General features: G+C 41.8%; 1 protein-coding gene across 3 annotated transcripts; it reads right to left on the bottom strand.

Annotated features, from left to right (window-relative positions):
- Positions 1–41,497: 41,497 nt before the first annotated feature.
- LOC148039893 (uvrB/uvrC motif-containing protein) lies at positions 41,498–134,951 on the bottom strand. Of its 3 annotated transcripts, XM_087695065.1 has the most exons (10): positions 134,840–134,951; positions 134,186–134,693; positions 133,680–133,739; positions 133,506–133,603; positions 124,983–125,061; positions 124,774–124,867; positions 91,657–91,757; positions 46,183–46,228; positions 41,882–41,922; positions 41,498–41,801 (listed from the first exon to the last, which is right to left on the bottom strand). In XM_087695065.1, the coding sequence occupies exons 2-10, from the start codon at positions 134,630–134,632 to the stop codon at positions 41,634–41,636; spliced, it is 1,134 nt and encodes a 377-aa protein (XP_087551191.1). In that variant the 5' UTR covers positions 134,633–134,693; positions 134,840–134,951; the 3' UTR covers positions 41,498–41,633. The 3 variants fall into 3 exon arrangements, with proteins under 3 accessions (XP_087551191.1, XP_087551190.1, XP_087551192.1); XM_087695064.1 differs by lacking the exon at positions 134,840–134,951 and having other exon boundaries at positions 134,186–134,830; XM_087695066.1 differs by lacking the exons at positions 41,882–41,922; positions 134,840–134,951 and having other exon boundaries at positions 41,498–41,849; positions 134,186–134,830.
- Positions 134,952–144,179: the final 9,228 nt, after the last annotated feature.

Genomic DNA, 144,179 nt, shown 5'->3' with positions numbered 1-144,179 from the left:
ATAAATCCCTCTAATAAGTCCATAAATCCCTCCAATACTAGGGATCATATCCAATGCCAGGGCCTTTCAGTTCCATATATTCCTCCAATACCAGGGCCCCTACCCACCTCAAGGGCCTTCCAGTTCCATAAATCCCTCCAATAAGTCCATAACATTAGGGCCAAAAATGTTTCAAAACGGCACTCGTAAGAAAATGATTAAGTTGCTAATTAGAAGAGGTTTAGAAGAGAAAAACCCTCCAAATTCGGCTGCCTGAACGTGATTAATGAGATAATGTATGACTCATTTAAGAGGTTGGGTATTAAATATCATCAATCTTTAATGGACGTTAAGTGTCACCTTTTCAATCTTATTCTCTTGGAAATTGCAAAATCTTGTATTTTTGAATTTTCACACCAAAAAACGTCGTTCGTTTATTCCTCAACATTCATTTTCAGCACTTCTCTTTCCTGTGGTTCTATTTTCTTCTCTATGATATTGTTGCCCTGTTTAAGGTTCCCTACCAAAATGTTTACTAGTACCTCTTCTAGCAATACAAGCGCAACCCCACCACGCAAGTATAAATTTACTATTCAATCAGATCTTGTCTATTCATCTTGGAGGAGTATACACCATCAAGCATTGTCGGACAAGGATCAAGCTAATAGGTTGCGATTACAAGGAAAGAAGCATGTAGACTTATGGATGGATGGAAATATTTATCTTCCAGAACCTTCTACAGGTAAACATCCTCCTTTTTACAATATTCACGACTTCATAAGGTATGTTGGAGATGGTTGTGATGAGATGCTTGGCTATTGCATGAGGTTACATTCTGCATCTTTTACATTTAGAGAACAAATGCATGAAATGAAGGAAGCTTTAACATTGGCACAAAAAACTATTTCTGAGCTAACAGACAAGGTTGATAATCTAGAAAACTCTAATCAGTCATTGCAAGAAAAATTATTGCGCTTGAAAGAAACTCCAATAGGATTTAGACAGAGAAAAAAACCACTTAAAAATATAATGGACTTGTGTAGTCGGGTGAAGAAAAGGGACTAAATCTTGAAAAGAGATGTGTCTCTAATATTTCAGGTATTAATATTCGAGAGAATGATGAGAGGATTAAGCTTATTAAAGAAACCATGACAAAGAGGGACATTATAAGGATTCTTAAATTACCTGAAAATGTAGACTTGAGAAGCCAAACTCTGAAAGAGTTAGGGAAAGATTTAAAAGGAGCAGTTAAACCAAATGAAATAGTGGAGACATGTGACAGTATGGGTATCAGTCGTAGAGGTTATCGTGCTCTCTCTAAATTGTGATTTACATATCTTAAATGTCAGAGAATAAGTGCATTTGGTTTGCCTCGGCCTCTTGCACTTTCAATTGCTAGAATAGCTATGAATCGTAGGATTCCAGATGTTTTTCGAGAGTATATCCATATAGAAGGATCTATGCCCTATGAAAAACATAAAACAAAGACCTTTTTTGAATACAACACATTTAATAATATTTGGATTGATCTTAAAAGTGTACAGATTTCAATGGTCCATATGTATAAATTTATTGTCCAAGAATGTGGTGGTATTTTGAGTTCGCACTAAAATTGGATGAAGCATGGCTTCAAAAGGGACAAAAGATAGAAAGAGTCAGCGTCTGTATCATGAACAGGGAATTGGATTACAGTACTGGTAGGGGGAAAGAACAACAGTTTAAGATACAATCTGAGATGGAGCTTTGGTGGATTGGTGTAGCCCAAGTACCAACTGAAAGTCATGAAAAAATGAAATGGTTATTCTCTCATACAGGTATTCCTGATATTATAAAGTCTCAAAGTGAAGGTGAAATGTTGATAGTCAATGGTGTTGGTACTTTTAATGTTAAATGGCATATGAGTGCTGACTTAAAAAGTATCAAATATCATCAGACATTTGAGTATCTAATTTGAGTAAGTCCTCCTTGGACTCATTTTCAACATCCACTGTGCCTCTTGCATCTACATATGCCTCTACAATAACTGCCAAGCAATAATCTTCTCTCAAATTGAAAAGAATTTGGAGATCAGATAATAATATATACTCCTTGTCTTTAATTGGGAAAGTAGGCAAAGATGGAACAATAAGGCTTGAAGGAGTGTCAAATGGCTCATCAACCTCTATAGTGGTCTCTTCAATTACTATCTTTGCTCTGAATTCAACAACATCTAGGTCCTTTGCAACTAATGCTTCCATTTGGGTGTCTAGTTGCTCCTCAACATCAACTTCATCTACAATCTCTTTAAGAATGCAACAGCTAGATAATTTTGAGGTTTCTTCATGCTTTTCATCAGATCTTAGAGGGTATTTCAGAAGGGAAAACACAATGAATGTAGTAGACTTAAGCATAAGCTTGCATTTTTTTGGGTGTAAACAACATAAGTCAGATGCATAAAATCTATCAAGAGAATGATAACCACATTTCTTGGTAAACAAGGACTTCTCAGTGCCTAACCTTCCAACTGGGGTGTGAACGTACTCCTTGGAATCCAACTGAACAACAGGATATGCCAACTCTTCATACTCTGCAAAATCTTCCTTTATAAACTCATTTGAGAAATTGAGAACTTGATCAAGGTCCCACCCTGGATTGAAAATCTCCCTAGTTGTTGGATAGAAACCAATGTCAATATTTTTTTCTATGAGAAAATCCAAAAGCTTCTCAGAGGCTGTGACATCTGTAATTTGAGACAGCCCTGGGATCCTCACAGGAGACTTTGATGACTTTTCCTTCTTTGGATCCTTGCTTGAACCTTCAGTTGTTATAGACATATGAGATGCTATTGAAACATCTGAGGCAATTGACTCCTTTATCATTGTGGGCTCAAGGACTCTTTTCCTCTTCATAGATGTGGAGGCAGACATGTGTGACATCTCTGTACCAGACATCTTCTTGAGATTCAATAGCTTAAGACTGCTTGCCTATAGAACACGAATATCAAGGTATAAGCCTTTTCAAGTGGTGCACTCGCTCTGTGTTGCAGGATCTAGGAATACGATGCGAATGAGAGCCTTTCAGAATCTCCAAACACCAATATGACGTCGTTTCCGCGAGAGTAGGAAAACGAGTGTTGGACGAGTCAACAATACGATGTGATAGGAAGAAAATCAAAATCTTTCTATTTATTCTCTCAAGCTGTGTTGGGCGATATAGGCATAGGAAGAGTTAGGAATACGACACGATATTATTGTGTCTATGGTGAGGACGATCTTGACGGAGGGGGTGATGAAGTATGGACGGAGGGGGTGACGAAGTATGGATGGAGGGGGGTGACGTGGAGATTGAAGATAGAGGAGGGGTGACGAAGTATGGACGGAGGAGGGTGATGGAGGGATGCGGGATTTGACGGAGGGGGTGATGCAAGAGGTGACAAAGGGGGTGACAGAGGAGGTGATGTAGGGGGTGATGGAGGGGGTCATTGATGAACAAGGAGATGGAGGGGGTGATGCAGGGGTTGATAGAGGGGGTGACGGAGGGGGTGATGCAGGGGTTGACAGAGGGGGTGACGGAGACGGTTCAACGAGCGAGGAAATGGAGAAGAAAAGTGGGCGAAAAAATTTAGTTTTCCTTAAATAGGCACGAGGGCGGGAACAATGAATATTCCAGAAACCCTAATCAAACGACCAATGAGAACATGACACGTGGAGATCTGCACCCATGAGTACATAAAAACTTCTCAATGTTCCACCTAGGAGAAAGCAGAAAGAGCCACCAATACCCAAGATTGAAGAGGTTACCCATTTGTATCCTACAAGGGTTGCAAGTGAGTAGGAGAGGTTGTCTTGGAGGAGAAAAGGAAAGAGGTAATAGAAAATGAGGATCTGATCTATCAGAGAAAGATTTTGTCTCTTGGCTAAGTGAACTACGAGAGGATAGGCAAAGTGTATGGCCAAATGGTCATGAATGTTTCTATTATTCTTGAGAAGAAAACTACCTCATCATTTCTCCAGAGGATAAGATCCTATTTGAGAAAAAGGATACTCAACTAATAGATTCAGTAGTTTATTGTTGTTTGAGGTAAGGTCTTTTGCTTCTCTTTATTTATAATGAATTTTTCCAAGGGTTCTTATATTGCAATCATTCTCTTATTCATTCTCTACTTTGTATACATGGCATATGTTGCTTCTCTTAGCATTGATATTGCTAAGGGTATATTTGTTATTGATCCACTTCTGTCTATGGATTTGTTTTTAAAATCTGATTCAAATATTGCAAGGCTTTTTAATGACTTCGATATTGTCACAAACCATCATATTTTTTTTCTATATATTGAAAGGTACTTTCTTCAACATTCTATCTCTTGATGATTTGTCTTTAAGGTTATTTCTCACTTGTGTTTTGGTTTGTAGAGGACATTGGAGCCTAATCTATATCGACATTCCTGCAAGAGAGGTCATTTTTATGAATTCTCTTTCAGGAATCCATGGCCAATCAAAGATGTATTGTCAATAAACACTCTTTATTTTATCTTTTATTGGATAAATTTTATAGTATTCGCTAATAAATTAATATGTGTAGTGCTGCTAGACTTGTTACTACTCACTTGGACACCAGCTTTCAAAGCATTGTTGATCCTTAGAGACCTTTCAAGTTTCTGCTTCAAGAGGTCCCATTGCAAAATGACGTACATAGTTTTGGCTGGAGAGTGGTTTCAAATGCTTCGAGGATAATAGACTCAAAGTTACTGAATGTAGAGGGGGTGAATGTAAGTTTCCTATGCTTTATCCTTTTTATAGTGAAAGTCTCTTGCTACTTCAAATAACTTGTGTGCTTTGTTACAGTGCAAAGACTACCCTGAGTCATACATGTGGTGGATACGGAGAGGTGTATTGAACTAGTTTTAGATAGGGCAATTACACCGGTGGACCCAAATTCCCCTCTCCCAGCTAAAAATTCCAAAGGACATGCAACAACGAAGGACAAAGGAAAGAAAATGGCAACCATCAAGAAAAAGAAGTCTCCAAGGTCCAAACAAAAGGGGCCCAAAATGAAGGGCATGCCTAAGCTTTCTCCATTGAAATTTAGCCCATCCCCTCTAAAGCCCAAGGAGAAAAGACAGCCTAAGGTAATTAAGTTCTTCGAGTGACCAAGGAAAACACCTACTAAGAGGAATGATGACGGATGAAAGTATGGAGGATGAAGCAAATTTTCCAAAGAAAGAGAGAAGTCTTAAGGATGAAGAAGCTAAAGAACAGCCCGAGGATGGAAAAGCCAAATATCAAAGAGAAGCTAAAGAATAGCCTTATAATTACAAGTTTGTCTATTTGTATTGAAGTAACATTCCCCTTGTGTATACATTTGTAGTGCAATATTCTAACCCAAAATGTAATTATATGTCATTTTGATCTTACCCATGAAATATGATTTTTTGTTCATACAATCATAGAGAATTATAAAGCTTGTACCAAGTCTTTCATATTAAATTGTACTGCAATTTTGTAACTCACGATATAATGAAATCATTTTGGTCCACAAATGACGATTTGTTATTCATAGAATCACTGCAAAGCTTATACTCTCAACACCCTCCGTGCTTCTAAATAAAGGCATGTCTATGTATTTAAATGAACTACATGCTCATGCATTCAATGTTGGATTGAAAAGACACACTAGAAAACATGACATGCAAAGTAATCACCCAATGTATACATGAGAATATATGAATGCATTGGAGGGTTGTGTCTATATATTGTGCTTTCACTACCTATTGCATTGTACTTAAAATTCCTTGATTAATTTTTGGGTCCTTTAGCACTCATAAACTCACCTCTCAACTGGTGATGGAACTCCTCTCAACCCCCCACACTCTCAAACTCTCACGATGTATATGGTAATTTGCATAAACCTTAGTTCAAGTTGTTGACCTTACATGGCCCTCTAGTCACCTATCCTCCTTTCCTTCTCATTCCAAGGGTATCTAACTTGTGGTAGATAACCCAAGGTGATGTGTGCAAAGGGGTGTGTGCTCATTGAAGATGTTCTCTCATATGCACATGCATTTATGGTTATTGAGTATAGCTTCAATGTGCCTCATGCCACATAGTGCATTGTAAAGATGCATATAAGTGTGTGAACCCAATGGCACAAAACTATATTAAGAAGTTGGGGTATAAGAAGCTACAATATAGTGCCCAAAAACAATGTGAAGTGTAGTGTTGTATCCCTCTATTACCATAATGTGCATGAGATTAAGATTGAGAAAGCATACCTCTCCCTCATATAGCCCTGGTTTTTAGCATCTAGCTCCTTTTTTCACTTGTATAAGAATGCAAAATTGATAAGAAATGTTACACAGACATGAGGATACTCAAAAGAAACTACATGTTTGAACTCCTAGGTAGTTATAAGTTCAAGTTTTATCGGCATCCAAGGCAAAAAATCAACAACCTTAATTGTATACAAGGTTTCAAAAACCTCACAATCCATTGCAAGTTAGGGGTCTCTAGGGTTTTCTAGAAAAATCATAGCATATTCAACCCAACCCCTAGCCTACAAACATTCATGTGCAGTATTTTATTTATACAATGAAGACTTGTGAATCATCAAATCCCTTTCTAGGTCCTTTGGTCTTCCCTTCATTTGTTCAAACATTTTGGGCCCAAATGACATGGGGTCCCTCTAGTGCACTAGTTTGTCTCATTCCTTACTTCCTCATACGGCTCTATTTCTCTCAAGATAATCATGTTTCTTAAGGAGAGAAAGAAAGGGCCAAGGCACACCCATCCCACCATCATACACTTTCATTTTTTGCATCCCCACTCGAAACTACTATGTATCCTCTTTAATTCCCCAGAATTTGGACCCTCTATCTAAAATCTAACCCCCTCCCCCAACTCATAATCCACCAAAGGACCCATCATTCAAAACTTCTGAAGCATAATAAGATTTTCCTATTTATCTTTATACCAAGATCACTCCATGGGAAATCTCACCTAACCTAGCCACACCTTACAAGAAGTTACCATGCCTTATCTTCATTCAATTGCTATCTCTCGGATTCAAGAACACTTCAAATTTACAAGAATAACAAAGACGTAAAGGAAAGCAAGATCAGTGACACATTAGAAAATTTTGTGAGCTCATGATGGCTCCAAAGTGAAGGAATGTTGGGGATGCACAAGAGGTGGTACGGGTAAGTGATGTGTCTATTGCACCAACTCAAGCCTACTTGCACTCCCCTATGTAATTTTTTAAAAAGAACTTTCGATACATAAATACTAGCTACACATGATTGCCATATCCTCAAGTAGTTCCCCATATCTTTTTTCTACATCCTCCAAAGGAACTTGATTTCATTCTTATTAACAGCCTCTAAAGCCAGCTCATCCATTTCTTCTTCTTTGACTTCCTCAAAAAATTTCTCATATTTTTATGTCTCTATGTTGCCTTGGCTTCTTTCACCCTATTTATATTATTTTTGGATTTCCCTTTTGTGCCTTTTGCAAGTTTTCCCTCAATTTTCATCTATTTCAAACTTGAGATCCTTCTCGGGGAAGTTACTATATTTATATCCTCTACATCACGTGTTCAAGGCCTATTTATAAATATCCTTATTTGTGAATTTTTGTTGATAAAAATATAATCTTTTTTGTTCAATCTATAAATAACCTCTTTATATTACACCCTTTTGTATGTAAAAATGTATTAAAAAATATGTTAAAAATGCTTTATTTTGAACCCACATGATGAACACATATATTTATGAGTAACTTACCTGAGAGATCCTTTGAGTTCTAATCTCTCCACTCAAAACATCATCTTTCAAAGAATTTCTCATATATAAGAGCTTCTAATGAGCTTTCAAAATCAATCAATGAGGTTTCTACACTCTTTGTATTGTCTAGACTTTTATCTAACTTAGCAACATAATCAATTAGATGTACTGAGCAATCCTGACTCATCTCAACATGAAAACCATAGTCAACCACAAATTGAGATTCTCTAGGACTCTCAACTCTATATAAACCAATCTTAGCATTAAACAGAGTCACTCAAAACTCAAACTACCTCCAAAATTGCTCATAACACTGAGGGGTCTTTCTTAGACTTTTCTTATCACTCAAACTAGTGTCTAGCAACTTGATCATCAACTAAAGAAGACTCAAATGAGTTGTCTCTACCATCAACCACATCCAAAGAGTGGGAAACACTTGTGTCAGCATCATCACATCATACTTTTAGATCTAGATTCTAATCCTCTAGCTTAGTTTCATTATACTCAAATTCACTAGACAACAATCTAGGGTTTCTAATCTCATGTTGAACTTCAGAAATTTTCAAAGTCCTTAGGATTTCATTGGGAATTTTTCCCATTTCTCTCTCACAATGCTTATATCTCTCACACAATTTTTCTTCTAAGGGTTTCAGCTTTAAGCCCTCCTGCTTATGCAATCTTTCAAACTCATCCCCAAAATAAATGTTATTGGTTTCAAATGCATTTTTAATGCCTATTTGACAAGCATGTAAGTCACAATAACTTCTCAATTCACGGAATTCAAAATCACATTCAATAAGCTCTTTCTCATTCTCAACTTCCCTCCTCCCTAGGGTTTACTCTTTTCCTCAAGAAAACCCATCCTCATCCTTTAAGGATTTTATCTCAAAGAGATATTAGTCAACAATCCACAAATTTACAACTCATTATCTCTAGTACTTGAATCACAAGAACATTCATAGAAGGCTCTTTAGCATTAGCAATATCAAATAGATTTTTTATACTCCCTTAGCTTCTTGCTTTTCTCCTACTCCTAATGCATGATAGGAGACATCTTAGCTAGAATCTAGCTTAATCTCAAACTCATCATATTCCTTCTCTTCTTTAGAACTTTCTGTGTCCTCTTAATTATTCTCATCCTCCTCACTTTCTTTAGTCTCAATCGGCTTCCAAGTCATCATATCAACGCTTAACCATAGTCTTCCTAGAAGTAGAGAAAATACCTCTACTCCATCTAGCATCACATGACAACTTATCTTTATAGGTACATCATATATGTTGACTTCATTGTCTTTATGACCCCTAGACACTTAATTTGAGCATGCTAGGCAACCTTAATCATAATCATGATCCTTCAATCATTTAGATGTCAAATTTCTAAATAGAGGCTTGTGTAATGACACACATTTATGCCCCTCCATCAATATAGGCTTCTCCTATATCCTCATCTTTGTATCAAACATTCACAATAGGACAAATATTGAGCAACTCCTCTACACTCAAGATCCTCATTGTCCCGCCTTGGTCATTCACAATAGCACAAATATTTAACGACTATCTACACTCAAGATCCTTACTATCCCTCTCTTTTTCATTTTATTTAGGGTTAACCAGCCTCTTTGACTCTCCCCTCATCTTAGGAAATAGCTCCATTAGATAAGTAAAGAAAATGTTGGCTTTCCTGCCCAACAAGTTCTTTTGTATCATAATCCTCCTTTCACTGGCCTTAAGGTAAGTCTATTGCATTGTAACATTTCCTAGGAGCTCTAGTCCTTGCCTCACCTTGCTTTCCAGCCTCTTTGGTCTTATCCTTTTGGTCCTCAATGTCATCATTTCCTTAACTCTCAATCCCTCACCAACCTTGCTAGTTATCCCTCTCTACAACTCTTCTTCTCTTGGTAGGACATGCTATATCAACCCTTTTGTTGGTAGCTAGAATGCAATTCAATACGATCTTCCCTTTCTCTTCTACTCTAGGATCCGTACATGTTAAAGGTTCATGAATTTCAATCCCAAAATCATTCTACCTATTAGGTAGATTCTTGGAAAGTGAATACATATCACCTCCTACCCTTCTAGCCTATGTACAGTTTGGACTTACATAACCTACCTTACTACAATTGAAACATGGTGGAAGCCATCTATAAAACCCTCTATCCTCCCCTCTATGAACTTCTCCTCACATTGGTAAACTAGTAGGTCCTACATCTCCTCTTTCCCATTGTTTATTCCTCAATGCTGCTAATCTCATATTTTACATTTTCCCAGCTATCTAATCTTCAATATTAGGAGTAGTTGATTTGCCTATCTAGTCAACATTTGGTACTTATGGCCACCATTATCTTCTAATGAAGGTTTGTGAGCATCCATCACATTTCCCAATAAATATATGAGTAAACTATTTAATTACTAGCCTATTTAGTTTTTCATTTCTATTGCATTTATGGTTTGTTGCTTGAAGAAAAGAAAACAAGAATCATAAGCTAATCAAATATACTAATATCTCTGTTTACCTTCATATTTTGTCTTATTTTTTATAAGCATTGTTTGCTATAACAATAGTTGAGTGGGTCAGAGTGAAAGTATCCAAGCTGTCGCTTGGCCTATATGTAGATATGGATCTATATGTATATATGTCTATATGTCTGTCTATATGTATATATTGTGGAGATAATTCATGTCTAAAGTCTAAAAACAAAGAGGTTCTTTAGTATTACATGATTTTAGTATGTGCCTATGGAATGAGTTATTCAATTATTTATGTGAGGTATCAAGAGTAAGTTAGTGAATAACACAATGTAAGTGACTAGCTCCTATGATGGATATGTAAGTGACAAAATTTAAATTATCAAAGACCATTACTAGTATGCCATGACTTATTTTGATTGAAACAAGCACTACAAGGGAATGGGCCGATAGGGATAGCCGATTCTGATGAAAAATATCAACATTGGTATTAGCATCACTAATAGTGATGGAAATAGTGACATCGGTCTAAGAAAAAAAGTGTTGAAAACTTGAGTGTGTCATTTCTTGAAACCATTTTTGCAAAAGATAATGAAAGGAGAGTGAGAGAGCTCAAAGCTTTGAAAGGGAGAGGAAGAGAAAGAGAGACAGTGAGGAAGGGAGGGAGGGAGAGGGAGAGCTCATCACCTCCTCCATCACCACTACTACGGTAGACAAAGAATAAGGAGAAGGGTTCAAATAAGAAGGGAGGGAAGCCGTAGAAGGGAGATGCAAAGGGTTTCATCTTTGAGCCTTTGAGCTAGGTACATTGCCTTTTCTTGATTTATTTTCTTCTTTTCTTTCTTTAGTTTTGTTTGTGGAGAGATACATTGAGAGAGAGGAAGAAAATGAGAGGAGAAGGGAGGGACAGTGAAGAAGAGAAAGAGAGAAAGAGAGAGAGAGGAGAAGGGAAACAAAGAGGGAGGGAAAGGAAGGGGAAGAGAGAAAGAGAGAGATGTTAGGAGGGAGAGAGGGGAGAGAGGGAGAAACAAAGAGAGAGGAAGGGAAGGAAACAAAGAAAGAAATAGAGAGAGAGAGAGAGAGATGGGTGGGAAGAGAAATAGAGAGGGGGAGAGAGAAATCAAGGGTGAGGTAAAGAGAGGAAGGAGAGTGAAAAGGAGAGAGAGGAAGGGAGAGACAAATAAAAACATAGAGAGAAAGAGAAAAAAAAGAGAGCGAGAGAAAGAGAGAGAAAAGGAGAGATGAGGGAAAGACAAACATAGAGAGCGAGAGAGAAATAGAGAAACAATGAGAGAATGAGAGAGAGGTGAAAGAGAGAAAAGTAGAGGGAAAGGGGGAGAAAGAGAGGAAGAGAGGAAGGGAGACATTGCTTCCCCTCTTTTTTTAAGTTTCTTATCTTTACTTTTGTTTGTAGAGTGATGCGTTGAGAGAGAGGAAGAGATAAAGAAGGAGAAAAAGAAAAAGGGGGAGAGAAGGGCTTCATGAAAAATAGAGAGATGGAGAGAGATAAAGAGAGGGATGGTAAGTGAGAAATAAAGAGTGGAAGGGAAGGAGAGACATGGAGGGTGAAGGTGAGAAACAATGAGGGAGAGAAATAAAGAGAGATGAAGGGAGAGAAATAAAGAGAGAGAGAGAGAGAGAAGGATGGGGAGAGAAATAGAGAGGGAGTAGATATAAAAATAAAGAGGGGGAGAGAAAAGGAAGGGAGAGAAATAGAGATATAGAGTGAGGGAGTGGAAAGGGAGAAGAGATAAAAATAGAGAGAGGGAGAGACAAGGATTGGAGAGAGAGAGAGAGAGAGAGAGAGAGAGAGAGAGAGAGAGAGAGAGAGAGAGAGAGAGAGAGAGAGAGAGAGAGAGAGAGAGAGAGAGAGGAGAATGAGGGAGAGAGAGGGAGGAGAGATCAACAAAGAGAAAGAAAGAGAGAAAGGAAGGAAGAGAAAGAGAAGAAAGGTGGAGAGAAAGAAAGGGAGAGGGAGAGAGAGACAAATAGAGAGATGGAGGGAAAGATAAAAATAGAGGGAGGGAGAGAGGCAGGGAGGGGGAGGGAGAGAGTTATAGAGAGATGGAAGGAGATGGAAAATAGAGATAGAGGGAAAAAGAAAAATAGAGAGAGAGAGAGAGAGAGAGAGAGAGAGAGAGAGAGAGAGATGGTGGGAAAGATTAAAATTGAGAGAGAAAGAGAAATAGGGAAACAAAAAGAGAATGGGAGAGAGGGGAGAAAGAGAGAGATAAAGAGAGGGATGGAGACCTTGCTTCCCATTTCTTTGTTCTTTAAGTTTCTAATTTTCTCTCTTTACTATTGTTTGTGGAGAGATGGATGGGAAAGAGATAGAGAGGGAGGGAGACACAAATAGAGAGATGGAGAGAAAGATAAGAATAGAGTGCGAGAGAGAGGGAGAGACAAAATAGAGAGAGATGTAAGAAGAGAAACAATGAAGAAAACAAAAGCATATTGTCTACCATAATATAGATGAAATGGACAATGATGATGGCCATGACATTCAATATTATGAGATGTATCTCAATCAGTGTATCCTATACCCTTGCACTCACAATGCAAGCTAGCAATTTGACGAAAGTTTTGCTTGTCTATAGAGCTTCAATGAGTTTCAATCAGAGATCATTGACCAAGAAATCTCAGACTTTGAGCTAATGGTAAGAAAAGTGTATACCAATCATGCTTTATATTCAAACTGTAATTGAATCATATATAATAATATTATATATGTCCTAGAAATGTCTACAGAGAGGTGCCATTCTATCCTAAGGAATGCACCTATTACGACCTGTAAGAAGAGTTCAAGGGCATGCAATGAATGGAGTACCTAGCTGATAAATCCATTGGAGGACGTGCTACTAACTATGCCCTTTTGATACTAGAAGAGATGGTGGGCCTTCCAGACCTTCCTCATAGTACCTGCAAAATCCAGTGTTAAAATTGAAGAGATCAATGTTATGTAGCCTGAGCATGTTGATGATGATGATTATATCCTAACAGCTTCTTCTAGTGCTTCGCAGATGACAAAGATACACTCTATGTATGCACACTGTTGGCTCTTGGACTCAGGTGCGTCCTTTCATGTGACACCTTGCCGAGAGTGATTTCATTCATACCATACTATTTTGGGTTTTGTGTGCTTGGATGATGACAGCTCTCTTGATATTGTGGGCATTGGTGATGTTAGGCTACAGTTTCCTTTTGGTAGCAGTTTTGTTATGCAGGATGTACATCATGTACCTACTTTGACACGCAGTCTCATGTTAGCTGGACAGCTTGATGATGTAGGATATCATGTATGTTTTGGAGACTCTGCATGGAAGATTACTCATGGCAGACTTGTGATTACGAGAGGTGCCAAGGCTGACAATCTCTACCCCTTGATTATATCAACTTCTTCCCTTGATCATGTTTTGTCTGTGGGTTCTATCCCACATGTATCTCTTTGGCATGCTCGTTTGGGCCATATGTCTTTGAAGGGAATGAAAATGCTTTCTAGTTTGCAGTACCCCTTGATTATGCATGTTTTGATTCATGTGAGCATTGTCTTTATGGTAGGCAGACTAGGTCTATGCATAAGAAGTCTGGTAGGCCACGCATGAGTGAGCCCTTGGAATTGGTACATTCGGATGTCTGTGGGCCCATGCCTTGTCAGTCTATGGGTGGTGCAAAGTATTTTGTTACGTTCATAGACGATTTTTCACGAAAAGTTTGGGCTTATCCCATTAAGCTGAAATCCGATGTCTTGGCTATGTTTCAGAGATGGCTTGCATTGGTTGAGAACTAGTCTAGGTATAGGCTAAAATGCCTAAGGATAGATAATGGGGGTGAGTATGTCTCACGTGCTTTTGAGCAGTTATGTGATGAGAGGGGTATTAAGCGTTAGTTGACCGCCCCCTACACCCCCCCAGAATGGTTTGGCTGAGCGGATGAATAGAACCATCCAGGAGCGCGTACGTAGTATGCTTAGCCATGTAGGCCTACCAGAGAGATTTTGGACTGAGGCAGTTAGTACAGCTGTGCATGTCATAAACATATCACCCTCTAGTGGTTTGGATTTCTAGGTTGCAGAGGAGGTATGGACTAGAAAACCTCCCTCTTATGCGCATCTCCGTGTCTTTGGATGTGAGGCATTTTGCCATGTGCCCAGGGACAAGAGAAGTAAGCTGGATCCCAAGAGTGTCAAAAGCATTTTCCTTGGTTATAGGGATACAAGCGAGATGGGTTACCATCTCTAGGATCTGCAGGCACGGAAAGTCATCCACAGTCATGATGTAGTCTTCCATGAAGACAAAATGCATAGGTAGACTGAGAGAGTTTTGAGATCCGCAAGGTCATATTTCAGGAGGAGCCGAGAGCTCCCGCACATCCAGTTGGAGAGCCTACAGCTGCAGCAGATACTCATGGTCAGGGTGTTGAACAGGTAGTTGGGCAGGCAGCAGAGCCTATCGTGAGACGGTCTACTAGAGACAAATGTCCACCTGATAGATTTCAGCCCTCGATGCATTATGTCTTGGTTACAGATGCAGGAGAGCCTTTTACCTATGATGAGGCTATGCGCAGGGGTGACAGTCACTCCTGGGAGAGGGCTATGCAGTCTGAGATAGACTCTCTGCATAAGAATGACACTTGGGATTTGGTTTCCTTGCCTATGGGCAAGAAGGCTTTGCCATGCAAGTGGGTATACAAGCTAAAAAGTACCCCTGGACACCCCAAGCCGGCATACAAGGCTAGATTGGTAGCAAAGGATTTTAAGCAGGAGCATGGTGTGGACTTTGACGAGGTCTTTTCTCCTGTGGTTAAGATGACCACCCTGCGCTTAGTCTTGGCTTTGGTTGCTCAGCTTGACTTGGATTTATACCAGATGGATGTCAAGACGGCTTTCTTACATGGAGACCTGCATGATGACATTTATATGGAGCAGCCTAAGGGCACTGCAGAACCTGGCAGGGAGCACCTAGTGTGAAAATTGAAGAAAAGTCTTTATGGCTTGAAGCAGGCACCTAGGGAGTGGTATCATAAGTTTGATGCCTTTATGCACTCATAGGGCTACAGCAGGAGTCCACTTCTGGCTATGTATTCACATATGCTGGAGGTGTTGTTTCTTGGATGTCTAGGGTGCAGAAATGCACGGCCCTTTCTACTACAGAGGCTGAGTATGTTGCAGCCACTGAGGCTTGCAAGGAGGCCATTTGGTTGGGTCGTTTGGTTGTTGACCTTGGTATTGATGCTATCCCTACACTGGATTCGGATTCTATGAGTGATATTCAGCTAGCCAAGAATCCGGTCTTCCATGCGAATACGAAACACATTGAGGTCAGGTATCACTTCATATGTGGGCTCATGAAAAGCCTCTCTACAGAGCGCTTTGTGTTCCTCAGGAGGTTGATAGGCGTGGGATGAGATGACATCTTTCCTCATCCCGTTGTACATGTGTACATGTTGTACTGTCTTTTTTTCTTTTTCTTTTCACTCCTCACTAGGACAGATTCGCCTTTAAGTGGGAGGTTGTTGGGGGTAAAGGCGCCTCCGCCTAGTCGCCCGTATATTACTACACTGATAGTCACCGCCACTGCACACTGCATGTGGCGGGTGCCCGTCACCGTCACTTTATTCTTTATTCTTTTAGTGACAGTTTGAATAAAGGAAGGCCCGGTCACGCATTGTGACTGTTGGAGTTCCCATTTCTAGTCTCTCCCTTTCTTGCTCTTGCTCTCTCGCCATAGCTCTCGAGTCAAACCTTTGATCCGTCACTCCCTTTCATCTTTTCCAAATTTTTGTATTTCTTGGCCTTTGTTCAATCTCTTGAACTATTGGAGCTGCTCAAATCCATGCATCTTGTAAATTCGATGGTCTCATTGATTCAAGACACGTATTCATGGGTGGATTTAGACCATTGCAAAATTTGGATACTTGCTGTTAAACATCCATTGTCGGTGCATATTTTAGAAGTGTTACAAATTTGGAGTAGTAGGCTTCTAGGATTAGGCTTAGCTGCTTTATATTGAAGAACTCATTCATCTTGTGGGCTTGATATGTGGGCGGAAGATATCTCCCACATACCGCACCCTTAATTCTATCCCAAGTGATAGCACCTTCGGGCGTTCTTTGGTCCTTGCACCATTATTTCCACCAAAGATGGACATATCCTATGAGTTTTAGTTTGGCAATCATGGCTTGATTGGACAGTGCTACATCTCCTCACATTGGTAAACTAGCAGGTCCTATATCTCCTCTTTCCCATTGTTTATCCCTCAAGGTTGCTAATCTCACATTTTGCATTTTCCCAACTATCTAATCTTCAATTTTAGGAGCAGTTGATTTGCCTATCTAGTCAACATTTGGTACTTATGGTGACCACCATTATCTTCTAATGAAAGTTTGTGAGCATCATATCCATCATTTCTGCCTCTAACTCTCATAGCATGAAACACACGAGAGGCATCCAAATTCTTACGGTTAACCTCTTCCTGCAGAAGAGCACTCTCAACATCAGATAGTTTCAAGGTAGCAGTAGAGGCACATAATGCAGTGTGAAATACATCCCATGACTCATTAAGAGTACCAAGCAAGAAAAGAGGAGTGACATCCTCTGCAAAAGTGATGTCCTACGAAGTCAAGTTCTTGAGTATAGCATGGAACTGGCTCAAGTGAGCAGACATAGTCACATTCTCCTTCATGTGCAGATCCATAAGCTGCTTCAGCCAATACATCTGACTCACTGGACTTTTCTTATCGTAGAGATTTTTTATCTTTTCCCACAACTGCCATGCACTCTGTTCTTCCTCAAAGACATTATAGTGAGCCTGTTCTGTGAGAGACAATACAATAGTGGACTTGCATAACTCATCAAGCTCAAGCCATTCCTCATCTGGAATAGTTGCAGGTGGATGCCCGCTTAACCTCAAAGGTTTGATCTGTGATTTTTGCACCAATATCTACCAAATCTGGCTCTTCCAATAAGAGTAATTCGTACATCAAGCTTAGTGATGTTGAAAATAGCATGATCAGTGGACAAACTCACCATAATGTAGGCTAGAAGACTATAGACAGTTCAAAACTGCTTGCTATTTACTACAGAAAACGACCAAAAAATCATCGAAATCGAGGAAAATGGTGAAGAAAGTGGAACCAAAGCTGCTGCCCACCAAGTACTAGTGAAATTATATCATTTCAAAGTGTTTCAGTATGAAAAATCCATGTCAGTCCATACATATATACTTGCTGTAATAAATTTCACATTTCAGTAAAAGAGAGCTAAAAGTGCCAAAATCGAATCCCAAGGCAATCAGATACTGTCAAGACCAAATCCGGCATCATACGGGCATAGCATAAGCATATGACAGTCGATAAGCATGAATCCAATACCCAAGTATGTCATACAAACATCTGCCAGTGAGTAGGCACACCCCCAGGCAACGAGGCAAAGTGTTCCTACCACTACCAAAACTTGACACAAGTAGATGTCAGTTCACAAAGATACGGATCCAAAACTGAGACTTAAGCATACAGTGAACCAAGAAATATGATGTATCATCCCAAAAGGTAAGAAGCCCCAAAGTCTCAAGTGTCTGAAACTGCTCAATAGCATGTAACTGCTCAATGCATAAAAGTATCACCTGCTCAATGTCTGATAAGCATTCAAGAATGCTTCCACTGGCAAAAAATCCATATGTACGAGCTCAAGAGCTCAAGCCAAGGCAAGACACAGTGCCAATGACATAAGTCCAAGACAATACATCAATAGTACATCCCGAACATGTAGGCAGTAAGACATCAAGTACATCCAAGACGGAGCATCCAAATGCTTTGCAAAGAAAGCTCAAGCTCAACCAATGATCCCGAATCAAAACCAAGCTCTATGTTGAGCCCCAAGTGTCAATACATCACCATATATGTCCAAAACATAGCCCGAAAAGCATAGGCATAAGTATACATGAGTAAAATGACTTCAGCCCAACTATGTACAGCAATGATTTATTGTTCAAAATTGAGAATTTCAGCACCAAAATCAGCTCCAAATGGTTGCCAAACAATAGGCATACATTCCCCTAACATGTGGGCATCAAACGGGACCAACCGGGCATCAAATGACAATGCCAAACAAGCTGTAGCATCAAATGTCAGTGTAACACTGTCATAAACTGCCTGTGGACTGTTATAACAATCCCAAAACAGTGTTAAATCTGTCCAAATGCTATGCCAACACATCAACCATCAAAACCAAGCATCAAAGCATGTTCATATGCCCGAAATGGAGCCTTTCCAAGTGCCAATGGAGGGGGAGAGCTGTTGTTGTGACTGTCAATGCTGAAGACACATATGGGAGGGCTGCGTGATTCAACCAACTCTAAATGCTGGTCCTAGGGCTGCAAAAAATGGTGGCCAAGCTTCGGAGGGGTCCACTTAAAGCCAAGGAAGGCCTCAAACAAGCTCCAGCAAGTCTTGTTCAACGGCAAGTAAGATATGAAGCAAGGGAGCTTCAATGGTGACTACCCCAATCTTGTTTATAGCATGTGAGACCTGAGAAATGAAGTAAACCCTGAAAAAAATGATCAAATACCTCTGATGTAATGCCCTGAAGGTGCCCAACAATGCTAGGAAGGTGCTCGGGAAGCTGGGGAGTGACGGGAGCTCGAAGGAGTCGAATATGGCTGCCGGGAAGGAGACCCAATGCAAGTAGGGAGTCGATGGGATGCTGAGAATACCACAAACCAAGCTCAAGAGTCGGAAAGCAAAGCTCTGATACCAGTTGAAAGGGAGCGACGGATCGAAGGTTGGACTCAAGAGCTATGGCAGGAGAGAAAGAGCAAGGAAGGGAGAGACTAGAAATGGGAACTCCAATAGTCACAATGTGTGACCGAGCCTTCCTTTATTCAAACTATCACTAAAAGAATAAAGAATAAAGTGACGGTGACGGGCTCCCGCCACCTGCGGTGTGCAGTGGCAGTGACTATCAGTGTAGTAATACACGAGCGGCTAGGCAGAGGCGCCTTTACCCCCAACAAAAGAAACAATGAAAATAAGGGGAATTACTTCCAAGGTTATGCAAAAAGATCCTAAGGACAGTATTAACCAAACAAGACAAAGAAGGCCAAATCGAATGCAGAGGGAAGCAAGGTAAACCCTTTCAAATTTTGATTGATTGTGGAAGTACCCACTCTTTCGTATCACTAAAATGTGCAAAAAGGCTAGGCATAAGCACTATTCTTGCAACTAGAATGCTTGTGGAATTAGCAAAAGGCAAAGAAGTTCTATCAACACAACAAACTAGCATGGTAGAATTTAGCTTGGGTGGCAATTCTTTCAAAATGAACTTCCAGCTCGAGGCTTATGAGTGTTTCCTCGGAATCGATTGGTTAATTCCAAATAATGCCCATATCCATTGCGAAAAGGGCCAAAATCACATTCTATAACTCAAAGGGAGAACAAGTAACCACTCAGGAAGAAGTAGGAAACCCTAAAGTTTAGTTGGCTAAAGCCTTTCAAATAGTAAAGGATTGAAGAAAGGATTATCCATCTATCTGATTAAACTCAACAAGGCTGAGCAAGATAGTGAAGCCAAGGATCAACCATTTTGGCTAAAATAATATGTGGATGTTTTTCCAAAAGACCTGATAGAGCTCCCACCATCAAGGGAAGTTGATCAAGAAATTCAACTCATTCTGCTACCCCCATCGCCAAACAACCTTACCAAATGTCAATTCCTAAAGCCATTGAGCTGAAAGAACTCAAGCAGCTATTAGACTAGAGATACATCCGGCCAAGTAATTCACCATGGGGAGCCCCGTTTTTATTTTAGAAAAATAAAGATAAAACACTCCGCCTTTGTATCGATTACCATGGATTAAACCAAGTGACTGTGAAAAAAAAATATCCTATTCCCAGGATAGATGAGTTGCTTGACCAACTCCAACGAGCAAAGGTTTTTTCAAAGATCGATCTCAAGTCAAGATATTATCAAATAAGAATTAGGGAGGAAGATATCCTTAAAACTGCTTTTAACAAAAGGTACGGTCATTATGAGTTTATTGTGATGTCATTTGGATTAATAAATGCTCCAGCCACCTTCAATAGGTTGATGCAAGACATATTCCGACCCTACCTTGATGACTTCATTCTCATTTTCTTTGATGATATCTTAACATATCAATGGATCCTGCCAAAGTCCAAGATGTACAAGACTAGCCACCGCCAACAATGATCAAGGAAGTGCAAAGCTTTCTAGGGCTAACAGGTTGGTATAGAGTCTTCATTAAAGACTATGCCTCCATCCCTACACCTCTCATCGGCCTTCTCAAGAAGAAGGTCTCCATTACATGGATGCCCGCCAAATAATCTAGCTTTGAGAAGCTTAATCATAAGTATTAACTTCCACTATCCTAAGGCTACCCAACCTCAGCAAAGAATTCAAAGTCATAATTGATGCAAGCTCTCTTTCTTTGGGCTATGTGCTTATGCGAGAAGGATATCCAGTAGCCTATGCTTCAAGAAAATTAAAGATCCACGAAAGAAACTATGCCACACATGATCTAGAATTACTTGATGTAATTCATGCCTTTAAACTATAGAGACATTACCCACTTGGTAGTAGGTTTTCTCTAGTCACTGATCATAAGAGCCTAAAGTGGATTTTTACTCAACCATATCTCAATATGAGACAACACCGATGGATTAAGACCTTGTAAGAATTTGACTTTAAAATCAAGTATAGACCAGGCAAGGAGAATGTGATTGCAGATGCCCTAAGCTGTAAATCATTCCTTGATGCTATAATCCTAGAAGAACCCTCTAGGGCTAAAACTCTTGCCACAATGATTTCAATGCCCAATAACCCTCTCCTAGAAATGACTAAAGAAGAGGCGACGAAGGATCCAAGCTATCAAGACTTGTTAAGAGAAATTTCCTTTCAAGGATTCAAATCCAAAACTCAATACCAAGTATCAAGATTTTTCCATAAACAAGGAGCTTGCCTATTAAAGGACAAGACTATGTATTCCTACAAGTCAAGAACTCAAAGGAAAATACTATGGGAAGCTCACAATTCCCCATTTCAAGTCATCCTGATTATGGTTAGACTCTTAATACAATCGGAAAAAGCTTCTACTGGAAAAAACTCAAGGGTGATGTACTCAAGTATGTCACCGAATGTCTAAGCTGCCAATGAATTAAGGTCAAGCACGTCAAGATGCTAGGAAAGCTCCAGCCACTTGACATCCCTTAAATGAAATGGGAGTATATCAGCATGGACTTCATAGTTGGATTGCCCCTGGTACAAGGAGGATATAACTCCAAAATGGTAGTCATTGATATACTGACAAAAGTTGCATACCTTATTCCTGTAAAAACCAATTACAAGGCTTCCGATATCGCTAGGCTTTTCATTAATGAAATTTTTAGGTTACATGGATTACCCCAAATAATCATCAGCAAAACTGCAATTCTTTCTTCACCTCAAACTTTTGGAAGAGTTTGTTTGAAGCTCTAGGAACCGAACTTTGCTTTAGTACTACTTACCATCCCCAAACCGATGGTCAAACAGAGCCGGTCAACCAAGTTATTGAGGACATACAGAGGACTCATTGTAATGGGGAACCCAAATGGTGGATCCAATATCTACCCTTAGTTGAATTTTCCTACATTGCACCATACCATCAAAGTATTCAAATGACTCATTTTCAAGCACTATATGGGCAAGATTTTCTTACCCCATTAAATTTTTCTGATCCTATCCTATGGGTAGAAGCATCTAGGAAAATGCTGGAAGAAATGGATTAGCAAAGTGAAAGCTATAAGGCAAGATATTCAAGCTACCAAGGATCAACATAAGGCATATGCCAATCAACGAAGGCAAGAACACATCTTCAAAGAAGGTGACATGGTTTTTCTACGAGTTCGCCCAAAGAAAAGTTCCTTATCTTTAGGGGAATTCAAGAAACTAATTCCCAGGTATTGTGGGCCATATAAGGTGCTAAAGTTTCCAAGGCCAAATGCCTACAAACTGCAACTCCCTAACAACTTGAAAGTGCATAATGTATTTCATGTCAGCCTATTAAAAGCATATGTCCCTAACCGAGACCATGTACTTAACAACCAACAAATTGAAATGCCAAGTCAGGGAGTCCTTGAACTTCAACCAAAAAAGATACTCAACATTCGGGAGAAGACTCTAAGAAGGAAAACCCTTAAAGAATATCTCGTCCAGTGGAAAGACTACCCTGAAGAGGATGCCAATTGAATTGATCATGAATCACTATGTAACCAATATCCCCCATTTCATTCGAGATGAGGACATCTCGATTCCCCTAAGGGGGAGAGGATGTGATATCCTAACATTAATTTAAAACCTTTTTTCTTACAAAATGGACTTCAAAAACTCTAAAAATCATTAAATAGAGAAGATCTCGAGCAAAAAGACCTGTGAATCATAACCCAACATTTTTTGGATTGACAAGGACTGTAGCCACTAGTCACGAAAGTTACCGCATGAATGAGAGTTATTAGTCATATTGGTCATTAATGGTCCAAAAATACCAGATTTTTAGACAAAACTACTAGATTTTTGGAAAAAACTAGCATATTTTTTATATTTTGGATATTATTTATTGTAAATATCCTAAAAAGCTATGGAAACTTCTAGAACAGGGTGTCATGTTTTTTTAAAAAAAACAGTGGCTTTTTCAGCCAGTTTTGGAGATTTAATGCAAAAAGAAGGATTGGCAAAATCGTGTGCATTGTGATCGCAATTTATAGGCAACAAACAGCACTTCGACAAGGGAGAAGGAGTGAATCTGGTAGAATTCTAGTCAAGTGTCCTAGGATTTTACCTCCCTTTCGAAGCCAACCAAACCATCAGATTTGTGGTCTGAGCATCAGATTGCTGATTTTGCCAAGATCCCCTCCATAAAGAACTCTTCTTCTTAACCACAACCCTTCCTCTTTAATTTAGCTATAAATAAGACTCATGGGAAGCCATTGAGATCAGCCCGAGCAAGAGGGGAGAGGCCCTTCTCAAGAGTATAGAACAAAAGGGAGTGAGGCAAGGGAAGTGCAAGCACGGGGACAAGGAGGATACTCCGCGAGCTCTCGAATTCAATTTCTCCATCCCTTCTATCATATTCCCCCCTGTGAAATCAAGACTCTTCTCGATTTCTCAAAATTCTTGGTGATCATTTTCTCCCTCCCCCTCCCCCCCATCAATCTAATCTCACCAAATTCCCATTTTTTGTGGTCTTGTGATTAAAGACCATGGCCCCGAAGAAAAAAGCTACGAAGGTCGCGGAGGCAAGAGGTGCCAATAATGCTGAAGACACAATTGCTACAAACAAAATGGCGAGTACGGGGATTACAAACGAAGCCGTGAATACCATCAATCAAGTACCTGTCATGAATTGGTAGTTCATAAGAGCCTAAGGAGTTTATGACCAGAGGCCCATAGTATCCTCACCTCCTCCTACCGACTAGAGTTCCCTATGACCAGACCTTTTGCGTTATGATTGGTCTAAACTCACTAACACGAAACAAAACAAGAAAAAACCCTTGGAGTAGGTTTTATTCACACTGGCCTTGGGGAGGTCTAGCGCCATCAAGAACACTACCTCTGTCGGTATTCTGTGTTCACCAGAATACTGCCTCAATCGGCGATTTGTACTTAGTCATCCATCTTTTAGCCTGATGATTTTAGGAAAGATCAGTACCTAGCTTACAATCACAAACATCTTATTTCAAATGCATTATACATAAAATTTTAACAAGTTTATTTCCAAGACAAATCTTTTCTTTCCAAAAATAATAACATTGAGGCAAATTAACATAAGTGGCAAAATAACTTGAGACAAATCAGCATAAGTGACAATACCTTTCAATAGTCTTCCTGGACTCCCTCTTCCTTGGGGATTAGTTCGAATTAAATTTAAGCCATAATTTCATATTTGACGATAACTCCCTTGGATTTTCGTGGGTCTTTGCCTGGAATAAAAGAAAATCTTGATTAGTTTAATTACAAAGAGTATCATTTGGCAATTGCATCTCAATGTCTCTTATATACTGAGGATTAGTGTTTATGATTTAGAGATTTCGTTTTATCAACACAAAATAAAAAATATTAAATCTTTTAGGGACACAATACCTACCTTGTACTTGCATAGGTTCATCTTGTATAGACCCAAGGTAACCCTTGGAATTCGCGGTTAAGAATTCATCAAAGAAATTATATGCATGAATCGAATAAAATCTTATTTTTTGCATGCAGCTTCTGTTGCCTATTCATGGGATAAAGGCCTACTAGCTGCTTTTATTTAAGAAAATAAAAGTCATTTTTTTGAAAGAAACTATTAAGAAGGATTTGTGTCGTAAATTAAAGGTATGTAACGAATTTGTATCAGGAGATAATTCAAGGAAGCTGATTTTATATGTTGAACCTAAAGTGGTAGGTAATTAAATAACTAAAACTACTCTCTCAAGCGAAGTGGGAGGATGGCGGATCTAGACCTATGGCTGGGTGGTCTTGGTAAGCTAAGAACTTTCTTAAGAAGGAATAAAAATTGCACTTGATGGACCATTAGAAACCAAAAAAACTAACTCACATCACTTTAGAATCCGCTAATATTAACTAGCCACTAGTAATAGATTTGACTAGAAAAACTCAGGTCGAGATCCTCATGGGAGCCTCTTGAACTTTCATTGTGAGGTAGACTCAAGCAAGCCTAGTTAGCAAACTCCAAGGGTTTTATCAAAATCCCGGACGGCACTTCCTAGGATATCTCTTGATGGGCTACTAAGAACCGCCAAGGAATAGCTTGGGCGGCACATTACATTGAGATACCGATCTTGAGAATGCTAGAAAAATTAAGTCTGTGAGGGGAAAAAGATAGTTGGAAGTAACTAGCTGCTAATATCACCTTAGAATCCGCTAATATTAACTAGCCACTAGTAATAGATTTAACTAGAAAAACTCAAGTTGATCCTCGTGGGAGCGGCCTAAACTTCCACTACGGGGTAGACTCAAGCGAGCCTAGTTAGCAAACTCCAAGGGTTTTATCAAAATCTTAGACGGTGCTTCCTAGGACATCTCTTGATGGGCTACTAAGAACATACCACCAAGGAATAGCTCAGGCAGCACGTTACATTGAGATACGGGTCTTGAGAATGCTAGAAAAATTAAGCCTGGGAGGGAAAAAAGATAGTTGGAAGGAACTATTGCTTAAATTGCAAGAAGCTGAATTGAATCAAGACAGAGCTTTCAACTTTTATGAAAGAACTCAATATTCAAAACTTAAATATAAATATCAATAGAGGGGACTTGGTCTTGAGATACAATAGCAAACTCGACAACACATTTGAAAAGAAGGTTCAAACCAAATGGAGGGAACCATTCAAGGTAAAAGAAACATTTCAAAGTGAAACTTATGTACTTGAAAATTTGAATGGCAAAGAACACAAACAAAGAGTCAATGGTTATCATCTTAAAAAATATGTGTCAAGATTAATGCCTCTTTCATTTAAAGAAGAGGAAGGAACTAATTGGATGCTGGACATCAATAAAGAAGAGTTGTTAACAAATGTAGCTTCATCATATGAAGGCCGCTACGCATAAATACTTGTGGACTAGGGGAATGGAAAATTATATCAGGCATCCACAACAAACAAGAAAGAGCCTTAACCAAGTCCAAAACAAGGTAAGTTTTTTTCCTTGATTGCATAGCTGGTAAGTTGTTTCAATTTTTGTAAAAGTCTAGTTTTGTTTTAAGAATTGAGGTACAAATGGTTTTTATCTTCCAAGACCCACTAAGTTATCATTGGTCGAGGACACCTTGGATTTTGCACGAAAATTAGAGATCCACTAATATAACAGAAATAGAGAACTATGTAAGTTTTCGATACTCTTAGCTCAAGCACACTCACCGGAAAAGGGTTCACATACACCCAACCCACTTTTTTGTTTCACTTCACTCTGGGCTCATCTCCCATTCTTCTTTCAAAAATTCCCATGCCAAGGGAAGGAAGCATACACATTTGCACCAATTTCGTATTGCTTGGATGAGGCCTATTACACAAATTAGATGCACAAATTAGATGCGCATGCACAAAAGGAGAGAGCACCTTCAATTGTGCATGCATATTTTTTGCACTCTCATTTCAAAAAAATATGCCATGATTTAGGAACCTCAAGGAGAGAGGAAGGAGGCAAGGCAAGCCTGAGGGTCATGGAGGACTCCACTTTCTATGAGAAGGTTGTTTTTCTTTGGACCCAATCAATTGGCCTATCTTCTATCTTTTTTCCAGTGAATGTGAAAGTGTTGGGCAGACTTAAAGGAGAACTTTCCATTTTCCATGAGAAATTGAGGGGGCATGCTAAGGACATCAATAATAAAATAAACTTGCATGTTGCATGATGCACGCACACATTTAGGCTAGGCAATCTTTTCCAATGCATACATGTCATTCATTCAAGTATCGATTGTTTGAAATCATCACATTACCTTCCATTTGCATAGATCAACAAGCATACCTGTTTAAGCATAATCATTTTTCTAACATTCTTTTATTTAGGAGCACTACATTATTCATAAAATAATCACAACAACAAAAAAATTGAAGACTCGTTTTTTCGTCACGATCAAGAATAAAGATCATGTGTGCCATACATTCACAAAACAAGGGCACAAGAATGCATGCAATGTAACAAAAAGGACTTGCCAAAAAATGTGCAAGCTCATGGGAACAAGTGTTACAAACCAAAGAAGATATGGAACATCATCCTTGTATTTTTTCTTGCTAAAGAACAATTTTCCTTGGTTTAAATTTAGAAAGAACACAAGATGTACATGAAAACATCTAGCAACTCTTAACCATTGAGGTATACACAAAATTCCTATGGTCTGATTTTTCTTTTGCCAAAAACAAAAAATAAAAGGAGTGACCATGAATGCATAAAGGAGTTCCGCTTTAACTCAAGAACTAGTTTCAAAGGTTTCAATTATGCTGAGAGCAATTGGGTGACAATTCCAAAGTATCTAGGATAAATAGTATAAAAAGGGAGGCCATGATTTGGTAAAGAGGAGTGTTTGAGAGCTTTTTTTTGGTCTCATGAAAGCTTTAAGAGAAGAGAATTTAAGGAATTTTTTTAATGCATGTGTGGGGGTAAGCAGTTGATTTGTATTGAGAGAGTAAAGGTTAATATTCAATGGAGAGAGAGAGAAAGAGAGAGAGAGAGAGAGAGAGAGAGAGAGAGAGAGAGAGAGAGAGAGAGAGAGAGAGAGAGAGAGAGAGAGAGAGAGAGAGAGAGAGAGAGAAGAGAACTTGGTTCATTATGCACTAAAAAGGTTACATGAGCACATTTTTTAGGGGTCTATAAGAAGAGAGAAGAAGGGCTAGCCCGTTATATCCTGTTATGAAGGTTTGACCTCCAAACAAGTCATCCAATGATTGAAGAAAGGAATGACTTAATAGTCAACATTAAGATCAAGGCATAAAGAATGGAGGAGTAAACATAAAATCCATGCCATCTAGTGCACAATTCGACATTATTTTCAAAGGTATCTATAATATGTATACTTTGTCTCTTCTTTTCTTTTCTTAGAAACTATTTCCTATTAAGCTTTATGAGTGTGCTTTTGTGCTCCTTTGTCATTCATTTTCCTAAGGTTAAGAGCGTCATTTTCATTCCAATTCAAACAAACTTTCCTTAGGTTTTTTGTATGGATTTTCCTAAAATTTGAGTGTAAAGAAGGAGATTTGCATTGAAAGCAATTTAGCTCCATTGAAAATACTACAACTTTGTTGTGTTACTCCTTTGCAACTAGTTGGTACTAACAATGACTTAAATTATTTTTTCATGCTATGTGCAATGCTTTGAAAGAGGTGTAATAAGTTATCTTTAGTAAGGGGATAATTTCCAAATTTACAATAATTGGGGATTTTTTTAAAGCTTGTCAATCTTGCAAATTAAGAGTACGCAAGTGTGAGTTGTGTTTTCTCCCTTCTCTTGGATTACCCTCTACTAATCTAAAGTTATTTTATGCTCAAGAATTCTTTTAAGATGAAGGCATTGAAAGAACTTTAAGTTATGCGATGTTTTCTGTGATGTGAAATTGAGCAATTGGGGAGTTTTTTTATTGATTGTTGCTTGTAAGAGGTTTCAAGCCTTCAAAAGAATTTTTATGGCTAACTATTTTGGAACTTTTGTTGTGACCCCTTGTGGAGTACGGTGTTCTTGAGGTAGTAGTATTGAAAACGACCCTATACCTCCTTTTTCTTGCAAGATTGAACATTCCCTAGATCCATTTCTTCAAGAATTTTGTTATTACATGATATTTTGGGTTTTGGTCAAAATATTGGATATAAGGACCATCTTGAAGTTGTGCTACTTGAGGAAGTAACATATTCTGTCAGTTTAAAGAGTATTTTAACTTTAATCATCAAAGTTTAGATTGTGGCTTGAAGATTAGTTTGATACATTTCTCTAAGATTACAAATAGGCACATCATTCTCTAAGAACATTGTGTTGACACCTTCTCGATTTCTTTGTGCTGGTTCAAGTGCATATTGTTTTTAAAAATTTCACATATGTTGACCCTTCTCGCTCTTTAGTGTTGGATTGTCATACGGTTTCCCCTTGCATATCTCACACCGAAGTTTGTCTTTTAAAAAATTCAAACATAAAAAATAGCATATCTTTGACTTTCATCAAGATAATATTTTGTTTTTCCTTTTATGTTTTATAAGGTGCTTAATCAAGATGCAAGAGTACATTCAATCATAGAATTATAATTGTCATGGATAGATGTAGATTCTTATGATAATAGGATACACAATAGTAATGGACTCCATGTAGATGTCAAACCATAGGACCTCATCATTAAGATCTTCTAAGTAAAGGAAAACTATAGCTTCTAGGAAAACATCACTAAAATCATATGCCATAAGTTGGTATGATTATACACAAATTTGAATTATCTTGGGCAACATAATGTGCAAGCATCATTGGCACTCTAACAATATGTTCAGATTATGGAGTAATCAGAGTGCATCATCAAACCATTGCCTCACAAATGAGTAATAGATATACATAACAAATGCAAGTTTTGACAGCTTTGTCAAGCACTGTCCTCATTCTTGCATGCCAACAACATAAAATTGACATCATAATAACAAAATGTGTGCCATGTCATGTAAACAAAGATTGAAACAAGCAAGCAGTTGCCCTCTTGCCAGACTACACAAAAAAGATTATCCATGGTGCTGAACCGTTATAACTAGAGCTTCTAAGCACCATTCAGGTGTCCATCTCGATCTCAAGAACAACAATAGTAATCACAAATAGAACATTGGATTAACGATTAATTCTTAACAATCATTTGGTCTCTTGGAATGATGCATCACTTGCTCATCGATCCACGAGACTTAACTTGATAATATCTACCATGTCTCATTTGTTCATATTTAACATGATGCATAATCTAACTATCAAAAATTACATCACAATAGTGGAACATCTACATCCAAAGATAGGTCTTTTGTCCTTAGCTATCAATCAAATAAAAAGATTATGGAGCTCCACCGTGAAAGGTCCTCGTTCAACCCATTATTACAAATAGAAAATGAAGTAGGTCATACTTTGCTCGACAACATATTCGAGCCTAGTCAACATGACATGCATTCGAAAGGACCAATCAACATGAGTTTAAAGAACAACAATCAACTTCTAGAAAGAAAAGTAACATTTAAAACAGGTGGCTTACCTGAACAGGCTCATCCTTCCCAGATATCACACTGGAGAATACATTATTCCTATTTCTCTTTCCACTTGGTCATGGTGCGTATGATGGTAACATATATCTCAATGAATACATCAAGATGCACACTTTGTCTATACCTTGCACATCTTGTATCCTAATATTATACCAACTAAAACAAGATGTGCTGACTCGCAAATAGCACGAGAATAGCTTGCTTATAGAGAGACATCAATAACTACAAGCAAGCAAATAAGAACATTTTCAATGAGGAAGTGGTCATATATATACTTTGCTATAGTATACATGCATTAACACCATGGTTCCCTTCTTGGCACTGACATAACTTGAAGGATCTTATCACAATGGTGAACGTGTGGGACATGCCCCCCTTTTTTTTTTACGTTCACTACAGATGAGGTGACAAGTATAAGGTGGGCTAAGATCAACACATTGAAAGACATTTCAAAGGAGTTCAATCTAGAATTCTCATAGAAAGATTACCCTATTGATTACACTATCTTCTTTCACACAAGGTTCCACCTATTTTTCAATGAGTATATCATTGGTAAAGTCGCTTGCATGGGATGCGTCCAGCATCATGTGATCGGGTACAAGATTCAACGTAGGGGCTCATTGCATGCATATGTCATCCTATCGTTGCATGAAATAGACATCGGCAATACAACAAATGAGATTTACATATAGGTTGCATCGAATGATTAGTAATGTAGCTTGACACATAAATTAAGAGCCCTCATGTTGGCAAAACAACTTTGTAAGTGTCATCGTGCTTCACGTATAATTGGTACTAGCAACCATGAAAAATGCAAGTATAAATTTTCTTTTTTTTCTACACAACAATCCAAAACCACTATAAAACCCAATGATACATCTACTGCTATCTCGGAGAGGAGCACCACAATGTTCTACCATGTCACCTAACATTACTAGTCTTGTGAGGAGCCCACATGAACATTTAACGAGTAACAAACTCATCCATCTCACTCTACCTACTCAAGTATGCAATGAAGGTCGAGCCAATGGGTAGATTAAACATTTGGATAGAAGATGCCAAGAGACTAGATCTGCAAGCCTTGGATTCGAAAAAGAAAAACTAATCTCCATCACAATACTTTCCAAGCCAATGTTTCCCACCAAAGCTGCCTTGAGTTGTATGCAAATTCCAATATTGACAAGCAGTGAGGTTGTAAAATATAGAGACACCTCCCCTACTAGCATACGACAAGAAAGCTCACAAGAACATGGAACACGATCATGCATCCCCTGGACCTATACTACAGTCGACCATCATGATTAGACAACCTAACATTCTACAAGTACCACAAAAACTACATCACTAGTAGTACATCTACATCTGATCTCGAAATCACTCTATGAAATGCTTATGAAAAAATCATCCAACATTACCAAAAACTAGTACATTTCACTAATTTTCATTCGAACCATCAAACTTAAGGTTTCTTCTTCAACACATTACTACAACTAATCATGTTTAGATCTGAGAACAAGCTAATAAGCAATGAAAACACAAGACAATCACTATGTAGAGTGCCTACTCTGTGAACTCATGAACAAGGAAGATCTCGAAATGTACATTGTCGAGTATACACAAAGATATTTACTCATATCGGACCCAATCCACTAACTAATGAATATAATCATCCAAAAAATCTCATTCATTAAAGACAACCCAACAATATTCACAGCATCTCCAACATCAACTGAGAATTGGAACAGGATTGCATCAATACGAACCAAGATGTTGAAGTTGACAAAAGAGTTCATAACAATATCTAGCACTACTTTAACAACAGAATAATAAACATTCTATAATCAACTCATCCACGTAATATCTTTGGCACACACATCTTCAATGGCATATAAAGCAATGGGAAAAGCTTGATTATACGCTATTATAATTACAATCTCATTGCCAAGAATAAAAGTGTTTTCTAACAACAAGTACAAGAACGGCCACATGTAGACTATAACCTCTCCACAATGATCCACTATCAATTTAAGATATTGGTTCATACACTACAATATCTAGTATCATTATTACAAGGGACGAATGAGTGATTCATTGCAATGAGAGAAGCAAACACAATCATCATTGACGAGATATCAATGTTGACATGACCAACATTTAACATAATTGTACACTAGATAGTCAGTGTCTACCAAGGCTCTCTATTCGATCCACTTAATGAAAAGCTCATGGCATTGTTTGGTGGCCTTGCACAATTGTTATCGATTTGTAAATATCAATCGAGTTTTCCCAACAATGTTTCATCATTTCATTAGTATGTTGGACATATAGACAACACCACAACCTCCACACCTTAGTGCAACATATTGCTGACCTACCATTCCTGCAAGTGATTACACACCAATATCCAACCAATGAAGAGATACAAGAATGCCTACATGAGTGCATCATTGATGAGAATGAAGGCCTAGATTTCATAAACTAGAGGGCAACAATCATATGCATACAAAATAAAGATGTCCAAAAGTACAAACAAACACAACCGAATAGCCAAATTTGCAAACTGGTTATAAGACAAATGACCATTTTGACATAATAAACAATGAAATGATCTCTAAAATCCAAGTCACAATTCAATCTACCAGCCAATAATCAACATTGTGACATAGCAAGAACCAATGCAAGGCACTAAATAGCAAGTAGTAACACATCGGCATTCTCACTAAGAATTATATACACAATCATTAGTCACAAATCACAAGCCAGAGTTGCCCAAAAAACACTTCTACACATAATGAGTGAATTCATGCCTAGACTACTCTACAAGATACTATCTCACGTAACTAAATGAAAAAACTTGCCTATAGTTAAACTTTCAAATCCATCTGCCTTTCCACATTACCATATACAATATTATGAGTCACACATACAAACAAGACATTTCACCGCAATTTAACATACACCTATGTATCATGTATTTCGAAAACACCACCTGGACTTCTTTCAGTAAGTAGGAGAAACAAGAATTCAATTGTTCCTTTTTCAAATATTATTACTTTAATAAAAATAATTTTGAATACAATAACACAATTACTTCTCGTTTTTACAATAAACACTTGTAAAGGCAAAGATGACTTCAAATGAGGTACACAACATAAATAGTACTACTTCGTATCTATACAAATCAAATAATGTAAATTCATATAACCACATCAAACCATACACGCTAATGTTCAAGCTATACATTCAAAACCACAAGATCACCCGACAATAAATCGAGCACCATCTTGTTGATGCACATCATAAGTACTTAATAACAAACTAATGAGAATGGCAACACCTCTAGGCAAAGACTGTCAACATATATCAACAACTTCACAAATTACAACCTCCAAATTTTGGTAGGCACATCCAAGCATATACTCAACAATAATTATCTTGGAGAACACAAAAGAATCACAAATGGTACAAACCTTGCCTATCACCTTCAATATTTTCTTTTCCTTAGAATCTAACCTCACTAAAACAAATGCATCTCATATGTAAGACTCATAAAACACATACTTGATAGATTCAAACTTCAATATGAAGATGCAAACTACAATCCTCTACAAACAGTTATTGCCCAAGTCTTATTAGACACAAAAACAAACATCTCTATATACACAATTAAGATCCTACACTAGGGATTCAATATCTCGCTTGAGGCCTTAACAGAAGTAATAAAAAGAAGTTTAACTATATACTAAAAACGTACATGAAAAAAAGCTATACTCATGGGGGTAAAAAGTATGTCGTGACCATCAAAAAGATCACGTACTTACTCAACAAAGAAGTCTACAATCTAATCCATGGTACCCAAAGCAATCCATTCAACACAATCATATACCTATCAGGAAACTACTAACTTATAGCTTCTTTTAAACTACAATACCTTTAACCCGAAACAAAAAACTCTCCAACAACGATAGCATTCCTTGTAGAAGAGCAAAGTCTAGCAAATCAACAAGAAATCAAACTTCTAATAGCACCAAAACACTAATCTCAACTAATGTGAATGCTACCACCAACTCAAATATAGCTACATCATCCAATACCAACTCCAAGCAATATCTACTTAACAACATAAAGAAATAAGACCGACCACTTCATCTACAACATTAAATGCAAGCAAAATGCAAAGATCTATATAGACCACATAATGAATATTGACAAAAAACTCCTGCAATACAAAATAAAACTTCTCAAAAAAATGAAAAAAGACATCCAACCATTTGAAAAAGAAAATTAAGGTCAACATTGAGGTGACAACCAATAGCATAGACAAAGCCACGAACTTCAAGCAAGTCATGATTGTGAAAAAAACATGCAACTACTACAAACTATAATAATCTATGCAGATACCTAGTGAGATGTAAAAAAACAATATTTGAATAGAAGAAACTTGATTTAGCATAATAATATATTATATATGATCTAACCCACACTTCTCGACACCGAATAAATAAGCACAATTCCTCCACTTTCTACATAATCCGTGCATTTCAAAAATTTTCATTTTGTTCCTTAAGCTCCCATCAAATATTCAAAACCTTCAATAGAATTGCTAGTTTTGTTGAGATATCGAGCTCCACTCGTGATACGCCAGGGTGACCGTTGTATATTTATGTCACCGACTTGTCAGTTGCAGACGCGGTTGGTACACCGCCCATGAATAATAGCTACATGATAGCTATCCTTATCTACTCTAGTTCGTGGCTCAGTTAGTATGCCACCTTAGTTAGTTGAGTTTGGTTTGAGACCCATATATAGGGTTCTTCTATTTCTTTGTACTTGAGTTCTTTTGGCTTACACAACTAAGAAGAGGAAAACTGTTTTCAGCCTCCACCCTTGTGTGTCTTCCCCCATTGTGCAAGCAAGAAAGCTTCAAGCGAGACTCCTTCCTTCTCTCCCACAATCTTGACATGGTATCAGAGCCTTGTTCGTGGTAAGGAGCTCAAGAAAGCAAGCCAAGCTCGCGGTGGTCTAGTAAGAGGAGCAGTGTTGCTTTCATTTCCTGTTTTGGGAGCAGATCTCTGCAGGTAGCACAGCCGGAAATTGCAGGAGTGCATTGTCTCAGGTTGAGACGCCCTTCGCGGTGAAGCAAGAGGACAGTATATGCTGCGGGAGAAGGGATTTAGCCCTCGGCGACCTTGTTTTTTTGATTTGAGGCCATTTCGGGGCCTGTTTTGCAGACGGAAGTTTTCTGCACGCACTCAAGAAAAGGCTCAGTTCTATGCTGTGCGACCACTGTTCTACAGGTCGGTGAAAAGTTACTGTAGAAATTGCATCGTATGCTTGTGCGCAGAGACATTGGGAGTTTCAGAATCATCCTTGGTTCCTGTTTATGCAAAATCGTCACTAGGAAGTGACTGTGTGGTCAAATACCACTTTCGCCAGTTTTGCAGATTTGCCCTTGTGAGGGTGAAGCTGTGTTTTTTGCAGTGACAGAATTTCTTGCAGTATTCTGTAATGGCGTCTGATTCTCTTTCACAGATTGTCACTGAAAAGCTTGACAAGAACAACTTCCAGGCATGGAAGTTTAGAATGACGAATTTCCTTATGGGAAAAGGATATTGGGAATTTGTTGCAGGAAATGAAGAAGAACCAGTTCTTCCTGATGTTCCCAATCAACAACAAATGCAGGCATTTAAAACATGGCATGAGAGAGCCAGGAAAGTTATGTATTGGCTGTCTATCAGTATTTCAGACTCTATGATTGTGCATATTCAGGATGCAAGTACGCCAAAGGAGGCATGGGATACTTTGTCAAAAATGTATAGCACAAATACGCAAGCCAGGAAAATGCAGCTCAAGCAAGAGTTGCATAATGTGCAAAGAGAAAGTATGAGCATCAACGACTACCACATGAAGGTGAAGAAGATTGCAGATGCACTTGCTTCCATTGGGTCGCCAGTGGAAGATGATGATTTAGTTTCCGTGACCTTGAATGGTCTAGGAAAGGATTATGCACAGTTTCGGACATCCATTTCAGTTCGTGAAAGATTTCCTGATTTTGAGGAGTTGATTGCTCTTCTAATTTCTGAGGAACAGAGAAATGGTGGTGCATCTTCTTCAGGAGGAACTTCAAAAGAAGCTGTCTTCTACTCAAATGCTGGAAGAGGTAGAGGCAGAGGTAGAGGAGGCCGATTTGGAGGCCGTGGCAGAAATCAGAATATGCAGCAAACTCAAGAAAACCAGTCCTATGGAGGAGGACGTGGTAACTCTAGAGGCAGGGGGAGCCAAAGAGGTCGTGGTGGATGGCAAAGAGGCCAAAATGCAAACAGTAATGTTGAATGCTACTACTGTGGTAAAATGGGTCATATGGCTAAAGACTGCTATAAAAAGCAGAATGACATCATGAATGGAAAACTGCAACAAGGGAATTATGCATCTTCTAGTAGACAGGGTGATGACAGAAATGAGCATTTGTTCATGGTGCAGCACATGAACAATTCTATGACAAGTGCAGAAGAAAGCAATGATGTATGGTATGTTGACTCAGGTGCATCAAACCACATGACAGGTCATGCAGAATGGATGGAGGATGCAAAGAAAATGGAAAAACCAGGATTTGTGGAGACTGGTGATGATACTGCACATCCTATTGTGCAGATTGGAAAAATTCCCTTGTCTATGCAGGGTGGGAAAAAGAAATACCTGTCCGATGTATTTCATGTCCCGAATATCACCAAGAATCTGGTTTCAGTTGGTCAAATGGTTGAACAGGGCTTGCAGGTCGGATTTAATCCTCATGGATGCTTTGTTGAGGATATGAAAAATAAAGGTCGCTTGATAGCAAAAGGAAAGAAGAAGGGCAGAATGTTTACATTGGATGCAGACATGTCTGAATTGAGTGCAGCAATGTTTGCACATGGGACCGGTGTAGTTGCAGATATTGATATCTGGCATAAACGCATTGGTCATGTTAATGTACAGCGACTTAAATCAATGCAGGCCCAAAATATTGTTGCAGGATTGCCCAAATTCAAGGTTGCAGAAATGCATAAGGTATGTGAAGCCTGTCAGTTTGGAAAACATGCAAGGAAACCATTTCCTAGACATGTTCAAGAGAGTGAGAAGCCATTGGAATTAATCCACTCTGATGTGTGGACTACTAAAGCTGCATCTCTTGGAGGCTGTCATTATTTTGTCACTTTTATTGATGACTATAGCAGAAAAGTTTGGGTGTATTTTATGAAAAAGAAAAGTAAAGTTTTTGGGCATTTCAAAACTCTTAAAGCTATGGTTGAAAAAGAAACAGGCTTGCAGATAAAATGCCTAAGGTCAGATGGAGGGGGAGAGTACCTCTCAAATGAGTTTGCAAAGTTCTTGCAGGAGCATGGCATAAAGCAGCAATATTCATGCAGTTATACCCCACAACAAAATGGAATTGCAGAAAGAAAAAACAGGCATATTGGAGAGGTATCTCGTGCCATGCTCAATGAAAAAGACTTGCCAGATTTTTATTGGGCTGAAGCAGTTGCTACAGCAGTCTACATAATGAACAGGACTCCCACTGCAGCAATACATGGAATGACTCCAGAGGAGAGGTATACTGGTAGGAAACCAGATATTTCTCATTTGAAAATTTTTTGTTGCATTGCCTATGTACATGTGCCAGATGAGCTGAGATCCAAGTTGGATCCAAAAGCTGAGAAGTGCATCTTTATTGGTTACTCTCTGCAGCAAAAAGGGTATAGATGCTATAACCCTTCTACTCGTAAGTTTACAGTGAGCAGAGATGTTGTTTTTGATGAGATGAGTAGCTGGTATAAACCAGTAAATGTGATTGATGATGAAGATGCACAAAATGGTAATGCTACACAGAATTCACAGCAGCAGTCACAAAATATTAGTGGACCTGGAGCGTCCTCTAGCAGTGGTTCACATTCTTCGCCATGGACAGGCAGATTGAGATCAGGAGATTCTTCTCGAAGCAATGCAGATAGTGGTATGCAGGTATCACGAAAAGGAAAAGAGAAGGTTGATCAGCCCATGTTTGATGTGAATGCAGGTCACTCTTATGTGGATGGTGAATCCAGTGGCTCAGAACAGAGCATTGATGATGAGTTGGGTATTCCTTCTATTGTTACACCTGGAGTAAGGAAGACCAGGGATGTTTTGAGAGCACCTGGGAGTGAACCTACTTTGCGCAGGTCTACAAGAGCTAGGTATCCTGTGGATAGGCTGAAATATGATGGATTTACAGCCATTCACTATGCATATATGGTCAAAGTGATACAGGAACCAGAACCCACATCTTTTGAGCAAGCCATGGGAAAAGAAAAATGGGAGAAAGCCATGGATGAAGAAATGGATGCCTTGGAAGCAAATGCTACATGGGAGTTAGTACCTTTGCCTAAAGGTAAGAATGCAATTGGCTGTAAGTGGGTTTATAAGGTGAAGCACAATGCTGATGGTTCTGTGAACAGATACAAGGCAAGATTAGTAGTCAAGGGGTATGCACAAACATATGGCATTGACTATGAAGAAACATTTAGTCCGGTTGCAAGGATGGCAACCGTAAGAGCAGTCATTGCTATGGCTGCATCAAAGGGATGGTCTTTACATCAGATGGATGTAAAGAATGCCTTCTTGCATGGTGATTTGCAAGAAGAGGTCTATATGGAGCAGCCACCAGGTTATGTGCATGCTCTTCATCCTGAGTTTGTTTGCAGGTTGAAGAAAGCCTTGTATGGCTTGAAGCAAGCACCTAGAGCATGGTCTGACAAGATAGGACAGTATCTTGTCACTATTGGCTTTCAGATTTCCAAGGCAGATTTCTCACTTTATGTGAGAAAAACAGAGAAAGGTATTATGCTGCTTGTCATTTATGTTGATGATTTGATTATGACAGGTGACAGTGATGAAGATATCCTTCATGTGAAAATGCTATTGAAGCAGAAGTTTGAGATGAAGGATTTGGGAGAGCTGCGTTATTTCTTGGGCATTGAGGTGATTAGATCACCAAGTGGGATACAGCTCTTGCAGAGGCAGTATGGATTGGACATGCTGTCCAAATATGGGATGACAGGCTGTAAGCCTATTTCAGTTCCTTTGGAGCAAAATGTGAAGCTGAGCACAGATGCAGGTGAGCTTCTAGAAGACCCTACTATGTATAGACGCATAGTAGGAAGTTTGATTTATATGACTATTACCAGGCCAGATTTGAGCTATGCTGTTGGATTGGTAAGTCAGTTTATGCAGGCTCCAAGGAAACCACATTTGGATGCGGCTAGACGCATACTTAGGTATGTGAAGTCCACATTGCAGTATGGACTATTTTATGAGACTGGGGTTCAGATACAGTTGCATGGATACACTGATGCTGATTGGGCTGGTAGTATTTCTGATAGACGATCTACCAGTGGATATGTATTCTCTTTTGGGAGTGCTGCAGTCACTTGGAGCAGCAAGAAACAGCCTACAGTTGCCTTGTCGAGCACAGAGGCTGAGTACAGGGGTGCAGCAATGGCTGCATGTGAGGTAGCTTGGTTGCATAAGCTACTTTATGATATGCATCAGTCTACAGATGGGCCAGTTGTCATTTATTGTGACAACATGAGTAGTATACACTTGGCAAATAACCCAGTCTATCATGCTAGAACAAAGCACATTGAGGTGCATTATCACTATGTGCGAGAGAGGGTTTTACTAGGTCTTATTGATCTAGTTTATGTCAGCACAGAGGATCAGGTAGCTGACATATTCACGAAGGCATTGGGCGCAGAGAAGCTGCGCAAGTTCAGAGACCTGCTTGGTGTGCAGGAATTGGGATTGAGCTCGAGGGGGAGTGTTGAGATATCGAGCTCCACTCGTGATACGCCAGGGTGACCGTTGTATATTTATGTCACCGACTTGTCAGTTGCAGACGCGGTTGGTACACCGCCCATGAATAATAGCTACATGATAGCTATCCTTATCTACTCTAGTTCGTGGCTCAGTTAGTATGCCACCTTAGTTAGTTGAGTTTGGTTTGAGACCCATATATAGGGTTCTTCTATTTCTTTGTACTTGAGTTCTTTTGGCTTACACAACTAAGAAGAGGAAAACTGTTTTCAGCCTCCACCCTTGTGTGTCTTCCCCCATTGTGCAAGCAAGAAAGCTTCAAGCGAGACTCCTTCCTTCTCTCCCACAATCTTGACAAGTTTTTCAATATCTATGAACGAAATTTCTTACCTTCAATTCATGTTAACTATTTTATAAAAGATTGGCAATCCCAAAACAAATGTTTTATATTCACTTTTAGCAACAAGTAAAGTGCCCTTTTTCAAACCATTCAAAGCCTACCATATTGTTGTACGTATCAACAACGCCCTTCTGCAATTGGTCATACCAATCCTAGCCTTATCAAACCCTTGTAACCATTTATACTTTTAACTTAACAGTACGCTCATCATAAATACACCTTGTGATTCTCTTTACTCTCCACACTTGGTTAAAAAACTTTGTGGAGTCTTTGTAAACTAAGCCTATCCTCAACAAAACCTTTGTTAAACCTCTAGTAGTTACCCACACATAAACAAGAACCTGTCACTTTTCTCAACACATGGTAACTCAATTTAATCTAACAATCAATTAGAGAGCTAGACTATGATCCACATCAAAAGATCAGCCTTGTGGCCCTCGGGTTACCGAGCTAGAGTCAAAACAAACTCACAATTCATTTTCCTTTTTTATCCACAGCATGGGTGCAACCAGTGACTTATAATATCAATTTTATAAGGTTATGTAATGCCCTTGAGATAAGAAGTTTGCTAACTATTTCTCTAGCTCAAGTGATTTACTAATAGTAGTTCCTTGCAAACCTACATGGCATTATCACCAACTCTACTACCTTCTAGACTCTAGTACAAAATCTACAATATCGAGTTACTTACAAACTTCACATTCCTTCAAGGGTACACAATTTGAGGTATATGGACCATGGTCCGGAAAAATTGGTTTAGTTAGGGGAAGAATACCTTACAATCAGAATCTACCCACATCAACGCTGAGCTCTATATTTTCAACGTTCCCACGCTCCATTCACTGGTTAGTTCACCACCAAAGTACACTATGAAATCCCTTGAATTAATTCTTCCATCCTAGGTATTATTCAACAAATCATATGGGGCATCTATCAAGGTCTGCACAAGCAAACGAATTGAGTCATGAGGAGCCAGCCACAAATTATATGGGGATCATCTCTCAAGATCTGCACAAGCAAACAAATTGAGTCATGAGGAGCCTGCGACAGTCATGTCGTTATTGCCGCTTGCATCGAATCATCAATACATCCCTAGACATACAGGAACATGTGTATCCTTGCTTACAATTCCACAACTAAAAGGCTTTTTGTTGATATATCATTGTTCGTAGAGACTCCATGAAATTCCACTTCTTACACTTGAAAACAATTAAATGTTGGGATTGCATAGCCTTGCCCAGCATGACTGGAGCCCATATCTATTTTGGTGCTTTGAAACCCACCAACACTCCAACTAGTAAATGTATTTGCACATATTTCACTAACTATGCTTGACTTTTGTTAGGACTTTACTCACATTAAAAGGTTCTTAATAATACAAAGCCCTACCATGCGTTCCAAAAATTGTTAACACATCTGTGATGCACAAAAATGTTCCCACAGCAAGGTAGCTTAAGGCTTCATTCCACTATTGCTTGAGTCATCATTTTCATCCTCTTCCCACGGCAATTCATGTCTTGGTTTACCATACTTGTCTCGTAGTTGCTTGATTGGGATATAGTCACCAGCAGAGTCCATTCCATAGAAGAGGAAGGCAACATAAGGATGCTCCAACCGATCCTACATTCGCCCAATTCATGCACATGTTTCTGAGTTCTACATCCTTTTCTGCATGATACAAAGATGAGAAGTATGCTTACCTTGTCAGATTCTTGAGGAACAGTTAGATTCTCTTCAGACACTGCAACACCATTCATTACAAGAGAAATGAGCACCAGAAGCCTTCTAATCTAAATAGCATTTCAACATTCTTATTTAATAGTAGATCCACACCACAAGCCTTCTAATCTAATCCTTATCATGCAAGTTTGAACTTCCAAATTGTAAGCCTCTTTTCTTTCTTTAGTTTAGTGCATCGTGTGACACTCTTCATAGACACCTTGTCAAATAAAATCTGGTTTCACAATCTTCCATGTGTAATGGATAATCTAGATAGCCATATGTATCACCTTTACCAAAATATCTTTCTCTTGTGCTATTCAATCTATTGGCACATTGGGATGCGTTAAGTTGCATTTTGTACTGGTCACAAGAAAAGCCTTGTTTTATTTGGAGAGGTTTTTAGGTTCTTATTTCAAGAAATGAAGCTTCTAATAAACTCATTTCAGTTTAAAAACTAAGGCAACTGAACTCAAAGGGAATAGAAAAGAAAATCTCATAGGTTGGCCACTCCCACAAAAGAGTCATGTACATTGGCATAATAAAGATGTAAAGTTGAAAGACTATATTGTCAAGACATTAACAGAGTGATTAGGATGGTCATTGTGAGATTGAACACAAAGAGGAGTTGGGTGAGCCCCATATAGCAACTAGCCACAAAGATAGCACTCTTATCAGACACACCTCTTGCACCTCTTTGAGGAAGGACTCATTACAGCAGGCCCATCATACATGGATAAACACCTCTCACATAGCCTTCGGTGCACCATTGGTCAGATTTGTATTTCATCACATCAGCTATAAACGGAGACAAAGTGATACAAAGGCATCATGCCAGAGGACCAGATCTCCAAGTTGGAGACAAGATGATATGAGGTTCTCATGCAAGATGATCAGATCTGCCAGTTAAGTGGAATAGAGGTAAGAGTTAGAGAAGCATCACATATGAGGTTTCACTGTCTACTATGAGATAAGAGGGAGATACCAATACCTGTTTAGAGAGGGTCTAGCAAGATTACACAGAGTCATGGAGTACAAGCATCAAAGGTGCCTAGGGTCATTCTTTCTCAAGCTCTGACAGCACAAGGAGACACTCTTAAGAGACAGACAAACAGATCCACCTAGATAGAGGGTGATAACCAAGGCTCCTCCCACACCAGTGTCCACCTCCCCAAAGCCAGGTAGTTCATCCTCGTAAGGGATCACCTTGGAGTAAGTCATGTCCCTCTCTGAAGTGAGACATTGGCAACAACCAGCCATCCTCACCACATCGACAAATACAAGCCATCATTGCTTGACAAGGACCAAGATACCTCAACCCCCTTATGCTAGAACAGCTGTAGTAGCATCATATGAGGGAGATCCCAATGCATAGAATTACAAACTTTCTACACATCAACCTGGAGCAACAAGACATCCTAATTTGTGTGGTTACTACATTCAATAGCAAAACCTACATTGCCAAGCTGTTAATGATTGGTCTTCTGGGAACAAAGCCTTACTGGACATGATACAAATGAGAACAAACTCCCTTGAGCCTCTCAACAATCAGTTTTGTCATGATTTTGTAAGCAACCGCATCAAGGTATTGGAACGCAGTTAGTAAGTGTAACAATTTTACAAGCAATCGGCATCAAGGTATCGGAACACAATTCACAAGTGTTTCACAAAACTGCTTTTAGGAATCAACTTAACCAATAGAGACAATAGTTGCATTCAGTTTCCAAAGGAGACGTTAGCTGCCTTGAATGCCAACCATGATGGATGATAAACAGCCAAGTGTCTTGCAAAGCATCCTTAAATGCTAGGTAAATTTCTATTGTAAGGCCATCCCATCCAAGAGAATTCCATTTCGACACACACATACACATATAGGTTCACAGACACACACATGCACATGCACAAACTTATTTTAAATTGTGTATTCTATTACTGAAAAAGTGGTAGAATACTCTGGGTGAGTGCAGCCTAAGAAAGTTCAAAAGCACACATGGAAAAGATCATATCTCATGAGATCTATCGAACTCTTTAGTGTACAAGGCTGTCAACAAGAGATTGGCACAAAGATCTTTTAAAGTAAGTATAGCCATCAGGAACACTAGACTCAAAGGTAGCTAGGTTGTGGAGTTTCCATATCCTCCAATCCAAAAGCACACCCAAGATACCCAATACACAGGATCTTCTTGAATTCCTTGCGTACTCCTGGAGATAATTTAATCAAATGTAAGAGGTTTACATCTGGTTTGACTTCGCAAAGAGAACTTGCTAAATCAAAATCATGATAGGTAGCCAACTCTCTCTTTTCTCGCCAGACCATTCTTTCTTTTGGTCTCGAGACCGGCTTTGGTGCTTCTTTTTTAGCTCTTGCCTTCTTTCTTGGCACTTCCTCATCCTTCTTAGGATCGAATTTTCTGTTAGGCCTTAAAGGTCCCCCTTCCACGCTAGGATTCAGGACTTGCGTCCCCTTATCCCCTTGCTTACGGTTTCCCTCGACCGGTTTTGCATTATCTCTATCAACCTCTTTAGCCTTTTGGCAAGTAGCATAAGGCAGTCTGACTGGGAAAGATCCAAAGAGCTAAACAAACTTGCTAAATCTAAAAGAGAGACTCTCTATCAAGCATGTGACCGATGGCATGTGGCTGGAGATGTTCTCTCTACGTACATTTTTGTGGAATCTCTGTTTTCAATATTGTCAATCCATGCTTGCATCAGATCCATGATTTGTCACAGAGGCACACCTATACACAGATAGATCCCCTCCATGCAACAACCTGTGCTCTCATAGTTCACTGCTCTGCCACGTGATGAACAGTCAATCACACTATCATTCCATCCAATCTCGTTACAACCCCCTGTCATCAAGTTTGTATGTCATCCACAAGTTTCCAAACAGGCGGGTACATCATTTCCTCTTCTTTTTTTTAATGTGTAACAGTTTTATTAGACACCATCACAGCACCCTACACAGGAAGAGCTTGAAATTCAGCAGTTCATCCCTGGGGTTTGAACCTGGCTTCTCAAGCAACCTTGCCTTCTCTATCCTCAACATCTCCTCCTCACTCTCGGTCACTTCTCTCTCTTCTTTTTACTAGGGTTTTCAACCTTAATCCCAGATTTTAAACAAAGCCTTAATTTTCCATTTTACAATCGCCTTTCTCTTCCCTTCCCTTTATATCCTTGACATCACTGATGGCCAATGTTGACATTCACATAGACAATTCTGGCTAACACAATGATTGATCACAAATGAATTTGATGAAAGATGTCAATATACCTCAGCAACAGGGTGATGCATGAAAAATGTGCTCATTACCTTGCCCAACGTTGCAAAGTGGACTCTGCAGACATTAAAGCACAATTTAAAGATGGATTCCACTTTGAGGACAGGGAAGTATGTGCTCATTCTTTATGATGGCTCAGTCATCCTAGACAATAACATCTTTGATGCATGTCTTGTCTGAATAATATTGCAGCACAGCAACTCCCTGAAAAGAGTTGACCTTTGTTATTTTCCTTTGACATGTAGCCCTTGGTCTCTGAAGTACCAGACGAAAAGGCAGTTGTCTGATTTTAGCCTCCTGTCATTATCATCATCATTGTGGCATACATATCATGTTATCAGATATTCTCACTGTTCTGCTGCCCCCTCTCTTCTCCTCATGCATATCACCTGTTGGGGTTATGTATTACCTGTTCGTCTCAGCCATATCATTCCCTGGTTCTGTTTTCCCTCCTCTTTGAGAGTGTGTGAGAGGGCTTCAGGTGTTCCAACAAAGTCGTACAGTCTTAGAATATTATCTGCATTACATATAGCAGTCTTGGAAAGGAAGATGTGTTCAATCTTTTCATGGTTCCCAATCTTTGTTACATACATTATTGACAGCATATGCAGTGGCATTCAGATTTCTGATTCTCATGGCCATGTAAGGGGTTCACCAATCTCTAACTCTACAAAAGCAAATGGGAAACCTTGTCACAAACTCTTGGATTGTGATGTATTATTCTCTTCTATCCATAAAGGGACAATTCAGCAGACAATACCCCTACTTGGATGAACATCATATTTCATTCTAGATGGCCTCATTGTGAATCGTGATTGTATAAACTCAGCAGAAGTTTGATTTACAGTGAACAAAACGTTTACTCCAAGTTTGCAAATGCAAATTTAAAAAGAAAGTAAACACATTACTTTTAGGAGAATTAAAAAATGCTTAATACCCTACTAAGTGAACATAAGCATTGACAAAATCTTCATTTACAGAAATCAACAAAAAATGCATACCATAAGTGACTAATAAGTCCGGGTCTGCCTTCATGTCTACTAAGACCTAGAAGAATCAAAATTTGGCAACCTATTAAACCTCTCTTTAAGACATAATAATCATCATAAATTGAATACTCATCCTTTCAATGGTGTAAAGAGATTTAAAATCACTTGCTTGTTTATCAAAGGCAAACAGCATATAATGATTACAGGCATGCACTGACAAACAAAGATCTTGTAAAAGCTATCAAGCCATGTCAATAATAGTTTGGTGATCACCAAGTGGCTGATTTATAATAATGAGAGACCTCAATGTAAGACTTGAACAATTTGTTGGGGCACAAATCATCCTACATGGAATTATTCAGCTGATCTCTCTCTCTCTCTCTCTCTATCTCTCTCTCTCTTTTTTTCTTTTTTTCTTTTTTTTCGTAAAAGGTAATTGTATTAATTACGAAAAAAATACAAGATTACTGGATTACAAGATACATGATGACACAAGGCCATCATGTGAAGAGGTTTTCTCTTTCTTTCTCTTTCTCTTTTTTCTGATTACAAGATACACGAGGGCCGTAGGCCAACGTGTGGGGAAGCCCCGTAGTAATGCACTGAAAAGGTTACACCAATCATGGCAACGACCCAGAGACAATTGCCATATGCCACGGATGCAAATCCTCCCGAGGGAGCAACTCGGAGTGTCGGATGAGATCTAGCTGCCAATGCAAGAGCCCTTTAAGCCTGGCAATATGTCGCGGTACATTCGAGGCCGAATCAAAGAGAAAAGCATTGCGCGTGGTCCAAATGTGCCAGCATCCCCAATATCTGAAAAAGTGAAATAAGATCTTCTCATGCAACTGTGGCGGTGCGGGATACTTCGGGCGCACAAAAACCCAGTCGAAAGGAGTTAGCGAGGACCCCACCACCGCGCGCCAAATGTGCGACAAGAGTGACCAGATATTCTTGGCGAGCGGGCAAGAGAGAAAACGATGTCGGGCTGATTCCGCCGGTGTGGTACAGAAGAAACAATTGCCATTCGAGATGCGACGCTTGGCAAGGGCCGAGGCCAGAGGAAGACCACCAATCATGACCCGCCAAAGAAAAACCTTGCATTTGAAAGGTGTCTTATTTAGCCAGCCCTCCATAAGCGTTTTCTGCCACCATGACAGCGATTTCCGCAATCCCCAAATAGTATTAGCTTTCTCTCCCAGCCATTGGTGATCTTGAACAAGAAGATGATACACCTGATTAGTAGAGGCCTTTTCCAGACTCAGGCGGCCTGCAAGGTCCCAGTCTTGCCAAGGGCGATCCACAGCCAAGGCAGGAAAGGGTTGCCTACCCTGAAGCTCCGACGAAAGCTGCTCCCATAAATCACGGTATCCACGCGGGATCTTGAAGAGTCGCCAAGCAGTCCGAAACGATACGAGGACATTGCGAGTGGCAAGGGTAGCATCCGCAACCGACGTCACACCTAAACGGGCCATGCGATTAAATCTTGGTCTGAGCTTATGTTTATCTTCCCATGAAAGGAGTCTCGATACTGCCAACAATTCCAGCTGAAAGGAGTTAGTCTGCAAGCGGTCCCCTACTGGGTGCCAACGGGCCTTTTGGAGCACCACTTTCCAAGAGCCGACCAAGTGCAGTAACAAAGAGGAAGAGGGACAGGAAACACGAGAGTCAGCATTAAGGACATGCCACCAGGAGGCCCGAAGCCGTGTGTTGCCATGGCGGAGCCCGCTGTCCTCAAGAAAATAACGGGCTATGATGGTCCATGGGTGATGATCCACACACATGGCACGGAAAAGGGACCAACGGAGAGCTAACATATGAGTGTGTGCATCCAAAATAGCTCCACCACCCATGCGCTTAGGGGTACATGCATGTGACCATGAAATCCACGAAATGCCGGCCTGCAGTGAATCCTTCTTCCACAGCATGAAACAGATGGGATGAGTGAGGGCCTTCAAAGTAGTAGGCGTCCATGGCAACAAAGGCAGGAAATACGTTAGCATTGGTAGCATGATTGTCTGGGCCACTTTGAGGCGGACATGGAATGGCCACGCTTGCGACTTCCAGTACATAAACTTCGCCGCCAGTTTTTGTGAAATCCACTCCAGCAGGTCTTTTGGCCGTATATCCACCCCCAATGGGTATCCAAGATGCCTGACAATGGAGCCACCGGAAACCACCTGGCCTTGCCAGCCTAGGGACTGTAAATCAGTCTCCGTACAACTGAGAATGGCTGACTTAAGGGCATCGATGCGAAGCCCAGAGGCCTGACCAAAGAGTGTCCAAACATCTAATGCCCTTCGAATGTTGTCCCTGTCCGCCTGCAAAATCATAAAGGTGTCATCAGCCAAAGATTGGCTAACGAAGTGTTGACCCAACGGAAGAGACAGCCCGGCCAGCTGAGCAGAGGCTGCCATGGAGGATAACATTGAAAGGACCGGGTGAGTCGCCAGGGCAAAGAAGAGAGGGCTCAAAGGACAACCCTGTCTGACCGAGCGTGCAAGGACAAATGGCTCTGTAACCCCACCATTAAGCATAACTCTGGAGGAAGCCTCAGCACTAATGGTGTAGATCAATCGGGACATTCGGGTACCAAAGCCCATAGCCGACATGAGGTCTGCAATGAAAGACCAGTCCACATAATCAAACGCCTTTTCCAAGTCCAATTGAATCAATACCACTTCCTGACCGGAGTGCCGCGCATAGTCAATAGCCATTTACACATTTAAGATATTATGCAGAATGTTGCGGCCCTTAATGAAACCATATTGGAGAGGATGCACAATAGCTGGAAGGTGCTTGTGAAGCTGATTCGCCAGCACTTTGGAGTAGATTTTATACATGGAGCCCATCAAAGAGATTGGTCTCTAGTGTTGCAACTTTGACGGCGAAGGGACCTTTGGAATTAGTTTGATAAGGCCTTCTTTCCATGAGGAGGGCATGACCCCCGTTTTCCACACCTGCTAAAACATGGCCACCAATGGCTTCACCAACTGCGTGGCCGAGGTCTGAAAGAATTCATTCGTGAGACCATCCCAGCCAAGACTTTTATCCTTCGGCAGGTGCAACAAGACGTCCATAACCTCTTCCTCGCAAATATCGGTCTCCAACGTGGCTTGCATATCAACTGGAACCTGCTGGCGGACCAGATGATAGAAGACCGAGCGGGCATGCGTAACCTGGCTAGAAGGCGAGGAAGAAGAACCAAGAAGTTCCATAAAATAGTTTCTGCACATAGTGACAATGGTCAGCGGATCCATGACCATGCGACCTTCCAAATCCTGGAGTCTGGTCATATTTTCGCGAGCCGGAGACGCATGCAAGGCGCGAAAGAACTTATGAGACTGGCAGGCGCTATCTTGCAATGTGTCCGTCAAGTTGTGCAGCTTGGCCTGTTGATAAGATTTCAACTGAAACACTTGAATAAGATGGGCCAACCGCCTCTCCAGAGACAGCAGAAAATCATCATCAGGGGAATCCAGAAGCAAGGAACGGACCAAAGCCAATAAGTCTTCTGCTGCATGTCGACGTCGGCGGCAAAGCGAGGCATGATGGATCCCATACTGGCGAGCAACCCGCTACACATTAGAGAGCAGCCGTGCAAATGAAGGCAAGCCCTCAGAGGCGAAGTCCAATAAGAACCTCTCAATCAGCTGCTGCATATAGCCCTGGAAAATTGAATGCTTCAAATAAGAGGAGTTGAAACGTAGAGGGAGCCTATCCAGCAATTGCACAAAAGGTGCAATAGAGTATGCCCGCATCTCAAGCTGGAGGGGGAAATGATCCGACAACGCATATTGCCGCAAAACCTTCATTTCCAGCATCTCGGGAAGAAAATCATCGCCCTGCATGATATACATTCTGACCAGTCGCGACCAGGTAGTTGCATATTGTGCGGAATGAAAAAAAACCCTGAAAAAGAAGAGTGAAGCCACGACCAAAGATCTTACTTGAGTACGTGCAAAGCAAAGGAACTCCACACCCGGCTTTCCGGCGTATCCATTACCGAATGCCCTGAAGTGGACTGAGAAGAGTCAACACACATATTGAAATCTCCCATCAAAAACCCCCTTCGGCCGAGTGACATGGAGCCCTGCAAAGTGGACCAAAGATCCCGTCGGGATGCGGGATCATTCGGAGCATAGAGGCCCAACAGCCATAAAATCTCTCCTTCAAATAAGACTTCGATCACCAAAAAGCGGCCCTACACATCATTTTTAACAAGGACAGGTTGATATTTCTCATGGACAATCATCAGCACGCCCGAATAGTGCGTAGCATGGGTCCCTGCATAAAACAGACGGAATCCATGACAATCCATCACTTTTCCTGCTTCACCGTGACTTTTGTGCTCAACTGCACACAATACATCCCACTAGTTCTCATGCAAGACGGTCCACATGGCATGTTGCTTATGGCGAGAGCAAATGCCTCGCACATTCCACGTGGCTATCTTCATGTATCCTCACAGAAGAAAGTCAGGAACGAGGCGCCTGCTGCCTCGATTTCACCTTTTCCGCGAGAGCATCCAGGACACCCTCATCCAGAAAATCAGCCAATACTGCAAAAGAATTCTGGCGACCTGCTTTGAAGGTAGAAGGGAAATCCACTGCCTTGGGAGAGGGGCGGGGATAACGCCGATCCCAAGGTGTAATAACATTTCCTTTGGCATCGAACGCCAGCTTGGCAGGTGGGCCTTTGGGGCCGTCGGTATATGCTCTCCTTGGAGACTGATTACGGGGGGCAGACGGGGCCGTAGGACGCGCAGCCTACTGTGAAGTGGCCATTTCTTTCCGGCGCGTATACGTGCGCACGGAATCCTGGGAAGCAGGAGGCCCAGGATCCGCCAGGCTTGCATCCAACTTTTTACCTTTTTTGGGACGTGCCTCAATCCAATCAGTGCGACGGGAATCCACACTCAGGACCTGTTGTTTGCCTTTATCCATGACATGAGGAGACTGAAGGGCTTCCTGGGGCGTGGCATCAAGCACCATGTTGTCCTTGGGCAGCACAACCTGCGCATCCTCCGAAGACGATTGCTTTTCAGGGCATTCGGCCATGAAATGCTCCAATTTACCACATGGAAAGCAGTGGCCCGCAAAGTTGCCCCATTTTAAGCGAAAATACAAAGGGTGCATGCCCAAACAATTGAGACGAAGCCACGCGGGCCTTTTCCTGGTCGTGTCCCATAGCATGCATAAACAGTTGCGGTTCATTGCCCTGAGGCTTGGGGGAACCAGCACTGTTCCCACAACTGCCATCGCATCCTTCAACATGGGCCAATAGACTGCCGGACAGTTTTCCACCTCCACCCACACCGGGCATTCGCGTTGAAGCAGACGCTGGAAGTCGGCCATGGGGCGCCATGGCACAACATGGACCAAGCGGCGATCAAAGAATAGCGGCAACTTGGACAGGAGCTCAGCGCGATGCGTTTCCGATTTCAGCAGGACCTCATAAAAGCCGCGAGGTCCAAGGAAGATCTCCTCAACAGACTCCCCTTGCAATAGATAGTGCAACCACTGGCGAATATGCGAAAGCACTGGGATCCTGCCAGTGAAGAAAAGTATAACTGCACGGTCATAGAACACCGAGAAGGATCGCAAGACTGATTTGGGGTCCACCGTGGCTTCCAGCACATCATCCGTTCCCGCAACAGAAAAAGATTCGGTATTATGCTGGACATAATCGCCGAGCAGAGTATTGGCGAAGTCCAGCAAATGCTCCCAGTCAATTTCCTGCGAATCCACAGGATTAGAGGCCACTTGCGCATAGGAGCGTTCCGAAAGACACATTGGCTCATCAGGCGTATGCTTGGAGAGTTTGCCGGCAGGCGGCAGTTCAGAACTCGGCGGCAACTCCTCCGTGCATGGCACCATATCTTCCGGCTCCTCTGCATCGGAATCAGGGCCAAGGGCTGCCACCATCTGGTCAAGAAAATCCAAATCCAGGCCAGCCATACTGCTGTCTTCACACGCGTCCTAGCAGAGGGCGAGCTAGGTTAGGTGAGGTCGATCCTGCGCAGGGACGGATTGCTGGTCCCCAGCTTCGCGCAGGATCCAGTCAAGCCTGCGCTGCCCTGGGAGAAGGGGCCAGGCGGCGCGCAGGGCAGGATGGCGAAGAAATCACAGGGCAGGGCGGCGCAGCACGCAGGCGGGTCAAAGACGAAAGGCGCGCAGGAGGGCGACGAAGGAGGCGCAGGGGGTAGCGACAGGCGAGAGGGCAGGGCGGCGCGCAGGGCGGCGCCAAGCCCGCAAGTCAAAGGGGCGGCGGCAGGAGGGCCAGACGGGCGCAAGAGGGCCAAACGGGCGCACGCAGGGCCAGACGGACGCAGGAGGACCAGACGGACTCGCAAGCGCAGGGCCAGACGGACTCGCAGGGCCCAGGAGGAAGCAGAGGGCGGAACGGGACAGGTCAGACGACCTTCTGCAAGTCGACGAAAACAGGCGGTGCCAGCACGATCGAGCTCCCCGCCATCGCGATCCTCTCTCTCTCTCTCTCTCTCTCTCTCTCTCTCTCTCTCTCTCTCTCTCTCTCTCTCTCTCTCTCTCTCTCTCTCTCTCTCTCTCTCTCTCTCTCTCTCTCTCTCTCTCTCTCTCTCTCTCTCTCTCTCTCTCTCTCTCTCTCTCTCTCTCTCTCTCTCTCTCTCTCTCTCTCTCTCTCTCTCTCTCTCTCTCTCTTTCGTAAAAGGTAATTGTATTAATTACGAAAAAAGTACAAGATTACTTGATTACAAGATACATGACGACAGTCTAAGCCATCATGTGAAGAGGTTCTAAGTACTACAAGTTACAACGTCATGGCAAAGATGCAGAGGAAATTGCCATATGCCAGGGACGTAAGTCCTCCCTCGAGAGCAAATCAGAATGCTGGAGAAGATCCAACTGCCAATACAAGAGGCCCTTAAGCCTCGCAATATGCCGCTGAACATTATAGACGGAGTCAAAAAGAAAAGCATTCCGAATGGTCCAGTTATGCCAACAGCCCCAATATCAAAGAAAGTGGTACATGAGCTTCATATGTGGCTGTGCAGGAGTGGGGTATTTGGGCTGGCCGAAAACCCAATCAAAGGGGCGCAGGGTGAAACCAACCACTCCATGCCAAACAGCCGACAAAAATAACTAGACTTTCTTTGCGATGGGGCAAGAAATAAATCGGTGACGGGCGGATTCCACAGCAGTGGTGCAAAAGAAACAGTTGCCATTGGAGATTCGTCGCTTGGAAAGAGCCGAAGCAAGCGGAAGACCACCAATCATCACTCTCCAAAGAAAGACTTTACATTTGAAGGGTGTCTTGTTCAACCAGCCCTCCATCACAGTTGCCCTCCACCATGACCGGGATTTACGTAATCCCCATAAAGCATTCGCTTTAGTAACTAGCCATTGATGATCTTTAATCAGAATATGATACACTTGGTTAGCAGAAGCTTTGCTTAAAGTCAGCCGGCCTTGTAGGTCCCAATCCTGCCAGGGATGATCCGAAGCAAGGGCAGGAAAGGGTTGTCGGCTCTGGAGCAGCTGCAAAAGCTGTTCCCATAAAGGCCTATATCCACGAGGGATCCTGAAAAGCCTCCTAGCTGTACGAAAAGATATAAGCACATTGCGACTGGCAAGGGTGGCATCCGCAACTGAAGACAAGCCCAAACGGGCCATCCGGTTGAATTGTGGTCTAAGCTCATGTTTACCTTTCCATGCAAGTAAACGCGAGACTGCCAGCAATTCCAATTGAAAAGAGTTAGTAGCTAAGCGATCCTCCGCTGGATGCCACTGAGCCTTCTGGAGGACCTGTTTCCAGGAACATACCAAATGAGTAAGCAGCGACGAAGAAGAACTGGAGAACCGCGAATCAGCATTAAGAACATGCCACCAAGAACTCCGGATTTGGGTATTGCCATGCAAAAGCCCATGGCCCTCAAGAAAATAACGGGCTATATGGACCCATGGATGATGATCCCAGCACATGGCGCGGAAAAGAGACCAACGGAGTGCCTGCATGTGAGTTTGGGCATCTAAAATAGCGCCGCCACCCATGCGTTTGGGGGTGCACGCATGCGACCAAGAGATCCAGGAAATACCTGCATGCAATGAGTCCTTCTTCCATAGCATGAAACGAATAGACTGAGTAAGAGCATTCAGAGTCGTAGTAGTCCAGGGCAACAATGGCAAGAAATATGTGAGCATTGGCAACATAATTGTCTGGGCTACTTTGAGGCGAACATGGAAGGGCCAGGCTTGAGATTTCCAATACGTAAACTTAGCCACCATTTTCTGAGAAATCCACTGCAGAAGCTGCTTTGGGGGAACATCAACACCCAAAGGGTACGCAAGGTGCCGAACAATGGAGCCACGAGGAACAACCAGACCCTGCCAGTCCAAGGACTGCAAATTCCGACTCCGTGCAGCTGAGAATGGCTGATTTGAGCGCATTGATACGAAGGCCGGACGCCTAACCAAAGAGGCCCCAAACATCCAATGCTCTTCGAAGGTTATCCTTGTCCGCACGTAAAATCATAAAAGTATCATCCGCCAGGGATTGGCTAATGAAGTGTTGTCCTGTAGGAAGCGACAGTCCGGCCAACTGAGAAGAGGCTGCCATATGAGATAACATCGAAAGAACTGGGTGTGTCGCAAGGGCAAAGAATAGAGGGCTCAAAGGGCACCCTTGTCTGACAGAGCGGGCAAGGACAAATGGCTCAGTAACACCTCCGTTCAGCATGACTCGCGAAGATGCTGCAGCGCTAATGGTGTATATCAGACAAGACATCCGAGGACCAAAACCCATAGCAGACATAAGTTCAGCAACGAAAGACCAGTCCAAATAGTCAAAAGCCTTTTCCAGGTCCAGTTGAATCAGTACTACCTCCTGATTAGAATGCCGTGCATAATCAATTGCCAGTTGAGCATTCAATACATTGTGCAGAATATTTCGGCCCTTAAGGAAACCATACTATAGAGGGTGCACAATGGCCGGGAGATGCTTATGAAGCCGATTCGCCATTACTTTGGAAAAGATTTTGTACATTCTCTCTCTCTCTCTCTCTCTCTCTCTCTCTCTCTCTCTCTCTCTCTCTCTCTGTGTCTGTGTGAAGAAGTTTGAGTTAATGTATGTATAGAAATATTTACATCAGGCCTTCTGCCCAACCAAGCACAATCATAGCCTTTCTGGAATACATCAGGCCTTCAGGCCAACCAGACAAAATGGCAATAGCTGTCACGAAGCCAAAAGGCTAACAAAAGAACATAATGCATGAGCAAAAACTCTCTAAAAAGCTATCAAACAACAAACCACAAGAGCAAAGGAAGGGGATCGTGAAGCTGGTACAACAGGGGTGGAGAATCAATGTCCATGCATGGAGCAACCACCTCTCCAAATAATGAGGCCAGCTGAAATCATAGAAGAAATCTATCATAATAGCAAGCCTCGCACTCGTCTCACATGGCCATGGATACTCGAGGCCGAATCAAATATAAAGGCATTTCTAGTCCACCAGATGTGCTTAAGAGCAGTCCATCGCATGAAGTGAAAGAGCCAAGGATGATGAGACTGCAGACTGGCCAAAGAAGGCATCTTGCCAAGGACCCAAAAATGCCCTGGGATTCTTTGACCTGTCAGCCAGGTCCCCACACTAGAAATGAAGTCCCAAACCTGTCTCGCAACCGGACAAGAAAATAAAAAATGAATCGGTTTCTCATCACAAGTAGTACAAAAGATGCATCTCCCCTAGGATATCTTTCAGGCCCGCACCACGTTGCCTATGGGGAGACCCCCAACGAGAAGCCTCCAAGGAAAAACTTGTCCTTGATAAGGAAGTTTTGACTTCCATAAGTGAAGCAGGCGATCCCCCCACTTAGCCGCACTATCATGCACTGACCAAACTTTATTAGCTTTTTCAATAATCTATCTCTTATCCTCCATTTTATGGTAAATTTGATATTATTTTTTTTGCAAATAAAGTGTGGCTAATTATATTACTTCAGAAAAACCTTGAATACAAAGAAGTGCTCCTCCTCAACAAACTAGCCGGAGCTGATACAGAGTCATGGAAATATCAAATATACAGGCCTCTCAGGGCGGTCTAGGGGGGATGGGGGCAAGAAGCCATGGAGGGGGGGTGTATCACCATTTAGGGCTGCTTGCTTGCATCACGAAAAACAAGTCCTTACAGCCCCAAGTGCGCATGAAGTGAAGACGGAGCTCCTAATGAGCTCGAGACTCGCCTTGCACCTGGTCCCATCGGCCGCGAAGGGAGTGGATGATGGAGGTCCAAAGCTCTGTCAAAGTCGCCTATATAGAAAGTCTCATCCTCCAAAAACCTCCCTGACACCGCGCCTTCAAATATGCCATCCAGTGAGACTCCCTACGATCTCGCACACCTCAGAGCGTTCTATTATGGGCTCCAGTACCTGGCGGATGGGTAGAGCCTCCAAGCTAGCTACTACGCACGACCCAGCCTCAATAAGAAAGATCGTGTCCTGCATCCTAGCCTCATACAGAAGGTGGCGACCTTGGCTAACTGCCTCCTAGCAGAAAGCTCCCCATGAGATACATCCAAGGCTGGGTGCTGTCCGGCGGAGGATGCGGCATGCTCCTCTCCACACTAGTTGCGCTGCCTCACACCACCAGAGGCAATGCTTTGGAGTTTCCAAAAGCTGCTGTGTGCAGCATTTACACACTCCATCCTTCTGCATCTGGGCTAACCAACTCCCTACCGCCAAGCCTCCATGTGCCACCAGCCATACGAAATATGATACCCTCCTTGGCCTCCAATTGTCCCATAGGCAGCACCAAAAAGTCCGTCGGAAAGCATCCGTGATGCTATGCTCCGCCCAGTACCTGCTACGCAATGACACCCAGTCCATGTCCTCTTGCATCAGCACGTGTCTGTCAATCCTGGCTGTGTACTCCAGGAACCTCGGTGGCTTATTGGCGACCACAGTGGCCAACCATAGCCACTCACTCTCCTGGATCCCACTCCAGCTCATCACGTGGACTGCCCTCCCAAATCCAAAGGCGCCACTCCCGGAGCTCCTCCCAAAAAACATAGGGGTCCACTCGCCATGTCTTCCCCTGAATGCCCACCACCCGAATCCTCCTCCACAAAAGGACAGTTATCCCCTCATCCTGCTGCCCTTTGTCAAGGGCCAGACGCCCCCCCTCCTGGATAGTGAAGAAAATCCCATGCGGGGTGCCGCCCGCTCTACTTACCACCTATAGGGGGATACCTGTCGGTGAAAACTTAGCGGCCCATACCTCCTTGAGGTCTATCGGCTCTCATACCGAGGGGCCAAGCCACTCCTGAGGTATTGCTACGTCGATCTCCCTTCTCCTCAACTCGACTCCTCTCTGGCAACCAGATGCCCGCTGCAACATCTCCTCATCCACCAACCTCTACACCTCCTGCCAAGTCCTGATGGTGCGAGCCACACCGGCCTCCCAACAACTAGCCCACTAGATGTGGGGGCGCTCGCCGATCTGTACCCCCTCCTTATCTCTGACCTGGGGGTTCTAGATCACCAACTGACAGTCTATCTCCTCTTGGCAACCTGGGGGGCTCTGAATTAGGGCTTTACGGAGGCCCTGCCACACACGAAGTAAGCTACATAGAAAGGGGGATCTAGGGGCGGGGTGATCTAGGCCAATGTGAAGATCCATCTCAAGAACGGTCTCTAATCCCCACCAAGCCTCAGTCTGCACTCCTAGAGACCCTCCTGCAATAGGACCTTCCAAGTTTGCCCTCCTAGTGTGAGACCGCGGACTACAAGCTTGCCCAAAAGGGCCATACTCCGATACTCTACGTCAATGATCCCAAGCCCTGCCTCTGACCAATACTGGATGATGGTCGCCCACGCCACCTTCGCCCGAGAGTCCTTGGAACCGTCCGACCCGAGGCCTAGAGGAAATTCCGCACTAGGGGGCGAAGCTGAGTAACATAGGACGAGGAGAAGCACCAACATAAGGCGATATACCAAGCCATCGCTAGGAGGACTTGGTTGACCACCAGGGCTTAGCCCGCTAGGGAGAGGCGAGCAATACTCCAATAGGTCAGCTTCCTCCGAATGGAGTAGAGGACTGGGAGAAACTGCTGGGCAGGGGTGATGTCGAGTCCCACTTGGAACCCTAGGTAGCCAACGGTCTGCCCTCTGCACATCCATCTAAATCCCAAGTGGACACCCCACTCTGTACTAGAGTCCGGGTCTGTAAGGAAACAAACCGACTTCCACCAGTTGATTTTTGCTCCTGCAGCAGTACAGAACACCTCGAGAGCTAGTCTCACTCTCTCCAGCATCAACTCATCGTCCTCTATGTAAAGTGTTTTATCATCTGCATACTCAGATTCTAACAGCTCCGTCTCCTCTCTCACTGGAAGTCGGAGGCCGCGTAACCCACTCACTCGTGATCTGAGGAAGTGAGACATCGCCTCTGCAAAGAGTAGGAATAGATACAAGGCGAGTGGGCAGCCTTGCCATACCAATCTCTCCAGCCGAAACTCCTCCCCTCTCCTTCTACCTATGAGAACCTACTAGTAGCCGATCTATAGAGTGCAAAGACCCCATAGATCCATGCTTGGGGGAAGCCCAAAAAGCCTGTCTATGTGTCATGAATGATGTCTAGGAGCACAGGCGAAGTCGCCTACCAATCATCTTTGCCAGTGCCTTATAGACAACTAGCAACAGGGTGATCGTCTCCACTGGGATAGCTCCAACCAGTCTCCCCCTTTGGGGAGGAGACTGATAAGACCTGCCAATAAAGTCCCTGGTATCCAACTTGAACTGAAAATCTCCTGGAAAGCTAGCAGTATGGGGTCCTTCACTATCTCCCAGAAGGTGGTGAAGAAGGCCTTAGAGAGGCCATCCTCTCTCGGGCATTTCTGCTCGTCCTGTGTATGGAAAGTCTCCTCTAATTCCTTCTCTGTGAAGGGGGCTAGGAGGGAGCGCCCCATCTCCTCTGAGACAAGGGATGGCGGGATGTGATCCCAGACTTGTTCTATGCAACGCTGTCCTCTGGCTTAGGCTGTCTCCTGCTGGAAAAGGCATCTGTAGTAGTCGGTGGCAACCTCCATCACCTCGTTTGGGCTAGAGTGAATCCTCCCATACTAGTCTCAAAGGCTGCATATCTACTCTCCTAAGGTGCGGGGCTGGTGTGCCTGAAAGAACTCCCTGCACATCGTATCCCCCTTCTGTGCCTAGAAGGCTGCTGAGGTGCGGAATGAGAACTCCAAGCGCCTGTCCTCTAGGCTGGCGATGGTTGCTCGTGTGCACACCTCCTGTGCATGGAGGATGGGATCCGCCGATGTCTCCTGTAATAATCTCTACATGGCTGCTAGGTCCTGCCAGAGTGCTCTCTCCTCCTGGCTTGTAGGGCTGCCTCCTAGCAGATACTGCTCAACTCGACTAGGACCTCTGCAACCTCCTCTGCGATCCGGTCCCTCCTACTCCACTCCCTAGTCCAAATTTGCTCAATCTGTCTCTTCACCTCCTCTCTCCTCTAGATCAAGTCTCGGATCCTACATGATCGTGTACCTAGGGAAGATGCTGGGGGACCAAGTGTCAGGAGGACCAGGCAGTGATCCGAACAGAGTGGTGCCAGCCAACTGCCCTATCTGGCCTCCGCAAGAGTATCCCCACTCTCCCACATAGAACCTCTCCAACCACTCCAGCAAGACTATGCCTAGCCACCTATATCCCCACGAGAAGTCCAATGGCCTTTCCCTCCTGTGGAAAGCTGGGTCTCTCCAAGCATCGCGAGCTCCTATTGCCAGTAGGAAGACCTCCCATGCCTCTTGCTCCTCCCCAGCCATGCGTAGTGGTTTCTGCCTCTACCCTACTGGTCCTCCAAGGCCTCCAGGTAGTTGAAATCTCCTCCAACAATCCAAGAGTCCACCTTTGGAAGTCCTGCTGCAATCTCCACCCAAAACCTACTGCGTGCCCTAACCTCAGTGGGGGCATAGACATTGAGGACTCCGAGGAAGGAGTCCCTAATATCCAACCTGACCCATAGAACCCTCCTTGTCACAATCGCCCCATGATCCCATACACAAGTGGTAAGGCTCAGGCCAATAGAGATGCATACACCTCTACTCCTGCCATGGGCACCGATGGCATACTCCCAATAGGGGTGTGACCTGCCTGGGAGAACCTTCCCTACCCGATGGGCATGGGCGGAGGTGAGCTTGTGCTCCTGTAGAAGTAGGATGTCTATCCATCCCGCAAGGGCCGGCTACAACTCCTGCCGAACAATCAACTTCTTGGAACCACGTGTCCCACTGTAGTGGAGACCATTCACATTCCTGGACGCAAGGTGTAAGCTCATGGGGAAACCTGTGGCTGACCGAACAGGAATCTGTTCGGTGTGGAAGCTACTGATGAGGAGGAAGAACTATGGGGCATGCAAGTACGCTTTGCTGCAGGCTTGGACGGTGAGCTCCAATTCCCCATGGTGGCCCTCGAGCAGACCATAGGGGTAATAGATGCTCCGGGTGATACTACCAATGCATCTATCAGCCATGCTAAGAGTCGTGACTCTATACATTGGTAGAAACAGGCTGCCTGTGCCAGGGGCCACTTGATCACATCCATCAGAGCTCTCCGCTGTGGTGGGGCTCGAAAGATAATGCTCAAGTGTGGGACCTCAGCACCAGCCCACCCGCCACTTGACTCTTCACCTCTTCCTCTATTTGTGTCGTCGTCCAATCCCCTGAGTGAGAGGACTGAAGGAAAATGGCGTAGTTTGGTCCATCCGGTGGTGCTAGTAGATGGACCTTGCCCCTCCTTGACTTACGAACCATGAAGATCCCCACCTCCAGAGGTAGTGGGAACTCTCCGCGCTCCGCAACTCTCAGGTAGGACCACACGCCACTGCGCAAGTACTCCTATGATAACAACTGCGCCTGTCTCGGGAAAGTGTGACGAGTGGGAGGGACAGATGAGTTGGTTCCTGTGTGGGGAGGGCAAGACTGTTGGTGCGAGGAGGATGTAGGTGTGTGTGGCTCATCACCTCCTGTGGGAGAAGGGGGGTGGGTCTGGGAGGATCACCTGTACCGAGCGCGGATTAGAGGGGGTGCTCGGCAAGGCAGGTGGTGTGGGGAAAGAAGATCCAAGGATGGTGGGGTGGTCAAAGGTACGTGGCAGGTGTTGGGGGGAGGAGGGGGGGTTGTGGGATCTCAGGTGAGGTAGTTTGTGGCGCGGGTGGTGGATGTGGACTGCGGTCCTACAGGGTGGGGCGGACCAAGGGGGGCTACGGAGTCCTTTGCCAGGGGGGCGTCGCTCGCCATCCTGCTCCCTACTGTCAAGGTTGTGTCTAAGGAGTTGGCTGTGGCCCCCCTGCCGTCTCCCTCTTTGTCGTCTCTGAATCCATATGAAGCCGTCGGCGTCCACCTGCAAGCCTGTCAGCGAAGCCGCCTTGGCTCTGAAACGCGTACAATCTGCTGTCTAATGCCCAAAGTTGTAACAGTGCAAGCATTGCCTTGGTTGCCCAATCACAATGACCTGCTGCCTAAAGGAGTGACTTCGTACCTCAATCTCCAGGAACTTTGGTATACTCTTTGTGTCTTTCACGACCACTCACACCTTTGGGACTCCTACAATTGTCACTACATCCACGAAGGAGATAGAAAGAACTATGCCGAAGAGCCGTCCAAAGTCCTCCACTAATTGGCGGTACTCTACCGCCAATCTAGGGAAAAGTAAGGTGAGTGGATGTCTAAGAAATCTGTTATGGAACGCAAATGTCTCCACTGTGAAGCCGATATACCATGGAACCATGTAAATGACCCCCTTCGTGGAGGCATAGGGAGAGCTCTTAACTAACGCATGAGCTACATCCGCAGAGGTGAGTCGAACCATGAGGATCCCTTGGCCCATGAGGACTGCCTCTGCAATCTGCGTTGTGCCAATGCGCAGCGTGGAGTGGAGCCAATCCCGTAGCTAGGCCCTCAATGGGGAGTGTCCAACGACCTGACCAAAGATCGTTGTTTCTTTCAACTCCAACTCTATGGCACGGATGGCTAAGAGTTGTTCCTCAGAGAGGATGATACACAAGGTGTTTGACTAGGGGGAACTCACAGAATGCACCGGCGTCTGACCAAAGGTTTCCATTGCGCGTCCCTGCTGAGAACCTACCTATCACGCTATTATGCTACCGTAAGGGGGGAGTTGCTATAGGGGGAGGGAGCAGCTAGAGGGGGGGGAGGGAGAGGGAAGTTGTTGTTTTCGAAACAGGTGGTGTGTCTGCCTTGCCGAGCCTTAAGGCAGAGAAAGCAGGGGCAATGCGCGGGACGTGGGGTTTGCGGGGGGAGGACAGGGGTGGATGGCAGAGTCTTGCTTGGTGGGGGCGACGGGCCATAGGCTGGGGGCACTGGCAATGGGCCACAGGCTGGGGCACAAGCGGGGGCGACATGGTAAATTTGATTAGCTGATTGCTTTAGAAGATCATGCAATCGCACAAAAGCCCAATCCAACCATGCCGACAAGGATAGAGGAGCATGCAAGGGAGAGTATCTTTGAAGGCGTAGCAATCATAGAATCTATAGTGACCCATGCAACGATCCCCCAAGCTTGACCACAAGTTGAGCCTCTGTCAATGACCCATGTAGTTGTCCCCCTATGTTGGGCCTCTGTCAATGACCCATGTAGCTGTCCCCCACAAGTTGGGCCTCTATCAATGATCCATGCAACTATCCCCCATGTAGCAATCATAGAATATTTAGTGCCATGAAACACCATCTTAAGGGCTCTTCTCCAGACCTCCTGAGTCCCTAAACAATCCCATAAGCAATGCCTTTGAGTCTTCTTATACTCCCCACATCTAGCACAAGGAATAGGTTCTCTACCATAGCCCAACTACTAAACTCTTGTATGCTAGTAACCAAAGAAAGAATGAAATCTTTCTTAGTCTAAAGCTATCCTCCAATCTCCTCCAAAAGTTTGCTAGAAAAGGCTATGATATACCTTGGATAGTCCAGTGCTCAACTACAACTGGCACCACTCTAGTCTTGCTCATTTCTATTCTTCTCCCCAACCTAGTGGTATAGCCAAAGAAGGGGACTCTAATATTCCCGCCATAACACTTCATATCAAGAAACAAATTCAAGCTTGAAATGTTTTAAAATTTACTCGTCGAGTTATCACATAAGTGACTGCACGTAATTTTTTTAATATCGAGTCTTACATTAAATCAATTCCACAATCCGACACGAGAAGACGCCTCAATGTTTCCAGCCAATAAGAAGCAAAGACGCCTCCATTTAATGCGTCAAAGATCGCATTGATTTCATAACCGCAAGACAAATCGCAAAAGCCTTAATCGGTACACAAAGAACGCGCAAGAACGAGCATGATATTGAGTAAGTTAAGTATCAAAGAGTATGACGTGACTTTATAAACTAAATAAGTCATGAGGTAACTTGGCCAAAAACCACCAGATGAAGTCGTTTTGAATTAAAAAAGAAATTTTTGAAAATATAAGCCAAAAATCATGACCTTTTTAACGCCTAGAAGGAGAGAAAGTATTCAAAAATCATCCCCATGCCACCATCCAACAAGTAGACAATCAAAATGCATTTTTAAACAAGGATTATATGCTTGTCATTAAGAAAATATCGTAATTATGGTTTATTTCGTGATATCTACTGTTATTTCATTAATAACACATGTGATCATAATAACAGAAAAAAGGTAGACGGTGTTAAGAAAGGAAATATTTTATAAATTTCTCTTGAAAGTAACTATCTCTATTTCATTTTCCTAATGATAAACAGACGCATATGAGTTTTATAATAATTTATAAAAAATCATTTAGATAATATCATGAAATAATCAATGCATTAAATCAATAGAAATTTGCATAAGAAAATATATACTAGATGCACATAAATTAGATGCGTTGAAATATAATTCGATGTATAAAAGATGAAAGAAAAATTACAGAAAATTGTTCTTTCTAGATAACGTTGAAGTTTGGCAAATGATTGAACATTGTCGATTAAACCATAGAAAATGAGTAGAATAAAATAAAAAATATTTTCTTGCTGAAAACTCACGCAATGTTAATATTAATGGTCATATTAGCCAGAGCATCAATATCATGAGTTGACCCATGTATGAATCAGTGAGTAAACCTAACCTAAAATATCGAGAATGTGGAAGCAAAAACAACTATGAAATACTCGATAACCTTAAAACTATCAATATCAAAAAAAAAAAAAAATCAGAAGTCTGTAGGACTTGTTCGACATTGAAAAGAATTTGTCAATATAAATTCTAAAGTCTAAACAAACTTAGAAAAGCATTTAAAATCCTGCTAAGTGCGGGTTAGGCAGGACAGCGCATGAATTACCAACTATAGGTATAAATGCCCATATTATCTTTTAGGGCGGAAATACCAAATTTTTCATAAGTATAAAATAGACCGCAGATTTACAAAATAACTTGCAAATCCCGAAAAAGAGTTACAAGTAGAAAGTGAAACCCTCAGAATAAGATGGGACCTTAAAAGAGAAACCCTAGATTTGGGTGAGGCTGCTTCCTATGCTAAAAATACTTGCTGTTGTTTCTTTTTTATTTGTGCATGCATTAATGGTTACACAGGAAAGATTGATTGTGTTTGCAGCAGTTAGATCTCATTGTAAATATATAATCAGGATAATAAGAGAAAAGATCGCGCTATGTCTTCCCCACGGCTAAACGCAGAACCCTGCTCCAAGGGGGATTGTTTTGTACTGCCGCGAGAAGCTTTGGACCAGCCCTAACGGCGAGAGGTCGCTCGGTGAGGAATCCGTTAGGCAGGAGAAGGTAGAAGTGCCAGGGGAGCTCTGGCCGTAAATCTCTTGATCACTCCTAGGAACTGCCTGACCCTCACGCTGTCAAAGAGTTTATTGTTCATAATATAAATCATGGGATTCTTATGAACACAGAAGAACTTCACTGGGAGTTATATGAGGAATTTGCATACAAAATTCAGACATTGTTATCCAATAACCAACTTAGTTACATAAGTTCTTTTGTATTTAGCATATAATTTTCAGTTATACCATGTATATTGATGAAAAATAAGTCTATGGGAACCTACAACTTGGTCAACTGGAAGTAATTGACAGTCTGCAGGATAAATCACATTGATTCAGGTGCAAAAATATGGTCAGAACTCAAGAAAAATGCCAAAAGTTGCCAAAAGGACCACTAAGTTCACAGGGGACCTAAAGTAATAGACTTAAGTGACCAGCAAGTGACCTGGGTAGGTCAAAAAGTGACCTGGGCTTGAGCAGGGAGCAGCCCGCATTTTTCGGCGCAAAATGCGAGCTGCACAATCTGAGCACAACTGGAGAAAGCTGAAGCTATGGTGCATGCTTTGGAGCATGCAAACTAAAGAACAGGCCCAGAAGCTGAAGATGTAAACACGGTGAGAGCTCCACTTCTCTGCCCATTTGGTCTGACAAAAATGCATGTTGAAACAGTCTATAAAAGGGGGGAAATCTGAGAGAAAAGTATTCAGCCTGCTCTTATACACGACTTCTCTCATTTTGTCTACCTCATTCTTGGTCCAATGAAGCCCGACTTGTACCCAAGTACTTGAGTGACTTTGGGGCAAGCAAAGGGTGAGTATTTTGAAGGTATATGGGCTGTTATGGGCTGAAATAACCAATCATAAACAGGGCAGCCCACTGTTATTGTCCATTTTTATGAGCAAACAAGAGATTTATGTGGTTGTAATGGAAGGAAATGATCTCTTTTCATCAGGACTTTGTTCATTAATGATTAGAGGAGCTTCTTCGTGAGTTCATGCACTCATTTTGAGCTTGATTATGGGCTGGAATTTTCTGTTTTAAAACAGGGCTAAAGCTAAAATTATGCTTCTTCAATTCATTTCATGTATCATTGGCCCAAATCTTGAATGTATTTGAGTCTATCAACATAATACTTGTTCCAAAGGGTTGAAATCCATCTATGTACTTGAAATAAAAGCCATTAGAACTTGCATTTGATATTCATAATTGAATTGAGAATCTGAAAATATCCTTTATGATATGATGTATGTATCCAGAGGCATTTGATGTAATCAAGATAGAGTTATTTCTTCCGTTCATGTATGCTAAATACATAGAGAAAAAGCTTGAATTCTTCTTCCGTACCTAAATCATTTCTAAATCCCGGATCTTATTAAACCCCAATCTATTTCCCCTTCCTGAACTTTGAATCCGAAACTCCTCTTCTGCACTAAAGCCCCGGTGGTAGACCTTCAGCCCTTAACACAACGACAACGCGAATCAGAATGGGATCAGGAGTCCCCAGTACTAGTGAAGGGACAGAAATCTTGGAGGGTTTGTTTTCTTCTGCACAGACAAAAGGGATTTTCCGGTGAACGAAGGTTTATCTTTTGCATAGGCAGAAGGGGAAAATCATTATAAATAACTTTGCGAAATAATAAATAAATATGTTTGCCAAAAGACTGTTTTTCTCTGTCTTTGTGTTGTGCCGTAAAATTACGCGAAGAAACCTGTGATAACAGATAAATTAACGAAGCTGCTTTGATATGTCATAACTTAATGTGATAGGTAATTGGAAAACTAAAGAAAACCATTTGTGAGAAGCGGGTGGGCGAGATGCCTGACGGATCTGTCCTACAGATGGGTGATCCCAACAAGCTGAAAGCTTGTCTTAAGAGATTGAACGAAACGTTAATTAGAAAAAATTAGGTAGAGCCGAGCATTGACTTACCTAGGGTCAGGTCTTAAAACCTTGATTAGTAATTATCTTAGGGGAAAGGTATAGTGGCTGTGCCACAACTCCATTAAGGTTCCTTGAATCCTAACCAATTGCTAGAAAAAAGCGTTGCACTCCATGAACCAAGGATAGCTACGATCACTCCAGTTGGACGAGAAGCCCTTGTGGAACACCTCCAATGGAGCGAGTTGATGCATCGAGACCTCAGTTGTCAAGTTAGGACCTCGAGCTTGCAAGTTGATCCTCGTGGGGACGGCCAGTACCTTCCGTAACGGGGTAGACTCTTGGAAACCTAGACGATAGACCCCATGCATTCTCGCGAGTGCCAAACGAAGCCGTCTAGGATAGTTTCCCAATGAACCAGTAAAACGTGCTACCAGGGAATTGTTAGATAGGCACATGACATGTGGTATTAGAGCATAATTGAAATTAAAAATATCTATGGTTTTTAAGACTAATTGTTCTAAGTAATAACCAGCCTGCTAATTGTTAAGGGATAAACTTTGGCAGAATAATGAAGCCTGGAACCAATTTCTTGTTTTTCGAGCAATTTACACATCTGCGCTGAACTCCACGGATGACGAGTGGAGAAGAGAAATGATGAGGATACTCGATCGTCTATACGATCCATCCCCTGTGAATCACGAAAGAATATGGTTCTGGGATGAGCGTTATTATTACATCGAGGCCGATCAATTCTTCAACATGCAGACTAATCTAAAACGCCTTGAATGGATGGAAATTTTCAAAGTAGTTGAGGCCTTTATCTTTTGTCTGTCCAAAAGGAATCCACTTATGATTACCAGTGGTCAGCAGATGCGTCTAGACCGTTATGTCTATGACAAGGTACTGAAGGTAATCCCAACCGACAGGATTATAATCCAAGGACGTTGCAAGTATCGAGATTACTATATCCATGGTTTTCCAAATATGCCATTTCCATAGTATAGGTGCATGGACATAGACAGCAATTGGCCTACTTTCTTCTACATGAATGTAACTGATATCCATCCCTGAAAAAGAAAGATATAATGATATCCTGTTTTGGAAACTGTACATAGCATCCAGACTATCCTATCGATGCTGATATATCTCTACTTGTCAACATATGCCATTTGTAAATATCCCTTACTTGTAAAAATCATAGCTTATGGCTACTGATAATAAAAGATAATAGCGGCTAGATTTTGTAAAAATATTATGCTCTTTGGCCCATCATTGTTTTACAAAACTAGTAAGATATGTTAATGTGAAAACGAAGCTGAAAAGTTTAAGCACTAAACTAATTCGTAAAACTTATGATAACCCAAGGTAATATAACTATCACTAGTCCAACTGAAATTCAAGAGAAGAAGTATCTCCTTAAGCAGGTTAAGCCACCGGAATTTAATAGCAAGGGCAAAGACGCTGAAGCCCAGATAGAGATTTGGATTGAGACCATGGAGACTACTTTACTGCCGCGGAAACTACCCCTGCTAATCAGGCTATGATCGCCAAGTTGAATTTGACCAATGAGGCACACCTCTTGGTGGAAACAGTGGTGTAAAGACCAAGGACTTGCTGAGAGAGCTATTACCTGGGAAAAGTTGAAAGAAGTTGTGCCTGGTCGATATTTGCCACCAGCTTATCACACACTAAAAATGAATGAGTTCTTTAACTTAAGACAACTGAAAATGAGCCCGGAGGCATATTACTCAAAGTTTATATCACTGCTTAAATATGCACTTTCCATGACTATTGCTCAACAGGTGTCTAAGTTTTGTCACAAATTGAATGCTCCTCTGAACACACACCTTAAATCTATGCGCCCAACTGATCTGCAAGATGCTTTGATTCGTGCAGCACCTCTTGTTCAAGAGATTCAGTCAAAGCCAAGAAATAATAGGCTCTGGAATCAAAACAAAGGGACTTCACGCGGCTATGTTACCCATTGAAGCCTTCGTAGCGGCCTCCTCCTGTATGCCCAATGTCTCCATCCATCTTCCATACAAGACTAGATCTGTTCTAGTACCAAGTCCTATCACACTGAGCCACAACTCTAATCCTTTGTCGAGAGCATTCGGTGAACTCTAGCTGATCCACATCCTCTCGTCTAAATTTGTCATCCATCTCTACTAAAAAAATAAGCACACTCTCTTTACTAGTGTCTACCACTGCAAGAAGGATCTCTCCTCTGGTAAAGAGCCCTATCCATGTCTGATCTGTCATTGTATCATTCCAATGGTCTCTAATCTCCATAGTAGTAGCTTCTTCCATGGCTCCTAACCTAGAAGAAGGACCCTGACAATAAGCTTTACCATCAGTCCTATACTCCGACTATCTAGGTCAATAACCCCCAAACCACTCTCAAATCTAGGCTAGATGATTACATCCCAAGCTACCTTAGCCCTCGCAAGACTACCATCTCCACTTGACCAAATGAAATTCCTGATGAGCAGCTTCACTTGGCCAATGCATGATCTCGAGAAGGCCAAACAAGAAGATATGTACCAGATGATGGCTAACAAAACCTAATTTGCAACTACCACCCTACCTACTAGTAGTGATAGTCTTGCTATGCTCCAATATAGTAGCTTTTGTCTTATGCTAAGTAATAAGGGTGCTAGTTGCTGCTATGAAGAAATACCAATGCCTACATGGCAGCCCAGGTATCTCTAGAAGTGCCATGGGGGGCCCAAGTAAAACTCTCATATGGTTTCCAGTCTATTTGTAGAGTATTACAAACCCAAAATCCATAGGATTTGTGCCAATTAATAAGAGCTCCTGAGGCTCTGCAAAAGACCTCCATTGCAGCTACAAAGGCCCTAAAATTCTCATCATCCCCATCCAAGTAAACAGATGTATCATCTACAAACTCTACATCCAATAACTCCTTAAATTCTAGAATGGGAAGTCCGATATCTGGAATACTTGTATTCCTATCACTCATGAAGGAATTCATAGCCTCTGCAACAAATTTAAAAAGGAGAGGTACAAGGTAGCATCCCTATCTCATTGACCTCTAAATATTGAATCTAGCACCTTTGGTTCCACCAATGAGGGCTTGGCTATAAGCTGATGAATATAGAGCTGATACCTCTGATCCCACTACTCTGGAAAACCCATTCTCAACATGGTGCCCTCCAAAAACTCCCAATCAACTCTATCATAGGCCTTCTCAAAATCCATAAGCTAAACAATGAGATTTTGTCCCCTAGATCGTGTAAGAGCTGTGGATTCCCAAAAGGTGAAAATATTGACAAGGATGTTGTGCTCCCAAACAAAACCAGTCTAAGTAGGGTGAATGAGGTTTGGCGTCAAGAGAGAGAGTTTAAAGCTGATCATTTTGGCTAGGATTTTATATGTTGTTCCAAGAAAAGTGATTGGTCTCCATTGGGTGATCACCCATCTGTCTCCGCTGCCCTTTCGAATGAGGTGAATCAATCCCTCTGACATGCTTTCTAGTATATCTCCTAATACCATGATCTCCTGAAATGTTGCTAAAAGTCATGTGTTGATCACATCCCAATAGCTTAGGAAGAAATCCCTCTCCAATCCATCATCCCCTAGGCACTTCCCTGATAGTAGTGCTGTGAATAAATGCTCTAAATGCAAAAGGCACAAAACCAATCATACGACAAAGTATAGACTGATAAACTCGGAACACAATTAGGGTTAGGGTTGGATAACTCAAAGACACTAAACACAATAATAATAAAGTGAATGAATAATGAATATACATTGCTCATGCAGCAAACACACTATGTAATGAATACTAAACCTCGAACTCTCCTATCTCTGGGATCAAGGCAAAGGTTATGGGTTGCAGAGTGTGTCCCACTTCGAACGAATCCCGAATCACAATAAAGGCAGCCTTCGTGTGTCGAACACCAACAAACACAACCAAGGCTGGATCTCATGCAAACAACAGTGCAGGAGAGAAAACGACTAAAAATGTAGGTATGTGAGGAGAGAGAAAATCTGAATAACAACCATTAGGTGAAAACACAGCACACAAAGGTGAGAGAATGTCAAGGCAACAGCCAGAAACTGAAAACACAGCACTCAAAGGAGAGAGAAGATCGCGGCAACAGTTCCAAGCTGATGGTGACAACACTAGATGCTAGCATTAGAAGAGGTACAACGCATTGATGAACAAGATTGGTGTGCCACTCCTGGAGAGCATAGCCACAGGGTCCTCTAAACAAGTGGATTGGAATGGGTTTGTCTTAAAAACCATCGAGACCTCGGCCGCCATCCTAGCCACAAGCATAGCACCAGCAAGAGGGGAGTCCCCAGCCTCAACGACTAGATTAGCATGAAAGAAGTCTGCTTCTAAGGCGTCCACAATCAGATTTGGTGGAGTCTTAATGGCCACCATCCAAGAGGCCATAAAGTCCTCCGCGAACGGGGTGTGGACAGCAGAGATATAGTTCCTGAAACTTTTAAAAACGAGATTAATAGAGAGTGGTGAGCTACATGCCTATTTATAGAAACTTTGGGACATCCAAATTAGGGTTTTGCATGTGGGACACAGTAACTCTCTAGTATTGTGTTTCTTTTTAAGATAAGAGGTTTTCTTCATTAATTAAGCGTGTTTTGGGGTTGTTAAAGTCACACTAATGCATTTTTAGCTCAACAAAATCTAACAAGGCCTCGACGATCTCCTCCCTTGAGAATGGGGCCATCAAATGTATCCTCATGCTCTCTGTGACCACTCTCTTGTTATTGTCCCACACAATCTCTGTATCCCTCTACAATCTTGGAGGCCTCATTGTCGTGCCCAACAAAGCACTGTAATAATCTATGGCCACCTAAACGACCTCCTATGGTCCTTGGGCAAAGGGATCCATCTGCTCTTCCAAGTTGCCTAACACCTTGTCTAGAGTGTTTAGGACCTATGGTGTGAAAGAATTCTTTGTTCACCCTATCATGTACTTGTGTCCAAAAAGAGACCCTTGCATGGTACTTATACTCTGATCTGGCCTCCTCCATAGCATCTGTTTCCGCTTTGGCTGCATACATCCTCTTTGCCACCCACCTATATCCTAGTTGTCTTTCCTCCTCCCTTTGAAGTGCAGACAATGAGGCTCCAGCAGCCCTCTCTTTCTCTAAGAGACTTTTCCTCTTGCTCCTAGCCTTCTCTTTAAGAAACGAGCTCACCTCCTGCAAACTCTCATCCAAATCCCTAGCTGCCCTGTCTCTACTGAAAATGACTTCACCCTCCAAATCCTAGTAAAATCCTCCCCCAATTCCTCGTCATAATACAAGTGTAGAGGAATTCTAATGTTGGTAACTGTTCCTGTGACTCCCTCCATAAGAACCAATTGTACGGGTGCATGATCTGATAAAGTGGTTCGTCGAACAATACCGACTAGTCCCCCCTTGTTACACACCCAATCATCTATATAAAATCTATCCAACCGGGACAAGATACTAGCACCACGTGTCCTATCTCTTCTAGAGAACTGCAAGGCCCCTGTAAATCTACCAAACTCTGCCATGAACCAAGGGTCCTATCCTTTGATATGGAAGATAAAGTCTTCCCAAGCTGCCTACTCTCCTCCTCTGATAGTGTCTATGCATTTTTCCTTTCTATCCTCCAAGGCTTTGATCATATTAAAATCCCTACCTACAATCCAGTGGTCAACATAAGGTAGAGATTGAGTAAGCGTAGTCCAAAAAAGTCCTCTCTCCATCTGGCTATTAGGGGCGTATAAGACCAGCAAGCCTATTAACACCTCTTTCACACTCATAGATATCCAAAGTGCTCTCCATGCTATAAGGATGCCCCAATCCTATACTACATGCAGCCAATGCTCACCAACGCAAAAGCCTACTCCTATCTGTATCACTGAGGCTCCTATAGCGAGTGCCCAATACGTGAAACTTCACCCAAGCAACAGCTTCCCACTACACTGGGAAATCCTCTCTTCCAAGTGGTGATGCTCCTACAACATAAGAATCTAACTAATCCTCTAACCAGTGCTCTATGGAGATCCTGTCTCACGAGGCTCCGTCCTTGGCAGAAAAGTCTTCCAGCAAAGCCTCGAATGTTCCACGAGAGGATCCTCATGGAGATCATCTCAATCTATCAGACTGGCGTGGCTCCACGGACCATGCTTGTCTCTTCTACCACCTAGTGTATACTCTGTCATGTCTCATCGCTGCAATTTCTACAATCTCGTGAAGAGATGGATGTTGTGCTAAGAATTGCTGTTAGCCACTTAAACAGCCCCAAAACATGCTTATTTTAGGCCTATTTTAGCCAAAACCCTAAAACAGGGAGCGGATCGAGAAAGCTAAGTGGGAGAGGATCTAGAACCCTAATTTTCTATAAATTGGCAGCCAGCCCTCCACTCTTCCCCCAATCTCGTTTTTGCAGGTTTCAGGTGTTATCAGCTTGCTGCCCACACCCCATTCGCAGAGGACATCTCAGCCCTTGTTGTCCATCACTATTCCCTACAGTCTGGTGCCTGTTTCCAGCCCTCCACACGCTAATTGCTGCTGTTTCTACCTAGCGACTGACCACTGATCATTTGCACCGCTGTCGTACAGCCTACCACGTTAGCAAACTGCTGCGTTTGCACGCCCCAGATGCCACCCTGACAGTTTTCTCTCACCTGCTGCCTGCGTTTTTAGTCTTTCTCTCTCCTGCAGGCTGTCCTGCCTACGTTTTAGTCTTTCTCTCACCTGTTGCCTGCGTTTTTAGTCTTTCTCTCTCCTGCAGGCTGTCCTGCCTGCGTTTTTAGTCTTTCTCTCACCTGCTGCCTGCGTTTTTAGTCTTCCTCTCTCCTCGTTGCTGTCTGCATCAGATCCAGCTTCTCACTACTGCGTTTGCTGGTGTTCGACATCCGGAGGCTGCCTTGCTGTGATTCGGGATCCGTTCGGAGTACGATAAACTCTCCAGCTCATTACCCCTACCCTAATCCTTGAGATACAGGAGTTCGAGGTACAGTATTCATTCACTGCATAGTGTGTTTACTGCATGAGCATCGTATTATTAGTAGTCATATCATTTCATTTATTCACTGTATTCATTGTCTCTGAGTTACCCTCACCCTAACTGTGTTCTTTTATGAGTCTGTGCTTTGTCGGTACGGTTTCTGTTTATGCTTCTGTGTTAGGGTATTTTCTTTACATGGTATTAGAGCCTGGTACTCTCTGAGAAACCTAGGCCTTTGGTCTGAGAGCTCTTCGCAAGAAGCAAGAACAACAGTAGGTTCAAATGACTTCAAACATAACAACACTGATTTTGTCTCCAGAACAACCTATGCCGAGAACCGAGCAAGAATGGACCGATCAGCTTGCTCCACAAAGTTCCAACATGGTGGAAGACACATCTGAGTACATGGAAGAAAAGATAGGCAAGCTGACCTCTGAAGAATATAAACTGATCATAGCCTATCGACGAAAGAAGATTGAGGAGCTTGACCAAAGGATTGCCCTTCAAGAAAAGCTTTTGAATGAAGATATACATGATTTTCACTCTTCAGATGTTGCGCGTAAGTCTGATGATGTTGCAGGGCCGTCGAGACCTCCATCAGGGATGCGCCCCCCTCTTGGAGAGCATGATCCAGAGTATTTTCCATTTTTTCAGACTCTTTCATCCTCTCTGGTGCAATGTACTTTTGATTCATCTTTTGTGCCTTCTTCTTTTACCTCTTCTGTTTTGCAATATACTGATAGAGATCATGTGGAAGAAAGAGTCTAGTCTGTTGACTATAGAAAAGGTCCTCTTAGAGGACCAATTCTTGTATGTTAACACACGTCGTGGGGATTATAAGAAAAAGCCAGGTAACTTTTCTTCTGTCCTTCTTTTCCGTCTACTTCACATAATCAGAATGAATTTTGTGTTCCTTTCACTTCATTACATTGTGCATCATCATCTTCACAGTTTCATTTTCAGTCTTTAAATGATAAAAATGAACAAAAAGAATCTGCACCTCATACACCTCACTTTCAAAACCCACCCATCCCACCACATTCTTCCGCTGTTCACCACTTCCATTTACACCATTTACATTTCTATTTCAGACAATTCACACTAGGCCAGATTTAGCTTACTTAGTTAGCATACTCACTCAGTATTTCACAACACCTAGGATGTCACATTGGATTGCATGTCTTCGTGTGTTGTGTTGTTTGCAGTGTACTTTTTCTTATGGCTTGACATATGGTTCTATTTTATGTTTGCAGGGGTACACTGATTCTGATTGGGCAGGAGATCCTGACACCTGGCATTCCCATGCCGGCTACCTCTTTACCTTGGGCACAGCTCCCATTTCTTGGTCTAGCCATAAGCAAGAGACGGTGGCAGCTTTCACGGCCGAGCTCTCTTCGATGGCACCACCGAGGCCATCTATCTGAGGAGTTTACTGGCTGTGCTTCATTTTCCATGTGACTCTCCCACAGTTGTCTACTGCGACAACCAAAGTGCCATTGCCCTCGCGGGCAATCCGATCATCACACCACAGACACGGCATGTGGGAGTCCACTTTCCCTTTTCCAAAGAGCAAGTTGAGCTGGGCACTATTCGCCTAGAGTTTGTGCCTTCATCAGATAATTTTGCAGATATCTTGACCAAAGCGGTCAACCGACTGGTTCTTCACTACCTGCTACCCAGGATTGGCTTGGGTATACCCTCCCCTACTTCTTCAGCTTGACGGGGAGAGGGTGCTTCCCTCTTGCTTTCCCTTCCAGTTTGAGAGGGGGTGGTTTCTACTCTTGATCGTGACAGTGATGATGCTTACAGTTTTTAGACATTACATTCACTTATTCTTTTATATTGTATTATGGGCATTTGTAACTTCATCTGCACCGTCAGGATGACCTGATTGTAAAAGGGCACTTGGACAAGTGAACAATTCCCCTGCAAGGCACTGTCCCAGTGGCACCATTGCATAGCATATTGCATGAGCATGACATCTTGCATCTCCCTTTGCATTACCCCACGCATTGGCATTCTGTTGACGCAAAAATGCATCTGTGCGCGTCTATCCCTTTTCAGTCTTTTGGAGTGGTCGACTCTAGGATGCACCATATTCGTAGCATAACACATGGCAGTTCTCCTAACAGCAGTTTCCCTACTCTTGCTTGCTTGCTTGTTTTGCTTATCTTGCTAAGCCCACCATCCTTTTTTTTGCCTTTCCACATATTCACCACATGATTGGCACATACACGCACTTGTTCTCATCCTTAGGCACTTATCCTAGTCAGTGCGAGGGATTGGTCTGCTAGTTTTGTGCTTGACTTGGGTTTAAAACTCTCTTTATCTTTTCCTATCTGTCACTTAATCGGCCGCTGCCCCTATATTACTTATGTATTTTCAAAACATTTTTCAAAAAAAAAAAAAATCCATTGATTCCATCCACCTTTATAGGACTTGGTAGGCCCTTCGGCAGCCGCCGAGCACCCTTCGTCCAATGCCCTAGCCTCTCTGGGGTGATCACTTGGGCTCCCTTGCTAAGATAACCATCGCCTCTATAGTCTTGGTAGGCCACTGGGCAGCCGACGTGCACCCTTTGTCCAATGCCTTGGCTCCTTTGGGGTGGGACGCCTTGGAGTAAATCAAAATTTAGACTGGCCTACTTTTCTCGCCCTATTTTGGGCCTGAGAGGGGGTGTTGTGCTAAGAATTGCTCTTAGCCACTTAAATAGCCCCAAAACATACTTATTTTAGGCTTATTTTAGCCAAAACCCTAAAACGGAAAGCGGATCGAGAGAGTTAAGTGGGAGAGGATCTAGAACCCTAATTTTCTTTAAATTGGCATCCAGCCCTCCACTCTTCCCCCAATCTCATTTTTGCAGGTTTCAAGTGTTATTAGCTTGTTATCCATACCCCATTCGCGGAGGACATCTCAGCCCTTGCTGTCCATTACTGTTCCCTATAGTTTGGCACCTGTTTCCAACCCTCCACATGCTGATTGCTGTTGTTTCTGCCTGGCGACTGACTGTTGATCATCTGCATTGCTGTCGTATAGCCTGCCACGTCAGCAAACTGCTATATTTGCAGGCCCCAACTGTCACTTTGACAGTTTTCTCTCACCTGCTGCTGCCTGCGTTTTTAGTCTTTCTCTCTCCTGCAGGCTGTCCTGCCTACGTTTTTAGTCTTTCTCTCACTTGCTGCCTGCGTTTTTAGTCTTTGTCTCTCCTACAGGCTATCTTGCCTACGTTTTAGTCTCTCTCACCTACTGCCTACGTTTTTAGTCTTTCTCTCTCCTGCAGGCTGTCCTACGTGCGTTTTTAGTCTTTCTCTCACCTACTGTCTACGTTTTTTGTCTTTCTCTCTCCTCACTGTTGTTTGAATCAGATCCAGCTTCTCACTGCTGCGTTTGCTGGTGTTCAACATCCGGAGGTACGACACACTCTCCAGCTCATTACCCCTGCCCTAATCCTTAAGATACACGAGTTTGAGGTACAGTATTCATTCACTGCATAGTGTATTTGCTGCATGAGCATCATATTATTAGTAGTCATATCATTTCATTTATTCACGATGTTCATTGTCTCTGAGTTACCCTAACCCTAACTGTGTTCTTTTATCAATCTGTGCTTTGTTGTACGGTTTCTATTTATGCTTCTATGTTAGGGTATTTTCTTTACAATGGAAACTCGATGGAGTCTAAAGATAATCCAAATCTTTGCCAAACTCCTCCTTGCTCCCTCCGTCCCTCTAATGAGTAGCTCGATCCACCTCTCTCCATGGGAATCTCTCCCTCTTGCTAAGTATTAGGGACTTAACAAACAAATTGCTCAGTGGAGGCCTCAACACAATAGGAACCATCTCAAGTGTTCCAAGTACATCCATCACTACCTCGCAGGGCTGGGGGGTGTGAGCTAGCTGCTCCATCCCACGTGGGGAAGTCATTGCCACTCTAGCTGCCAATGATACTATAGGTGACTGAACCTTTGTCACTTGTGGCCTGGGAGAGGGAACCTTAGGTGCAATCGTCTTTAATGCCTCAAGTGGTACGATCGAATTCCTATGTGCAACATACTTGGGATCCCTAACAAATATCCATCATCTCTTAGCATGTTGCTCTTACCCCTATCTTTGTCTCAACTTCTCCTTTTTCTAGCCGCTCGTCTCCTCTACCGCTCCCTCTCACTTCTCCTGCAAGGCAAGGGCCCTCCCCTGTCATTTTGAAAGGAGTTCGGACAAGACCTAGTATTATGTCTCCTTTGCTCCATCATAGGGCAATTTGCTACAAGGTGGCCTACCATCCTACAAACGAAACACTGTCCTGGGAGACCAATGTAATATATCATCTAAATCATACACCCTTTGTGCACTGATGGAATCTTGATGGCTCGAGGAAGGGATCCCAATGCTGATAGGGACCATGACTCTAACTAATGGGTGCTGATGTCATCCCTCTGGCACCGCATCTACAAAGGTCCTATCCTGTTGAATGACATGCCCAAAAGCTCTACCCATTTCAGCTATATGAGACAAAAAGTATTCGTTGAGGTCAAGGAGGTGTATCATGATAGTCGTGCCAGCTCCGAGCATGAAAACAAGCATGGAATAATCCTTGTCCTTGATCCATCTATCAAAGAAGGCAACTACAATTCAAGCATCTAATGGGCTAGTGGCAAGTGCTGCTATAGACTACTCTGGTGTGCTAAAGCTAACCCTGAAACACCCTTTCCCCAATGGTTACCTTTACAACTCTTGCCAGAGTGCTTGTGAGAGTTGCTTGTATCATGTCTTTCAATGTGTGCATCGATGATCACTCGCCTATCAATCGGCATGCCAAAGATAACGCCTCCAAGGCCACCATTCTATCCCTAATATCGAGCTCTGTGTCAAAATCAAACATGATCTGTGGCATAATATCTGCCGTGGGAGCTATGGGGGACTGCATTGGAGCCCCAAAAGGTGGAGGATCGACTAGCTATTGTCTCGTGGATCAAGTTCTCTCCTTTTGGCTGTTGTGCGGGATCTTGTGATGCTGAATTTTCAGCACTCTGTTAATCCTATGGTTACTCTTGTGAAAAGGAAATGAGTGATGATGAGAGGGCAACCATTGCTTAGAAGAGTGCTGCTAGAGCAGGGGGGAGTAGAAGCCATGGGTTTTGGCAATTTCTATCTACCCTCTTCTCTCTGTGAGGAAGTAAGCACTAAGCTTGAGTAACCCCCTCCCCGCTTCTGATAAGCAATCCCTCTACTTCTATGGAAATGTGACAATGTTGACCCCTTGTTTTATGCTTGGAGAGCACCTTACATCGCCTGTCAGGTAAGTCAAAAATCCTTTGCTTAACCCTCTATGTGACAAAAGACATGTGACGACAAACCTCAGCGCTAACAAGTAACCTGCCTACCTGTGTCGAGCAACTTGAATTGGAAGATGGCCGCATGCGTAAGGTACTTGGTCACATCAAAGGTAACAAAGATACCATGGATAGGATTGACTTAAAAAGTACTTTTATTGGCTACCTTTTAGAAAGCAAAGGCTATCAGTTATATGGTCCCCGCACAAGGAAAGTGTTTGTCAACAGAGATGTTATTTGTGCTGAAAATGCAACCTTTCCACATTACCAATTTGAAATGCCAGCCCTTTATGACTCGGGTGATGTTTTCGAAAGCCTCTCTTACCACTTTCTTGGCAGTAGAATGGCTACTAGGCATGTAGCACATCATGTAAGGGAAGCCCATTTGGTTGACAAAAGTACATAATTCTTGTGATGAACATGTGTTCATGAGCTCTCATTGTTAGATAATGATGAGCCTACTTCCTTGGAAGAAGCCCAATAGGATATACATTGGATGCAAGCCATGCAAGAAGAGTTGGATTCTATTGCCGCCAACAATACTTGGGATCTTGTTGAGTTGCCACCTAGCAAGAGAGCCATTGGCACCAAATGGGTTTTTAAACTCAAGCACAAGGCTGATGGTACTATAGAAAGATACAAGGCATGTTTGGTAGCAAAAGGCTATGCATAGAGGAGGGGCATAAATTATTAGGAGAGATTTTCTCCTATATCATGTATGGGTACGGTTGGGTGTGTCATTGCTATCGCTACAAATTATAGTTGGAAAGTACATTAGTTGGACATCAAGACCGCCCTCTTGAATGGTGACCTACATGAGGATGTTTATGTGTCAGAAGCTCCAAGGTTTGTGGTGAAACAAAAAGAGTGTTGGGAATGAAGGCTCATTGTGCCTTTTACAATGCTCGGTTGTGCACGAACCCTTACACTCTTGTACTTTACATATTATCAAAACCTAAAAAGTGGTACACTCGTCCTTGTACAGAACATCCATTGTGCCATGCTCACATTCCTCTCTACTGCTCTCTACTCTCTGTGCAATATCAGATGCGCCCACCCTCAGCTCACTCAATCCAGATCAGTCAGGCTCTAACAAACTGGTATCAGAGCCAATGACGAGCGTCAGGCCACAGGATAGGTGAGCATCTCCACACTGGCACATGGCGTACAAGCCCATCATCAGGCAGTAGACTATCAGGACGAGCAAACTCGTGTTGTCGTAGGTGTCACAGGTGTCACAGGCAGGCTCAACAGGTAGCAAGTTGTGTCGCTGGTATTGCAGGAGCTGCAAGCGGGGTCGACAGGTAGCAGGCGGCAGTTTGCAGATACCGCAAGACACACCACATGTCGATGGGGGGTCAGGCAACTGAGAGCACCTAGCCAGGCGGACGGGACCGGCACATGCGAACGGGATAGTGCGCCACGAGACTTGCACGCAACCACCAGTCCAAAGTGGCTGGGCGGCAAACGGGATGGGCAGGTCAACATTTTTTTTTAATCTGAAATTTCTGTTTTCTCTCCCTTCTCTATTGAACGTTCGCACGCACAAGCACTAAACACAAATCCGTGCAAATTTGCCACTGGAAATTTGGAGCTTCTCTAGATTTTGTGCTTGCCACATACTGCAATGACTCTAGACCCATAAATTGCAGATACTGAGTGCATGGGTCTTGGAAATTTTGGGGATTTTCACATTTTAGTGGAATTTCTTCAATTTCACTAAAATTTGTGCACTCTGAACCCAATAAATTTGGGGCTTTTGCAAAATCCCTTCAATCTGTGCAACAAATGTTTGGTACATGCAATTGGGTACATGTATTGATGCAATCCGGACGGATTACCCTCTAAAAATTTGGGACCTTTGATCAAAATTGTCAAATGTATGCCCGGGAACGCCTTTAAAGAAATTGCAATGAAATTTTGGGGATTTCACCTGTAACAGGTGGCTTGTTCCCTAAATGTGTCAGTAATTGCTTGAGGAGTGCAGCAATAGACACCTTTTAACTTTGAAAATCTATTTGCAGATCTGAAATTTCTGCAATCTCGGGATTTTTTTAATTGTTGGTTGGTACTTTTGTGTATCGTGGTTACTTGTGTCACATTTGGGCCTACCTTTGGTGAGTGGTTAGTCGATTTGGGATTGCAAATTATGGCTGGAAACAATGACAGTATTAATCTTTTGCACATTAAGAAGCTTGAGGGTGCACATAATTTTGCAATTTGGTATAAACAATGCTACAATGTCTTGGTGTAGAGGAAACATGTAAAGCCTATCAAAACAAAGGGAATCAAACCAGTGGACATGGAATGCTCGCTCTACCATTGAGCTCTCAATGTCAAACAACTTGCTCTTTAACATTGAGAAACTGAATTCAATATATGCAATGCGGCAAAGGCTTGAAGAATTGTATGCTCAGAAAAGTGCAGCCAGCAAGGTTTATTGGCTGAAAAAATTAATGGGCTTTCGCATGAAAGAAGGTACAGCCATGTCTGTACATCTAAATGAGTTTAACTCAATTTTCAATCAGCTGATTGCTTTGGATTTCCATATTGCTGAAGAGTTCAAGGCTACTTTCTTGCTATGTACTTTGCCTGAAAGTTGGGATACTTTCACGACAGCTTTGACTAATTCAAATGCTCGGCTATTATACTCCGATGTGGAGAGTTCTTTACTGATGGAAGAACTCCACAGGCAGAATAACTCAGCAAACAAGTCTTCTAATGCATTACACACTAGAGGTAGATTTCAGCACAAGGGCAGTTCTGAAAATAAAGCACGCAACGAGTCTCGTGGAAAAAATGTGGAGTGCCATCATTGTGGCAAAAAAGGGCACTACAAACGGGACTATTTTCAATTGAAGAAAGAGAAGGGCAAAAACAAAAACACTGAAGACAACAAGGCTGAAAAAAAACAAAAGCCAGCATGCAAAGAAGAGCAATGTGAAAATAGAAGAGGTTAATGTAGTCACTCATGATACTGACAGTGATGGTGATGTACTTCTTGCTTCTTCTTTGAGTGCACATGCATTGATTGCAAATTTTGAGGATGATATGCACACTTGGATACTTGATTTAGGTGCGTCCTTTCACGTCACACGACATCATGAGTGGTTCTCTAACTACAATAGTGGTGTACGTGGTGTTGTCCACTTGGGGGATAACTATGCATGTAAAATTGCAGGCATTGGCAGTGTGAAACTGGAATTTCAGTATGGCTCCGTGTTTGTTTTGCATAATGTGAGATATGTACCTCAACTCAAGATGAGTTTGATAAGCACAGGGCAACTAGATGATGAAGGTTATCACACCACCTTTGGAGATAGCAAATGGAAAATTTGTAAGGGCTCTCACATTGTTGCCAAGGGGTCCAAAAGTGATACCTTGTATCCTTTGCATGTATCTAGTGTGCATGACCATGTAGTCGCCATAACTCAGTAGCCAAGTGTTTCTTTATGGCATAGCCACTTGGGACACATGAGTCAATCTGGAATATTTACCGTCTTTCAGGTATGCTGATTTTGAACAGTGCAATCATTGTATTTATGATAAACAAGCTCAAACGTCACATAAAAAATCTCTTTCTCTAAAGTCTTCACCATTAGAGTTGGTACATTCAAATGTATGTCAAATGCCAAGATTATCCTTAGAAAGAAATAAGTATTTCATTACCTTTGTTGATGATGCCACACGCAAAGTATGGGTTTATCCAATTTGTCGCAAAAGACAAGGCCTTGGATAAATTTAAAAAATTCCTCGCACTTGCTAAAAGCCTTTGCTCTGACAATGGTGGGGAATATGTGTCCAAAGCCTTTTAGGACTTTTGTGACAGCAAAGGGATTAAAAGGGAGCTTACTTCCCCTCATAATCTGCCCCAAAATGGTGTTGCAGAGCCTATGAACAAGACCATTCAAGACAAGGTCCATACAATGCTGTCACATGCTGCTTTACCCCATGGATTTTGGGCAGAGGCCATTATGGCAGCCGTACACTTGATTAATCGGTCACCAAACAGGTCTTTGGGAGGGGACAGGGGAGGAGTCCCTCAAGAAGAGTGGTCGGGAAAGCCACCTTCGTATGCTCACTTGAGAGTGTTTGGCTACAAGGCATTTGTGCACATTCGCAAGGAAGAATGCTGCAAACTTGAGCCAAAGTCCTATAAACGTATTTTCCTAGGATATGGTGATGAAGGTGAGATGGGGTATCAATTATGGAATCCCGAGAAAAGAAAAGTAGTACACAGCAATGATGTTATCTTCCGAGAAGATCACATGCACAAACAGCCCAAAAGAATAGAGGAGGTCAGAAGGGTTGTATCCCGGGAGAATGTACCAATAGGACAACAAAGAATGCGTGTTAGACAACTGCAAATACCTACTGTAAATGTCCTTGAAAATGCAAGGAATGATGCTGAAAATCATCACCAAGATTTGCCCATGATATCCCACAAATTCAGCAAGAACATGTGCCTTTGGAACAACTTGAACCAGCTGTACAGCATGCTGAACCTGCAAAACCGCAAGTTGTTAATGCAGATTTGCAAGCTGAACAGCCACCAAATCTTGACCATTGGGTTTGCAAGTCAACCAAAGTGTAAAAACAGCTAGATAGGTTCATTCCTTGTGTAAACTATGTGACTGATTATGTCATTTTACAGATTGTGGTTTACCCATCATGCTTCCACGAAGCAATGGACAAACAGGAGAGTAAAAAATGGCACAAAGCAATGCTATCAGAGATGGAATCCCTCATGAAGAATGGCACTTGGGATTGGGTACATTTGCCAAAAGGATAAAAAGTACTACCCTGCAAGTGGGTTTACAAAATGAAAGTCACTTCTGGTTCTTTGCCAAAGTACAAGGCACGCCTAGTTGCTAAAGGGTACAAGCAAGAACATGGAATTGATTTTGATGAAATCTTTTCTCATGTAGTCAAAATGACTACTTTGCGAACCATCTTGGGCTTGGTTGCATCTGAAGACATGGAACTCATACAAATGGATGTAAAAACCGCTTTCTTACATAGAGATCTACATCAAGAGATATATATGCAGTAGCCTGAAGGTTTTGCTGCAGAGGGAAAATAGCACATGGTATGTAAACTCAACAAGAGTTTGTATGGATTGAATCAGGCACCACGAGAATGGTATCACAAATTCGATACATTCATGCAATCTCAAGGATTTCATCGTTCTTAAATTAATCACAGCTTATACACCAAGAAGGCAGCAGATAGCAGCCATATTCTCTTGGTTTTGTATGTGGATGACATGCTAATTGCAGGCAAGGATGTTCATGCCTTGGACTCCTTGAAGCAAAGTTTACACAATAGCTTTGATATGAAGGATCTTGGTGAGGCTAATTACATTCTTGACATGCGTATACTCAGAGACAGATCGAAGGATCTTCTTTATCTGTCACAGTAGGAGTATGTCACTAAAGTTTTGCAATGTTTCAATATGGAGGGGGGGGAAGCCATTAGTATACCATTGCCTCCATATGTGAAACTTAGTGCAAATGATACCCCTACATCAGATGATGGAAAGACTGAAATGGCCAAGATACCCTATGCTTCAGCTGTAGGTAGCTTGATGTATGCTCTTCGTCTTCTTGTGTTGGGTTGTGGTAGAGTCCTTCTTTGCTACTGCTCATGCAATAACAGATGATCTGCAGCAAACCATTAGTACCACATGAGATCGTTATAGCCGAGTTTGCTACCCCTCCCCTCATGATTGAGGCCCTTCTTCAAACCATCGACTTCATACATAGAGTACACGACATTCATCTAGATAGACTATCTAGAAGAGCCTTCGAGGCCTCTAGACAACTAGCTCAGGCAAGACATGAGACCTCATGGTATGCACAAGTTGAGTAGTGGCTCACAAGATACAAGATCAACATATACCATCCCTCCCCCTTTCAATATGATCCTGACTCCCCCCTTCATACACATCTCCTACACTAAGAGAAATTTAGTCATGTGGCCATGACCTTCACCAACTTCACATACAGCATACATGGATTTCACTCCAACAATCCCTTCCACCGAATATGTCATACTCAAGGACCACTTTTTGAGGACTACGGCGGATGATTTCATTGAGAGACCTAGAGACTAGATACTTGCATGTGTACATGCCACATGAGATGCGAGTAGCCATTGGCCAACTCAAGGCACTATATCTGCAAATGCAAAGCCTATAGCACAGTTCAAGCTGGATACCCCAATGCTATTTGGAGGAGACACCTCTCTCAAACTAGTCATGGAATCCCCCAACCAGTGCTACTTGAGCCAATTCCTAGTCGAGATTCAAAGGCTCTACACATCATTACTACAAGCAGACACTATACAAAGAGGGAAATGTCAATCATAGCTTACTGATTTCTTCCAAACAATGACTATATACACAATAGCTACATGAAGAGGGGTGATAGCCCAAAGAGCTAAGCAGATTATAGCAGCACACCAACCATGAATACAATGGTACCAGACACAAATGCTACACCAGAGAGAGATGAGGGAGATCCACAAGTGACACGAGCAGCACAAGACAAAGTTGAGGGATCAATCCGAATGCTCTCCCTATACTATTTCATGAAATATGTACGACATACTATACTCACCAATCCAAACTAGATGAAACTAAATATCGGTGTAGCATTCAGCCACACAGCTAGACATGTGCTACTTGACCCTCCTATTATATCCCTACATGGGCATTATTTTTTCTTATACATCACCTTTAGCTTCTTTTCACAATATATCACTGATCTTTTGGCACATCATACTTTGATATTTAGTAACGATCAATGTAACCAACCTTTTGTATATCAACAACTATTACCAAGATGTATTGGCTCAATTATTCAAATTAATTTGATAATGATATAACTTGATAAGTGATTAGTATATTATTTGAGTATTTTAAAATTTTTGCTAAATGTTTATCTTTTCATACAAGGGTGGCCAAAGGCTAGAATGGCCTATAATTATATTTGGGTCATCATTGACAAGATACCTAAGAGAAATCAAAAAGTCTAGTCGGGCGGTCTGATTAACTAGAAAGCCCCAATGACAAAGACTTTTTCACTCCGGTGCTCACATTGACTAGAAGCCCGCATAATGAGTGGTTTCAGACAGCGAAACCAAATGCTCATGATCACAAAAACAAACCATGAACTAGTAAACCTATACAATTAAGCTTTCCTGAATCCAAATTTGGCAACTCCTAAAGTTTAGGAGACTACTATTTTTTAAAGTTATTGAAATGAAAATTATGTTGACATCAAAGACTCTAGAATTTCACAAAGAACAATTTTGTCTTTAGCAGCTATATGAAATTCTTAAACATTTGAGATATTTTTAGAGTAGAATGTTTAGAAGCTTCCTTCTCAAAGTGGCGTGATATCTAGAAGAAGGCATGTGTCATTTTGTGAGCCAAGTGTCCCTACACTTGTCATTTTGCTCAACATATGACATTTTCAGCAAACGCTTGTCATTTGTAGCCTTCACTTTTTACTTTTGAGCACCCAAGCCCCACACCTATATATTGAAGGTCTCTCTCTTCATTTCCAACAAGGTCTAACGCTGAAATTTCAACCACATGCTTATATATACTTATCTAGCACTCATTAAAGAAGTTATTTCTACTTATCTTGATCAAATCCAAGCATTAAAGAAGAAAATCAACTTACTATCCATAGTCTACATAAATTAGGGTTACAAGACCCTAATTTTCAGAATTGCACTAAATCAGCCCATTGTATATGGTTCAAGCAATTGGTGCCCATGGTTTGTTTCAATAAAATCCTATAGGCTTTGTTGCATCAATAACATTGATAGCTTTCATGCTGAGATAGGGCTTCACAACCATAATATCATCTGTCTCAAGAGCCTTCTTAGTAAGGAAATCTTCAAAGACCTTCACTTCAACGCGTACTTTAGCCCTTCTTTTCATCAAAGCCTAAATTTTTTGATCCACTTCCAACTCCTTGTATCTTTGTATCTTCTCATAATCAGAGAAACATATAGATATAGAGTGTCACGAGCCTTCTAGTTATTGGCCAAAATTCTTCTCTTCGCCTCTTAACATGATGAGAATCATTGAGCCTAAAGATCTTGTCGACCCAGAAAAGTCCTTGTAAGGAAGAAGTCCTTGCTCTGATACCAAGGGGAAGAACGTGAGAATAACAATACTTTGAACTTTACCAACTTGGTAAATTATCACCTTGAAAATTAGAAGACAAAGGGAGAAAGAGAGAGAAAGAAGAGAGTCAACACCATATTGAGAGGGGGAACCTGCTCTTCCATGGTAACACATCACCTATCATTCGTAGATCTACCCAAGTGGTGACTTCAATATCTGATCATACACAAGCTACCTCCTCTTGTCCCAAAAATCTCTCCATGGAGAAGAATAAGGAGAAAGCCAAAGAACCGGCTATTTCCATGGTAGCTAAATCTTCAAAGATGCTTTTAGCAAAGAAAAACAATACTAAAAGAGACTTAAAGCTTGGAGAGAAAAGCATAAAGTTTGCTTTTGTTGATCATGATTATATAGAAATATCAAAGATTAGGATAATTGCATTTGAAGAATGCCACTTTAAAATGGTGGCTCAAAGTTGTTCAAGAGGGAAAGGAACCCAAATCTTGGAAAGAGTTTAAGGAGATGTTCAACAAAAAGTTTCTATCTTCATTCTTTGAAGCCAATATGCAACAAGAATGAAATAAGCTGAAGCAAATTCAAGGAGACAATGTTGAAATATATATCAATAAGTTTGCAACTATTTCTCTTAAATTTATATCTCTTAATGAAGTTCCTTTCAATATGGAGATGAGAAAGTTTATCCATGGGTTACATCCAACGGTATAGCGAGCTGTCAAGGTGACAAAGCTTGATACCTTAGAAGCAGCCCAAGATGTGGCCCTAGAAGTTAAAGGACTACATATGCCATGGATGCTTAGTAAGTTCTCTAAAAAAGAACCACAAAAGAAGAAGACCATAATGTTTGACCAAAGAAGTCCAATCAACAAGGGCCAAAGCAAAAGGATGGAGGTACACCATCCTTACCATTCAAAAAGAAGCTAGCATATCAGCAATTAGCAGAATATAAAAGAGAAGGGCGACATTTCTCTCATGGAGAAAAAGGACACATGGCTGGTCAATGCCCTAACAAGGCAAAGAAGCAAAGCCAGCCCCAAAAGGCACCTCAAGCAAACTCTATATCCAAGGAATCCTTACAACAACATGAAACTCCATCAGAGGAAAGTTGCTAATTAGCCTATTCTCATTCATTTTTTTACAGGGGCTACATATCTTTATATCCATCCTTAAATTGTTCAAACTCTACATCTACAAAAGGAGAGGTTTGGAACGCCAAAAATGTCAAGTGTTGCTTTTCAAGGAATAAAATCTCAAGTTACTCCAATCTTTAGAAAGCTACGGATTGAAATAGGAGACTATGTAAATCATGACAGTTTTGTCATAGGAGATCTTGGCCAATGTTGATTGGAATTAAAATAAATTTAGATTTGTTTTTAAGGGTAAAAATCTATCTTTTGATGTGGGGTTTGAAGGAAACTCTATTCCCATCTTGTCCCATGTACAAATTTGTAAAGTAATGAGAAAGTATATTTCCTCACAATTGGTTTTTACAAATATTCTAACAAGGAGTCTAGAACTAATAAGTCCATCTTAAATATGAATGAGGAGTAAATAAATTTCTTAAAGAAGTACAAAGATTGTTTTGTAGGCACTTTACCTAATGAGCTACCACTAAAGAGACCAGAAGATCATCACATTGACCTCATTCCTAGGAACTCACCTCAAAATAGACCACCCCATCTTGTGAGTTCAACACAAGAGGAGACTATGAAGCATGTAAATGAGCTCTTAGAGAAGGGTCTAATGAGACCCAGATCCTCACTTTTTTGCTCTCCAATCCTCTTGGTGCAAACGAAAGATGGATCTTGGCACATGGATATGGACTATGAGACCCTCAACAACATAGAGGGTCAAGGCTTTCAGTTTGGCATGTTGATAAGGTCACACTGAAACTGCTTAACAAGATCAGCTAATCTCACTAACAATGGAGCCGAGAAAGAATTGTCTGAAGACTCAAGCAATATGGAACAAACCAAATTTTAGCAATTCCTCAACAACATGCATACACTACCTACAAAGCAAAGCATGGTGAATTCCATATTGCCAAGCAAACCTCCGTACATTTCAAATCAACTGTTCAAAGGAGGCATTGGCCGCACATGGAAAGTCAAGCAAAAAACCTATCAAGCAGCTGTCCCATGTGACCCTTAAAGATTGCATGGGTCAAATAGGAGGACCTAAAGCACAAAGGAAGCCTACCCAGAAATTGTGCAAAAGCAGTAATGGGCTATCTAAGCACGTCAAACTATAGAGGAAACTAATAAACTAAAGCATGTTGCCGCAATACTCTCATCTCTAAAATCTTTAGCAAGAAAGAATCATCCTACATAACATTAATATGATCCAAGCAAAACCATGTCATCATATGTTGCACTAAATGAAAGGTGAATCTGGAAGCTAGTGGGCACAGCCAAGACCCTAGATCATGCTTAATAATGGCCAATGCAAAATCATCCCAAGCACAACCCTCTGGTCATAATTACCTGGAACTGGAAACGGGAACGAGAACAGGAGGAACGAGGCATGTCTTAAGTGCCCCAAATATGCCCTGCATGACCCAAGTTGCCCCAAAGAATGTCCCTCTAACTGCCCCAATACCCCTCAATGCTCCAAATTGACCCAAATGTCCCAAAATTCACTTGATTTACCCCATAGATTCAAATTGCCCTAAATTGCCCCAATTATCCCAATTTCCCTTGAAATTAGACAATATAAATGGATGATTATCTTAAAATTGAGGATAGGCTGAAATTTGATTGTGATTTGCAAGAGTTAATAATGCATCAAATTTAAACTTTGCATGGACTTCTGATTGGCTTATGGGTTGTCTTGACACTTTGAATCTTCAACCCGAGAGAGAGAGAGAGAGAGAGAGAGAGAGAGAGAGATTAGTGTGTGCACATTAGGCGATGGAGATGGGTCAACACGTGGTAGGAGTGTGACACAAGCAAAAATAAAAAACTAGAAAAAACGTCAATTTTTGGTCAACAGGCCTGGAACGGCAGTTCCAAATAGGGAACAACAGGGGGAATGGCAGGGAACGGCCTTGGGAATGGCAGAGAATGTTTGGCCGTTTCACCTCCTCTGAGGGTTTGGAACGCGTTAGGCCGTTCCTATAGGCCGAAACGGCCATTCCCTATTTCTATGCCTTTGGTGCATCCATCACTGAGTGCTCAATGTTAGACTGTGAAGGGTCAACACACACATTAAAATCACCCATTAGCAAGCCCAGTCTACCAAGGGACAAGCTTGCTTTCAAACAATCATGTCTACAAGACCAGATAGGCATCATGGCACATGATCTTGATGCTCATTATATGTGGGTGAGGGTAGAGATCTCACAAGGTCGGATGCTATACATCACTCTATGCTACTTCCCTATCAAAGGATCAATAGAAGAAAGTAGTGAATCCCTACCATACGGATGGATGGACACAAAGTGATTGGATCACAGACAGGTGAGAGGCAATGAGAGTGGTAAGAAGCCAATCCTATGTGCACATGCTTAGAAAGGATCTAAACATACTCTGATACCAAGTGAAGGAAAGGTGAGAGAACCATTCATTATGGAAAAGGCTAGATAACTTGCATTCCTTTTTGTGACTCTTAAATAGGCAAGTGGTTACATCTTGTTCATTGTACTTGGACTCTTTTGACAACACCTCATATTTTGAGCACTTCCACAAAGCATTTCATATAGTCCCACAAGATAGATTACTACAAGTATTGCTAGCAGCATTTTTCAGCAAGGCTAACTAAAGAAGGTCAAACTAACTAGCAAACCTCTTACAATACACTTCAAATTCAATAGATATTACATAGACACAAGAATAAATCTAGTACAGATTATTGCACACAAGGGGGGACTCCCTAAAAGCCATGTAGCTTAGCATGCCAATTGACACTAATGTAGTAGAAAGAGTACTTTGTAAACCTGCAGCAACTTGAACGACCATAACTCTAAGTCCAGCATCAAAATATGTTGATGTAAGAGAAGCTAAGTTGCTAAAGATTAGACACTTTCAATTCCAGATAGTGCTCCCTCCCCCCAAACCAAAAAGAAAAAAGAAGAGAGAACTTTGGGGAGTAGATATTGACTCCTCTGGCATACCACATATGATGAAGACAGTAAACGGCAGGTGCTTGAGGTCTAGCCTAATTAGCATTTTTGTTCGTATGGTCCTTTATGGGCCAAGAGACTTTACATATATATGGAATTCAGTTCATACATAATGCCTTTATCATCATAACCTTGTTAACATTTTAAGGCCTTCTACTCTATACTTAACCTTCTCCCTCCTCAAAATAGACCTCCAGTGACAAAATCAGATTACTTGAATTTTCAAGCTTTAACCTGATAAAATGGCTGATTTTGTCCACGAGAAAGATTCTTTGCTGAAGCCGCATGAGATACGCAACATAGAGGATCCATCCCACAAATAACTCCTCTATATCCTAAAATGATTCAAAAATCATTTGAGAGCTTGCTCATAAATTAAACATGGAAACTGAAAAGCAGTAACCCAAACAATAAGTTGCACTATCCAGAATTGATCAAACTTTCAAGAGCTCTCGTGAATGCCAAACATAGACTAAAAAATATATTTGCAGAATCCCAGAAAACAGAGGAAAGTCATATCCAAAAAACTGAGATTTACTTAAGTTCACAATCACACCCTTTAAAATTTCATCTTTCATACATGAAAATTCCCCAGTAGACAAAAGAAAAAAAAACCATGCATGAATTTTTTATTGTCACTCATAAATGTGCATCCCTCACAAGGAGATGAAAGAATTTGTGAAAGATTTCCAAAAAGAATTCCCTTGAATGGCGACTCCACTAAAAGTTAGGTGTGTAGTCTAAGAAAACCCTTCCTTCCTTCCTTAGACAGGGGGAAAGGAAGGGACTGTTACATGCGGAAGCTTGCAGGTCAATCTACATCTGTTGACAGAATCTAGTCAACTGCACGATTCCAGACAGTTTGAAACGGCAAAGTGAAATGAAAATTTTCACAGTTTAGAGAGTATAGAGCGTTACAATCCACTAAAGACAACCCAAATACAACCCCCCCCCCACCCCCACCAAAAAGAAAGCATCTATTTGCTTCATCTCCTCATTGCAGAGAGGTATGCCTGGACTGGCATGTCCCCTCTTTGAGTAAAATTTCTTGACATTGGATCCCAGAAATTTGGGGCTTTTCATGTATTGGCAAAGTTTTGCTCAGCTCGGTCAGATTGGCTGACATTTATGCACTTTTGGACTTGAAATTTTGGGGATTCGCACAAAATTTGGTAAATTTCTGCATTTTTTGCCTATGTGGTGGCTGGTTCATGTACAAATAGTAGAGATTTATTTCTCGTTGAGAAAGGACAACAGTGTTTTTTGCTGGTTCAGCTTGTGCTTTTGCAGATTAGTGCATTTACTCTTGTGTTCGTGATAAAATGGCTGCAACTTCTTCCAGTTCAGACATCAAGAGTTTGATGGTGATCAAACGGTTTGATGGTCATGGCTTTGACCTTTGAAGACCGTATGCAAGGCATTTTGTTCCTAAAGGATTGTGAGGATGCTTTGTAAGAAGATAAACCCACACTAATGTCTGATGCACATTGGGCCAGAGTGAATAAAAAGGCTGTGGCTTACATAAAGATGGGTGTCACTAATGACATTCTGGCAGACATTAAGGGTTTAGATACAGGTTATGCAATATGGGAGAAGCTGAAAACTATCTATAAGATCACCACACCTGTTAATCATGTGCATTTAATGCACAAGTTGGTGAATATGAGACTAGATGAGTCAAAGCCTACAGCTGAGCACTTGAGTGCATTTATAGGGATTTTAAATCAGCTCAAAGATGCAAATTTGGACTTTGATAATAAGTTGAGGGCGATCTTTTTGATCATGACACTGCTTGACTCTTGCGAGACCTTGGTGGTTTCACTCAGCAATAACCCCAATCTCTCATATGATAGGGTGAGGGGTTCTATCTTGAATGAAGAAATTAGACGTATGTCTAGTGGAGAAGGCAGCAACTCAACTTATAATGTAAGAGGCAGGGTTGAAAAGAAAAAGAGTGACATTACTTGCTATCACTGTGGTGGTCAAAAGGACCACAAGAAACCTGATTGCAGGTACTACAAGAAGGAACAAGAGAAAAAGAAGAATGCAGGAGATAAAAAGAAGAAGGAAGAAAAGTCAGATGCATCGGAGACAACCAAAGGCAAAGAAAAGTCCAATGTGGCCTCTAGTGTGGTCATAGAGGATCTTTCAAATACAGAGGCTGATGTATTATGTGTAGTTGATTATGATGCCCTTGTATGTCACATGTAGGATATGCGAATTACCAAGGCTGATGTGATTGATGCACTCTTTCCAGTTGATGATGGTGTCACTCAGACTTGGATTGTAGACTCTGGTGCCTCTTTCCATATAACTCCTTGCTTGGAGTGTTTTGCTATGTTCAATGCACGCAGTTATGGAAAGGTATATCTTGGAAATAACCATGCTTGCAACATTGATAGGATTGGCACTGTACACTTGTCTTTCGACAATGGTCAAAAGCTTGTGTTGAAAGATATCAAATATGTACCTAGCATTAAAAAGAGTTTACTATCTATTGGTCAACTTGACTTGCATGGCTACACCACACTGTTTAGTGGTAGTTTGTGAAAAGTAAAAAAGGGTTCCATGCTAATTGCAAAAGAAACCAAAAAGGGCACTTTGTATTGTTTGCATTGTAAAGCCTTAAATGGCAAGTTTCTTGCAGTTGCTGAAATTTGCAGCCACTTGGAGTTATGGCATACTAGATTAGGCCATATGAGCCAAAAAGGACTTAATGTCCTTACCTCTCTGAAGAGGGTTAATGGAAAAGGCTCTAAAATTGACTTTTGTAATGAGTGTCAGTTTGGAAAGCAAATAAAAAATTCATTTTACTCTAGCGTCTCTCGTAAGTCAAATGTCTTGGACTTAGCGCATTTTGATGTATGTAGTATGCCCATGAAATCATTGGGTGGTGCTGGATATTTTATCTCCTTTATTGATGACTATTCCAAGAATATTTGGGTGTACTTGCTAAATAAGAAAAGTGAAATGTTTGCTGTTTTTAAAACTTTTCATACATTTGTGACCACTCAGACAAGTAAAAAGCTGAAATACTTGAGAACTAATAATGGGGGTGAGTTCACATCGACTGAATTCAAGTCCTTTTGTGACTTGCATGGTATTAAGAGAGAGCTTACAACCCCTTACAGCCCTTCTTCAAATGGGGTGACTGAAAGATATAATAGGACTTTATGTGAAAGAGTGCGGTGCATGCTGTCCACTGCTAATCTCGCTCATGCATTTTGGGGAGAGGCACTCAAAACCGCGGTTCACATTTGCAACCGCTCTCCAAACAGGTCCTTAAATAATGGCATCCCTGAGGAGGTTTGGTCTGGCAAATCGGCCTCATATGACCATTTACACATTTTTGGTTGTGATGCTTTTGTGCACGTTTAAGGATGAGTTGAGGAACAAACTTGACCCAAAATCCACCAAAGGCATTTTCATGGGCTATGGTGATGAGGGTGAATTTGGCTACATAGTGTGGTTACCTCAGTCCAAGAAAATTATTCACAGCCGTAATGTTGTGTTTAATGAGGCAAGATTACTGAAAGGTACTTTAGCCTCTAATGAAGATATGAAAAATGTGAAATTTCAAAGTTTACAGCCACCTATTACTTCAGAAAATGAGCCTCATGGTGCTGTACCACAGGCTGAAACTGATGATCAGCCAGTTATTTTTGAGCCAGATGATGATGGACAGCAAATAGAAGCACAAGGAGGTCATGGACAGCAAGATAGGCTTGCTGATTATGAAAATGCAGGTGCTGGAAATGAAAATGAAGGTGCTGTACAGCATGAACAGCATGCTGAAAATGGCTTAAAGAAGCAAATAGATGCTGAAAATAATATATCTCCAAATGTAAACCCAATTCCTGAAAATGTTGATCATTGGGTATGCAGATCTACACGCATATGCTCTTACTGCTGTATTAGACTTAGAGTTGTATCAAATGGATGTAAAAACAGCTTTCTTGCACGGTGGCATTGATGAGGAAATCTACATAAAACAGCCCGAGGGCTTTGTAGTTCCTAGAAAAGAGCAGATGGTGTGTAAGCTAAAACGCAGCTTGTATGGGCAGAAGCAAGCACCATGGCAGCGATACAAAAAGTTTGACACTTTTATGCTATCTCATGAGTTTACACGCAGCCATGCAGATCATTGCTTCTTGTATATGAAAAAGGATACAGATGGCAGCCCCATCATACTTGTTTTGTATGTGGATGATATGTTACTACCTGGGAAAAGAAAGACTAGCTTGGATGCTCTCAAAAATCAATTGAAATCATCCTTCTCCATGAAAGATTTGGGGAATGCAGAGCATATTTTGGGCATGAGGATTCGTAGAGATAGAATGAAAAATTGTTGTTTTTATTGGAAAGGTACTGGATAGATTTAACATGGCTGAAGCTAAGCCTTTTGGGGTACCCTTACCTCCTTCTCTCAAGCTTACCAAAGCCAACAGCCCAAAAGATGACGTGGAAGCAAATGCTATGAAGGGAGTTCCTTATACATTAACTTGTGGCACTCTTATGTATGCTATGGTTGCTACTCATTTAGACATTGCTCATGCAGTGGGAGTCGTTAGCAGGTTTATGTCAAATCCTGGCAAAGCACATTGGGAGGCTGTCAAGTGTATTTTTCGATACCTTAAGGGTACACAAAAAAAGTGTATTTGCTATGGGCAAGGTGCACTTAGTTTGCAAGGTTATTGTGATGCAGACATGGCAGGTGACTTGCACACTCGTAGATCCATCAGCGGGTATGTCTTCACAGTTGCTGGTGGAGCTGTTTCTTGGAGTTCCAGGTTGCAAAACATCGTTGCAGTGAGTACGACTGAAGCTGAATACATATCAACTACTAAAGCTTCTAAGGAAGCTATATGGTTGAGCAGACTTGCAGAAGATCTTGGCATGTCTATGGGTACTGCAACTTTGGGATGTGATAGCCAGAGTGTTGTGTATCTGGCTAAAAATGCGATGTATCATTCACGCACAAAGCATATAGATGTGCGATATCACTTCATCAAACAGACTCTAGAAGATGGTCAACTCATATTGACCAAGATCAAAATACAAGACAACCCTGCAGACGTTCTCACTAAAAGTCTAAGCAAAGCTCAACACGAGCAATGCATACGACTAGTGGGAGTTGGTTAGTTAGAGGTTTACATCTGATCTTTAAGTGGGAGATTATCGGGAATAAAGGCCCGGTTTAACCCTCCCGTGTATAACACACGCAAATTGTACATGTGAATGCACCCTTACGTGCCTTAAGTATAAATACATATTATTCTTTGTGTACCAACACATTTGTTGATACACTCTAACCGAATCGTACTTTCACTCTGCTCACTCTCTCTCCAGACGTCACACTCTCTCGCTCACTCCTCCTCGACTTCCATCTCTCTCAACTATGCTCTTCTTCTTCCAACATATTTTTCTCTCCTCTCAGCAGAAAAACAGCAAGAGAAATTATTATTCACCACATTATTTGACTTCATTGAGACAAACAGCAATTGTTCTATCAGTGACTTATTATTATTCATGCATCTATTTTCTCTCTCTTCACTTTGAAAATATTATATAATTGTTGATCATCACTCATGGCCAGCAATAATAATGATTTGTTGGGCATGCCTAGCGTTGATGACAACCTCAACGGCACCAATTACCCAATGTGGGCTTACATGATGCAACATGTTCTTGTTGTGTATTGCCAACAACACCGAGCAAAAGCCGCCTTCTCCAACACCGGCACCACCTCTCACTTCCACATCGCGAGGTGGCTCTCATGATGCTAAATCATCTTCTTCTTTGATGATGCCTCCCACTCAACATCAAATTCGATGGGGTGGTTGTGACGCCCAAACGTATGCCACCCTAATCGCTTTATTTGTGAAGAGAGCCATCATTCCATACATATGATCATGCAAGACATCCAAGGATGCATGGAAAAAGCTCCCATCATTATATCAAGTGCGTGTTGCTTACCTACATAAGCAACTGGAAGATGTTCGCATCGAAGAAGGAGGTAATATGGATGCCTATCTCACAAGCATCAAAGACCTTATTGAGCAATTATTAAATATTGATGAAGAAGTTCTTGATAAGCAGCTTATTTCCATCGCTCAATAATGGTCTACCGAAATCATTTCAAGGTTTTGCTACCACCTTGTGGGTAGTAACTATGGGTAACCAAGTTACCTACAATTTCGACCAAGTTGTGTCTCTTTTGTTGCAGGAAGAACAAAGCAATCTCAACCGCAATGCTACCATGGCAACTGAACAGGCCTTTTCCACCCATCATCGTGGAAAATCCATAGGCAAGCTAAAAAACAAGGTTGTTGGTCCAAAAACAGCAAACTTTCATGTTGGTTATCCTTCTTCCACCATTCCTACATTGAAGACACCTTTCCATGCAAATCCATCCTCTTCCAAACCTTCCAAGAGTCCAGTCAACAAAGCTAAGAGGTATAATTATTAAAGGAAGACAAGGCATGACATCATTGAATGTCGTAAGCACATTGCATCAAAAAAGAAGTAAAAGAAACCCGATCTTGCTCTTACACACGAGATCTCAAACTATTCTCAGTTTAAGGATTATACTTTTTTCATTCAATGTTAGTATAATCCTTCTATTCATGATACTTGTTTTTCCATTACTGATGTGGCTTCTACTTGGTATTTCGACAATGGTGCATCTAAGCACATCACCTCTTGCTGAACATTATTCTCATCTCTCTCTGATGTATGTAAGGGGGCTATAGTTATGTGTGCTAAAAATGCCTTTTATGCAGTTAAAGGCATTGGACATGTGCAAGTTGTCTCCGTCTTGGGCACTCCTTTGACATTGCATGATATTCTCTATGTGCTCGGCATCAAGAAGAATCCTATCGCCATTTCAGCCATTGCTACTTCTAGGTTTCGCGTCATTTTTTACGGCCCTAGATGTGTGTTATATGATGATCAAATTTCTTCTTCCATTGTCATGACAAGCACCCTCACTAAAGGTCTGTATCGTCTTGATACTTATGATCAGGAACTTGCTGAAAATCCTATTGGCAATGCCTTATTAACAAAGGAATCTTTTTATGATAAACATTTATGGCATCAAAGGCTTGGCACATAAACTATCAAGCATTGATGAAGCTTCAGTTAGAGAATATGGTCAAAGATCTTCCAAAAATTCACTTACTATCAAATCACATTTGTGAAGGTTGTTTACTTGGTAAGATGCATCAATTCTCCTTTCCTAAGGATTCTCATGTTCATTCGCCATCTATTTTGCATTTCCTTCATAGTGAAGTTTGTAGTCCTATGTGAACCAAATCCATTGGTGGATTTTTATATTTTGTCACATTCATAGATGACAAATTCCGATTTACTTCGGTATATGGGCTGAAATCTAAGTCTAAAGTCTTCTCTTGCTTCAAGACTGTTATTGCTATGGTGGAAAACCAAAGTGGCTTTCGCATTCGGACCCTTTGCACCAACAAAGGGGGTGAATATCTTTCCAAACAGTTTTCATAGTAGCTTGCATCATCAATGCACCATTCCTTACTCCCCACAACAAAATGGAGTAGTGGAGCAGAAGAATAGGTCACTCATGGAGATGGCAAGATGCATGCTAAAGAGTAAGAATTTACCTAATTCCTTTTGGTCCGATCCTATTCTATGTACCGCTTATGTTTTGAACAGATGTCTCACAAGAGCTTTACGCGCCATCACTCCTTATGAAGCATGAACTGGCTCCAAGCCTTCTCACTCTCATATGAGGACTTTCAGATCATTGGCATATGCTCATGTGCCTTCTCAAAAAAGGCATAAGCCTGATGACAAGGCTGTTCGTTACATTTTTATCAAATATAGTCCTGAAAGTAAAGGGTACCGTCTTTATCAACCCCTAAGCAGAGATATAATCTTTGCTGAAAATCCTTCTCAGCCCTTGTTGGACTGTCAAAAACAACCTACTATTGATGCTTCAGACATCTTTGTCAACCTAGTACCACTTTTCCATAGTTCCATGGCTGATCCTTCTTCTCAGCCTTCATTTCCATCATCTACAGATACATTACAGCAGTCTATTCAGCCTGATTTACAGCCACAACAGCATCATGATACCTTGTTTGAATAGTAGCCCCCTATTCTAGATCAATTGGAGCATACAAGGGCTGAAATTCAGCAGCCTAAAAGAGTCCCTCACTAGCCGTAGACACTCTTCGGGACAGCAAACAACCTCTTCCTTCGGCTGCCTGTACACGAGCCTCTACTCGCAAAGATCAAGATAATCTTCTTGGATGTGCATTGGTGGCAACAACATGAAATGAAGAACCTTTATGTTATAAATATGCTTTTTTAGATGATCATTGGGTGGAAGCAACGAAGGCTGAGATTGATTCCATCCATCAATATGACACTTGGGAGAAATGTGACTTGCCTCATGGCAAGCGTGCTATAGGTACCAAATGGATTTATAAGATTATAAGAAAATCAAATGGTTCTATTGACAGATACAAAGCCCGCCTTGTTGCCAAGGGCTATGCCCAACAGCAAGGAATCGACTTTGAGGAGACTTTTGCCCCTACCTCTTGCATTACTACCATCAAGAGTATTATTGCCCTTGCTGCCCACTTTCATTGGAAGGTACATCAGCTGAACATCAAGATGGCATTTCTCCATGGATATCTCACCGAAGAGGTATATGTCTCTCAGCCTCCAGGATTTGCAGTTAAAGGCTCTGAGCACAAAGTCTCTGGTCTCAAGAAGGCTTTGTATGGTTTAAAGCAAGCTCCGTGGGCTTGGTACGCCCACACACATTCTCATCTATTGCATCTTGGATTTCAAAATAGCCCTACCGAGGCTACTCTTTACATCCAACATTAGGAATCTGATTTTATTATTCTTGTACTTTATGTTGACGACATACTTGTCGTTGGGACCAATGCTGGTCAAATTGCAGTATTTAAGGTCGATTTACAACAAACATTTGCCACGACAGCTCTTTTAAGCTAAAAATGCATTAACCTCACTTAAACAGTCCCAAAACATGCTTAATTAATGAATAAAACCTCTTACCCATGATCCTAGAGAGTTTCTGTGTCCCACATGCAAAACCCTAATTTGGGTGTCCCAAACTTTCTATAAATATGCATGTAGCCCACCACTCTCCCTCCATCTCGTTTCTGCAGGTTTCAGGAGCCGTAACTCTGTTGCCCACACCCATTCACGAAGGACATCGCGGTCAAAGCTTCCACCAACCACCTCCTACCATCTGGCGCTAATTCCAGCCTTCCTCGCATACTTGCAATTGTCACCAAGTTCTTGGAGTTGTCACCTACAGTTCAGTGTTGTCGCCTATAGTTGGTGGATGTCGCCATCAGCTAGTTGCTATCGCCATTATCTTCTCTCTCCTCTAAATGTTGTGTTTTGGATTTCTAGCTGCCGCCTTGACATTCTCTCACCACTATCTATTGTGTTTGCACCTAACAGCTGTCGTGCAAATTTTCTCTCTTCTCAGGTACCTGCCTTTTTACACTTTCTCTCTTGTGCATTGCCGTTTGCATCGAATCCATCTTTTCTTGACTGCATTTGTTGGTGTTCAGCACTCGAAAACTGCCTTTGCTGCCATTCAGAATCCATTCGGAGTACGACACACTCTATAGCTCATAACCTCTGCCTTGATCCCAAAGACATGAGAGTTCGAGGTTCAATATTCACCGCATAGTGTGTTTGATGCATGAGCATTGTATATTCATTATTCATTCACTTTATCATTCATTCTATTCACTATCTCTGAGTTACCCTAATCCTAACCCTGACTGTGTTGTGAGTTTATTAGTCTATGCTTCGTCATATGACTAGTTTTGTGCTTTTTGCATTTAGAGCATTTATTTACACAGTATTAGAGCTAGGTACTCTCTAAGAAACCTTAGCCTTTCATCAAAAAGCTCATTCATGAAAGCAAGAACAACAGAAAGGTCAAATGACTTCGAACACATTCACAACACCGCTTCAATCTCCACAACCAAACATGGACAAAAATTATCAAGACTAAGCCTCCTAGCTTGCTACTGCCCGATAGGCAGAGAACCATCAACCTATCATGGAGTCCACAGACCATATTAGATTTTTGCCGTTGAGTATGATCTCATCTTTATTCATAGGGCTCAGCATGAGGTTGAAGGTAAGCTTGAGATTTCTCCTTTAGATTTGGTGCATAGAACTAATGAACTTGCAAGACCTTTGAAATCTCCACTGCGGACCAGGCCATCCACAAGTGGAACGTAGCTCGGATTACACATCACTTCCACAGTACTTTTCTCCAATGCTAGGTACAAACCCTATTATTTCAGATTCTATGCCAACTGATTCTGTATTTTCTATTGGATCACGAGATACTCATCAAGAAGGAACTCTTTAAAACAAGCTTTGGTTTGTGAGTATGAGGAAGATAGATATTTCTTTATGAACTCAAAACTAGGTAGGAAGCTAAAAGAAGAACTTGTAAGTATCCCTACCCTTCCTTTTCCTTCAAATGATTTTATTTCTCATGGTCAATATGAAGTAGGTGCATCTCCATCTAATCCATTTAATGGACAAAAGGAACCAACGATGTTTTCCACAACAACATCCATCACAAATCCATCTGGGCTCCCACCAATCCCTCCCTCATCTTCTGTTGTACCTTCCTTTCTGCTTCCATTAAGTGCACCACATTATTCACCACAATGCACCACACCGGGGGGGTTCTGCACATTTAGACACGGCCTTTAGGACCTCTACAAACCCATTTTCGGGTGGTGTACCTATAATGGGGACTCAACCTCCCACACACACACTTTGTGGCTATCCCTCTGAGAGTGCATCCTAGACATGCTCGAGTGTGGATCGTTTGGTATCGCAGTTTGCCTCTATGGCATTACCTAGTGCACCATCCGATCATTCTACAGTGCCTCAACCGACATTTTGACAAGGCTATTGTGTCCCAATGCCTCCACCTACACTTATGGTATCATATGGACCTATGCCCTAATCTATGCCCGTTTCGGTTTCTCTGCAACAATCAGCACTCATTGGACATCAGCAACCTATTTCTGCCCATCCACCTTTACCCCCTCCTACTTATCCACCACCACCACCACCATCTTATCCCATCTATCCATCTTCACAAACACCTCATGGTTCTAGTTCCTCATCCACCAAGCATGCATTTGATGACAAGACTCGTTTCAATGGGTCAAACTACACGGCATGTCTTAGACTCTTAGAACCTATGGGATTTAGTGCAAGGGTTGGAACCCCAACCTAATCCCACTCTTGTTCCATACAAGGTCGCGATGGAAGGCTCGTAACACCTTTGCTATTATCGAGCTTATGCAGGGCTTGTTGCCTAAGTTTCACTCTCAGCTTCACCATTTTGACTTAGCATCCGAGCATTGGGCACACTTGACTGACCACTATGTGGCTCGAGATAGGACCCCTTACATCAATTTGGATCATGAGCTCCAAAATTTCAAAATCACAAACAAGGATGACTTGGAAGTCAAGTTGGCAGAGTATCAACGTCTCCTTGCCGAGTTCACAATCACTGGGGCTCCTAAGTCCTCTGACAATAAGGTTACCCTATTCCTTAACAAGCTGCCAAGAAAATATTTCCATTTTGTGTGACAGGTGATTTCGCAGCCTTAGATACCCAAATTTTATGAGTTTGGGTGTCAACTTTTGTGTTACGCACGATTCAATAAATTTCATGACACGTCCTTGATAGAGAGGGTTCTAGTTGCATCTTCTCAGGGGGGGGCAACAAGGCAAGAGTACACAACACTCAAACTAATATCAATATCAAAATAGGGCTAGTGAATCCCAAGGAACTAATCAATCTATACTCAAATCCGAATGGCAGAATGTATCTAAAAAGAATAGATATCATCAACATTGTCAAAGGTTGGCCACTATGAATACGAGTGTTACTCTAAGGCAATAGGCACGCACATAGCCCAAAGAATCGGACCCCCACACCCCAATCAAGTAACCCCCAACAAGGGAAGCAAGGTGGTGGCACCGTCAACAGGGCAATGGAGAGGCCAGATTCACACTGCCACCAGTCCGTCATCACAGTTGGCAAACTACTCAACTCTAGAGGGTTGGTTTGATTGGTTTGCAAAGGCCCACATCGTCTCCTCCTTAGAGACATTGGATGAGAGTCTTGTTCACATCTGCGAGTTGCCTCCTGATGAGGTGCCTGCAAAGACCCGCTTGTCACAGCCGAGCACGTCAGTACATGTTTGCCTTATGGACAGTGGAGCTACACATCACATGACTTCTAGAGTGAACATTTTTATTTCTCGAGCCCCTACAGCCGGGAGTGTCCACATAGGAAACAACTCCTCGGTCAAGATTCAAGCCCAAGGTCATATCAGTTTTCCCACTGAACTAGGTCCCAATCTTGCTTCGCTGGATGATGTCTATCATGTCCCCTAGCTTGGGGTGAACTTGTTGTCTGTTTAGCAACTTTGTCAATTGGGGCGAGCAATTTTCTTCACAGCAACCACAGTCGAGGTCCTAGACTCTCACACTAATTTAGTGATTGCTTGAGGCATTGGCACAGTCTAATGGCCTTTACCACATGACACACTTTCTTACCAAGCCGACTGCCGATGTTTTGAAGTTCCATCACTTCCAAGCTTTGGCCACTACGTACGCAAGAGCCTACGAGCTCTAAGCACCTTTGGCATTTTTGCTTAGGATATCTAGGCTACGACTCTCTTCACGCCAGGGGATGGTTGAGGACCTTCCACACCTAAAACTCTCTCGAGAGGTATGCAAAGCATGTCAACTAGGTAAGCAGCATCATACACCCTTTCTTCAACAATCTATCACTCATGCTGTGGAACCCCTTAGGCTCATTCATGTACATCTTTGTGGTCCCACATCCGCTACTACCTAAATGGTGCATTGTACTTCTTCTTGATAGCAGATGATTTCTCTAGATACATGAGGGTATACTTCCTCAAGCACAAATCTGATGCCTTTACTTATTTCAATGCTTGGGTGCTGCTGGTTCATAACTAGATTGGTCATCATGTGGGTACTATGAGGAGTGATTCTGGTGGCGAGTTTACCTCTCATGAGTTTTCTGAGTTTCTACATGAGCACGGCATGCATGCCAGCTCACTTCTACCAACTCCACTACACAGAATGGAGTCAGAGAGCGTAGAAACTGGACTAACCCAAATATGACACACTCTCTGCTATTTGTAGCACAACTCCCTGTGAGTGCCTTTAGGTGAAGGTTGTTAACACTTCAGTGTACATCCTCAACCAATGCCCGACAATGGTGGTCCCTAACAAGACTCCGTACAAGGCATCCTTTGGCTCTCGGCTTGTTATTTCTCACTTCAGAGTTTTTGATTGTCATGCTTATATGCACACTCCTGATGACAAGATAGGAAAGCCTACCCCTCGAGCAGATCTCTTGATCTTTGTGGGCTATTCTTCTAAAGCAAAAGCCTATCGTTTGTTCAATCCTTATATGAACAAGGTGATCATTCATAGAGATGCCGTCTTTGATGAGAGGGACATAGTACAATCCTCTGCACTCGTTTCTTCGTCCTCACCTTCACTCACATCATTTGAGATCGTGCCTACTGAGCCGTGTCTACTACCTGCTCTTGACCTTCTTGCAAATACTTCAGCTACCAAGCTTTCTTTGCAAGACCCGTTACCTCATTACCAATAGATTATGCGGGATTCGGGGATCCTTCCATCGGAATTCAGAAGGTCCTAGAAGGTCTGCTTGGCTCACCTCTCAAGCTTCATATACATCGTTGTTTACAACTGATTACATTGCACATTCTAAGCCAAACAATTGATAGGAGACTCTTTAGGGTTCTCTATGACATGAGGCCATGGAGAAAGAACTAGATAGTATTGATCGAAATGGGACTTGGACATTGGTGGATCGTTCTCGTCACAAGCCGGTCATTGGAACGAAGTGGATCTTTAGAACCAAGCTAAAGGCTAATGGTACTTTAGACAAATATACGGCTCGTCTTATAGTGCAAGGTTTCAAGCAACAGCACAGCATTGACTATGAAGAAACCTTCCTACCTACTACTTGGCTAACATCATTTCGTCTGTTGATTGTGCTCGTCGCTCACCACAGTTGGACTATCTATTAAATGGACGTCAAAAGTGCCTTTCCAAATGGTTATTTGGATAAGGAAGTCTATGTGGAGCAACCTCTTGGCTTTTCTTCCGCTAACAGGACTAACAAGGTATTTCACTTGCGCAAAGCTCCTTATGAACTGAAGCAAGCGCGAAGTTCTTGGTATCACAAGATAGACAAGTTCTTACAGACTCATGGATACCATTCTACCCCCTATAATCCAAATATATACGTGCGCACCACTAGCGCACGGGTCAGCTATATCCTGCTCTATATTGATAATATACTACTCACTAGCTCAGATTTTGCACCTCTAGTAGAAATTAAGGCAAAGATTTGTGCTACCTTTCAAGATGACGGACTTAGGATTATTGTCTTATTTCTTGGGAATGGAGATTGTTAGATCCGAGGGAAGTATCTTTCTGTCACAACAGAAGTACGCCCTACAACTAGTGAAATAGTATTGCACTAATCAAACACAACCAGTGGCCACCACGCCTCTAGATCCCACTGTCCATTTGCACAAGGATACTTCATATCAACCTTTTGATACTCATATCTATCGTTCTATTGTAGGAAAATTACTCTAGTTTATTCATACTAGGCCAGATCTTACATTCTTAGAGTTAGTTTGCTTAGTCAATATTTTAATGCAGCTAGAATGTCTCATTGGATTGCTTGTCTTCATGTGTTAAGATATTTAAGGTGTACCTATCATTTTGGACTAACTTATGGTCATGGTTTATGCTTACAAGGGTACACTGATTCTGTTTGGGCAGGGGATCCCAATACCCTCATGACGGCTACCTCTACATCTTGGACACGGCACCCATCTCTTGGGCCAATCGTAAGCAGGAGATGGTGGCGGCTTCCATGGCCAAGGCAGAGTATTGAGCTCTCTTTGATGACACTACAAAGGTCGTCTATCTGAGAAACTTGTTGGCTGCACTTCAGGTCCCTTGTGAGTCGCCTATAGTTGTCTACTGCAACAACCAAAATGCCATTGCCCTTGCGGGGAATCCTATCATTACCCCTCCGACATGGCACGGAGCAGTTCATTACCATTTCACCAAAAAGTAGGTTGAGCTAAGCACTATTCGCCTAGAGTTTGTGACGTCAAGCAATAATTTTACATATATTTTGCCCAACACGGCCAACTGGCCAGTTTCCCAATATCTTCTACCATGGATCATCTTCGGTACACCCTCTTCTACTTCTTCAGATTGATAGGGAGAGGGTGTTTCCCTCTTACTTCTCCTTCCACTTTGAGAGATGGTTTCCTTCTCTTGATAGTAATAGTGATAATGTTTACAGCCTTTCACTTTCAAGCATTTATTTATTATGTATTATGTATTCTGGACATTTCTAACTTCATCTGCATTGTCAAAATGGTGTGATTGTAAAAGAACACTTGGACAAGTGAACAATTCCCATGCGAGGGTACTGTTCAAGTGGCACCGTTGCATCGCATTATACATGAGCATGAATATTTGCATCCTCCTTTGCATTACCCCATGCATCGGCATTCTGTTCATGTAAATATACATCTATGCACATTTATCCCTTTTCAGTCACCTTTGGAGTGGTCGACTTTGGATCCACCATAATCATGGCATTGCATATGGCAATCTCTGAAGGCACTACTTTTCCTATACTTGCATACTAGCTTTGCTTATCTTACTTGCTTTCCCGTTTTGCCTCTCTCTCTATATATTCTCCATATGATTGGTGCACACACACACTGTCACGAACATGCCATGATCAAGTGTACGGATTAATTCTTGCTCATTCCATATGAATCCACACCCCATGCAAACACACCCTTAATAGGACATCCTTGAGCCAACCATACAAACCTACCCTTGCCATGTCATCATAGAACCTTCTAGAAGATATGCCATGTCATCGTCTACATCATCGATGATGCCATCATGGAACATTCTAGATCTTTAGTCCCCCTTCAACACTATAAACGGAGGGGCTTGCCACAGAGCTCCTCAATCTTGCCAATACCAGTCTTGGGAGCTCAAGGAGTCAAGACCTCCAAGTAAGTAACCTGGAGTTCCTATTCCAGTTCTTGTCTAGCCATGGTACCTAGTCTTCTCTTGTCTTCCATTATACAAATGTTGTCTTATCACCTTGTAATCTCATAGTACGAGATCTTGTCTAGTACTGTCTTGTATCTTGTTCATTCCCATCAAGGGAAATCTTGTAATTCTAATATCTTGTATCCATACCTATAGTCCCGATTTGTGGGATCCTTCAAATCCTATTGAGTCCTATTGTTTATACCTACAATTCTAGGTTGTAGGATTTTCCGTATCTTGTTAAGTTATCATTGTACCTTGTTCCCCTACGTAGGATTATCTTGTAATCAAAATTCTTGTAACAAATCTTGCATCTAGTCTAGCCTCTCGAGCATAGTCTAGTGCTCCCATAACACGCACTTAGAATCCCTAGGCATTTCTAGTGGTGTATGGGATTGTTATTTGCTTGTTGCATGAAGGTAGTGGGGCCATCCATCCTTATTTTTCCCATACTTCAAGGCATAGTGACTCAATGGGATAAAAAATGATTTGAAACCATCACCTAATGCAAAAACCAAGAAAAAAGAAAAATCAAAAAGTCCATTCTTGATTCCATCCGCCTTTGCAGGACTTGGTAGGCCCCTGGCTAGCCGACGAGCACCCTTGGTCCAATGCCTTGGCCTCTCTGGGGTGATCACTTGGATTCCTTTGATATAATAACCATCGACTCTATAGTCTTGGTAGGTCACTGGGCAGTCAACATGCACCCTTTGCCCAATGCCCTAGTTACTTTGGGGTGGAACGCCTTGGCATAAGAGAAACTATATATCAAGGGCTTATTTCTCATGGCTCAATTTTGGGCTTGAGAGAGGGTGTTGAGCTTAAAATGCATTAGCCTAACTTAAACAGCTCCAAAACATGCTTAATTAATGAATATAACCTTTTATTTAAAAAGACACCCGATCCTAGAGAGTTATTGTGTCCCACAAGAAAAACCCCAATTTGGATGCCCCAAACTTTCTATAAATATGCATGCAGCCCACCACTCTTCCTTAATCTCATTTTTGCAAGTTTTAGGAGCCGTAACTCTACTGCCCATTACCCTGTTCGTGGAGGACACTAAGGTCAGAGCTTCCACCAACCACCTGCTACCATCTAGCGCATGATTCCAACCTTCCTCATGGTTTGCAACTATCCCCAGGTTCCATGAGCTATTGCCTACAGTTGGGTATTCTCGCCTACAATTAGCAGTTGTTGCCATCAGTTGGTTGTTGTCACCATCAGCCGGCAGCTATTGCCATCATCTTCTCTCTCCTCTAAATGCTACATTTTGGGTTTCTTACTACCACCCTGACATTCTCTCACCACTATCTACTACATTTGCACCTAATAGCTATCGTGTAGATTTTCTCTCCTCAGGTACTTGCGTTTTTAGTCTTTCTCTCTCTTGCCCTGCCATCTGCATCACATCCAGCCTTCCTCGTATGCATTTGCTAGTGTTCGACACTTGGAGACTGCCTTTGCCACAATTTGGGATCCATTCAAAGTACGACACACTCTACAACTTATAATCTCTACAATGATCCCAAAGATATGAGAGCTCGAGGTTTAGTATTCACTGCATAGTGTGTTTGTTGCATAAGCACTGTATATTTATTATTCATTCACTTTATCATTCATTGTGTTCATTGTCTCTGAGTTACCCTAACCCTAACTGTATTGTGAGTTTATCAATCTATGCTTTGTCATACGATTGGTTTTGTGCTTTTTGCATTTAGAGCATTTCTTCACAAGATCTTGGTCTTGACACAATCTAAGTATATTGGACAACTTCTTCAGCATTTTCAGTCTGAGGATTGTAAACCCATGTCTACTCCCTTGGAGCCTAATTTTAGATTCACTTCTATTGATGGTAGTGGATCCTTTGATACTACTTTATATCAACAGGCTGTTGCATGCTTGATTCATCTATGTCACACAAAGCCTGATCTTCAATTTGTTGTCTCCCAGTTGAGCAAATATATGTGCACCCCTTCACTACTTCATTGGCAAGCAGTGAAGCATGTTTTTGGGTATCTTAAAGGCACCCATGATCTTGGTCTTTTCTGCAAGGATGATTCTTCACTCTCTTTGCATGGATATTCTGTCAATGACTGGGTTGGATGTTCAAATTCTCGTATCTCTCATAGTGGCAACTGCTTCTTCTTGGGTACATCTCTTGTTTGTTGGTTCAACAAGAAACAAACTACGGTTGCTACTTCTAGTTGTGAAGCCGAGTACAAAGCAGCGTTCATAGCCACAATGGAGTGTGTTTGTCTCTACAAGTTAGTTGCACATCTTCATGTACACCAGACAACTCCGACACTTATCTACACTGACAGCCAGAGTGCTTTGGCCATTGCACAAAACCCAGTGTTCGTGAGCAGGTGTCAGCTAGAGAAATAGAGTTGTCTTACATACCCACTAAAGACAACATGGCAAATCTTTTCACAAAGACTCTTCTTCAACCAAAGTTCCAAGCTTTTCAGCAACCCTTGAACTTGATTCCATTTGTTCCATGATCTGTCATGCTCTGTATTGCCATAGGTTGCTATATCACTTGGATAAACTTGTGCAACCATGACCTTATATTTTCTTTCATTTTCTAAGATTTTGCTATTTTTCCTAGATCAGTCCGTCCATTTCATGGAGGGGACTTTGTAGGTCATCACATGGGCTACGCATTGATGCCCTTTGATCCATGATCCGCGCTTTCTAGGCATTTAAACTATCATTAAATGCAATTGTTGCCTCTAGTGTCCTAGCACTAAGTGACACTAGGGTTAGGGTTTCCTATGACAGTTAAGCCATTAGGGTTTCACATTTTATTAAAGACACTTTGTGTCTCATTTTGCACAAGTGTGGTATTATTCAGAGTGATCGCCTAGAGCGTTGTACTCTCTCTCTCTCTCTCATTAATTCATTACTTCTCATTTGTGATCGCATATTGTTGAGCATCGATTAATTCTTTCATTCTCATTCATTTTTCATTAAATTAATCGCACAATTACTTCACGCTTGGGCCAACTGAAGGTACAGTATTAAAGGGTGGCATTCCCCCTAATGATGCACCAAGAGGTGTAGGGATTGGAGAGTAGATAGATGGTGGGATAGAGAAAGAGAAAGTATTAGGAGCGAAGATGGAAGATCCAACCCCTAGTGTGCTTTGAGCGGAAGTGGAATGTAATCCCAGATTTTGGAATAAAGATGTAAGTAGATCACAATGTGGAGAAGATAGTGGTAGGATTGAAGAAAGTTGAGAAGTGTGGTTTATATGCTCAAATGAAACAGATGGTAGAGATATACTTGATGAAGGATGTCTACTTTGAGAGCCTCCTCTATTAAAGTTAGCATATTGGAAACCATCCAAATCCTACACACCAAAAGAAGCAAAAGAGGGTTTTGGCTCATACAACTCAAAAGGGTTATATGAACCTCACACAAGGCTTAGCTATGATGAAGGGGATGGATCGCCAGACGTGCCGAATGTTGTGGTCTCTCCACCATCAAAGAGGTAGCCAATCTCACCAATCGGTCCAGATGAAGTAGTAGCACTCGTTGAAGGAGTGTAAACCAAATTGTATATGATATGCAAGTACTTCTCAAACACTTCATCTATAAGATGATCAAAATGAGAAAAAGAAGATGGTAAAGGTGAAGGTGTATCTATCTCCTCCTCAAGACCATAGTGCCTTCTCAGAGCCTCCAATGATGGAGATTCTTAATAGGGCGTCATAGGATCCCTACAAGAAGGTGCCTAAGACATTGTGAGTCAAAATCGAGTCACGTATGAGTCTCGCACAAAGACTAGCCTCCACAATCACTGAACGATACTCTTTAGAATAGCATCTGCTCTAATACCATGTGAAGATATGCTAGGGTTTGTGCTGAGCAAACATAGGATGTATGACCAAGATTGAAACACAAAGACTCGAACAGAGATAAGAAAAACTCAAACCCTAAATGCTAAACGCAAAACACAAAATGCAAAAACTCAAAACTCAAACACAAAGAGAAGAAACTTTGAAGTGAATGAATCTTGTAAATGAATGTAAGAGTGTACAAAATGCCCAAGGGCACAGCAATGCAGTGTTAGAGAGTGACATCCACTGAAGATGGATCCCAAGTACACTAACCACCAATCGGAGATGAGGGAGTGCTGAATAATGAAGGGTAGCAGGCTGGTCACCAAAACACAGCAATCCGAGGCTGAACCAAGTAAATGCAACAGTGTACCAGCAGAGGAAGGCTGAAAGCTGATCACCCAAGGCAAAGAACTATCAGGCGATAACATAAGAGATGTTTGCTGATGTAGACGGCCTGCTGGACAGCAAAAACTCAAGTACTACAACAGTCGCCTGGTGGGAGAGACAGCAACAGCCTGTCGCCTAGCACCAAAAGCTAAAAACGCAAGCTTATCGAGTGCTATGATGATGCAACAGATGTTGACCTCCAAACAGCAAGGTGATGGCTGAAAACAAGCCACCTAGGGCTGGATAGTGATGGGCTGCAGTCGGTGTTGGCTGGACAGCAGTTTGTAGGTCGTTGATGGCTGAAATCTGCACGATAGAGTGAGAAACCTGCACCAAAGGATGAGGCTGAATGGTGGGCAGCCTATCTATTTATAGATGTTGAAGGGTACCCCAAAATTTAGGATTTTGAGGGACCACTGAAACTCTCTTACACCACACACCAAATTTGCATTTTTCACTAATTAAGCATGTTTTGGGGCTATTTAAAAATGCCAATTAGTTGTAAAGCGTATTTTAGCTCAACACAATCTCCATGGGTGCAAGATGAGATGGGCAGAGTTCATATAGGAATTTGACTTCAAGATTAATTATAGAAAGGGCACGGGCACAACTAATATGGTTGGCAATGCCATTAGTCGAATACCCGCAGCTAATGCCTTATCCTTCTCTGAAATTTCAACTTATCTGTTTCTCTCAAGGGGCATTACCAAAATTATCTTCACTTTGGTAAGATCTTGTTAACAGTCATGTTTGCCATGCCTTGTCATCTCCTGCATGTGAGCCTCAGTTTGAGTCAGACGAGGACTTTAGGAGCTCTGACTTGTCTATCACTTAATTTGACAGAGGAGGTAGCTCATTCTAGAGCACTCACTTTATTGCATTTCAGTGCATTGTCTCCTTCAGTTGGGATTTTATGTGCATTTCCCAGGGCAGTTTCTGCATTCTTCAGCTTGCCTCACCTGCCGGACATTGTCCATCTTTTCGGGATTTTTCTGAGCATTACTGGCAATTTTACCAGCATTAAATGCTAGTCAGACATATTTTTGAGACATATTTTTTACCTCAAATTTCAGGTCGGCCAGTTTTTGGGTTTTTTGGCTATTTTTATAGTCATTTCCCACTTGGCAATCAATTGTATTATCTTCCCTCCTTCCTAGGCAAGTGCACACTCCGACTCCGTCATCTTCGTCCGTCTTTGGTGCTGCCGTCATCATCAGCCTAATCTGGTGCCCTCACTGACGCTCCAGGCTGCGTGCAAGGGCTGATCAATCCACAGTTTTGTATTCAGCATTCATTGCAATCAGTGCAATATTTCTTCCTTCATTTTCTACTTCCTCTCTCTCTCTCTCTCTCTCTCTCTCTCTCTCTGTGTGTGTTTGTGTTCCTTCTGCCGTTGCGCACTCTCACACAGTATCAGAGCATGGTATCATCACCTAACTAAGAGCACGGAGGAGAGCTTCCATTGCAGAGGAGGACACCATCAAGTGCAGCCCTTCTTCCATCCTTTCCAGCCCTTGGCGATGCTGTCCAGGCTGAAACGCAGCCTTCCATACCTGCATTTTGCTGTTTTGCAGCATCAGGAGGAGTAGGCGACAATTCTCTAGGTGTTTGCAGCCTGTGTTTGCATCAAACGCAGCCAACAGGAGGTCGTCCACATCAGCAGAGGAGGAAGCGTCATCATCTAGAGGATAGGTGACAGTTTTTCTCTCCAAGCGGCTGCATTTTCTCTCTCCTCTTGCAGGTGACAGCATCTTTAGGGTCTTTTCTGACATGGGAGGCTCCATCTTGAGTGTGTGTTGGTTGCAGATTGTTCGGTGTTTTGTAGATATACATGAAGATGTCTTATCACTAGTTCTTTGCTGACTCAAAGGATGAGGTCTCTATTCCTTTCTCTGAGAGACGAAGAAATCTTCGTGCTAGTTCACGTGACAACCAGAGGTCATCTAGCCCGATTGTACGTGATCCCTCTCATCCCCACTCTCTTCATGTTTCAGAAAAGGCTCGTTTTGCTGGCCTTCATATGCCTTCCATGGCACCCTCTATACAGGTGTCCGTACTCCATTCTTTGCCCAAAGAAGACTAGCTTGATGGTTCCAACTACTCACTTTGGTTGTGTAAGGTGGAGTGTATCATTGATACCTTCGATCTTTGGGAGTTTCTTACCCACCCTATTCCCCGTCCAGTGGAGGATTCCACCGTTGGATCATCGATGGACCGTGCGGCCTTATGGGATCGGCTCAACTCACGAGCTCGATCTTTACTCTTTATGAGTTTACAGGATTCTCTCCTAGTGCATGTGCGCAGGTTGCGGAAAGTAGCGGAAGTGTCGACAAAGCTTGCTTCTTTGCACCATCAGACAACTTTTGCCCATCGGATTGTGAACACACCCTTAGCACACTTGTACTTTCATATATATATCTATCTAAAAACCTAAAGAGGTACACTCATGATTGTACCCACAAGTCGTGCTCACTCTCCTCACTACTCTCTACTCTACTCTCTTGTGCTATGTCACTACAAACTGGTATCAGAGCACGCAAGGAGTGCACACTTCTTGAGATGCCAGGCGTGAGCAAGGTGAGGAGGCGACTGCCAAGGTGACAATTCCAGGTCGCGAGCAAGTAGGCGAGATAAGTCGAAGGCAGGCTCGTGTGCAAGAGAGGCAGTCAACAGGTGCAGGAGAGTACGACAGGCAACAATTGTTGCAGGTCGACGGGGCAACAATCGTGACTCCTAGAGTTGTTGCTAGAGAACAGGCGACCTAAGCGACGGGTCAGGCAGCTGATGCGCTGCTAGGCGAACAGGATACGACAATCACGCAACTAACGGCGTGTGTGGTGGGCGACAGGACTGCGAGCTGACAACACGCTAACAAGTCAACACGTCGAGTCCGACGGACAGACTCTCTTTTTCGTCATTTTTGCCAAATTCTTACAATTTTTCCTCTGTCACTACGGAGTGTTCGCACGCGTATGCACAAAGTTCAGATTTGTGCAATCTTGGCCCGGAAATTTGGGGATTTTCCCGGATTTGGAGATTGTGATGCAGAGAAAGACCACTTGTCTCAGAAATTATGAGAATTTGAAATTTTGCCTCCGACATTTGGGGCATTTCATGTACATGCAAGAATTGGGCTGAAATTTATCCAATTTCTCGACATTGATGCACATTGGACCCCATGCAATTTGGGGCTTTTGCTATTTGGGCAAAATTGTACACCGTTTGGTAATTTTATGTACATGTGGGTTTAATTCCATGCAATTAGCACTTAGAAAAATTTGGGGGTTTTGCTGAAATTGCTCTATTCTGGCAAAATTAACATGTTCTATGCATGTCAGAGACAGTGTAAATGTATGGTTGATGCTTTGAGCACAAAAATTTTGGGGCTTTTGACCGTGTGTGTCAAATTTTGTGCCCATGGGTGCATGTGCAATAGAAATTGCAGCTAAAATTTGGGACTTCTCATGCAATGTGATGTATTTGCCCTTGAAACAGCTGTAATCAGTTGTGGAGTGCTGTGGCACAAGGTTTAGTGCTTCTGAAAATTTATCTGCAGATCTGAAATTTCTGCTTTTATGTGGTCATTTATTGCTGGTTGGTACTTGTTTGTACCTTGGTCACTTGTGTGACAGTTTGAGCCTGCATTTGCTGAATTTTTTGGTCACATTTGGGCTGAAAATCATGGCTGGCAGCAGTGACAGCAGTAATCTCATCTCATGCACATAAAGAAGCTTGAAGGAGCACATAACTTTGCAATCTCGCAAAAACAGTACTACAATATCTTGTTGCAAAAGAAGAAGGCAAAGCCGATTAAGACCAAAGGGGCAAAGCCCACAGATATGGAACAGGAAGATTGGGATGAATTAAATGAGCTTGCATGCTCAACCATCGATCTATCGATTTCTGATGCCTTGTTGTTTAAATTTGAAGGTTTGGATCCTGCCTATACTATTTGGACTCGACTAAAAGAACTGTATGCACAGAAGAGTGCTGCAAGCAAAGTGTATTGGCTGAAAAAGCTTATGGATTTGTGTATGAAAGAGGGTACAGCAATGTCTACTCAATTGAGTGAGTTTAACTCCATTTTCAGCCAGCCGGTTGCCTTGAAGTTCTTGATTGATGAAGAATTTAAGGCTACGTTCTTACTTTGCACTCTGCCAGAGAGTTGGGATACATTCAAGACTGCTATGAGCAATTCTAATGCAATCCTTTTGTATGCTGATGTAGAGAGTACTCTACTCATGGAAGAAATGAATCGACAGAACAATGCATCCAGTAAGTCTTCCAGTGCTTTGCATACTAGGGGAAGATCATAGCAAAAAGGCAAATCTGATAGCAAGGGACGCAATAAATCACATGGCAAGGATGTTGAATGCCATCATTGTGGCAAGAGGGGTCACTTTAAACGTGATTGCTACAAATGGAAAAAAGAGAAAGAAAAGGGCAAGAAGACAGATGATAGCAAGGAAGAGAAGAAAAAGAGTCAGCCTAAGAAGAGCAGTGTCAAAATTGAAGAAGTGAATGTAGTCACTCATGACAGTGACAATGGGAATGACATACTCTTTGTCTGTTCACACTTTAGTACATATGCTTTACTTGCAGATACACACGATGACATGAATACTTGGCTTTTAGATTCAGGTGCTTCCTTTCATGTCGTTGGAGGACATGAGGGATAAGCTTGCGTCCCTTGGCAGGATGATCTCTTCGGAGGATATGGCCATGATTCTTTTGACTTAGCTGCCATCTCCCCGTTTTGATGTCTTCTACACCAGACTTCTTACATCGAGGACCCGTAAGAAGCTTCTATGGGAGGAGCTTGCTCCGCTTGTTTTGGAGCATGACGAGCGCGACAAAGAGGTAGCCAGTGGATCCACCTCCATCAAAGCTTTTGTTGCAAATTCAAGAGGGGGGACATAGAAGAAAGGGAAGTCACAGGCTAAGAGACGAGAGTTCTTCAGGTTTTGACTCCAACTTGGCGAAGCCGAAATGCCAATACTGTGGGAAGGGGACACATCTAGAGGAGAAATGTTGGAAGAAGTATCCTCACCTTCATCCGGGAGCGAAGCATGGAGCTAAAACATCCGAGCCTTCTACCTCTACTCTGGCGGTTATCCATGAGTCAATGTTCCTTCATATTGTTGACTTGGAGGAGCCTTCTTCAATGGTTGCCTCATCTTCTGAGAGGCCTTGGCTGGTTGATAGTGAAACTTCTAGTCATATGACTCCCCGAGGTGATTTGTTGCAAGATCTATGCCCTTCTGAGGGTTCAATTATTGTTGGTGACATTGTTTCGGTGCCTATTTGTGGTGTTGGCACTTTGCCTTTATTTCCCGACCCCGCGTCGAGCTCCCTTTCATAAGCTCTTTATGTCCGAACTTGGGCTTTCCACTCCTCTTAGTCTATGGCCTTACTAGGCTTGGTACCCAAGTTGTCTTCACCGAGCAGACCATTTGTATTGAGGATTCTTCTACAGGGGTTGTTATCGCGATAGGTTGGCAAGAGAGCGGGCTTTACAAGCTCCATTCCCCTTCTCTTATGCAGGGTCCTCCGAGACACTTGTCTATTGTTACACCCGTTCCCACTAGTGCACCCTCTTTTCCACAGATTCCTTCCCATCCCCCACCCTCTCCTCTGGTGGTTCCCTCGTACCCCCCATCCCTTTTAGAGAGGGACGATCTTGGTGATGCGGCTATGGATTTCCTGGCCCCCAGTGTTTCAGAGGGGGTTTTCCAGGATCATGAGGAGCTTCTTCATCAACAATCTTCATCGACGGACTTCATCGACATTGGCATTCCTCTTGCCACCCCAAGATCCGTTTCTCCCTTGGCCTTCTACCACATCCAGGATCTGGGAGGGGATATTAGCAGTCATGTTTGTCATGCGTTGTCATCTCCTGCCTGTGAGCCTCACTCTGAGTCAGACGAGGACTTTAGGAGCTCTAACTTGTCTATCACTTGTTTGGACGGAGAAGGTAGCTCATTCTAGAGCACTCAGTTTATTGCATTTCAGTGCATTTTCTCCTCAGGTTGGAATTTTATGTGCATTTCCCGGGGCAATTTCTGCATTCTTCAGCCTGCCTCACCTGCCAGACATTGTCCACCCTTTCCAAGATTTTTTTGAGCATTCTCGGCATTTTTACCAGCATTAAATGCTGGTCGAACATATTTTTAGCCTCAAATTTCAGGTCAGCCAATTTTTGGATTTTTTGGCTATTTATAGCCATTTCCCACTTGGCAATCAATTGTATTATCATCTTCCCTCCTTCCTTGGCAAGTGCACACTCCGACTCCGACATCTTCCTCCATCTTCGATGCTGCCGTCATCATCAGCCTGATCTGATGCCCTCACTAATGCTCCGGGCTGCGTGCAAGGACTAATCAGTCCACAGTTTTGTATTCAGCATTCATTGCAGTCAGTGTAGTATTTCTTCCTTCATTTTCTGCTTCCTCTCTCTTTCTCTCTCTCTCTGTGTTCGTGTTTCTTCTTCCATTGCGCACTCTCACAAATCTGGTAACTAGTTCAAGAGAAATCTAGTAGCCTAGCAAGCTTTGGCGGTCCGGATGCCTGAAGCTAGCTACTAAAAGAAACAAGGCAAAGAAGTGTTCCATTCATAATGGATTACTTTTTAAACAAGACAAAGTGTGTGCGCCCAAGGATCAAGATATCCACAACAAAATTTTGTATGAGTGACATGATTCATCGAGCACCTAACACCCCAGTATACACCAGACTTTGGCCTTAGTTGCGCACTACCTTTATTGGCCACATATTAAGACTATGGTTGAGTCTTATGTACGAGAATGCCCACAATGTCAGCTTAATAAAGCTGAACAACATAGACAAGCGGGGATGTTACATCCTTTACAAATTCCCAATAGAAAGTGGAGTAGCATCCCTATAGATTTTGTAGTAGAATTAACACATATGAATCAAGTCATGACACAATCTGGGTTGTGGTCAACGAATTGAAAAAAATAGCTCGATTCATTTCTACAAAGATAACTGTGAAAAGCCACGAATTAACGGGTCTCTTTGTTGAACATCTTTACATACTTTACGGTTTGCCCGACGAAAGAGTCAGTGTTGACAAGGATCCTAAGTTCATTGGCCATTTCTAGCAAAGGAAGTTCCAAAAACTGAAAACTCAATTGTCCACGTCATTCTTGAAGCATCCTCCTAAGATTGATGGACAAGCCAAGAGGACAAATCAAACCATGGAGGATATATTGTGTGCATATGTCTCCCATAGGTAATCTCATTAGAAGCATTATCTTCCTCAAATTGAGTTTTCTTATAACAGTGCTAAGTATTCGGCTAAACTAGAAATAGCTTGTTTATGCTTATGTATGGTTACAAGCCGAAACCACCAATTGCCATCAAACTTTGGTAAAATGCGGTCCATGGCCAACTTTCTCCACAATATGCAAGAGATGTTGACAATTGCTAGGAAAAGCATTAAAATGGCCCAAGATTGTGCTATATTCATCATAGTGGCCATGAAGTGACTAAGTGTGAATGCACTAAGGTCACTTCAAGGTTAGGGGTAGTTGAGTCCTATTTATGTGACTCAAGGCCCTATTGTGCATTCATTGTGCCGTAGGCCAACATTCGTACACCAAGATGGTGTGGGCTAGTGGTATGGGATACCAACCCTTGGGATATGGTCATGACCCGAAGTGATGCTAGCTCCCAGTATCGGGGGTGAGCCCTTTGGCTCTAGGGGAACATTTCAAATCCAGCCTCCTCAAAGTTGCATTAGCTGCTGCCAAGCATCTTTAGACATTGTCCGTTGCTTTTTGGGATCCATTATAGTACAACAAACTCTCCAATTTATACTCTCTGCCCCAATCCTAGAGACACAACTAGAGGGCCAATATTCACTTTGCATAGTGTGTTTATTGCATTGAGCATTGTATATATTCATCTTTCACTCATTCATCTTCAGTGTTTGTTGCACTGAGCATCTTTCACTCATTCATCTTCAATGTTTGCTGCACTGAGCATTGTATACATTCATCTTTCACTCATTCATCTTCATTGTTTATTATCTTTGAGTTACCTTAACCCTAATTCATCTTCATTGTATATATTCATCTTTCACTCATTCATCTTCAGTGTTTGTTGCACTGAGCATTGTATATATTCATCTTTCACTCATTCATCTTTAGTGTTTTTTGTCTTTGAGTTACCTAAACCCTAATTGTGTTCTTTATCAATCTATGCTTTGTCGTACGATTCTGTTTCTTATCTATAGACAAGTATCTCTACATGGCATCAGAGCTAGATACTCTCAAAAGAAACCTAGGTTTTTGATTGGAGAGCTCGTCATCAAAAACATGTTCATAGAGGGAAGATGACTTCAAACACTTCCACACCACTCCAATCTCCTGAATCCTCTATGTAGAGACTCAAGTAGGAGTGGGCCTCATAGCTTGCTTTGCAAAGACCCAACAAAAGTGGAGAGACATCGGACTACCATAGAGTTCATAGACCTTATGAGATCACATGAGCCAAGTACGACATCATCCTTATGTATCGGGCTCAACAACTGCTGGATGGTAAAGCTATTTATCCCCCTTAAATTCCATGCACAAATCTATTATGAAATGAGTGCCTTGGTCACTAACGAGCTCAATGGGGCAGCCAAACTTCGAGATGACTTGCTCCCAAAGAAACTTGGCAATGGTTCTTGCATCATTTTTCCTTGTTGCCGTAGCCTTTGCCCACTTCGTGAGGTAGTCTGTGGGGCTACTATGATGTATTTTGCTTCTGAATATTGAGCACCAAGATTGACGGGTCCAATGAAATCAAGGCCCCACTTTTCAAATGGTTGGTATGCTATCACTGGTGTCAACTCCACCATCTTTTGCTTACATATGGAAACTTTGGTGCACTGGCACTCATTGCAGTGTTTAACAAACTTAGCAGTATTTTGCAGGAAGGACGGACACTCCACTTGGGACTGGCCATCCTATTGGAGAAACTAGCACAAAGTATAAGCCTATTTTCTCCTCTCCTCCATCTACACCCACGTCAGATATGCCTGCTTTTACTTCAGTATCAGCTTCTTTTATTACTTCTTTGCAAGATTTCAGTGATAATCAAGAGGAAGAAGCTATTACTCACAGTTGCTGCCATCATCAGCTACCCAAATCTACTCTCATCAGGAGGTGCTGCCAGCCATCTACACCAGCATATTGGTTACTATCAGCATGTGTGCGGTCTCCTCCAAGCTGTTGCCAACCTCCACATGGCAACTGCTGCTGTCTTTTGATGGCTGCACATCACTGACTGCTGCTGCTGCTGTTTTCGAGGTCTTTCAGCCCAGCTACAGCTGCCATGACATCACATACAGCTGTGTTTTGTCTCCTAGAAAGGAAGCCTTATTTTGATGCTCCACAACCCTCACAGCTGCTGCATTCTGTTCAGGACTTGTTTGACTGCTGATTCTCACTGGCAGATTCATGTTTTTCTGCTACAACACTTTGTCATTATTTGTGTTGTATTGCTGCACTTGGGATCCATACACAGAGGATGTCACTCTCCAGCACTCTCCCTTGAGCCATTCCCATGAGACTCTGAGAGTCATTGGTTGTTGGACATCTCTGCTCCTGGAGATCTGCATCTGTATCATCTTCTACACTCATTGATTTACAGAATCCATCATTCATCAGACACTCCTCTCTCGTTTTTTGTGTTTTGCATTCTTGTCTGAATTTATTGTGTTTTAGTCGTGTAGATTCTGTGTTCTCTCTATGCAAACCCTAGCATATCATGGTATGAGAGCTGGTGCTCTACTAAAGGTTGTCTTGCAACTATTGTGGAGGCTTGGTTTGTATGAGTGACACAAATCACATGCAACCAATTGACAATGGCTGAGACACCTCTGTCTTGAGACTCAATATGTAAGCTCAATTCTTTTCTTAGGTGTGCTTTTGAACTCTTTAGATTATCTATGACAATTCTTGAAGCTATACACTTTCTCCAAAGCTATGACACAAAATGCAACAAAATTGAGAGCTCTCACCATTAATCATTGATTTTTGCTCTATGCATGCAATCAACCCTCAAACTGACTGGTCAGTTTTGATGCAGTAAATTACAGTCTCACCAAGCCTTTCACAAGAAAGATGATTGTTAAACTTTGCAAACTGCAAATACATGATAGGCCTTTTGGGTTGGGAAAGCAAAAAAGAGCTACATAAGGCATACCACATAAAAGAGATAACAGATACTCAAACTTCAGTGACAATGTTGCAAAGTAGGGCATGCTCAACATATCTTGCTTCTCTCTTCAAATTGTTGATTGAGAGACACAACATGCCTTGGCAGCAAAGAATGGAAGATTCAACTCTCTAAGATACAGGTTAGCCCTTTAGATTCTAAGTTTAGGAAAGAAAAAGGGAGCTATGCAAGGCACGAAAGGGAAACAAATACTCAAACTTCTACATACAGATTAAATGTTGACAAGTTACAATTGGACATTCTCACAACCCCTTCTTCCTCCCTTCAACTTCAATTCTTTAGGGGCTCTATCGCAAATCTACCAAACTCAACTATTGCATGGGGACTTGTTGAAAGACCAAGTATTGCAGCAGTTTAGTATGTTTACTTCATGTGGGGTGCTCATGTCAGAGGGGTGGCACCATGTCAGAAGCTTGGCTAAAGCTTGGGCCAAAAAGATAACAACAGAAAATGCAATTCAGAGTTAGATCATTTAAGGTAGGGATTTTTATTATGCTCAACACTCTACCATAGAATGGTTTATCAGCTAGTCAATGGGGGTTTATTAACTGAGAAAGATAGAAACTTTGAAAGAGGAGGAGGAGAAAGCCTTACCACAAAATGGCAGTGTCACCACTTTGCCTCCTAAAGTACCTATAGTTAAGTCAAACTTTTTGCACAAAGGTCTCTAAGAAATTAGCTACAGAACTGCATATGGAGCAAGCAGTATATGTTGCAACATTCTAATTTTAAATGCAATTGAAAAATGACTGTAAGCCATAAGCATTGTGAGCGCATTAGGTTTATTGTGTATGGAACAGGGTTTGTGAACCCTAGTATAAGTCAAAAACCCTAACTCTACAATGAGTCACAAACCCTAACTATAATTGTGTAGTGATATAGTATGAGGTGATGTATAAATAGTCATGCAACTATGACGTCACACATGATGTGTTATACAAAGAATCTATGTGGGATCCATGATGATGAATCATTTGTATGTCAGGTGAATATCAGATTCCATAGTGTGATGGCATGAGTTAGTGAGATGAAATGATCAGATGGGGCAAAGTGTTGCATCACACCTAATAGCTTACTTGTAACTAAATAGCATGGAAGCTATTAGTTTGCTCATATGTAAGCTATGGCATATGGGTTGTTGAGAGTTGACCATGCTAGCAAGAGAATGGCAAAAGACAATCCCCATGGGATCATAATTGAGCATGCAATCCTATATTCCGATGACTTCTATTTTTGTTTTGTGTGTCCTTGCCGAGTTTCATTACCATGCATCTTTTATCACTTGAGCCTTAGAGCTAGCTTCTCTATGACTTCTAATTTTGTTTTGTGTCCTTGCCGAGTTTCATTACCATACATCTTTTAAAGGTAGCACTATTCTTTTTCATTGCACATTGATGTGGCTAGCTAGAATGATGATTCAAAAAAATACGCACATATTATACGTATGTGACATGGGATGATGGTGAGCTGACGGTACAGTTGCATATAGGCTTTGTATACATGTGCATAATGACACAATTGTGTGACTGCATGCCTAGGTTCTTGCAAAGCTACTTGCGATGTGGTTTAAACACTTTAGCAACTTGGTTTTAAAAGATGATACTCATTTAAAAAAATGGAAGAGGAAAGTGAGCAGGAAGTACAAATCCCAGCTCAATTTTCCTTTTACACAATCGCTGTAATTAAGTTGTGAGATCAGCAACAAACATGCTCTTACAACACAATAGATGTATCAGTGGTCTCAGTTTCAAGGCTTTTACTACCCTCATGACATAGGATATCAATATGATGAAGTTGATTACTCATTCAAGGTGATGCAATCCATTCTCTCACCCGCGAAATTTGTGATACATTTGACAATGTCAATAATGCTACCAAAAAAGAGTCTTTTGGTCTCAACTTGGAAGGAAAGGCTGATACCACCCGGAAGTCCTGAAATAGAGATTACTCTAGAAGTAATTTATCAAATAAAGCATAGCTGCTTTTATTTAAGATGGTGTCTGATGTAGAGAGTAACAGCCTCGTCCGGGCAGGAAGTATAGATTCACAGGTCACTAATGGGAGCAGAACATGAGTTTGTATAGCAGGGCTTTAAGCTTAACTTGAGGTAATGTCTACATCCCTCTCAAATGTTTATTACTAGATCCACTTCACTGTTCTTTGAGACTGAAATCGTGGCCATAGCACCTCAATACATCAACCACTCAATCCATTACTGATGTGATCCATGCTTTTGTTCCAAAGTTAGAAGAGTCTGAAAAAAAAAAAGCTTGCTTTCATTTCTCTCTCTATATTAAAATACCAAGCATGCAAACATGCCTGCCAACACAAAGCCTCCTTTCAGTTCCTGCATTTTTGTAACACCCTGAAATTCTTACAGCATGATTTGTGCATCATTGTCCTCATGTTTGAATGGTCCAAACTAAAGTACAAAGACAATGAACTGCATCAAGAAACACAAATCATTGCATTTACATTAAGATTGTCTCAAAGCATGTGAAGGTTGAAAAGTTGACCACACCTTCACAACAGTAAGCAGAAAGAAGAGAATACTGTCACCAAATTCTGTTGTAGAACTTTACAACACTTGATTTGTTTTGAAAGATGAGTTGAGAACTTTCGATAGGCATACCAAACTTCAAATGCCGTACTTTCTGACCAAGCCGAAATGCGTATTGCACATTTTGATAAGCCATGGCTTTGGCTGCAGCAGCTAAAGATTCTGCCTGCCACAACCAAAATCAATTTACAATATCAATCCTTATTGATTAGCCTTTCAATTTTTACTTGAACAACATGGTCACAATGTGGCACAATTTTTAAGAGGTGATTCAAAAGAACCTCCAATTTGGATATTTGATCCCTCAACTCTGCAGCCCCTTCATAATCTTCATTTTCCACAGCCTTTCGTTGTTCATTTCTGATTGTTTAAAAGGAGCCGTCAGATTTCTGTTACAAGTTTGTAGAGTGGCAAAGAGATCAAGCAGAATATATTGGTATGCCTCAAGGAAGCATTGACCCAAACTTTTTTTACAGACTCCCTGAAGAAGCATGCTAAGACATCAATCATTTAGGTGGAGGGGGTCTAATGTTAATGGTTGACCTCAAAAAGTAACAAACCCCATATTAATGTGTAACACTTTTTCAAGAAACAACTGAAGTGCATGTGCTCAACTCAATTAACCTGAAGCTGAATGATACTAGACCATTGACACTCCAGAGGCTTTGTGATAAATAAAATATGGATGGCATCACCATGGATACACTAGGAAGCCAATGGTGAAACGGCAGAGTTGAGGGGCAGCGTGTTTGATGCAGTCAATTAGACAGGCTGCACATAGGCAAGAGTTGTAGGGTAGTGTTTTGAAGAAGCGTACAGGACTACCGAGCAGCTTGGTATCATTGGCAGACAAGGCAGTCTGAGCGTTGGTTTCCATGTGGCTGCCAGCTGGACAAGAGGACAACCGGTCCTAGTTGGAGGCAGCACTTGTTTCTAGGCGGCTGGACAGGTTGACAATGGGCAACGGCACCTCAGGCAGGGTGAACTGGCAGGCTGAACTGGCAAACAGGGTGAGCTACGTGGAGCAGCATGACTGACAAACTGGATAGGCTGAGCATGCAAACAAAAGACATTTGAAGTAGGGGCTTCTAGCTGCACAGATTTCCAGGTGGCGGGCACAACTAAGCAATGACAAAAACATGCCCGAGCATCAAGTTCGCTGCAGGTTGGTGGCAGACAGGCCAGGGAGGCAACATTACTGGTTGCAGAAAGGTTGCGCATCTTGTTGGCGGGATTTACTTGCTCTGATACCATTGAAGGGTTGTGGACTGATCATGAAGAGGAAAGACTGGGCTCTTGAATTGAATCGGTCCCAAAGAGCTCCCTAATTCACAGTAGATCTGCTGCAGGGATCCACTATGAGACTGTGAATGGGGGTGGTGACAAAGTCCCATAGTTGGAGCCATCCAATTGTTCTTTCTCAAGAAGAGAAGGAAGTACAAGTACTTGAACAGATGGTGCCATACTAGCTAGGTGGGGCCCTTAATGGCTGCAAGGGTAGAAACATGGAGAGATTGGGGTGGAGATTGAGCCCCATCACAGTCCAAAGCATGCTCCAATCTTTGATCTCTTTGGTCTTCGAAATGATCCCCCTGATATTGTCAGTCGTAACAGTCTTCATGACGATCACCTCTGTATCAGCCGTCATAACACCAATCTTAACTATCCTGGTCATTACTACACCAGTCCTTGTGGTATTCGACAAAGTGACAGTTCACGCACTCTTGCCAATCATACCGGTCAGCCATTGTCCTTCAAAGAACCTGCAAAAACAGAAAACAATGTGTTTCGATGAGGAGGACTCTAGAAAGTGAAGAGGCCTGCTATAAAGGCTGACTAAAGAAAGCAGCCAAATGTATAAGGACCGTCAGGGCCCAACAGTTCGAAATCATTGCTGGAAAGCTTGAATTTTGAGGTCACCAGTACCCCTCATTTGGCGATGATACCATGTGAAAGTGTGCAACACAAGAGATTTATGAACAAACAGAGAAAGAATGGAAGAGAAGCACAAGATGAACATAAAGAATGAAGGAACATAAAGTGCATTGATCTGAAAAACAAAGCACAATACAAGGCTGCACTGATCAACCCTGGCACATTGCTGGATGCTGAAATGGGCTGCAAGTAGCTGGAAGAGCAAGCGGTGAACAGAAGAGCGGAAGCAACTAAATAGAATAAGTGCTGCTGGCTGCTGAAAATTGTGAGAGTGTGCAACAGAAAGAGGAAAGTGAACACGGAGAGGAGACAAAGAGAGAACGCATGAAAGAGAGGGAACAAGGTGACTGCAATGGCTGAAGGTACAAGGCTGCAACAGTCAGCCCCAACACGCAGCTCTACGCGTCAATGTGAGCACTAGAAGGTAGCAGGGGGATGAAAGAATGAGGAGGGCTGGCTGATCACGAACGGTCAATGATGGATAATGGATGGTGGGAGGGTAGGCTGCCTATATATAGGCGAAGAAGAGGCAAAACCCTAGCCATACCCTAGTTCTGGTCATGCTTTACATGGTCAAATCCCTAAAAAATAGTCAAAAGTGCACATAAAGAAATGTACTAATATACCCTCCATCTAAAGTCTCTAATACACACAAAATGACGGACAAATACAATGTCAAAGCTCCTAATGCCCTTTGACTCAGACTAAGACCCGCTCTCATATCCTAGATGTGGGAGAAGACCAAAGGAGATGCGGATCTAAGGGTGGCAAAAAGAGTGCCAATGTCAATGAAGCCGAAGAAAGCCAGCCAAGGAGCAAGACCCCCTCTCCAAAGAAAAATCCAATCAAACGGAAGGCCACCAAAGGGCAAGGGAAATGGAGAGGCCTCAAACGGATCACTCTTGAAAACTCCACTCGGGGATGGGTGAGCCAAGTCTCTAACCCAACTATGAGAGGATAGCAAGGAACTACCAAAGGCACCATAAGCTACATAGAAACAATAGGGACTAAGGGCCAAAGCCACAAGAGATGGTGGCTCAATGATGAAGAAAAGAGGTGACCACATAAAAGAAAGGCCCAAAGTAAAGTGGAAACCTTGAAGAAACTCCACACAATCCCGGAAAGTCCCCCTCTAAAACACAAAGGGCCAAGAAATCCACAATCGCATCACCAATATTGTCCCCCACTAAAAGGGATGGGAGGTGCAAGGGAACCACTAGAGAAAATGGTGGGGGATGAGATGGAGCTTGTGGGAAAAATGGTGCACAATCAGGAATGGGCGCGGCAATAGAAAGCTGCCTCGGAGGGCCCTGCACAAAGGAAGGGTTGAATGGAGCAGAGATAACCCTCTCTCCGGCCAATCTATCATAAAAATGACTCTCGGAGAAGAATCCTCAACAAAGACAACCGGCTCGATAAAGACAACACGGGTCCCGAGCCTAGGAATGTCACAAATTGAGAGGAGAGGGAGGCCCAAGTCTGAAACATGTAGGGCCTTTGAAACGGAGCTCAATGGACAATCACACAATAGAGGCAAGGTGCCAACACCACTAATAGGCACTAAAGAAATGTCCCCAGCAATGACAATACCCTCAAATAGACAAAGATCCTGTAATATATCACCTCAAGGAGTCATAGGACTCAAGGCACCACTGTCAAATGAGCCAAGGCTCCTCAGAAGTAGAAGGCTCCTCCACCTCATAAATGTATAGAAACACGGACTCAATGGTAATAGTAGGTAACAAAGTAGAGGTAGACAAAGGCTCCAATCTAGATCCACCCTTTGCTCCCGAACGAAGGTGAGGGTGTTTCCTCCAGCACATCTCCTCGGTGTGTGAGACCTTCCCACACTGAGGATACGTGGTATACCCTCGACGTTGCCTCTCAAAATCTATAAAACAGTCGGAAGATGACTCCAATTTCTTCCTCTTCTCTTTCTTCTGCTTGGCTTGTCTTCTACCTATAGATAAAGCCGCATAAGCATGGCCATGTACACAATCTCCGTAAGAATCTATCTCACTATGACGCACATCCTGCTCAAGCACCAATGGGACTAGCTCCTCCCTGTCAAAAGATGACGTACCAGCGAGAGAGTAAGGTTTTCGAGGAGGAACACAAAGTGAACTCGGCAAACATGGAGAAGAGAAGAGAAGAGAAAAGAAACTCTGATGAATGGAATGACGAAGATCTGAATCATGGAGTGAATGTGATACAAGGGAACAAGGATGTCGTAGCACAAGGAAGATGATGAAGACACCCACGAACCACAATGTCCTCCTGAAGGGGTGTGAGGGCAGTGGGGAGGCTGGAGAGAAGAGGTGACAGACTGAATGAATCAGCTGTGAGGAATGAATGAGAGAGTGGCCTATAAATAGGCACAGTCAGTCTAGGATTGCGCCCCTTTTTGGGGCTGCAAACCCTAAACGCAAAACGCAAAAACGCAAAAAAGCAAACTGCGGGTGAAGGGTGAAGGGTTTCTCAACACGCCCTCCATAACGTGCCTAGGTCGCGACACGTTTTAGTAGTCCGTGATCTAAAAGATGCCACCTCGCACTCCCATGGAATATCACAGGGTTTGTCGGTTAGCGACTCCCGAGTCTACTCCACAACAAAACATATCAACCAACCCTGTCAAGATCAACCTAAATCTTCATGGGTTTCTAATGCTCAAGTCATTCTACGGCCTTCGAGCATCCGTCTGAAGATAGACAATCTACTTTGTACAGAGCATCTAAACGAGGCAAACTCATATTGCACTTGGTTCAAAGAGAATGGGAAACGAGAGGGATGCTTTGCTCGACCTCTCTACCCATTGGATAAAGTCCCATTCCGGTCCCCTAAAATGATATGAGCCGAGGTTCTACCCTACATTATCTAAGGTCAATACGTCATCGCGATTTGAATGTTGAGAAGCCTCCTAGTTCTCTAGGACCATCCTGCTATAGGACAGACCCATCAGGGATTCCGCCCACCCGCTTCCCTTAATAGCTTTAGTTTTGTACTTACCTTAGTAGTAACATATACAAGCAGCTTCCTTAATTAACCCGTTAGTCACATGTTCCTTTACGTAATTTTATGCTCTAGCACGAAAACAGATCAAACAAATTCCTTGAAAGTAAACTTTATATTAAAATTTCAACTTAGATACAAATCCCGTCCATGGGACGATTCCCGCAATCCGTAAGGATACGTCTTATTTTCCTCCAAGTTTCTGCCCTTGCACTAGTAACACGGCCTCGAGATTCCTTCCTGAGTCACGTAGACCATCTGAGTAGGACCCGGAGACAGAGGATTTATAACTAGAGCCCCCCGTGGCACCCGAGCATCCTCCTACGAACAAAAGTTTCTACAGAGAGACCTCTCACGACGTTCGGTCCACATTCCCGACGTGGCTATCAAAAACCCCCTTGGATAGGATTAGCAGCTAGCTAGGGGTGCTCAACACACATTTCCCAGGTGTTTCAACCTGAATCCAATTTGAAAGATTTTCTTCTTATCAATTCCTTTGTTCGATGACTCCTTTTCCAAACAGGTGTTCCTAAGTACAAACACAAGCAGAAGTGTACAATATGCACTAGACAATTCTTTGTTCTCTCTACCGAAGGAAATTCTGATTTGATGCGATAGCATCTAGTCTCGACTTTATCCTCGTTATCGTCCGAGATTTCCAAAGATAACCTAATTTAATTTCCTCGGTCTTTTGAATGAAAGAGTATCCTTGCAATGTTGATTGCAATTTGGGACATTGGCTTCCCAACAACAAAACCCTACATATTCATTTGAACTAGGGTTTGTTGTGTAATTCATATAGTTACTTAAGGACTTTGAATTCCTTTCAACTTCAAGTAAGATGGGCCTTGAGAAGAATCCTTACAACTTCTAATACTTCAGGATTTGAAATTCTTTCGACTTCCTAAGAACCTTACATATTCTATCACAAGTTCAATCTATATTTTGTGAGATGTAATAGGATTTCCTAATATTTCAACCAAGCAAACGGATGCGGATGCATAAAATCTATTTGGCTTGATTGCAGTTTAATGCGTATTTTTGAAACTTCTCATATATATATTATTAGCATGAAATTTCCATGCAATTTAATGACTTCTAAGTACAATTTTAATTGATCACCTAAGATGAATGCGATGAACAAAATTTTCCTAGTACGCTCATTATCTCGAAACATGCTCAATTAAGTTGTGATAATTAATGCAAACGTTCTTTTCTCCCAATTTCTTTTTCCTAATACAACGTGATGCACCTCATTCATAAGAGATGTGTTTCTTGTAGTTGCAGTCCCTTGGTTCGCGGTCCCGTTGATTATGGTGGGAGTTTCGGCATTTGGAGAGATCTTTCGCTTGGGGGCCATCGTCCGCAAGTGGATTCGAGAGATAAAGAAAAAGGAATGGATTTGAGATGGGAGAGCGTAAGAAAATATGTCTTAGTCGAAGACCGAGATAGAGGGAATTGAGCTAACTCTCTTCCTCGCAGCCTCTCAAGGTAACTCCTCTCTCTCTCCCCCCCTCTCTCTCTCTCTGAAGGGGTGTGAGAGCAGTGAAGAGGCTAGAGAGAAGAGGTGAAGGACTAAATGAATCAACCGTGAGGAATGAATGAGAGAGTGGCCTATAAATAGGCACAGTCAGTCTAGGATGGCTCCCCTTTTTGGGGCTGCAAACCCTAAACACAAACCCTAAACACAAAACGCAAAAATGCAAAAACGCAAACTACAGGTAAAGGGTGAAGGGTTTCTCAACACTCTCAAGTGAGAGTCTGCCCAATACGAAAAGTAAGAAGACTAGTGTAGAATACATCATAAGTCCCTGATGGAATATGTGAGAGAAGTATCATAGCTAGGTTCTCCAAAGAAATGACTATACCAAGGAAAGAAAGCTAATTCCAAATCTCCTCCATCCTGTGGATGTGATCTCTCATCATAGGGGAATTTGCGATAGAAAGGTGTCATAGCTTCAACTCAACAAATAATCAATGCCCAAATGTCCGGATCCAGAAGAGAGATGCCAATCTCCTCCAAATCTTTGAAGTGGTGTGGGTACATCTAACATGCATAAGCACAGAATCTATACAACTCAAAAGGAATAAAGAAGAGACTCTAGCATTCGACAAATCCCATAAAGTTGTTGAATCTGCGATCACACCATCATGAGGATCTATGCTAGGTTAGGGTATAGGGAGAGTAACAAAATCCTAAAGGTGTGTGGTTCCACATTGCATACACATTGACCATAGATATCCTTCAATAAGTACCTGCAAGAAAACAAAGGAGATGCTGCCACTAGAATGAAAATAACCAATACTAGGTGTCCTCAGTATAATCGAGGTCCATCAAGCCATGATACAGAAGAAGACTAATTTAGGCAAGGTAGACGGGGAGTATCCAATGCCAAAGGGAGCACACAATGCCAGCCAAAGAGAAAGAACAGTAAATGCAGAGTAAAACAGGGCTTTAGACTGTAACCGCAGCCAATCCAGGGGCTGGTAATGTACCAAGAGTGCCCCAAAATGGTGTACCTACAATAAATGCAAATCTGCCCTACTACTGGTCTAAAAAAGAGAGGCTGTCCAGCACCTAGAATAAGTTACCCTAGTCAGAAAAGGCCAGCTAGTCTGAAATGCAGTAGAGAAAGGACGTTGTCCACCTGTAAACAGACCACCCAACAAAGCACAATGCCACCCAGCATAGAAGAGCTGCTGCCCAGCAGAAAGGAGCCTAACCAACAGCAAAACACAGATTCAAGGGGAGTTGCTTGTAGAAAACGCAGGCAATGCAAGGCTTGTTCCTGCAGCAAGTGTGCTGGGGGCTGCCTGCACTAAAACACAGGTGATAAAAGGGCCCTATTCCAATAGACCCAAAAACGTAGCATACAAGGGATTTGCCTTCAAAAATGCAGGCCTGAATGGGCAGAAAACAGGTCACCCAGCCTAGTAGAAGCTGCCCAGCTGCAGGTTGAAACCGCCCAGCTTGCTAGAAGTTGCTCGAGGCCAAAAACGAAAATCTGCCCTGGTAAATGCAGTAGTAAAGGGCTGGAAACAAGCCGCCCTACCCTGTTTGACAAACGCAAGGTTTGCAGCATGTGTAGAAGGCACCCAACAAGTTTCATCACGTGGACAACATGCTCCTCTTCAAGATCTCCAGCTCCTACACATGGCTCTAATACCATGTGAGTGCGCGCAACAAAAAGAGGAAAGTGAACACAGAGAGAAGTAGACAAAGAGAGAATGCAAGAGAGAAAAGGAACAATGTAACTGCAATGGCTGACGGTACAAGGCTGCGACAGTCAGCCCCAACACGCAGCTCTACACATCAGTGTGGGCATCAGATGGTAGCAGGGGGATAAAAGAATGAGGAGGGCTAGCTGATCACTTGAGGGTCAATGATGGATAATGGATGGTGGGAGGGTAGGCCACCTATATGTAGGCGAAAAAGAGACAAAACCCTAAATATGGTCAAACCCCTGAAAAAACAGCCAAAATTGCACAAAAAGAAATGCACTAATGCACCCTCCATCTAAAGTGTCTAAAACACTTAAAATGACAAACAAATACAATGTCAAAGCTCCTAATGTCCTCATCTGACTTAGACTAAGGCTCACAGGCAAGAGTCCAATTGGTCTAGCAAAACCAATTAAAAGCACAATGGTAGACTCTAAATTGAGACATGCAGCAAACGAGAACCACAACTTTTCATAGCACAAAGACACTATTGAGTGTCAATGTTTTCAAATTGAGCAAGTTGCAGCCAAGACTAAACTTCTAGGAGAAAGTACCCACCCTAATAGAGCTGATTCAGTCTGAAGAAGCCCTATAGCCATTAGTTTATGTCATTGGCAACTAAATAACAGAAAACCAACCTTAGCCGCAAAATTGTTATCGCCTTGTCTTGAGCCTCATCTTTTGAAGAGGCAGAACCCAATTTTGCTTCCTTCTGTCTTGCAATCTCTTTGTCCACCTGGAATCAGACTGCTTACTCATCAGATGCATAAAAATGGGACCAAAATGTTTACACAGACATCAAGAGATTGTACCTCTACAAGTGATTCTCGAAGTTGTTGTGCTGCTTCATACTGATCCAGATTTAAAGCACGCTGGGGGTAACCAAAAAGGGAGTTTAAAGCATTCCAAATTTCTGGACAAGTTAAGTGCTAAAAATTGTGTAGCAATATAAACATTTCAAGTGCTAAGTTGTTCAAGCCTGTTAATCTATCAAGCCAATCCTATCTTTTGAGAGAATCAGCAGGCTTTACAGTAATAAAAATGTGTCCAAGTATAACAACCGGACTGTATGTGTAGTCGTCTCATTATCAAGGGAGTCAAGTTGATGGATAAAAAGAGCAGATAGTGTGCATTGATTAACTCTGCAGTGGGCTCTTCACAAAGTAAGCCATTATGTATTCACTTTAATATTGCCCTGGCAATCACCTTATGTAAGGTGGTTGTGTTATGGTTATTATAACGGCTTTCCATAAACCTTCAAGATGGAAATATGATGGCCCACCAAGTGAAGTTGAATGAGCAGCATAAGCAACACTACCTGAAGTCTTGTGGTTAAATCGAGTTGGAAAAAGAAGAGTAAAAGCTCTTCATTGGCACTATCGCTCTTCTCTGCAGAAGGTATCATGTCAACATCCTTGTCCTTAGGCCAAGCTGCAGCAGAAACAAGAGAGCCCTGTTTGCAATGAAGCTGGTGGGGACCTAGCATAGAGCATAATCCATCAAAAGCAAGCCCATTTGGCAAATTCTGCCGGCAGAGGCGCCTGTGAACCCCTGGAATGCTGCCCTGCTCCTGAATTAAAGGAGCCCATGAATGCTGAAGTGTGCTTCGTCTTGAATGCGAGGATCTTCCAGAGAAAGAAGCTTGTATGAGGCAGGAAGCTGATGGGCTGGAATGCGAGGATCTTCCAGAGAAAGAAGCTTGTATGAGGCAGGAAGCTGATGGGCTGGACCCTTCCAAGATGACAGCTGAGCTGTTGGACTTCATTATATTGCCCCGGCAAAATCAGCTTGTGAGGTCCATTCTAGATACGGTCCATTGATTATATCTGCATTCACTCGATTCAAACTTTCTGTTACTGCGTGTTTTGTTTTGTGCTACTGAAGCCTTCTCAATTCAGCACAGAGAGAGAGAGAGAGAGAGAGAGAGAGAGAGAGAGAGAGAGAACACAATTCCTGTTCTCAATTCACCAACCGAAGCACTGACGACCGATGCGTTCACGTTTTCACGGTAGGCAAATTTGATGTTTGATGAAGCAGAAGAATTATATGCAACGATCAAGACGTCCATTTAGCATGTCCTTAGCTCCCACACCACTCATACAAAATCTTTTATTTTATTTTATATCGCCATTTGAGTGTGCACGATAAAACTAGGTTTATTGTAAAATGAATTGTAAATTTTTATTTTTTAAAATAAAATATTGAACTTTATAAATATTTCATCTATTAAAAACCAAATATATAAATTTTAGTTATAAAAATAGTAAATATGTTTATTTTGATTCAAATATCATTTTTAAAGTTTGGGTTGAAAGGGAGTTGTTCTTGTGTGGGTTTCTTGGGGTAAACTATTTTCAATACGAAAATGGTTTTGTAAAAAGTATTTGGGTCACATAAGGGGGTTTCCAATAATCCGATTAAATATTAAATAATAAAAAAGTGGTCACTTTTCTCAAATCCATCGAGATTGACTTGGGTTTGCCAATTGAAAAGGGAGGTAGGACCTAAAAATATGTGAGGATTTTTCGTGAAAACAATGATGGGGGGTGTTTCCCAAACAACAAGGTGGTTTTGAAGAAAAGTCTAGAACCCCCCATGTGGCCTAGAAGGGTAACTTTCTAAACCCCCTCCCCTCCCCCAAAAAACCCAGGCAAGAACAACTCTAAGGATTTTGTATCTACTACCAAAAATGCTTTTCACAAACACTCTCTGCACCTAAATTAATTAAGAAATAGTTTCAGACTTACTTGTCCCTGCAACTAGCCTAGAATTTCAAATTGAACACGTGTGCACTTTTTTATTTCTTATCATATTAAAACAAGGGCAAAAGCTTGCCTTTTTGTTATTTACATTATTTCTTAAACACGGGGCACTTAATAGCTTGTTATTGACACAAGTGTGTGCAAGACAATATTTGAAAGATGAATCACCTTATCACCGTTACGATTTAACAGTATATGCCCCAATTGGCAATGCTAATAATGGTAAATTTTGTTACAACTATCCTTTCAGTGCAAAAAGTCTGTTTTGCCCATATAAGAAAGGCAAAAACCACTTTGAAGATCATTACCTCAACTTTTGAATGTGTAGACAAAACACATCATTGGTCCTTGTAAACAAATGAAGCATTGCAATCGTGTTTTGTCTACAAAATAAGGGCCAAAAGACTAGCAAGGTTTATGTAACCAAATGCCTAAGTGGCATGTGACACCCTTTCAAGTTTTTATTAAGAGTTGGTGGTGTAAATGTTTATTACATGTGTAGCTTTGGAGACATGCAATATGAGTCCTACCACAAATGACTTGCATGGGCACATGGCATTAACTTGAAGTAGAATGGCCACACATAAGTTTTAATTGTGGTCTACCAAGCTTCTTGATGCACTATCCCAACACAATGTCTCCACATGTCATCAAATCAAGGGAGTGAAGGCAATGCCCCTCTTTTTGAGAGCACGACCTTCACTTTCACAAGTCACATTGTTTTTGAAGTCCAAGTCAATGGAACACATCCATGTGCCATTCGACTTTCATTGTTGTCAACACACACAAGTGAATTTGACTTGCACATGTCTTGGCTCTATGGGCATCATGCTATGAGCCTAAGTGTCCTCATGGCAATTTGCATGGTTTATTTAGACTATAATTTGGTTTCATCTTGTATTTATCTATTAAAGAGATCTCCCAAGGCTACAAGGCCATTGCATGAGTAAGGAAATAGATGCCAAGCTTACATGACAACATCTTGATTTTTCTTCATGTTTCTTCCTCTATATTTTAAATCCATTCAAGCTAGCTTGAAAAAAAGTATGTAATATTAAGGTATCTCCCAAGGCTTCCACCAAGGCTACGAAGCCATCACTGGAGCAAGGAGAGAGATACCAAACCTAAATGGTAGCACCTCCACCTGGGTGGGGGGGTCCCAGGGGGGCTAGCCGCCCCCCTGGCGGGGGTCCGGGGGCAGCGCCCCCGACCCGATGGTAAAGGGAATATTCCCTAGCCAACTAGTGGAGGCTCATATGGTAGGTCAGTCAGGCCGACCTAACAGCCTTCGCGGGCTATAAAACTTAACCCCTTCACAGCCATCGATCACTCATCTTTCACCCAGTCAGAGTTGTTGTTCCAGCTAGCCTTAAGCTCTTCACCTATCTTCTATCTAGATCCCCATCTAAGCTTCACACAGTGGAAGCGCACAGGTGGACAAAGCCATCTTTGTATTAGTTGTTTGGAGTTAAAGAATTTACTGATTCTCCTCTTATCTGTTGTGTACTCTCTATCTCTTTCTCAGATTCTGTTCGCTGCGCCGTGTAATATTTTACACCTAGGAGTGGCACTTTGTGCTCTAGAAGCTCAACAATGAAGTGATAGAGTACTCTTTGTTGAGTTAAGAGCATCACTATCTCTTGATGCATTTGCCTCTCACATAGATGGCTCAACAATGAAGTGATAGAGTACTCTTTGTTGAGTTAAGAGCATCACTCTCCCTTGATGCATCAGCCTGTCACATAGATGGTTCCATCTCTCACTCTTACTCTCTATCTCTTTCCCCCTCCACTCACTCTTCCATGAATGCAAGCAAACAAGAAAAGAAAATACAAGAATTTGAGAAATGCTCACTGATGTCTCTCCTTCTTTTCTATAGTCCAAAATTTTAAGGTGAAGCCTTGTTGACTCAACATATATGACTCATGGAAGCTCCTATTGCTTGTACTCATCCTCAATCGATTCTCTTGTGCTCTTATGAGTGAAAGAATGAGAAGAAGAATAAAAACAAGAGAAAGCAAAAGTAAAGCGAAAAAATGAATAACGATATCAAATTCCTTTATTGCTCTCTACCTCACACTCTCAAGTTCTCTCGTCTTTCAAGCTTCTCTCTTGCATTTCCCATTACAATGCCCACATGCCTTTGTAGCTTGCCTACATAAATTAGAGTTAGAGTGTGCACATCTATCTTGACATTTACAAATGTGTTGTGTAAATCAAACATGTGGGACTTTTAATTTGTACGATGGATAATAAATTTTACTCGTAGATCTATACAACTTGCATGAGAGTGAACCTAGTACTAAGAGGCTCTAATGTTACATTTGAATATTATCCATGTGCTATGAGATTCTTTAAAATTGCCACTAGAGTTCACAAAACATGGAAACTAATTGCAAAATGCTATTTTTAGCAATGCTATAGGCTAAAATAGCTTCAAAAATCATTTTGTTACTTTCTTGACTCCCATATGGGTCTTCTCTACCCATTTTTAGCAGTCGGGCCTCAACTGCTTTTGACAATTATTTTTGGCAACTACTGTTTTGAGTAGCTTTTGAAAGTAGCATTTTTGATAGCTTGTGGTTTTTTGGCAACTTTCTTTACATTTTGGACTTCAACTACTTTTTTTTATCATTGTTATTTTCAGTAACTATTTCCATAATTACTCTTCTTAGCAGTTGAATTCCTTTTATGCTTTTCTCGCTTGCTCTATATCTTTTTCCTTTTGTTTGCCCTTTTTACTATTCTTGCTAAAATGTAATATTTTGGTAATTGCTATTTTAAAATGTATTGAAAGTAGTTATATTTGTCCCTTCTTATGTGAGTGCCATTCTCATCAAAGGTAGTGTGTAGTGGTGCACATCATACATGTGAATGCTAGGACATGAGCAGCAAGACTCCATGAAGGAGTAATGGTTGTTGAGGATGCATCGGTGCCTACTGATGTATGGTAATGGTATGGATGTTTTTTAAGCTAATGATTGTAGCACTACTTGTCTTTCAAGTTGGTTGGCAATAGATGGGGTGCACTAGATGATGAGTTTTTTTGAAGATGGAGATATTATTGATGTTGAGTGATGAATGCAAGTTGAAGTATTGGAAAAGAGTAATTAAGGACAAATAACTTGTTGGAAGCAAAGATAAAGAGTGGTGTCCTCTAGGCTCCTTAAGACCTATGATCTAGAACATGATGTGCTAATCAATATATCGTGATGCCAGGAGGCATATTCCACGGTGGATTCCATGAGGTTTTGCGGTGGATTCTGTAAAATTTTATTGCCAGGGCTCATACACAAGGTGGATTCCTTGTGCGAAAAGTCGATGGGGACGCCTATCCTTTTTGGGCGTCTTGTTAATTTAATGTGCAAGTGGATGATTCCATAGCGGGTGATTCCGCAAAATACATATTTAAATGAATAGACGTTTATGCGTTTAGAGTGCGCACTCGCTAACCAATTTATTTATTTTGTAGATGAAGATTGCTAGGTATTCACTTTTGTCGGTCTAATTTTATTATTTTCTAATAATTGTGAATGCTTCAGTTGATGTGTAGAGCAGGCAGCGGTGGAGTTGGGAAGCACTGGAGGATAGCGTGTATTCAAATCATTATCATTTTGATGGATGTGCATCTTAGGCATGGCGCCAATATTTTGACGTGCTTATTTATTGAAGCGCTTGATATTTATTTATTATTTTTGTATGCGCATGGACACACGATTTAAATATTTGTATTGGACATTGTATTTGGGTACTGCCCGTGACTCCTTGGGCGCCCAATAGCTTTAATTCTTTAGTGGGACAAAAGCAAACACAAAAGCTAAAGCATGCTAATTGTAAATCGAGCTATTTTTTGAGCTTGGAGATCAATAATATATAAAATGCATGCTTTGTGGAGTGCTCACACAAGTCATGGGGGAAAATTGTACCCAATTAGTCTCTTGCTTCATGTCGTGCAAGCTTTCTTCCTTGTTCTTTGTGCAAAAGTAGAGTTCTTTTGTTCTTGGGGACCTTTCGGTGCTCACTACACACGCATACAGCGTCCGATCTGTGCACCAGTGGTATTAGAGTGAAGCTGAGATCGAGAGCTTCCAATCGCTTACCATCTTGCCGGAAGGTGGAGCTCCTGGAACGATCAAGCTCTACAGTCAGTCTCGTGGCAAACGGTCGATACCAGCATGTTCCTAGCAGTCAAGAACCCCTTGCTATACACTCAGATCGCGAAGGACCGGCCTCTACAAAGGCGGAGGACCACGCGGAAAGCTTCTACAACAAGTCATTGATTTTCTCTGTTCAGAGAATAAATTTCCATCAATTTCCATTAAAGCTTGGAGTATAAGCTTAGTAAGCTTTAGAGGAAGCTTTTAAAAAGCTTATAACCTCTAAATTTTTCCATCGGCGGCGGCAGTATGTACTGCACGTCGCCGAAACGGATCAGTACATCCTCTTGTATTCATGAAAAGATCACGAAGTTATTTTTTAAAAAAACCTTAAGCTTTAGAATTCCAAAGCTTCTAAAGCTTCCAAGCTTCAACTTTAATTATATACCATAGCGGCAGTTCCTATCCGATTATACAGGAAACTGTCTTCAATTCTCTGGAAGCCCCTGTTCACACCTATGGACTGACAGAACCAGATTCCAGCGAACAGTTGGCAACATACAGTCTATACGCAAGATTATACTCTTGGAAGACGACTGTGATATCAAATTTCGCAATCGCAAGGGAGAGATACTACAAAAAGCAAAAAAAAAAAAGAGAAATAAGCCTTGTAAACCCGACTTTGAGCTACGCATCTCGCTAACAAGATTTCGAGTGTGTGAGGTCTTTTGGAATTTTGCAGGATGTCCGATCAAACCGTGGAAGATTTTATGGCTGAAGGTGACCTACCCGAACCAACGATGGAGCAAAAACTGGATTTGATTATGATGCAGCTTCAAGAGGAAAGAAGAGCACGACAAACCTTGCAAGCTCAATTGGCCAATCTGCAATGATCTACCGCCGACCAAGATGGACCGCAACCTGAAGATCTTATACGACGTACGATCGATGCAACACTTGAAGCGCAATCTATTCGGAAAGAAACAAAGATAAGTTAAAGAAACTTCAAATTTCGTACTTTCAATGGGTCACACGATGGAAAGACTGTACTTGCTTTTATCAGTCAATTTGATGATTATTTCCATGAAGAATCATATGCTGAGAAAGACAAAATTAAGTGTGTCACTAACCATCTAGTTGACTGAGCATCCCTATAGTGGATTGTTATCCACAAAAGCGTTGATTGTCCCACTACTTGGGAGACTTTCCAAAAGAAATTTTTGCAGAATTTCCTTCCACCCCAATTGCACGAAAAAGCAATCAAACAATGGGATCTTCTACAACAAAGGGATTGTGAGCCTATTTCACAATATACCGAGCGTTTTTGGAACGCTTTATTGCAACTGCGAATGCTTGAAGATGTACCTGAGGCAACCCATAAACACAAGTTTATGTCTGGATTACTTGGACATTTTTATGCGGAGGTCAACATGTTCAAGCCAACAACTCTCGAAGATACAATTTCCTTGGCCCATGACACTGAAGACAAAATTTGAGGAAGAGAGAAGCGACCACAACAATTTCAAACTAATGGTAACTTTGGTTCAAAACAATTCAATTCAAATTTTCGAAGATTCAATCGAAGTTGTTTCCTTCCATCTTCATTCCGTAAATCTTGGACACGACCACCTGCTTTGCCATCAAACACAAATTCAAACCCTAAGCCATCTCTCCAGTCAAATCCCAACATTCCTAAACTTCCTGCTATTACCAATAATGTATCCAAAGCAAAACCCATAGTCTATTATAAATGTCATCAACTTGGACATCTAGCGGCCAATTGTCAATTCAAAAAGCCAATTGTTCATATCAATTATTTGGGAGCAACAGAAGATGAAGAACATGAAGAGATGCCAGATTTCACAGAAGACGATGACGACATTGGTACGACATCAAATACTTTACCAAGTATGCCAAATCCCCATTCCTTATTAACAATGAAATGTCCTATGCATGGTAAAGAAAAGACTATTTTACATGATGATGGGAGCACACACGACTTTATTTATACAAAATTGGTCAAAGAATTGAATTTACATACTGTTTCTACACATTATCGCATCAATGCTACATTCCTAGGTACGAGATATAATGGAACACAAGAGGTGTATGATTTAGAAATTAAAATTGGTGATTATACTGAACGAAGGAATTTCTTAGTTGTGCCTTTGCAGTCTAGTGACATTATCTTAGGAATGCCTTGGCGACATCAATATAATCATGATATAGATTATTCTACGCATTCAATGAAAATCCATTCTCAAGGAAAACAAATCACATTGCATGGTATGCACACATTCAATAATTTTCCATTGCTTACTCATACTTAGGCTAAACGTGCATTACGGAAAAGTAGCAAATTCTATTTAATATGGGTGAATGAAATCAAAGCTAAAGAAAATCAGATGCATCCTAGTTACGCACAATTTCTTTCCCAATTTCAAGATTGTTTTGCTGCTGATTTACCACCTGGATTACCACCTGTACATCCTGAAGATCACAAGATAGACTTAATTCTTGGATCACAACCACTATGTAAAGCACCATATAGACATAACCAAATTGAACAGAAAGAAATTCAAGCTCAAATTGAAGAATTGCTAACCTGAGGACTTATTAGACCTAGTAGTTCTCCATTTAGTGCACTTGTCTTATTAGTAAAGGAGAAAAACAATACCCATCGCATGTGCATTGATTATTGTGCCCTAAATAAAATTACTGTTAAGAATAGATATCAGATTCCTAGGGTAGATGATCTTATGGACAAGCTACAAGGATCTGCCATATTCAGCAAGATAGATCTTAAATCTGGATATCATCAAGTACGATTGGACACATATGATATATTCAAAACTACATTTAGAACAAAATTTGGACACTATGAATTCCTGGTTATGCCTTTTGGTTTAACTAATGCACCAGCCACATTCAATCGTATGATGAATCGCATATTTTTGAAGCATCAGCATTGTGTCATTGTTTTCTTTGATGACATATTGGTTTTCAGTAAGAATACGAATGAGCATTATAAACATGTCTTTGGTTTTTAAATTATTAAAAGAGAACCAATTATATGCCAATCCAAAAAAGAGTGAATTTTTCCAAACAGAAATTGAATATTTAGGGCATATTATTTCATCTGAAGGTATTAAAGTTGACCCTAAAAAGATAGAAGCAATTTTAAATTGGCCGATACCCAAAAATGTGCATGAATTATGTTCTTTCTTAGGTTTTACTAGCTTTTACAGAAAATTTGTGAGAAATTTCTCATTGCTTGCATTACCTTTGACAAAACTATTAAAGAAAGACATTGTGTATCATTGGTCTGACAATCAACAAAAGTCCTTTGATTTATTGAAACATGCTTTAACTCATGCTCCTGTATTGCAATTACCTGACTTTAATAGACCATTTTTCTTAGTAGTTACTGATGCTAGTGGATCTGGAATAGGAGCAGTCCTTATGCAAGATTCTCATCCCATAGCCTATTCTAGCTACAAACTTAAACCCACTGAACTTAAGTACTCTACCTATGATAAGGAATTGCTAGCTGTAGTACAAGCTTTACGTCAATGGAAACATTATTTAATGGGATCTAAATTCATGATCAAAACTGACCAACAAAGCATTAGACATCTCCTTAGTCAACCACAAATATCTGACCGACATATTAAATGGGCTGCTTTTATTCAAAATTTTCATCCACTTATACAATATCAACCCGGAAAAGAGAATGTTGTTGCCAATGCTTTAAGTAGAAGACCGACTATTCACAATATTTCTGTGATATCATTTGACTCTCTTCTCCCTATGAAAGATACTTATGACCAAGATCCTACTTTTCAAGCTGATTGGAATAAACTAGTTTCAAATAATTGGATTCCTATTGATTCATTGTCTTACACTGATGGATTTATGTTTTATGAAAAAAGATTATGTATGACTGTTCCATTTCGATCATTTGTTTTGCATGAAATTCATTGTCCCCCATACCAAGCTCATAGAGGAATTATATCTACTTTGCGTACATTGATTGAAGATTTTTATTGGCCACACATGAAAAATGATGTATCTAATTTTGTATCTGAATGCCTAATTTGTCAAAGAGTTAAAAGACACCATGGTAAACAATATGGTTTATTAATGCCTTTACCAATTCTAGAATGACCATGGGAACAGATTTCAATGGATTTTATCATTGGTTTACCTAATACTAAAGCTAATCATGACATGATTTGGACTATTATTGATAGGTTTAGCAAACAAGCATATTTTATTCCATGCAAGAAAATATTAACTGCATCTCAAGTTACTCAATTGTTCTTGAAAACTGTTTTCACTAGCCATGGTTTACCAAAAGTTATTATTTCTGATTGTGATTCTAAATTCTGTAATAATTTTTGGATTACTTTGTTTGCTAACTTAGGAACAAAGATTGATTTTTCATCTGCAT

Source organism: Lygodium microphyllum, chromosome 2, assembly GCF_053477565.2.
Source record: "Lygodium microphyllum isolate KBCC chromosome 2, Lygodium_microphyllum_v1.1.10, whole genome shotgun sequence".
NCBI lineage: Eukaryota > Viridiplantae > Streptophyta > Polypodiopsida > Schizaeales > Lygodiaceae > Lygodium > Lygodium microphyllum.
The sequence above is the reverse complement of the archived record's forward strand: the minus strand, read 5'-3'. Positions and strand labels throughout refer to the sequence as shown.

Coding starts and splice junctions, on each gene's coding strand:
- LOC148039893 (XM_087695065.1), bottom strand. CDS start 134,632: ATGAAGTCCAACAGCTCAGCTGTCATCTTGGAAGGGTCCAGCCCATCA. Junction 133,740..134,185: donor ATTTAACCACAAGACTTCAG/GTAGTGTTGCTT, acceptor GGTTACCCCCAG/CGTGCTTTAAATCTGGATCA. Junction 124,868..124,982: donor ATCAAATATCCAAATTGGAG/GTTCTTTTGAAT, acceptor TGGTTGTGGCAG/GCAGAATCTTTAGCTGCTGC.